The following is a 144,179-nucleotide window of genomic DNA, read 5'->3' on the forward strand; positions in this document are numbered from 1 at the left end:
CCCCCCCAATTTACACAGTGAGCTAAAACGTGGTTGTAGACCCTCCGGAGTGGGCACCTTCCCATAGAACAGGTTATTTGGCCGTGTTAGTTCTCAGTAGAGGGGCGCCCAGACATCTTTGTGCATATTTAGGAACTTTGGATTTCACCCTTAGTTACCCAGGGTAATCTAAACGTGGACCCCTTGCTCAATGTGTCTTAGAGATGCTCAGCTTCACCTAACTGATGATGCCCAACAAGGCTGAAACACGGGTCTGTGATTGGTTGCTGATAATACTCTTCTTCAGAGGGGAATTGTCTAACATTTCGGTGCAGGACTGCCCAAGTCGGTGGGAGCAGACTGATATGCACATTGGTATTTCTTCTCTGTGAAAGGTACAGTGGGCTAACATGTGGTTGTAAACCCTCCGGAATGGGCACCTTCACATAGAACAGGTTATTTGTCCGTATTCGTTCTCAGTAGAGTGGGTCCTAAACATCTTTGTGCATGTGAGTTTTTAGTAGGGTTCGTGGGGAGCCATCTGTGTCCTTTTGTTGCAAGGTCATGTTGATCAGTCAAGTTAATATTATTCTACGGTGAGGTAGAGTGCTTTATTTCGTTTGGTGGCCCTGTTTCGGTTCATCAGGTTTCGGTTGTTTTGGGGTTTTCTATTCTGATGTGCTGGCTGTTTCCCTTTGATGATGCTTCTAATTTAACTTGGTGAGTAAAAGAGACATATTTTTTGCAATTTTCAGAACTTTAGGTGATCCTCCGTTTTTCGTATTTTCTTTGGGATCGAGTTCCAATGTTTTGCAGCAATGCAGGAGACCGCTGTTCCATCAAATTTGCTTTGAGCATTGTTTAGGTTCTAGGCAAATATTGTTGCTGGACCATAGTGTGCATTTTGCTTTGTAGATGGAACTTTTTCCTGCATGACTTCTGTTCGTTGGCCGTGGACCACTCTTTGTGTTATGCAGAGTGTTTTGGAGGAAATTTCATTTTTAACTGCCAGTCAATGTCGGGTTCTCTATGCTGGTTTGATGTGTTCTCTTTCAGTGAGTCTGAGGAGTAGTCTTGCTGCTGCGTTCTGTATTCATTGTAGTTTTTTGGTAAGGTAGTGTGGAGATCTGAGATAGGTGCTATTGGCGTAGTCTATTCTTGACATGACAAGAGAGATGACAGTGAGTATTCTATGTGGGAAGGTGAAAAAAGGGTAGCGTGAGGTTGATTGTGTGTAGGTGAAAGGAACACTTCTTTACTACTGTGTTGACTTGTGTTTCGTGTGTAAGGTTGTTGTCCATCAATATTCTAAGATTTTTAACCAATTTGGATGGTTCCAGTTGGTTTCCCATTTCAGTAGGCCATGGAATGTGGTGTTGGTTCGACAGGTTGTTGGCCGTGATCATGATTTCTGCTTTGTCTGGGTTGAGTTTAATGCTGTTGGTACTCATCCAGTTGTTTATTTCTGTGAGGCAGTTAGTAAGGGTTGGATCTTGTTTTCTGCTAGTGTTGATTTTGTAGATGATTTGTGCTGTTGTCTGCATAGTTGAAGCAAGTAAACCTGTGCCTTTTGATGAGTTTGATGAGAGGTGTCATATAGATGTTTAATAGCAGTGGTAAGAGGGATAAGCGTTGTGGAACTCTGCAAGTTATTGTGTGGGTTGTTGAGCAGAAGGTGGTTAGCCATCTCGTTTCATTTCTCTCTGCTATGAAGGGTTTTAGCCAGAGTAACTCAGTTTTACCGATTCCTATATCTTTGAATATTTTTATGAGTATTTTGTGGTGGACTGTGTCAACATCTGCTGATATATCAAGTAGTATTAGTGCTGATTTGATGTTGGAGATTGTGTTGGTGTTTAGATCATCCCATATTGATAATAATGCTGTTTCCATTCTGGTCATGGGTCTGAAGTCGACTTGGGTCTGGTCTAGTATTCGATTGTTTTCTGCATGTTCCAGGATTAGCTTTTTAGGAATTTCGACACGTATGGGATGTTTGAAATTGGTCGGAAGTTGGTTAGGTCTTCAGTGTTTCTCAATGGGTCTTTAAGGAGTGTCTTGATGTATGCCGATTTGAAGGGTCATGGTACATTTACTGTTGCTAGGTTAATGGTTGAAGAGGTTGCAGAAATATTCTGCAGGTGTTTTTTGGGTGGGAATAGTCTTGTATATGTCTGGTGGGCAGAGGTCTACTGGAGAGCGGGCCTGTTGTTCTTGTTCACAAGTATGTTGACATTTTTGGTTTAGTATTGTCGATGGTTCCAGCATTGGCTGGTTACATACGTTTTTGGTGTTTTTGGGCATGCTCTTAATGACCTGCTGGATGTTCGTGATTTTGTTTTTGAAGTGGTCTGCACGATCTTTGCATAGTTTTTGTGAGGGTGTGGGTGTGTTGTTGCATGTTGTGTAGAATGGCTTCATTATGGAGGTCAGTGTCCTGACATAAATATTAAATAACCATGTTTAAATGATGGACTTTTCTGATCCTCTGTATGTTGTCCGGGAAGTAGTGGTTTTGAATCCTCAACATGGAGTGGCCATGTAGGTATTTGTCAGCCATGTTGGTGTGATCCTTTAACTACCCATTAGATGTTGAAACTTGTATATCAGACATTGGTAATTTACTGTATCTATGAAGGATTACTTCAACCATGCAGTAATTGTCCATGAAAAGAAGACTAGATTCAGTGTTTCTTTCAGGAGGAAAACCTGATTGATTTTAATGTAGTATGTGGTTTCCTTCCCTTTATAAAATTAGCTGGGAGGGTGTGATTTTATTAATGGGGTTAGCAGTAAAAGAGATGTTGATAATTGGGCTGCAGTTATCAGGATTAATAGGGGCAACACCTACATTGTGGCGTGGACATGGTATTTGGCCCTTTGGCAGAGCTGTATTGCAGAAGTCACTTGCAGGGTGTTAAAGCATGCATATTGGGACTTTAATTTTGGTTGCTGTTCAGCTGATGTGCTTAGATTTTTATTGACTTTAATTCATGTTTTCTTAGATACCATTACAAAATCTAGTGGCAGCCTTCAGATCAATGCTTGGGACGGCATTTGTTCTTACTTTCACTTTACTATTGTCCCGGAACTTTTTCACTTTTTTCTCTGGGGGCTAAATTTAGTTTGTTAGCCAATTTGCCCTCGTTGCTCAACAGTGTTAGGTTAGACTATATTTATATAACGCACTAGAACATTCTGGGACTCTAGTGCTTCATTCGATGCAAACAGAAAGAATGACAAGACCCCCAGCAGCTGATGTGGGGCTCCTCCAGAGCTCTGCACATGCCATTCACACGTAATTGGTTTTGAATACAAAAAATGCAATACTTTTTTAATGCGCTGCCTATTCACTTTGGCTTCAGGTTTATTAAGGGCTTAATCTGGGTGTTTTCTTTGAGGGGTACAATACCACCGGCAGTAACTACCAGTACCACCTGAGGTATTTCCACCAATCTGCCCAGTTACAGAAATTAAATTGGCCTAGAGCTAACGGTTATGGCATTTCTGGGATAATACCGATGGTATTTCAGAAACACCACTTCCTGTAATGTTTAAAAAAAAGAAATTCTAGCAATTTCATATCCCTATTGATGATGGCAATGACAAGTGTATAGTAATATTTCACCCCGGTACTGTAAAAGAAGAAAGCCAGTGCATAAAAGTGTCAGATCTCACCCTTATGTGAATTGCCATTTGCATTGACAGGGGAACGTTCTGACCACTTTATGCATTACTTATGAAAGGTATAGAGGCTGGGATGGCCTCAGTGATTCAGACTTTCTCATGCCCTTCCAATGTCCAAAGACAACCTTTTTAATAGAATCTCTTCTGTACAGTAAGACATTCTCTGGATAGTTTACAACGTTGCGACATACAGTGGCCCTCATTACGACCCTTGCGGAAATCGAAAAACGATGGCGGAAATGCAATACCGCCATCGAATAGCGCTCGGTGCGACTATGACCCGTCACCGCAAAGTACGATGCCATTAGCGACACCGTAGTGAACGCCAACTGCACCAAGCACGCGCGCGCGCGCCATGCCAAACCGCAAACACCACCATGGTGCAACGGTACGCCAATTCCGACCCTAGCGGACATGTACCTAACGCCATCAGGCATGGCGGAATGGACCATTCCGCCATGGCGAGAAGTACGGCATCGCGAATCAACCGTAAACGGCCCCACTGAGTGCCTGTACACCGCTCCCTGCCCACAAAGTACAACTCCCCGTAGGTGCAATGAAGCCACAATGCAACCATTGAAATGTACAAGTCACCCATGCATGCCAACGAACAAAAGAAACACAACAGGGGCCAATGGGAGCTGCAGGGCACAGATGGCACGAATACACAAGCCATCCCAATGGACATGACCACAGTCCCCCACCAAGAAACGCACGCAAACACAGGCACCTGTGACCAGCAATATACCGAAAACCACATCATTCAACCAGTCCACCTGGCTGACCGGCATCTGTTACACAAAACCCAATCCCCCGCCCCTGAGCATGACAACATTCAAACTGGCATATTGGCAGCCCCCATCCCTGACCTCACTGGGCTACGTAGGCAAACGCGCACAGCACAGTACCACGCAACTAAACCCCGAAGCTGGAACCCAATGCAGATCTCCTCACAATACATCGCCCCCCAAATAGGCATATGCCACATCACTTGCAAAGAAAAACGCTACACGGGCCAAATCAGAATAGACATTTATGCACATCAAAATCACCAAGCCCATACAGCCATCAGGCCATGAAATCCAAAACACCAACCACCATTGTGGGCTGCTTCCGCAAGAAACGACCAGCCACTCCCTGTGTGTCGCCCTGTTCCCCCATGGTACACAGAGCCACATTCACGTACGAAAAGGCAACATGGAAGCGCACAGAACCGCAGGGCCGTCCCAATGGGGAGGCACTAGTCCAGCTGAAAGGCCGAAATGTTGCTCCGAGCCACCAGTACTGCGTAAGGGCATGTGGGCCATTGGCGATCGTCCCATAAGATCGTAATGCTGCTCCACTGATTAACACGAAGCAGCAGGTGTCGGGAGTAAAATCCATCTGCAGGAGTGGCATACAGATGGCAGTGGCAAAAGGGGAGGAGATACCTGTCAACCAAAAGAAAAGAAAAAGAACAGAATGGCCATCAGAACTACATTCCAACAACTCACTTCAATGATCACACGAAATCCACAGCCATATGCATGCTAGCCCACTCCAAAGGAACATCACCACCCCAAAACCACTTGCGACTCACAACCATCTATATCGAGGTGCAAACACCATCACAAACGAGTGTCTGAGTGCGCCTCGAGACAGGGAGGGCTCAACAAGGCCAGATGGACGATGGTCCCACTATGGCAGCCCTGCATCACATAGCGTAGGGGAGGCGGATAGATCCCAAGAAGCCCTGTACATGGCAAACTCTGTACCAAATCACCTGCCCATGCATCCATCCATCATTCCCTCATCCCGGGATCAAAATGCCTGAATAATTACTCACATGACATTAGAAACATCCATTGAGTCTGTGCGTTATGCAGCCTGCTAAATCCACAGTGCCCCAGCCCGTAATTCCAGTGTTGTGAAGTAACATGTATTTGGGAACGGACGGCCTCATCGCCCACGTAGCTATTGCGCATCCCAAACTATTCATATCAATCATTGCTCCCTCGCCATGGGCCCTGTCTCAAGGACATAGAACAATAGAACGTTACATTTGCAGTCAGACCTGTGGGCATCTCCTCGCCGCTAGCTGGAAACCGAAAGCGCCGCCCTTCGAATTCCTCATTTGCAACATCACGTCGAAAAGGCATCTGTGGCCGTTTGAAATCACTAATCATCCCATCGAGTGCGGCTGTGTGTGAAAATGGCAACTGCCTTCACCCACGAATGGGACGCCCCGCCCGTCGTTGCAACTCGGTACAGTGATGCATGAGGGCCCACCGTTAACCGAGTACTACGTCCCACTGACCCCTCACAAGTCTGTTCGCGACTGCACAGATAGTACGTGAAACAATGGGACCACAGCAGAATGAACATATCAACCAATCTTACACGGCCATCGGGTACAAATACATGATTGCAATAGCAAGATGCCATTCCCCGAATTGCAGCGTTGTGCGCGGGACGTGCTCGGCCAAAGGGGAGAGCAGTTTGCACAGGTGGAATTAATCACCACAGGTGGAGGCCATACAGCCTGAAAACACATAAATTGCACAGCCAGTCCCCTCCCACAACCACACCGAAATGCTACCGGCAGGACTCGCGATGTTGGCCCTGGGGGACCTGATAGCACTGCAAGTGCTCCGACTCCAAGAAGTAGACGAACACCAACTACAACCAGCCGCACGGAGGAGACGCAGGAGGAGGAGGAGGCCAAGGCAGGGCCAGCAAGGCCCACCAGCACAGCCACTACCACCACGCAGGCAGCCCGCAATACCACGCCTCCGAGCACATCCGTTCAACCTCACTGATGAGCAGATCCACACCCTCTACCGTCTGGACCGGGACACCATAGCCGCCATTGTGGACATGACACAGGCTGACCTTGTCAGCATGATAGACAGCCCAACCGCCATCCCACCCCTACTGAAGGTGGTGTCTGTACTACACTTCCTGGCCACAGGCACCTACCAGCACACAGTCGGACAGTTGCATGGCATTTCTCAGCCACTGTTCTCACGGACACTATTGCTAGTGCTCGATGCCCTCCTGAAGCACGCAGACGACTACATCTCTCTACCACGCTCGGAGCTGGAAATAACCAACACAAAAGTGGGATTCCATGCACTTGCCGGCATACCGGGTTGCATTGGTGCCATCGACTGCACCCATGTTGAATTGGTCGTCCCACATGCCATGGAGGCCCAGTACCGCAACCGAAAACAATTTCATTCCCTGAATGTACAGATGGTGTGTGACTCCAAAAGGATCATTACACATTGTTGTGCCCGATTCCCTGGATCAACCCATGATTCTATGGTCTTGAGGAACTCTACAATACCACGCTACATGGAACGACACGCAGGGAACAGATCCTGGCTACTCGGTGAGTCTCATTACATGCATGATGATGTGGGGTATGTGATGCGGCAATGACCTGCCAGGAAGGGGGGGGGGGGTGTGCGTACGTATCAATGGCATTCCACATCATACGTTTCTCGTCCACATACAGGTGATGCTGGATATCCACTGAAGAGATGGCTCCTCACACCAGTCCGGAACCCACGGGACCAGCATGAGGAGGACTACAACCATGCCCACTCACGTACCCGTGTAGTCATTGAACAGGCATTCGGCCTACTGAAGGGTCGTTTCCGCTGCCTCAGCAGGTCTGGCGGGGCACTCCTGTACCGCCATGAGAAGGTTGCAAAGATGGTGATGGCATGTGTCATGCTCCACAACATGTGCGTACGTAGAAATGTGCCCATGCCCCCTGACGCAGAACTGCAAGCACCTGAAGATGGTCATGATGAGGGTGGGGATGTGGCAGCACCTCATGGAGTCTGCGAGGCACCGGAGGGCCGTGACATTCGTCAGCATCTCATTGATGTATGCTTCTAGCACTCACGCCTGGTGGCTGATGCATGGACACGGGACTCGTGGCACTGCGTGTGTCTGGGACATGCACAATATGGACTGTACGCCTATGATGGCCTAGTACACAAAGATCAATGTCCACACTTCTCATCGGTTGATCGTGCACTTTTTATGGCATATGTGACATCATGTTGAACACCCTATCGACCCGCCACCCAAGTGAGCCCAACACACCCCCTCCACCCTCCTACCTCCCCCCCCGAACACCAGTGTCCAAAGATGCTCATTGTCAGTGGGCTGTCGCTATTGCATGCCCCCTCTGCGGGTATCAGGGGCACCCCTGCCTGTGGAGCGCAGGTTCCTTCCAGATCTACGTTGGGGGCTGCCCTGGACGGAACTTGCAACGGATGATGTGTCTGCCTGCTCACGTCCATGCATGTCCCTAAGGGTTTGCGAGAGCTCAGTGAGCACACGGCGCACTGCGGCAAGTTCGGCACATACGTCTTTGGACGTCGCATGCAGTTCCCCCCTCAGGCTCTCGGTGCTACTCTCCATTTGGACTCTCAGGCTCTCGGTGCTACTCTCAATTTGTGCCCTTAGCGTCTCTGTACCTCTCTCCATTTCTGCCCTAAGTGTCTCTGTTGATGTTTCTATGTCTGCCTTGGTGCCCCCACATTCATCGGCATGGCCCTTGAGGAGTGTGGCCATTTGCTGCTGTTGGACGATTAACTTGTCGAGGGACTGTTGCCTCTGCTGGGCCATGGCCATTTGCGGTGGTGTCACAGAGGGGCTGTTGTCCTCATGTTGCCTTGCCACAGGGCTTGTGGGGGATGGCCAGTCGTCGTCTTGTGGGTGCCCCTGCGTGGTATCCTCATGTTGTACGGGAGGGGACAGACAGGGGGATTGGGACAGGTCATGGATGGATCTGACCTCGACATCCCCGTCTTCTGTGTCGGAGCATGCTGCCATCAATGGGGTGTCACCTATGGTGCTGCTGCCACCAGAGGCAGTGCCTTCTGTGGCATCCATTGGGGGGACCTGTGGTGTTGGTGTTGTGGGCATGCTGGCTGCTGGGGTGCCTGTTGATGTTCCCTCCTGTGTGCTGCCACCTGATTTGTGCTGCTGCCGTGTCTTGATGCGTGCAGCTGAGGTGGAGGGTCTCTGGCCGTTGGTCTTGGCCCTCTTTGCAGGTGTGCTGGTAGGGGTGTCCTGTAGCTCGTCGTTCGGATCGGACCCTGTGGTGGAGTAAAGGAGGGCGAGGGTTATTGATGGGTCAGTGGGAATTGGAATGGCATTGTATCACATGCATTGGGGTGGTGCCTGAGGGTGATTTGGGTCGGGGTCTTGGGGGTGGTTTCATTTGTGTGTGGAGTGAGGGTGCAGTTGTTTGGCAGCCTGCAGTTAGGGTGTGCCTGCTGCACGTGTGGTGCGTGTTTTAGGGGTTTTTAATTAATTATGTATTTATTGTGGGTTTTAACGTGCGCTATCAGGCCGATGTGTGTGGACGTTCTCCTGGACATGTGTTTCTGTTGCACTATGGGGACACATGGTACTTCACATGAATGGACTTTGTGGATTTGGCATTGTTTTATCTGGGCCACCTACCTGAATCTTCGGATGTCTGCACTCCTTTCTCCATCCCTCCGACTCCCTCTATGCTCTCCATTCCGATGGTGGAGGCACAGATTTCTTCCCAGGGGGTCAACTTGATGGGTGATTCAGGACCTCCCCCGGTGGCTGTGGCAATGTTGCGGTTGGCAGAGAGTATGCTGCGGACGCGTATCCGCAGGTCGTCCCATCGCTTGCGGCATTGCTGTGGGGTGCGGGGTGCGGTCCCCACCGCACTTACCCGCTGTGCCACCAGAGCCCATATGGCCTTCTTGTTTGCAAGTGCCGTCCTGGTCATTTGCGTGGAGAAGACGACGGCAGCATTCTCCTGGAGGGTCTCTGTTAGCACGGTGAGTTCCTCACGGGAGAAGTGGACCTGCCGCTTGCGGTCGCACGCTTTCTTCGCTGCTTTTCCCATTATTCTTGGTTTCGCTAGGGTGGTTGGCGGGTTGGGGTGTGTTTCGGGGTAGTGATTTTAGTGGTTGTGTGGTTTTGGTGTATTTATAGGTGTACGCCGGGATGTTTCCCGTTCCGGGCCCATGTTTTAGCTTCCGTTTCCGTATATTTCCGGCCACCGTACTTTCCGGTAGGCGCACACTGCGGTGACCGCTAAGAGGGGTGGCGGTATTGCACCTAGGGCGCCGTACGGCGGCGGTGTGGGCCGTTTTGGGGTCATTTCCGCCATCGCGGACTTTGCACTTCCGCCATGCCGTGGTGCTCGTGCCCGATGGGTCGGAATGGGCCGCACTTTGCTCCTTCGTGCAATGGCGGAAACGCTATTTACGCTGTGGCGCTCCGGTCAGTCGCTTTCCGCCAGGGTCGTAATGAGGGCCAATGTTGTAAAATGCTCCATCGTACTGTTATTGACCTGGCATCTACTGAATCTTTCTTGTTACCTTACTCAACCAACTATAGAATGCTTGGCTTTTTTGTCAATTTTCCTAATAACGTATGCTGTAAAATGCACCATTCCAACCCATTATTTAAAGAATCATTGGCAAAGCCAATAGTTTGGCCGTTAATTTAGGTATGTGTTTTTAATTTGCTAGACACTGATATTTTTGTACTAGTTGGCCATAAGATCGCAACAGCTGGAAAACTGTGATTACCTGCACATATGATCGTAGTGGTAGTCAAATGCCTATTTATTACCTATACATAATCCCCAACTTCTGTCTTTGTCATTGCTTGTTTATAACAGGACTTCCGTCCAAGGACCAGAGAATAATCAAGTGGCTAAAGCCACAGTTTGTTTAGACATGATTATTACACAATTAGCCATTTACTGCTGGAATTAAGCCATTGCCTCTCAGCAGACAGCCTCGAAATAGCTCTGGCAGGCTAAAGTTGGATTTTACTGCTTGGTAGAAAGCTCATTGAGTTTCCAGGAGGATGTGTTTTGGATGGGGAGGGGCAGGTAGTGGTTGGGACATCCATAGCGATCAGCATGCTCATGGGCAGCCAATGATATGATATGATATGGCATTTGTAACATGCCTATACACAAGTGTTTCAAGGCGCGATGAGGCAAGGAAGGGGGAACAGAGGGAAGACAGAGACAACGATCTTACTAGGTGAAGTGACATTGAGATTGTGCAAGTGCAGGGGAGGACGGAGGGTAAAAGTTCCAGGGGAAAGGGAACGGGGCAGTGCAGTATATGGGATCAAAAGAATAACAAGAAGTACTGGTAGAAGGTGCAAGGGTAAGTGCAGTCAGCAGGTGTCCAAAAGTGCAGTTAGGGGGACTGTAGGGTTACAGATACAGACCCAAGTGCAAGGGTTGCCGGTTTGCAAATGGGTGGGCAGGGTCCTCGGCCCAAAATCAGAGGTTAGCCATGTGACCAGTGCAGTATCAGACAGGAAAACAGCAGGGAAGAGGAAGAGAGAAAGCAGAAGCAAAGAGGAAGGTCTTGAGGTGCTTCCTGAACCGGATATGGTTCTTCTCAAGTTTCAGAGAGGCAGGGAGGCTGTTTGAGAGGGAGGCCCAGGCTGAAGAAAGAGATCTATCATGAACTCACTGTTTGGAGAAGTGGCTGACCCTCAGGTAGTTGAAGGTAGAGGAGCAAAGAGCTCTAGTAGGAAGGTATTTACGAAGAGAGAGTCAGAGGTATTGAGGGCCCAGGCCTCAGAAGGCCTTGTGGACAATGCAGAGGGTCTTGAACTTAATCCTTGCAGCCACTGGGAGCCAATCAGAGATTTCAGTTCTGGAGGGATCCGATCCCTGGGATCTCTCCAGCACTGAAATGCTGAGGCCAAGGACAAGTCTCGCAGTCCTGTTCTGGATGAGTTGCAGAGGGCAGAGAGTAGAAGCAGGCAGATTTAGCAAGAAGCTGTTGTAGTAGTCCAGCCTATAGAGAACCAGAGCTCTAGAGACAGTGAGCTTCTGGGGCAAGGAGAGGAAAGGAAGAATAATTCTGAGGAGGTGCAGCTGGTAGTTTGACTTCTTAAAGACGTCACATATGTGAGGAGAAAAGGAGAGTGCGGAGTCGAAGATGACCATGAGGTTCTTAGCCTCACAAGTGGGAGCAGGAAGAGGGCCAAGGGAGGCTGATCACTGAGTGAGAGGCAAGGAGGGTGCAGATGTGGTGATGAGGAGAATCTCCATCTTACTGGCATTGAGGAAGAGATCATTGGCGGCACACCACTCCTGGATAGCAGATAGACAGTCAGAGATGAGAGAAGGAGAAGAGGTGGCAGAGGGCAGCCTGAAAACAAGCTGAGTGTTATACGCATAGTACTGAAAGTTGGAGCAGAGAGTTGCAATTCTATGGGCGAGAGGTGCCAGTTATTGGGTAAACTGCCAGGGGGAGAGGTTAGACCCCTGGGGAACAACACAGGTAGACACTGAGATAGAGGAAAGGAATGATTCAAGTTGGACCTGGGAGGGCCAATCAGAGAGGAATGAGGTTAGCCAGGCCAGGGCCTGATCGTGATACCCAGGTTATCACAAAGATGATTGAGCAGAATGGCATGGTTGACTGTGTCAAAGGCAGAAGAGAGATTGAGTAAGATGAGGACAGAGGGGAGATTAGAATCAAAGTTAGAGAGCAGGTCTTCATGGATGTTCAGGAGAGCAGTTTCTGTGCTTCTGGCTGCTCTGCAGCCAGACTGATGGTCATGGAGACAACCAACAGCACCTTGCAGATTTTAAAGAGTTCAGCCAAGTTGCAGATGCTGCAGAGACACAGGTTTTTATGTGGGCTCTCTTCTTAGTGCAGAAAGAGAGCCAGTATTGCCATTGGAGCAGGCGGTGGGCCAGTTTGTCAGAGGATGCACAAGAAGCTAGCCATTTCCTCTCAGCCACCCTGCACTCGCATTTACAGGTGATGAGGTCAGAGTCGTACCAGGAGTTGCACTTGGCTTTGGGCTTCAAGCAGATCTTTATGACAGGGGCAAGAACATTAAGAGTATCAGAAATAGAAGAGTGGAGCATGGAAAGGGCTGTGTCAGGATGTAAGTCAGCCAGAGGAAGAGGAGGGGGGGGAGAAAGGGATGGCAAAAGCCTCAACTGATACACGCTTCATGGGTCGGATGACCGAGAAGGTAAGTGGCAGTGCTAGAGTTGGCCTGAGGGGTAGAGAGGGAGAGGTAGGAGGAACGGAGAAAGTGATCACTCCAGAAGAGATGGGTGTTGAGGGGAATAGAGAGTTGGAGGTCTGAGGATATCAGAACATCCAAAGTGTGCCCTGCTGAGTGAGTCGGGTCGGAGGGCAGAATAGAATGTGAGAGTTGCTGAGGATGCGAAAGAGTACAGAGGAGGGACAGGAAGCATCCAGGTGGATGTTAAAGTCTCCAAGAAGGAGGAGTTGAGTGGTTGAGGCCAGGAGGTGATCTGGAGGGAGGAGGAGAGGTTATCTGACCAACTGGCTGAGAGATTGTAGCCATGGTAAGAGAGTAGCCAGGAGAGAGTGAGAGCCTGCAGACAAGGCATTTGAAAGAGGAGTAAGCTTGCATAGGAATGACAGAGGCAGGAATCCACTCTGGAAAGTTCAAGGCTACACCCCCTCTGGAACAGTTGGATCTGGGCGCAATGAGGATCTTGAAGATATCAGGAAGGAGAGTGTCAAATCTTTTGACAGTGCTGGCCATGAACCGTGTCTCAGTTAGACCAAGGACATCAAGATCAAGTTTTTTCAGGAGGAGGCAGATCTCAGAGGAGTGTTTGACAGCTGAGCAAGAGTTGTGTTTGTCAATATGGAGAAGGTTGCCAACCTTGAAAGACTTCTGGGGAGGGGTACAAATCAGAGGTACACCCTGCAGAGGTTTAGAAGGAGCCTGAGGGGGGACAGAAGAGGAAGGAGGAGAGGGCAAGGTAGCCAAGGAGGAGGCAGAGGGGGGAGGCAAGGAAGCCAAATAAGGGAGAGAAGGGACAGCAGTAGAAGAAAGGAAATTGATGAGGCACAGGAAGCATCTATCAAAGAGGAGAAGGTTGGCTTGAGGGCCTTGGACCAAGACGGTGCCATTCAGGTAAACATTAATGATGGCCTTAGAGGAGTGGAAGGGGGCCAGGAGGGCGTCCCACCGGGTGCCACCATTAATGGGAGAAGAAGAGAAAGGAGAGAGCACAGAGAACATATGAGTCCAAAGGTCTGACGAGGGAGCGACAAAGAGGATGTTGCTGAGGGTCTGTCTGGAGGTAGCACTGGTATAGGTGTCAGTGGTAGGGAGGCCTTGGTTGGAGACCAGGATATCCTTTTTGAACTTCTTCCTTCCAGACTTAGTGAGGAGAGCAGGATAGTCAATAGAGTAGCAGTTTTAAAAGAGAGGAGAAACAGAGAGCACCATAGAGTAGTTGGGGGAAGAGGAGAGAGGAAGAGGGGTGCAGGGGAAAGGTGGGGGAATAATAGGGGAGGAGACAAGTAGGGGTAAAAGCAGATGAGATAGAAAGGGACAAGACAATAGTGGATGATTGACTAAGTAGACAAGAGTTCAGATGGAAGAGCAGGCAGAAAACAAGGCAGTCGGGTTACCAGGGCATGAGGAACAGAGCAGTCATTAAAAAGAGAACCTAGAGGAGGGTGGAACCCAGCAGACCACAGAACAAAATAAAAAAGAACAAAGTAGTCGACAAATATAAACCTAGAAGAAGAAAGAATGCAGCAGAACACAAAGCAATACAATGCAAAACAGGGCAGTCAGTGAGGAAGAGCAAAGGGAGGGTGTGGGTGCAAGAGGGTAGAGAAGGGGGGGGTACAAGGCACACACAATAGGTAGTTGCGAGGGAACATGCAGTCAGGAATTGTGAGGGAGCACACAGGCTAAATGCGCGCAGGAGCGGGTGTGGCCGAGAATGTAGAGGGCGCTAGAGCACAAGTGATCGCAGGATTGCGAGTGAGCACGCAGGTAAGGGAGGCAAAGCGTGAGCGATGCGAGGATGGCAGTGGTAAGGGCGCGCGCGTAGCAAGCAGGGATAGAGGGGGCTGATGGGTACGCAATACAGGAATGCGAGGGGAAACACAGGGAAGGGCATAGTCTCTGGTCATTGGCTGAGTGGGCTGTCATGGCAGGGGGTGATTTAAAGGGCCTTCCAACCCTAATGGAGTGTGGTGTGATGGAGGGAGTGGGTAGCGGGGACACATACTGTGGTGCGATAATAAAACTTTTACAAATGCACAACTTACTATGCCACAGAGCACCTGTCCTCACCCCAGAACTGGAGAAGTTGGCATTGGCATTGCCTGATGATAGTGGGGATGGCCTGTGGGGACAGAGGGAGCAAACACATGTTGGTGCATGCTTACCTGCTGTCTGTGCAGGGGTTCGGGCCCAGAGTCCTCCTGATCCAAACACGTCCAAACAGGAATTGTCCTTTACTTCGACGCCCCTTAATCTAAGAGTTAATAGCAGAAAGGAAAAGGCAGGGCTAAGAAGATGGGTGGTGATTAGGCCAGGTGACCTAGATCCACTTGCACCTGCTCCCCATATGCAAAGGGAAAGAGGCTGGAGGGCTGCTTAAGTAGAGATGCCATCAGCAGTAGGGCAGCAGGGCAGCAAGCTATGGGCAGGGAGGGGGAGCCACACAAAGTCATACAGAAAGTGTTGACCATGCCGTGATTATTATTATATTGGCAAAATGTAACCCCTGGCCCAAATAAGGCCTGCCGTGAATGGGTTTACTGTCCTTAATTTAGTATGTGTCACCGAACACAAAAAATAAACACACACATATTGTCATACTGCATTCACTTCATTCAGGAACATTCCTGGATGTGTTTCTGTAATGTGGGTGCTTCTTTTGTGTCATATGGAACGTTTTTAAAAAAAAACTATTCTCTGACTGTAGCTGGTAGAGAGCGAACCAATGTCCCTCTCTGAACGTTCAAAACTATTTCCTTGTGGAATACAAGGAGGTTGCCCCAGAGGAAGACGGTGAATGGGACTGCTCAAGATGGTTAAGTGGAAAACATTAAGAGGCGACTATGAGAAGGGAAGGAAGAGAAGAAAATCAGTGAGAGGACGAGCCATGAAGACATAGCGCGTGTTGTGATCCCAGGGCAGCCGAGTCGTGAGGGGTGGCCCAGGAAACACGTGCATCTGTGCATGATCTCGCTAGAAACCCCCCTTCCCCCTCCGGTGGTGGAGCATGGGAGGACATAACGGAGGGAGCAGTGAGAGGAGTGGAAGTTCTGACCTGGGGGAATAGCAGAGTTTCCCGGGTGAAGAGTGCACCCCTGTCACAGAGATGGGCGTCCTGGGGAGGAACAGATGTTGTGCAGCTCGCCACTGTGAATGAGTCCTGCTCACTGCTCATTGAGTCCCCACTCCGCCTCAACATGAGCTGCGAGCAGGATTCGCTCACAGGAACACATTTGAGGCAGAGCGCTTCAGATTAGGAGCCAGTTCTCCGAGGTGGCAGACAGTCCCAGTGGGTTTAAGGTGAGAAGCCTAAGCAGTTGTTTTATTTGTTTATTTATTTTTTATTTGTATTTGGTGCACATATGCCTTTACAAACATAAAAAACATGAACGTAGGCATAAAAAAAACATTACAGATAAAAACAGGAAAGGAATAAAGCTGCATAATGAAAAGGAAGAGTCAACTCTGGACATACTATAACAAATTACAATTTAACAAAAAATTGTACATGATTTACATGTACAGACAGTGAGACACCAAGACACCTGGATGCTTGGAATTAGGCCAACGATAATGTGAGATTGTCCATAACCAAAACCATGAATGACTAAAGTGAATGCTGAGTTGGAGATATGTGGAGTCATATAGTTGACTCTCTTCACAGAGGGAGCGACTTAATACTGAAACGTTGCATTTCATATTTGAATGCACATAGAACTATGATGATATCTGAGTGACAAAATAGGAGCTATAAGTGTGGGTGAGTAAACAGAATGCATCCGAGAGTTATCAATAATACAAAACAACTGTGCAGATCTGTGTGAGCAGAAAACATCCTGATCATAAAAGGTGAGCGATCTTGAATAATCAAACAACAAGGTTATATCCTGTTCCCACCAAGATAGTCCTCAAAACTAAGCCTACTTATCTCTCTTCAAGCTCGTTTAACTTTTCCTGAATGTGATGTAGGAGACGCGCGACAGATAAGATTCATGACTTATTTGCTCCCCACCTACATCGTATCCATATTGCTTGAGAGAAGAGATTCATCGCACAGGAATTTGCCAAACGATTCTCTTCTTTGAATATCATAATAGTTGCAGAATATAACAAGATGTTTAAGGGTTTCTGGCTCATCACACAGCACACAGAATCGACACAATCCATCAGAGGATCCAGCCTTTGTTAGAACTCCAATTCTTGGTGCGAGCATTGGTGTGAAACAGATCTAGTCTGAATCTAAGATACATATGTCTAGCCTGGTTGCAGGGTAAGCGTACCTAAAGCGTGGATGTTGTCTATGCCTGAAATGCGCATATTTTTTGTGCGATTTATACCCTGCGATCCAATCCGATGTATTAGACCAATCATTTTGAAAGGGCCTTTTTTTCTTTACTAAAGCAGGATGTACTAAGAGATCTAGGCTCCATTGATATTTAGCCTAAAATGTCCAATAGGCAAAGGTCAAGCCCATATAGTACAATCGCTTCCACTTTCAAGACTTAGACATCTATTATGGGCATGAGAGAGAATTTGCAGTACTTATGAAATATGAATTTCATTTGCGATGTAAGTTGGGCAACCTTGGTACTACGTGAGCTCTGCCACATCGTGAGAGATTCTGCATCAGAAAAGATTGTAACCCAGGTAGTCCATGCCTAATACACGCTAAATGGGACTCTCATCACTGAACCATTTAAATGGGCGCATTTTTTTGGGAATAGGAGTGGGAACAGACATTGAGCTACAGATGGGAGCAGAGAGATATCCATAATTTAAACATGTACAATTTCAAATGCAAATAAAATCCACACTATAGAACTTTCAAACGTGTGACTTATACCCATATATTTAACTATATGTATTAACGGTCCGCATTCCTTCAAGAGGTTGGTCCCTGTTTCCAGTACACATCTTGTTCCTTTATATTCCCTTTGTCCTATTTACCATGTAAGGTTTGTTCGGCCTACCTTCGGATGCCACTGAAATACAGTAGGCTGCAATGATGGTTTGCGCAATGTGGAACACAGTGTAAAAATAGGCAGAACAGTGCCTGTCCCGTGGGAAACAGTGTGACAAATACATAGACAATGAGTGAGCTGGCGCAATGCCATTCTTCTCGATTTGCATTCAATGGCAGGTGTGTATTCTATTGACTGTTTACGTAGCCTGCAATAAAACTGTATTATGTCTTGACACGTAAATGTCAGTTGCTATTATTACCAAATTGAATGGTATGCTTTTTATTAACCTCCTAAGGCTGAAAGGCTAAGCCAATCGCAAGACCAATCGGGGTTGCAACCAACAAGCTAGACACGGGTGTATGCAGCAGCCTCTCAGCCACTTGACTATGGTGTTAGTTTGCTTATTATGGAGTCAAAGCGCTTTGCTCAAAGACCTCTGCACAATCCCTGCTTAACGTAGGTGATTTGCAAGGAGAAGGAGATGGTGACTGCATCCAGTCCCGGCATGTATGTTCAAGTTGTGTCTGCATTTCTGGCATTAGAATGGACATTGCTTGGGGGTTGCAGGGCTGGGTACATCACAGGGTCAGTGACCGCATTCTGCGTTGACATTGGAGGATAGCTCAGGGGCAACGCACTCGCCTTGGAAACAAAAAGACGTAAAGCAACACAGGTTCGATCCCTGGTTCCGCGCTTAAAAACTTTTAGGTATTAATCGCGTTGTAAATCACCAATTATAATTGAAGGGCCAAAAGTGTGATTCATTGTTTGTTGTGGTGCAATGCCACCATAAGGCCAACACTATTACTTCAGGTTAAAGAGAAGGGGAGTGTGCTGCAAACAGAGAATAAATGGTTGTCATGGATGCTGACAATGCTGGCATGAATCCGACAAAATGTGTTCTTTTCCAATGGTTTCTGCCATATCTACCAATGATGGTTTGCTGCACATTACTTGTGCGAGTCATTAGTGCTTTAACATGCCAGGTGTTTGCAACTTTTAATGACTGGGACAGCGCGGTGGCCTGAGTACATCTGTCCATCATTGGCCTGAGGCACTGCCCAATGAGTTCATGAGCCATGCTGAAGTCATAACAAGGATGCCGCCCCCGGGGCTGAGTGCAGAAGCCCACGGAGGAGAGCTGCCATCAGCAGCAGGGCAGCAGGCCCTAAGGGCAAGGGAGGGGGGAGTCCCACGGAGTGGTATACGACGTGTTTATTGTTGTATTGGCATTTGGCACAATGTAACCCCTGGCCGAGTAGGGCCTGCTGTGAAAGGGGTTATGATATGATAGGTTATTTATAACACGCTTAATGTCCAGAGTTTTCTAAGCGCTGACCGGGGGATCGAACCTCTGTTGCTCTGTCTCGTCTAACTTCCAAGGCACACACGTTGCCCCTGAACCATCCTCCTGTCACTGTCCTTAATTAATATGCAAAAACCAGGACACACAAAATAACACACACATATATTGTTATACTTCATTCACTTCATTCAGGAACATTCCTGTATGTTTGCTGTAATGTGGGTGCTTGTTTTGTGTCATATGGAATGTTTGAAACAACTATTTTCTGACTAGAGCTGGTAGAGTCTGAAACAACGACCCTCTCTGAACGTTCAGAACTTTTTCCTTGTGGAATACAAGGTGGTTGCCCCATGTGGCGCTGCCCGATGACGGGCCTGTGCGGCGGCGTGACGTTTCACGCTGCCGCGCTAAGTATAAATAAAGGGGGCGTTCCCGGCCGCATCAGAGCGACCGGGAAGCCCGAACACTAAGGACTGGTGTCGAGTAGTTCCTTCATGTGTCGGGGGCTTGCGGCATCGCGTGGGGGCTCCGACCTGCCCCCAACAGTGGCGACGAAGCGGTGAGGGAGACCCGGGCCCGGTGGTGAAATCTCTGGGAGATTAATTTTTATAAACGAAACGGAACGATTTTTCGTTTCCTCTCATGCCGGGTCGCGGGACGCACACGCGGCCGGCGGCCATTTTGTTCAGAGGCCGTGAAACTTCACGAGGCTCCGGTTCGGAGCGTGAAGTTACGACAGGCCTAATTTTTGGACTCATTAGTAGCAGGAAGCCTACCCTGCACGCCCATGTCTAATTTGTGGATTTTAACTTGTTTTTGGGTCTTTTACGTCGTGTGAAAGCCAGGAGAGGACTGATAGGACAGGGCCAATCCACTATCTTTGGCTCAATTTTTGGAACTTCCAAGTACATTTGGAGAGCGGCAACGTGGATCCACGGTGTTCTTTGCCCCCTTCATCATCAGAGTGCCGTGGGTTTTTTCTTCTTTGTCCTCTTCATCATCAAGCCTGGCTGCTCTGGATGACTGTGCTTTTGGACATCCACTGGTGCCTTGGAACTGTTGTGTACCCGGGAAGGAGGGGTGAGTCGCACTGTGTCGGTGGGTGTCTGAGTTGCGGCCCTCAGGACAGTAGGCGGGGGTGCCTGTGCGCTCAAGCCCATGGGCGACTCTGAGGATTCGGACAGTGGTGGTGCAGCAGCGTCCCTTCCCCGCGATCGTGGCCAGGCAGCGGCTCAACAACAGGCCGCCCCGCCTCCCGTGATCCAAGTCCTCGCAGGACCGCCACCTGGACAACCGGGTTTTCCCATTATGGCTCAAGCGAGAGCACCCGCGGCCCATGCCGCCCTGCAGCCGATTCCGGAATTCGATGCGTCAGGCCCACCCTCGAGCATGGGGCCCCGATGGAGAAGATGGGTGAGCCGCCTCGACATGTATTTCAGGGCTGCTCAGGTGACGGATGATGACAGCAGAATTGCCACCATGCTGTATTCGGCAGGGCCGACAGTCCAGGAGATATTTGAATCGCTTGCTCCTGTCAACAACTCTTATGATGCGGCCAAGGCGGCCCTCCTCGCACATTTCCTTCCCCTGGCAAACGTGGACTATGAGAGGTTTGTCATGCTCTCGGCGAAGCAGAAGGAGGAGGAGACACTGGACACTTTTTATGGTCGCTTACGCCGCCTCTCCCTCGGTTGTGCATGGGGGGATGCAGACGACATGATACGCACCATGCTAATCCAGGCATGCTCCTCCGGAAAGCTCAGGAGGCAAGTCTTGAGAGAGCCGGGCCTCACGCTGCCCCGTATTTTGGAGCTGGGCAGGTGCCACGAGGTAGCAGAGGCACGCCCCAACAAGATGGAAGCTGGATCTCGGTCGGTGAGGTCGGAGGAGGTGTGTGTTGTGTGGCGGGGTGGCCGAGGAGTGAGACGCCCGGGTGGAGGACCCCGAGACAGGGCTGGGAGAGCCGGGGAGTCGTGCCAGAAGTGTGGATACGATCTCCCTCATATGGCAGAATGCCCGGCGGCTGGAAAGACCTGTGGGAGGTGTGGACTGGCCGATCACTTCTCGAGAGTGTGTCGGGCAGCCATGCCGGTGATGGTGCTGAGAGGTCAGGCACGGACATGGGCTCCGCGCCAGAGCCAACAGCCCAGTATTGCCCAGGTAGAACAAGGGGAAGGTGAGTCCCATCCGGAAGGAGCTGAAGAGGAAGACGAGGAAAACATCTTTTTCGTCTCAAGCGTGGGAGTACTTAAAGGAAGAAGCCGGAGGCAACCGAGATGTATGGTCGAGATCAATCACTCCCCAGTCCCAGTGCTCGTGGACACCGGCGCCTCTGTCAATGTGATGGCAAGAGGGCATTATGACTCCCTCAAACCCCTTCCGGGTCTGGTCGCACCGAAGGCCCGCATATTTGCGTTTGGGGGTCAGGAACCGCTACCGCTCGATGGTGCCTTCGTGGCAGACGTGGAACATGATGGCTCACAAATCAGGGCCCGATTTTATGTGACCCCGGTGAGCAACAATACCCTGCTCAGTTGCGCAGCTGCGGAGGCCTTAGGTATCGTCAGCTTTGCATACTCCGTCCACCTGGAGGACATTAACGATCTCCTCGACAAATATGCTGCACTCTTCAGTGGGATCGGGAAGATGATCGGGGAACCAGTTCGATTACACATCGATGAGTCAGTACAGCCCATCGCATTGAAACACCGACGAGTACCGTTTCATTTAAGGGAGCAGGTCGATAAGGAGCTGGACAAGTTGGTGAGCTTGGACATCATCGAAAAGGTTGAGGGCCCAACCCCCTGGGTTTCCCCGATCGTGGTGGCCAGAAAGCCCAAGCAACCCGACTCGGTACGCATTTGCGTGGACATGAGGCTCCCCAACAAAGCGATCAAAAGGCAACGCCATCTTACTCCGACGATCGTTGATATCATTGCTGATGTTCAAGGGGCTCGAGTGTTCTCGAAGCTGGACCTCCGAGCCGGGTATCATCAGGTCGTCCTTCATCCAGAGTCCCGGTACATAACAACATTTACCACCCACCGGGGACTATATCGATACAAGCGGTTGAGTTTTGGAGTGTCATCTGCTGCTGAAGTGTTCCAAAACATCATCAGGGGCGCCCTAGCAGATCTAGAGGGCGTCCTCAACATCAGCGATGATATTCTGGTGTTTGCCAAAACCGAAGTGGATCACATGAAGAGGCTCGAGGACACTCTGAAACGACTTCAATCGTTGGGCCTCACCCTGCACAGGGAGAAGTGTGAGTTCTTGCGCCCCTCTATTGAATTTTTTGGCTTCATATTCAAGGAGGGGGGGGTGTCGCCAGACCCGAAGAAGGTGCAGGACATCAAAGCGGCGAAGGCCCCCGAGTCTGTGACGGACGTGAGGAGCTTCCTGGGGATGGTAACGTATTGCGGGCGGTTCATCCCGAACTTAGCCTCAAGATCCGAACCACTCCGGGCGCTGACCAAGAAGGAGTCACCATGGCATTGGGGCCCTCTCGAACAGGCCGCTTTTGAGGACATTAAGGGTGCCCTCACAACGGAAGATACCATGGCGTTTTTCGACCCTGCCTTGGAGTCGGAGGTTGTGGTGGATGCGAGTCCTTCGGGCTGGGGGCAGTGCTGACTCAAGTGGACCGCAACGGGACTATTCGACCGGTGGCGTATGCAAGCAAAGCGCTCACCGAAAAGGAACAGAGGTACTCCCAGATCGAGCGGGAGGCCCTGGCAGTGCTGTGGGGCTGCAAGCATTTCCGGCTCTATGTCTTGGGACGTCCAGTGACGGTGGTGACTGATCACAAACCGCTGCTTCCGATTCTGGTGGGCTCATCGTCAAAGCCGCCAGCTAGAATTGAGAGGTGGATGCTCGCCCTCCTCGAGTATTCAGTCACCCTGGTATACAGGCCGGGGGCCAACAATGCCGCGGACTACCTGTCTCGTCATCCGGGAGTAGGTGGGGGAGATGGACATGACACCTGCGGAGAAGAGGCAGACAGTTATGTACGAATGGTGGTGGAGGCGGCAACGCCAAATGCGATGTCCCTAGAGGAGTTGGAGGCTGCTGCGGCTGAGGACGAGTGTTTTCGGATCCTGAAGGACTCAATGCACAATGGGTCCTGGAAGTCCGTCCTCGGAGCCGTGTCCGGGCACACCCAGGAAGCCAAAACAGCGCTGGAGCAGTTGTGGAAGGTGAAGGAGGAGTTGTCGTTCTCCGACTCAGGGCTGTTACTCCGGGGTGACCGGATCGTCATTCCACGGTCGAAGGTGAGCGACGTGATCAGCCTCGCCCATCATGGACATCAGGGCGCCGCTAAGACCAAGGCGCGGCTCCGCTCGAAAGTCTGGTTTCCGGAGTTGGAGAAAAGGGTGGACGACTTCGTGGCGGCCTGTGTATGGTGTCAGGCGGCCTCTCCGCTGCAACGAGAACCTGCAATTGAGGCAATGCCCCGCGGCACGAGGCCATGGGAGGTCGTCCACACTGACTTTGGCTCAACATCAGTGGGCACTCACTTCCTGGTGATAGTAGATGAACACTCGAGATACCCGGAGGTTGAGTTCGTCGAGTCGGTGGCTGTTGAGCATGTGGTGGTGGCCATGGAGAAGATATTTGCGGCCCATGGTTTCCCCCACACTCTCTGCTCTGATAACGGATCGCCCTTCCAAAGTGAGCGGTTCTCCGAGTTGATGGAGAGCTGCGGAATACAACACAGGAAGATCTCCCCCCTGTGGCCCCGTGCAAACGGGGACGCCGAGAGACTGATGAGGACCCTGAATAAAACGTTCCGAATTGCTCAGGGGCAGGGGCAATCCTTACAACGCGCCCTCTATCAGTTTCTGCGGGTGTACCGCACCACCCCACATGCCGCCACGGGAGTGGCACCCGCCGAGGCATTATTCAAGAGGTGCCCCAGGGGACTGCTGCCGGAAGTGGGGGAGAAAGAACCAGGGGTCATCGATAGTCCGCGAGTGGAGGCTGAAAGACGAGTCCGGACGGAGCAGGAGAACCTGCGCAGGGGTCTCCGACCTCAAAGACTTGAACCGGGAGATGAGGTCCTGATCCGTAATCGACACCCTCATGGGAAGCTATCGCTCCCCTATGAACCGGAGCCTTTGGATGTAGTGGCAGTGAAAGGATCCATGGTGACGGCCTCGGATGGACGGTCGGCTGTCACCCGAAACGTGAGTTTCTTCAAGAAACTGGGTGATTCACGAACTGAGACCCCACCCGAACCTGATCCACCAGACATACCTGCTGACGAAGTTTTCTGGCGCGAAGGACCCGGATCCCCAGTCCGGGGAGACGCGGCGGAAGGACATCCCGTGCCGGAGGTAGGCCGGAGGTACCCCCAGAGGGCTGGGCGAGGGAAACCTGCCTACCTCAGCGAATATGTTGTGGGACGATTGATTAGTGAACTGGGGTGATAAGATCTGGGTGGATGACATTAAAGGGGCTTTTGTTTTGGGTGTGCAGTAGTGTTTAGGTTAGATGTGTGGTTTTCCTGGTTAATAAAGTTACTGTTAATCTGTGTTCGTGTTCCTCCCGGAAAAGGAGGAGTGTGGCGCTGCCCGATGACGGGCCTGTGCGGCGGCGTGACGTTTCACGCCGCCGCGCTAAGTATAAATAAAGGGGGCGTTCCCGGCCGCATCAGAGCGACCGGGAAGCCCGAACACTAAGGACTGGTGTCGAGTGGTTCCTTCATGTGTCGGGGGCTTGCGGCATCGCGTGGGGGCTCCGACCCGCCCCCAACACCCCAGAGGAAGAGGGTGAACGGGACTTCCCAAGATGGTTAAGTGGAAACACATTGCGAGGAGACCATGAGAAGGGAAGGAAGAGAAGAAAATCAGTGAGAGGACGAGCCATGAAGACATAGCGCGTGTTGTGATCCCAGGGCAGCCGAATCGTGAGGGGTGGCCCAGGAAATACGTGCATCTGTGCATGATCCCGCGCCCCCTGGTGGTGGAGCATGGGAGGACATAACAGAGGGAGCAGTGAGAGGTGTGGAAGTCCTGGCCTGGGGGAATAGCAGAGTTTCCCGGGTGAAGTGTGCACCCATGTCACATAGGTGGGCGTCCTGTGGAGCAGCAGATGTTGTGGTGCAGCTCGCCAATGTGAGAGTCCTGCTCACTGCTCATTGAGTCCCCACTCCTCCTCAGCAGGGACTGCATGAGCTGCGAGCAGGACTCGCCCACAGGAGCAATATTTGAGGCAGAGCGGTTCAGACTAGGACCCAGCTCTCTGAGGGGGCAGACAGTACCAGTGGCCTTAAGATGAGGATAGGCCCAAACACGTGTAACATAATTGCACCTAACAGTAAACATAACCAATGCCCAGAGACAAAATGCTGTGGCAATAAAACGACTGTAGGCTTTATTAAACATATTACCAATAAAATGATAGGTATTATGATTCCCAACAGCAGGTGTGCTGCTTGGCTTTGCTCTGTGCGTCTGGGCACTTGGGCCAGGAAAAGGAAGGTTGTCCTTTGCCACCAGCGTGACTTTAGTCCTGAATTTCCAAATTCCAGGTCTGTGCCAGTGGGCTCTGTTATGTTATCCGGCTGGAGCTGCACCCCTGTGCCTGATGGCCGCTTCCTTCCTGACCCATGATGCCCACGACTCTCGACAACGCCCGTTGTCTGTGTTATCTTCTTCGGTGTATTGCCTGTTTTCTTTTCGGTGGGTGGGATTGGAAAAGAACATGGCTACACGCAGAGTGCAAGGTTCTGATTATGACACAACGTATGTTCCGGCCCTTGGGGCTTGATCAAAGCCACCCGGCCAATGCATTATTTCGGTCCAAGTAGGGCATACTTATCACCTATGTGCCTCGCTCCATTGTGCTTCGCCCCACTCGCTTCCCCCTTTGAAGTGGGGAAGTGCTGGCACCTTAGTGGTGTTCCCTACCCGGTGCCGTCAACCATTTGTTTATTGTTCCTCCCCCCCAACCAACGCTGTTGTCCCTGCGAGGCAGGTGACTGTGTGGGAAGAGGAGGGCACCTGTCAGTCGCACTTTTGGCGTCCTCCTCCCTCCGCTGACCACTAGCTTGGCTCCCCTCTTCTTAACACCTGTGCCCTTTAGCGACGTGGGTGCCCCATTCTGTGTCACAGGGCAATCTGTGGCTTGCCCTGTTTGCAACGAAGGCTCAGACCACTGCGGCAAACTGAGAGGGCCATTCAAGCACAGAGGAGGCAGGGCCTGCCCCGTGCCCTTTGGGTGCATCATAGGTGCCTGGCAAAGAGCTGCACAGGGTCCACCCCCAGAGGAGTGCCTAATCTAGATGGCACGACCATGCAAATGCACGTAAGGCAGTGCCAGTGGAGGCCACTGCAGGGAAAGACAGAATGATGGAAAGTGTATACTAGCAGTCACTGGAGCACATGGAGGCCGCAAGCTAGGTAGAACAAGTACTCAAAGATTTCTTACAAAGCACACAATCTTTGTATGATATGATACCCAGGCCACAGAAGTGGTAGTGTTTGGCAAAATATATAGGGTATTGGTTAATACGCTATATATTCAAATTGTGATGTTTTATGTGTTTCTAAAAAAAATGAATTGCACAACGAATAATGTTTAAATGTTGATTAAACTAATTTTAAACTACTTAAAGTAGCCACCCTTTCAGTCCTTTTTTGTAACCTCTCAGACCCGCCTCTATCTTCTTGATCTCATATGTAACCCATACCCGGATCTAGATAGAGGCAGTACTCTGATATTTGTTCAAAGAGTACACACCCGGGGTTCCTCCATTTTATTCGGGAGCTATATTGTTGAAACACCATCCCTCACTTCATGTTTCCAGTTATGTTGCAGCCCTTCTATGCGTCCATGGTCAAGGTGTATACAGGCCAACATTTTTTGGTTACAGAACAGACAACCTCTGTTGACTGATACAAGTTACAAGTAGTTGTTATGCCTATAAGGTAGGTTGTGTGGGAGTGGCAGGGGGAGATCAGTGAGCTGAGCATCTGCCCAGCCAGGTCCTTGGTGCTCCCAGGACTGTGGCTGGTGAAGGGGCTAAAGCTGTCACTCCTGTGGCAGGATTGTGCCTTAGCAGCTGCTATTTCCACAATATTGGAGCTGCTAGTTGTACTCCACGTCCGAAAGCTCTTCCACGCCCTCTATACGCCTGATTCGAGGGATGGGTTCTGGATGGGATTGTAAGTGCCATCTCAGGTGACCTGAGAAGTGCAGAAATGTGGTATTGATCTGTTCATTGTTATACTCGCCCACCTAGTGCTAAAACACAAATAGAAAGTTCCCTTTTTGGGGCTAAAAGACTACTATGATATGCTATATTCTTTGAAAGTTCAGTGTAAATCACTTGGTGGATCACTAAATAAATGCATTATGGTACGCCTGTTACCATCATCTTTGAATTGCAGTTTATTTATAGCGTAGTCTTCTCTTTCAGCTGGACTGGGAGAGGTGGCTACCCGGTGGACCCCTCTGGCCTGATGGGAAAAGGTCCATCAGCAGACCAGATTAAAAAGACCTGGGATACTACACCTGTCCAATGAGCTCATGAGACATGTTGATATCAACACTAATTCCACCCATCTCCCTCTGTCAACTCCAGCCCTATCTCTCTACCACACTCCCTCACTTTCTTTCTACCACCCTTCCACAATCTATACCACATTTGCTCTCTCCACCTACTGCACCCCTTTCTCTCTTTACCGCACTCTTTCTCTCTCTCTAGGACAAGTCATATATCTACCACACTCCACTCTCTGTACCTCCCTCCAGCTCTATCACACTGCCTCTCTACCATATTCCTTCGCTCTACCATACTTCCTCTCTCTACCACACTCGCTCTCTACCACACCCCTTTCTCTCTACCACACCTTATCTCTCACTACCATACTTCCTCTCTTCTTCTACCATGCTGCTTCTCTACCACTTCTCCCAATCACACCACATCGCCTTCTCTTTACCACGATCCCCCAATCTTAACCACACTCCTTGAACTGAACTACCTCTCTCTCTAACAATGTACCTCTGTTTGACTCCCCCTCTTTCAACCACATTCCATTTTCCTTTCTCAACCTACTCTTGCTCTCTCTCTCTCTTTTCCCCACAATCTCCTTCTCTCTACCATTTCCATTCTCCTGTCTTAACATTCTCTCTCTCTCTTTCCCACACTCTTCCTCTCCACCACATTCTCCCCGTCCCTACCATGTGCCCTACATACTCTCCCTTTCTGCACCACATGCTTTCTTTCCACCACACACCCTCTCTGTATCCTGTATTTACATCACAGTACCTCTCTCTACCACTCCCCCTCTTTCTACCACACTCCCTTTCTCTACCATACTCCCTCAATCGACCACACATCCTTACACTTTAGCACTCACCCTCTCTCTCTATGATGCTCCCTCTTTCATTCTCTCTCCAACACACTCCCACTCCCTCCCCTGTCTTTAAAACCAGCCTCCATTTCTCTCTACCTACCAACACTCTACTCTCTACCATACTCCCTCTCCCTTCCACACTCCCTCTCTCTACCACACTGCCTGTCTCCCACACTCACATTCTCTCTACCAGGTTCCCTATCTCGCTCTACAACAATGACTCTCCATCTACCTTGCTCCTTCTCCCCTTACTTCACTCCTTCTCTTTCTCTGCCACCCCCTCTCTCTCTCTACCTTCCCTCATACTACCTCAATACCACATGGCCTATCTTTACTACACTGACTTCCTCTAATACACTGCCTTTCTATCACACGCCCTCTCGCTACCATTCTCCCCTCTCTACCACACTCCCTTTCTCTCTACAAGACACCCTCTCTCTACCACACCCCCTCTCTCCCTAAAACCTCCTTTCCACCTCACCCCATCTCCCTCTGTTTCCCCAATGCCCCTCTACCATCACACAACCCTCCCTCTCTCTCTCTGCCTCTCTCCCTCTCTCTACCATACTGCCAGTCTCTCTATCACATTCTGACTCTACCACACTCCCTCTCTCAACCTCAGTCCCTTTTTCTCTACCACACTCCCTCTATCACAACCACCCCCTCTCTCTACAAGAAACGCCTCTCTGTACATCACCCCTTCATTTCCAATCACCCCTCTTTACCACACTCCCCCTCTCTTTATCTACTCTGTCTCTCTCACTCTCTCTCAAACACACACACACACACACTCGCTCTCCAACCACCCCTGTCTACCACATACCACTCTCTCTCTACCACACCCCCTCTTTCTCCACCAAACACCTTCTCTTTATCTTCTACCACTCTCCATCTATCTACAACTCTCTCTACCATATCCTTCTCTACTACACTTCCCTCTCTTTCTCTACCAACCTCGCTCTCTCTCTACCACATCCCTTCTCTCCCAGCATGCCTGCTCTCTCTACCACTCTCCCCATTTTTTTTAGCATGTCCCTGTCTTTCTCAACCACTGCCCTTCTCTCTCTTAACACCGCCACTCTCTACAGGACTCCCCCTCTCTCTACACCATATCCCCTCTCTCTCCACCACACTTAACCCCTTTCTCTGCCACTCTCTTTCTCACCCACTCCCTCTCTACCACACACCCTCTCTCTACCATGAGGCGTGAGCTGTTGTCCCACACAGCTGCAATCCATAAGGAACATGCAGCCAGCCAAAGACTGTTCCGCCACGAGATGTTAGCATTTAAGCAGACAATCTCAGAGGAACTCTGTGCAACCCGTGAGGTTGTGCATAGTGACCTCCAAGCCCTCAGTCTGCTGGTGCATTCATCAGTGTCACACATGGCGGCTGCCACTGAGGACCAGGCCAGGGCACTGCGTGGTGAGCCTTCAGCACCACTGCCACCTTTAGATTCAATGCAGGATGGGGGTGCCAGCACAGACATGCCACCCGGTTCACCGTAGATGTGCGTCTGTGAGCCCATGGAGGGGAATCTTTTGTTTTTATTAATTTTTATTTTTGGCTATCAACTGTTGTTTTTTTTTTTTGGGACGTTGATATGCACCCTGCTCTTTCCCCCTCCTGGGTGAAACCCCGCCCTGGTCCATGATGGACTTTTTTTATGGATACTTTTGTAGACCCCAGGTCCGAATGTTGGCATGTGCTTTTGAATTGCCCTTTCTGGGTTTTATTTTTTTTATTTTTAAAATGTTTACCTTGAGTTGTGCTGTTGCCCTCTCAAGGCCATGATGTTTGCAGTAGTGGACATGCATGCATGCATAGTGACATCAACTTGCAATTTTGCATGGTGGTGCGCAGGATGGCATGTGCAGGTAACAATCGGTTCAGTGTATCCTTGCACATGTATGCTTTGTGAATTGTACTTCACTAGGCTGGTTGTGTCGCCTCCCATGTTTTTTTAGTAATCCATAATGTGGTGGTGACTGCTGTCCCAGGGGAAACACTGTGCTCCCTTTGATGTCCATGCTCCCCATGCCCTTCACCAGGCACTGGCCCTCCTGTCACTAATTCGGAGACATAGTTCCCGGTGAAGGTGATGCAAGATTCACACCGTGCTGGTGCAGTCAGCGGGTAAGCATGAGCACTGCCTTGCATGTTGAGCATGTGTCATTGTTCCACATGTTTGCTGCATGTGTAACTTTACTTATATGTGCTACCATGCCAGGATGGATTTTTTAAGTGGTACTCATGTCACTGTGGTATTGCCCTTGGTCAACTCATCTATGACTGCACCTAATGTGGTGTAGTGCATGTCATTGGCCATCTCCAATCCAGGCAGTGTACTCTTTGATGTGTTTTTAATTTGCATTCCCTCTCACTGTCACTCTCTCTCTCTCTCTCTACTGTGCTACACTGCACTCATGGGCATATAACAATCTATGTCCTGTCACCCTCTTGCACCCTGTGGTGCTTCTGCAGTGGGTGCTCTCTGCATATTGTCAGGATCCATTGAGGTGTTGTCATGGATGTGAATGTTCTTTCTGTTGTTAATATGCATGTCATTGCATTTAGGGGATGTGTTTCTTGATGGGTTGCATCGTATGCAAGATAGGTGGGTACCCTGTGCAGGTAAGTGAAGGTCATTTGCAGACGCTTGTGTTGTGCTTGGCTGGGAGTCTTGCACTGTGTGTGATCACTTTGGATTGACTTGTGGGGCACTAATACTACTTCATGGTTGCATGTTTCACAGGGTGTGGTTCTGGTGTTTCTGGTGATAGGTCAGGGGCCACTGGTTTCATATTGAAAATTGGGGGAGTTCCAACTGTGAGGCTTTTTCTTGGGTGGTTGGGAGTGGGTGGCAGGGCTGGCTGTTTGTGGCCTGTGCCATGTTGATGGTTTTGCTTGTGTGTGTCTCATTGCACTTTGACCATGTGTATTGAGTGACACTTCACATCCCTTGCAATGTTTGTGGAGTAATGGTTCAATGGCACATTTGGCCTCTCTTGCTTAGGGTTCCACAATTATGGTGTGTAGCCCAGTTACGAGCCACAGCCATGAAACCATTGATGCACATTTTTGGGATGCTATTTGGTGAACTGGCTAATTACGTTGTGCAGCGTTGGTGTTTTCACATGCATGTCCCATGCATGTTGCACTATGGCGTTTCCAGCTTTAAATTGTCTGCAGCAGGGTGCCTAGTACTGCTGCATTCAACTAAATGCACAATTGGACCAATTGTATGGTGTCACAATGAAGTCTGCATTGACCTTGCAATTTTATATTGGCATCCTACATTTAGCATGCATATATCCTTGCTTGCAGTTTCACATAGCTTTGACTTGTCTGCTTGTGTCATCCATAGCAGTTGCCTTGGTGGCCATTGTTCCAGTCTGATATTGTCCTCTGTGAATTGATACCTCATGCATGATCCTGCATGGAGTGCAAGAGGTGAGTATGCGTGTACTGGCCTTCTTGTCCTTTGCATCATGGGCTCCAATGACTGTGTTCACTGCACTGTTACATTACTACGCAGGTGATGGCATGCCTTGTCATGTCATTGATAGTTTTCCACTGGTGTCCCTGCTTTTTTGGGTGCTCAATTATCTGCATATGTGATGGCTTCTAACTTTCATGCAGCATGTTGACTGATGCATGAGTTGTGTATGTGCCATCACCTTGGGAATGGTTATATGTGACATGCACTTTTGCTGCATTTAATTCAGGGGGACAGGAAGTGTGGGGGTTGTTGTTTGGCAGTGTGTGTGTTTTATGTGTTTGATATGCATGCAGTGTGCAGGTGTTGCTGCATGTTCGCTGGGACACACGTTGATGGTTGTCTCGTGAGTTGTTATTTGCATGTGTTGTATGTCACTGCAGGGGGCTTGTGGGTCTTGAGTTTTTCGGTGCATGAATGTATTGGCTGCACTCTATTTTATTTTGTTCATTGTCTGCAAATCTTTCCGTCAGGGAATGGTAGCTATTTCATGGGATGAAATTTGACTGTCGAGTCCATGCCAAGGAGACAGGTAAGGTGTGCATTTATCTTGATCATTATGGAATGGCTACATTAGTTGTGGCATGTCTGGATGTGACCATTCTGGTGTGTTGCCCTCCTTGTCACATTGTAAATTAGCTCTTGTTAATTTGTGCTTTTGGGATGGGGTTTATTGTGGTCATATTGACAGATTGTGTCACATGTGTATCGTTACTGCACTGCTTTTCTACACCCCACAATAGGGACATGTTTGTGCGCATCATGCACATTCTAGGACATGTGTGCAGCAATATGTCATTGTGCTTGTTGCATTTTGTGTCCATGTTAATTGTTTAGGCCATGTATGGCTTGCAGCACAGACATGATGTTTCAGGATTTATCGCTGCTGACACATTTGACAGGTATGTTAGTTAGTCATATGGGATGTTTTTGGTGCCAAAAGGGTGATTTCCTTAAATGGTTGGCATGGTGGTAGTGGTGTCTTCTCTCTTCAATGGCCCTCATTACGACCCCGGCGGTAAGTAATGGACATTACCGGCATGGCGCAACTAACGTGTCCGTGCTGGCCTGAAACCGTTAAAAGCGGTAAATTACGACCTCCCGGGCACGAGCATTGCGCCATGCCAGTAATGTAATCTGCGCCATGCCGTTAGCGTCCCAAAAACGTAACCTACCGGCATCGTATGCTGTGCAAGCTACACCACCGCCACCTTACCCACCGATATTAGCGATCACAGCAAATAGCGGTGACTGCTATTAGCGGTGACCATAAAGAAGCAGATCCGGAAGTTACGCCATTGCACTGGAACGGGAAAGAGCACGGCGGCCATCTTTAAAAACACAATCCATTGCAATCCTCCACAACCAGTGCACATTTGACCCCGAGACCTGCCACAAACCTTCACCCACATCCACCCATCGTCAAAATGCCGAAAGTTGTCAAAAAATCTTGCGATCGGCTGCGGCAGGAGCGCTTCAGTAGGGAAGAGCTCACCATGTTGGCGGAAACCCTACAGGAAAACGGGACATCGTATTCTCCACTGAAATGACCAGACCGGCAATAGCATGGAAGAAGGCCATATGGGAACTAGTCGCACAGCGGGTCAGTGCAGTAGGAACAACACCCCACACCACAAAACAGTGGCGGAAAAGGTGGGACGACCTCCGGCTCCGTGTAAGGAGCATACTGTCCGCCAACAGAAACCTGGGCATGGCAACTGGTGGTGGAGCAGACTCACCAATTAAAATGGAGCCGTGGGAGGAGATATGTGCCACAACCATTGGCATTGAGAGCATCGAGGGGGTCGGTGAAATGGAGAGAGGAGCCCCGACATCAGGTGACACAGGTAGGTGCCTCAAATTAAGCCATGCTAAACTTCCTGAAGTCCAGTTTCGTGGGAAGCACAATGTTGCCTAATAGGGTTAACACAACCCATCAGCAGAAGACTGCCAACAGGCATCATTGACCTACACCCTGTACACATGTAGTATGCACACTCTCACTGTAGGCACCCACATTCCTGCATGCTTCTCCCACCCAAAAGGGAGACAACCTGTATGTCACTGCCTCCAAAGTACACCATCTAGTCATCAAAATCATGGCAGTCATCACAATGCCTGCTCAATGTCCGCAGACCCATCAATAACACTTTCCCTCCTTTGCTCCACCGCAGGCTCCCATTCGGACCCAGGCGAGGACGAGATTGGCACCACACCTGCCAAGAAGGCCAGGCCCGAGGCAACACCACACCAACCCTCCACCTCTGCTGGACCAAGAAAAAACCCACAGCAGCCAAAATCGACAGCCACAACACAGGCCAGGGCAACGATAAGCACCAAGGCAAGCAGCATGATACCACCAGCAACAGACATTCAACAACTGGTGGCCACTGAAGGGACTGTGTCTGCAGGAAGCAGTACGATTGGGGAGACTGCTGCCATTGCAGCTTGCTCTGATAGTGATGTGGGGAATGATGAGGATGTCATAGAAAGTCCCTCCACTGAACACCCTCATTCCCCCTACCTGTCCCAATGTAGCCTGCATGCTGATAACACACAGGGGCTATCACCTGATAACTCATGGCCAGCCACTCCATGCCCAGTGGAAGGTGTGGAGGAGGGGAGTAGCCCAATGAACGCGCCAATGGCATCGTCCAATGCCCAAAAATACCAACAGTCGCTGGACCAAATATTAACAAGGCAACACCGACTGTCCTCACTCCTCACTCAGCATGTGGCCGATTATGGAGGTGCAAGTGCTGAAATGCAAAAATGTGCCGAGACTGTGAAGCAGCCATACAATCCTCCACCAAGGACATCTGTGCCGAACTTGTCGCGATGCGGCACGTGCTCTCGGAGCTTGTACAGACAATGAGGGACATGCGTCCTAGTGAATAGCCGAGTACCTCCTCCGTTGTCAGTTCTGCCCCAAGCAGCCCCGTCCGCAGGTTGGCCAGGAACCTGCGAAGTACAGGCAGGGGTGCCCCGGGGGCCGGCAGAGGGGGCTGCCAATAGAAGCCACCCAGTGGATCAATTCCACATTAGGTACTTCAACACAGGCATACACGCACTTTTGCGGGGCGTTGAGGGGGGAGGGGGGAGTGGTAGTGTTGGGGAGTTGAGGTGGGAGGGGGGAGTGGGTGTGTTGGGGAGTTGAGGGGGTAGGGGGGAGTGGGTGTGTTGGGGAGTTGAGGGGGTAGGGGGGAGTGGGTGTGTTGGGGAGTTGAGGGGGGAGGAGGGAGTGGGTTTGTGGGGGAGTTGAGGGGGGAGGGGAGAGTGGGTGTGTTGGGGAGTTGAGGGGGCAGGGGGGAGTGGGTGTGTTGGGGAGTTGAGGGGGGAGGGGGAGTAGGTGTGTGGGGGAGTTGAGGGGGGAGTGGGTGTGTTGGGGAGTTGAGGGGGGAGGGGGGAGTGGGTGTGTTAATTAAATTCACATTTACAATACAATTTGTGCTTGATCACAAATCACATGTGTGGACATTGCTCATTGCGTATGTGTGATTTATTGGTGAACAGTCCACAGTGTGCATATCTCAGACACACACAGTGCCCCAATTGCCATCTCCATGTGACACCCCCATCCGTGTATGCTAGAAACATTGGTTGATCAGAGTCTGACGCATGTCACGCCCCTCCTGTGCATCACTGCCTCCCTGAGGTGCTGCCCCATCCCCACCCTCCTCATCCTCATCATCAGGTGGTTGTAGTTCAGCGTCAGGGGGCAGGGGCACATTCCATCTGATGCACATATTTTGTAGCATGACACATGCCATGACGATCTTTGCCACCTTCTCATGGCGGTACAGGAGTGCCCCACCAGACCTGCTGAGGCAGCGAAACCATGCCTTCTATAGGCCAAATGCCTGCTCAATCACCACACGGGTTCGTGTATGTGCACGATTGAAGTCCTCCTCGTGCTGGTTCTGTGGGTTCCAGACTGGTATAAGGAGCCACCTCTTCAGGGGATAGCCTGCATCACCGTATGTGGGCAACAATGTATGTGTCAGTCATGACATCAAATCTCAAATCATGACGTGCCACCATGGCATGCATTCAACTGTTACTTTGTACCACTTTTACATGCACAAATGGATTCACACTATGTGACCGGTATATGTGTATTCCTATCATGGACTGTTTTGCATGCCATCAACCAATGTATGCATGGGGGTCAATTGCCTTGTGAGTGCCCATCCACTGTGTTCGTTCATGGCGTTTGTTTTGGTGACCTGGCAGGTGTCCTGTGATATCAATGCTCTCATCATGGCAACATTGTTGTCAGCCTCATGATGACCCCACTGAGCACTACTAATGTTGATAGGCACATTTTTGGGGCCTCGGTGTCTGTGTAGTGGTGTATTGATGTTTTTGTCCGTCATGTGCCTCCTTTGTGCACATTTATGGGGTACTGGCCTTTCAGTTGATGGTGTTTGGTGCCGTGTATTGGCTAAAGTCATTGCATGTAGGTGCATTTCTTTGAGGTCAATGTGGTCCGAATCGGTACAATGCACTTGCAGATGGTTGTGTCATGGTTGGGACACACCTTCATTCACATGGTAGGGCTGCTTACATCGGCATTATGTGTAGAGGTGTCAGTTGACATTTGGGCTGCTTTAGGGTATGAGCTGGCTCCATTGCCTCTGCTACTCGCAGTCAGGTAAAGTATGCATCACCCCCCCCCTCTTTCAGCCAGGTAAAGTATGCATCATCCCCCCCTTTCAGCCAGGTAAAGTATGCATATTCCCCCCCCCCTTCAGCCAGGTAAAGTATACATCATTCCCCCCCCTTTCAGCCAGGTAAAGTATGCATCACCCCCCCCTTCAGCCAGGTAAAGTATGCATCATCCCCCCCCCCCTTTCCGGCAGGTAAAGTATGCATCATTCCCCCCCCCTTTCAGCCAGGTAAAGTATGCATTGGTACGTCAATCACCTACCCACTTCACATTTCCATGGCCATGACATGAGACTCACCGAGTAGCCAGGATCTTGGCCCTGCATGTCGCTCCATGTAGCGTGGTATTGTGGAGTTACGCAGGACCATTGAATCGTGGGTTGATCTGGGGAATCGGGCACAACAATGTGTGATGATCCTGTTGGAGTCACAAACCATTTGCACGTTGATTGAGTGAAATAGTTTATGGTTGCGGTACGCTACCTCCATGGCATGTGGGACCACCAATTCCACATGGATGCAGTCGATGGCACCAATGCAACCAGGTATGCCGACTAGTACATGGAAACCCACTTTGGAGTTTGCAATCTCCTGGGCAGACCGTGGTAAGGAAATGTGGTCGTCTGTGTGCTTGAGGAGGGCATCGAGCACTTGGATCAGTGTACGTGAGAATAATGGTTGTGAAATGCCATGCAAGTGCCCCACTGTGTGCTGGTAGGTGCCTGTGGCTAGGAAGTGGAGCACGGACACTACCTTCAGTAGGGGGGGATGTCGGTGGGTGTTTCTACCATGCTGACAATGTCGTTGTGTATCATGTCAACGATGGTGGTGATGGTGTCCCAGTCCAAACGGTACAAGGTATGGATCTGCACAGCGGTGATGTTGAATGGACTGGCTCGGATGCGTGGGATTGGGGGCTGCCTGCGTGGTGGCACTGGCTGTGCTGGTGGGGCTTGCTGGCCCTGCCTTGCCCTCCTTCTCCTCCTGCGTCTCCTCTGTGCTGCCTGTTGTTGTTGTTGTTGTTGTTGTAGTTGTAGCACTTGCATTGCAATCAGGTCCTCCAGCCCCAACATTGCTAGTCGTATTGGAATCATTGTGGAGTGTGAATGGGTGTGGGAAGGGGTGGGGTGTGCTCTTTGTGTACTTGGTGAGTCTGTATTGCCTCCACCTGTGCTGATTCTGTGCACCTGTGGCAGCTGGGAACACTGCACATGGCCATTTACGGTTGGTTCGTGATGGCGGAATTAGCACCATGGCGGTAAGGTACTTTACGGCCTTCGCAATGGCGTTAAGAGCATGTCCACTTGGTTCGTGATTTGCCTACCTTTGCGCGATGCCGGAACTTACGGCGTGGAAGGTCGCATGCACGCGAGCTTGGTGCTGTTAGTGGCACCGTTAACTACGATGCCACTAATAGCACTTTCACGGTCATGATCGGACCTAGCGGTAAATGATGCAGGTAATCATTTACCGGCATCGTTTTTCACATACCGCCGGGGTCGTAATAAGGGCCAATGTGTTTCTTTTCGAAACACAAAATGAAATCTATTTTTAGTTATAAGGGACGCACACAAATGTGCACCTCTAAGGGCAGTTTCTCAGGGTGGTATTTTGGGCACAGTGGATTGGCTCATTGACATCATCGAATGGCACCTGGGTTTTGGCGGGATCGTGTGCACTCAACGGGAGAAGGATTTTAGGTGAAAAAGATTGCCCAGGCTGGGTACGTGCAAGCATCTCCATATGCCTTTTGCCCAGTCATACGCAAATGGTGTGCCTGTGGGTGTAGACGGTGTGCTACCGCCATGTCCATGGGGACACCACGTCGTGTTGCAACATTGTGCAGGACACATGTTGCCACAATGATCCTGCAGACTTCTGGTGGTGCATATAGCAACACACCACCACAGTGGTCAAGGGACCGGAAACATGACTTGAGCACTCCGAATGTGCACTCCACTATGCCCTGAGTTGCAATATGGGCAGTGTTGTACCTTACCCCTGTAGGTGTGTTGGAGTTACGTATGGGTATCATCATGTATGTGCTTTGAGGGTAGGCACTGTCCCCTGTAGAGGTGAGAATGGTTGTCATTGTCATTTGTTGATAGTGTCCATTGGTATGTGTGAAACATGCATGCATGTGAATGGCCATTCATACCCACCAATGAGCCTTGTGTTGCCATGCTTCCCAACTTCCAGGGCCTGGTGTAGCGGGGGCATCCTGAAGATATAACTTTCATGTGTGCTACCAGGATCTTTGGCATACACTTCAGTAATGATGCCCTTGGCATCACACACAACCTGAACATTGATATAGTGTCAATGTTTCCGGTTGCGATAGATGTGCTCTGTTGCTCTAGGTGGATTTAGAGCAACATGGGTGCAATCAATGGCACCTAGTGCTTTTGGGAAGTGCATCACCCCATCCAAATCCTGGACCACTGCTTACCTTTCTGCCGGTGTTCAGGGCATATAGATATGCCGGCGGACAGGAAGACATGCAATTATGATTGCCACACCTGGTGTAAGCAGTGAGACTGCATGGCCTGGGAGATGCCACCTACTATGTCTGTGGTCCACTGGAATGAGCCAGTGGCCAAACAATGCAGAGCAGTGAGCACCTTTTCTAAGGGGTTCAGTGCTTGAAAGCACATGGTGGGTGATATTAGGTCATCCTCCCACTCTGTGACCAGGTCTAAGATGATATGGGGGGCCTATACCTGCCATAGACCTGGTCATCAGTCTGCCCAAAAAGGCTGGTCCTTGGGTGTAAGGTCCAGGCCCTGGCCATCCTTCGGTTTCCCTGGATGGTTGCTGTATCCGTGCGTTTGTTGAGCATGCATGCTTTTTATGCATTTGTTAGTGTGCACATTGATGTTTACGCCTGCTGTCGCCTGGCGTAGGTGTTACTGGATTTGCATGTGCCTTTTCACGACCCAGAGTTCCCTGTTCAATTCCATTAATACTTTTGTTTTGCGTGTATTTGGGTGTTGCGAATGTTTGACGTGGACTGTCCCTCGTAACGCCCACATTTTGGCTTGTTCTTCCTCATTCCACATGTTCCGCCCCCTTTTTAGCTGCTGCGCAGACCCGGTCGGCCCTTCTCTTGGAGTCTCGCGCAAGCCGTTCGTCGGGTCGCAGTGACGTGGTGGACCGGCGTGGATTCCTCGCAAGTCCCGGGTAAGCCCTGCACATTGTTTTCCATGAATCGACGAACGAGGACTTGCACACGATTTTGCGTGCAACTCCCAATTTTTCTGCACAGTATATTCAATGAACTGGGTCCTAAATGTGTACTTTGTGCCAGGCACGTTAGAGACTGCCTTTGCTGGCACCTTCAGGCAATTATCTCCCTCAGACTCTGCAGTTTCCAACAACGTTCTTATCACCTCATTGTCCTTTTACTCTGGTTCAACTACGTTAGCATCTTGCTGACAATGAGAAAGCAATAGCTTTTTAGGGAAGATTTAGTGGGCCATGTTGTAAAAAAGGATAATTGCATGAAATGGACCACCAAAGCTTGCACTTATGTGTTGCTGGTCACTTGCATGCAATTTTCAACACTCACAGAGTGTAATTGTGGAGAGTATAGGAAGGCGAAATCAACTTTACTCCTTACTTTTACTCTCTGCTTTTTGAGAAATAAAGCACTGCATGCAAATTCAGATCGGCGCGCAGCATTTTGTAATGGATTATAAAGGAATCCACCTGCTTTTAGAAGGTGCTAAATGTATGCGTGCTTCAATGTAATCTTTTGGTTTTAGGCCTGCATGAAATTCTTGTGCAGGGTAAGACCAAGTGCTCTCCTAAAACAGAGGAGGAAATCAAATCTGCTTGTTTATGACTTGGAATGACATAAAGATTAAATAGAGCGGAAAATGAAACTGTAAAGGCACATTAAGGCCTTTATTTGACACACCACTCATTCGAAAATGACCCCCTGAGTGGTTTAGCTCCCTGATGACCGCCTCTCCACATCTTCATACAGCCATGGTGGGTGATTAGAAAGGAGAGTGGTGCAAAAAGCTGCATGTTCTGGAAATAATTACTGAAATATTAGTGGTCAAAAGCCGCTGACGGCCCAGGGCGTAAATTGGGAGAGGGGCGCACCAGGGTCGTAAAACTCCCACCGAGGAGAGAAGCAAACCTTTCATTAAAAGGCAGCAGCACTACGCACTGACAAAAGCAGGGGATAGTTGCCTGCCCTGCTCAGATCTGTATACACCTCATGATGCAGCCAATGGCTTCATATGTTGCTCATAGTTTTTTAGGAAGACTTCCACCTCCTAAATTAGCATTTTTTGTGACAGCTTGCATCTCTAAACTACCCTGCAACCTTGACAGTGTGATCATTGATGTGCAGCATTGGCATGCCAGAATTGAGGGTTGGACAGCTTGCATCTCTAAACTACCCTGCAACCTTGACAGTGTGATCATTGATGTGCAGCATTGGCATGCCAGAATTGAGGGTTGGACAGCTTGCATCTCTAAACTACCCTGCAACCTTGACAGTGTGATCATTGATGTGCAGCATTGGCATGCCAGAATTGAGGGTTGGACAGCTTGCATCTCTAAACTACCCTGCAACCTTGACAGTGTGATCATTGATGTGCAGCATTGGCATGCCAGAATTGAGGGTTGGACAGCTTGCATCTCTAAACTACCCTGCAACCTTGACAGTGTGATCATTGATGTGCAGCATTGGCATGCCAGAATTGAGGGTTGGACAGCTTGCATCTCTAAACTACCCTGCAACCTTGACAGTGTGATCATTGATGTGCAGCATTGGCATGCCAGAATTGAGGGTTGGTGCATATGGTGGACTAAAAGGGCTTTTTATGCGGATTAATCTAAAGGGCGAGATTGCCTGCATAAGTAGGTTTAGAGGGGCTGTGGGGTTTAATCAAAGGCCCCAAACCAACAGAACTGAAGGGCCCACTGGGAAAATGAACTGCCAGCATTCAGAAACCTGCTGGCTTAAAATGGGCCTATTCAGCCAGACTATGTGGATGTCTTTCTGCAGTTGAAATCCAGAGAAATGTAAAACAAAAATGTAATCCAAGTGCGTATTTGAAAAGCACAACACATTGTGGGTTGAGAAATAAATGCAGCATTTTCACTGAAACTGACACCCATCAAAAGTTGGTGCACTGTGACAATTCAGACCCAATTTTGAGCAGAAAAACGAAAAGCAGATAGTTAAAAGTGCATTTTATTAATGACTGAAAGAATCAACCTGTACTTTCAGCACAAGAGCAAAGTGAATCATGATCTGTAAAACACACTGTATGTCACAGAATAAAGGCTGATGTAAGAAAATGCAATCTGTGAGTTGCTTTCAGCCAAGCGTAATCAGTGGCTCTCTGAGCTAAATTTTCAAATGGCTTCCCCCTGTTGGATATTTTAACCCACTAGTCTATGCCCAGCAACCTCACTGTGCGCTGCTTGCATCAGAAATAACAGAATGGCCGCTGAAAAGCCTTATATACGCTAAAAATCATTGAGAATGGTGCAGGGAAACCTGAAAAATAGGCCGCCAATCCATTTTTCCTATGTCAGTGGTAACACAAGATACCACTGCCAAAACCTATCATTGAGCTGCCCACAGATTAAAATAAAACTACTTGAAAAAGCAGTTCTGCATTTCAAGGGAAACCCAGAACTGCTTTAAAAATCATTTTTCCTTGGCTGTTGAAAGTGCAAAAATCATGGTTCCCAAACATCACAAAAGATCCAACATCCTTGTTCGGTGTTAAACATCACTTCATTTAAATAATCCACTTATGCCCAATGTCAGCAGAAGTACATTTTATGAGAAGAAAATCCACATCCAAAGATGCTTGCATTGGAAAAATATTTCAGATATGGGTGCAGTATTGTCACTCGCCTGTGTCAGAAACTGTCACTTACTTAACCTGTCAGTTTAAAACTTGTACATTAAAATCAAAGTATGGAAAATAAGAGACTGCCTATCAAAAGCAATATAGGGTGACAATTCAATCTCTATGTTTTAAAAAGGCTGGAATTAAGATATTTGTGGCTATATTTGTAAAAATGTAAATTGTATTTTAGAAAAAGACTATTTTAAACATTGTTTTAAAAGTAAGTTAAAGCCAGCCACACTGAGCTTCAAAGACATTTCACAGTTTTTCCCAAACAAAGGAATCTTCCCCCCTGCCCTCTGCTGAGGAACTGGCAGGGAGGTGTGAAAGGAAGTGGGAGGGGACTTTGGCCTGTTGCTCTGACAGGCGACAAAATACTCCCTTGACTGAAAGGAAATGCTAATTTGGGTGTCGACAGAAAACAACTGCTGGCAGGAAGAAGCCTAGGACTGCTCTGGCCCAGCCAAAACCTTGGGGGTGGGGACAGACAGTTTTGTTTATTCAGAGAGCACAGAAAATATCTTTTTGAAAAAGACTCATAGAAAACTGAACAAAATTGGTAAAAATCTGTAAATATAGTGTTGCTAAAATGAAAAGGTTGCTCACGTTTTAAAACCACTCTGGAATTTGTGCGATATTCAGAGACAGAACTATCAAAATGTTGACTTTGTAGCAGTTGTGATAATGCTAAAAATATGAAACTTCACAGGAGTATGCCCAGATGTTATGTGCATGTATGTGGAAAACTTTGTACATATCTGACACTGGGAAACAAACCAAAAGCACGAAAAACTGTCATTTGTGAACCGAAACTCTTAAAAAGATGGGACTTTGATGGATACGTGCCTTATTTAATTTGGGATGTATATATGTATTATTAGCAAGTTGGTGATATTGGAAAATTTTTTATATGAAAAATAGATTTTCTGTGTAGAAACAAAGGGGAGGGTTTTTCCCTGGACCATAAACACAGCGTCACCATAACACATCATGACACACTGTTTCTTTCTCAAATAAGGAGAGAGGGAAGACTTTAACTAATAGGCTTCTAAGAGGGTTGGACTTAGTATAATCAGCCTGCCCACCCTTTTTGGAAATACATAAATAGGGACTGTGAGGACCTAGACACAGACATTCACCCATCAACTGATATACTGGCGAAGCGCTCTGCAGGAAGAACCCAGATCCAGACTGCAGAACTCTGAAAGCAGAAGGCCAAATCCAAAGCTGAACCCTTCTCAGCTGGCCCTTAAAATCTCACAACCTGATTTTAACCCCAAACTTCCAAGGGGCACATCCAATTGAACAGCCGGACCATGCTGTTTTTCTGCTTCTTGCCAAGAACACTTGCTAGAACCCAGAGATCCAAAGCAGTAGAGCAGAGCTGTAACCCAGAACCAACCCATAAGATCCAGTCAAAGAGGCCGTGCAGAGACAGAGTGCCGTGCTGAGAGCAGAACCAAGCGCATGAATCCTGTCCGGTGGCTAGCAGATTCCAGTCCAACACCATTGACCAGATCCTGACAGGCCTATTCCAAAACCATAGTTGCGAGTATTTAGCATAGAACTGTCCATAGCCAATCTCTTATCCTTAAGTAATCCAATCCAACCCATTCTATCATATCCAGAACTGCATTGTAGAATATCTTTTGTCTGTCCTGAATCCTTCTCTCATCCATATAGTCCTGTGATAATTGTAATGATAATCATCTTTGCGCTAATATATAGTTAGTTAAAGAAAGGCAAGTGTCGCAGTGGGCAAAGATCAGACAGAGGCACCCCTGGACTGGTGGATGTACCGTTGGTATCTGGCATCTTCATAGCCCCTTAGTGTAAAGCCAATCATTGTTTGTAATCTTCAAAAGCGCATCTTCATTTGAAATCTTGACTCTTTTTGAGAAAAATCGACCTTTACTAAAACCTTCATAACTTCTGAACCGTACATGCTAGGAACGAAATCTAAGTGTCAAATTGAAGATAACATCCTCAGCTTTCAAACAAACTGCATTCCACTTATAGTTTTGCCGCAATCGCGCCTAACTCGCGCATAAAGGTTTCCCACGAATCAGTATTTGGCTCAATTTCACCACATGTAAAATAGCTATTTCTTTGCATTCAACCTCTGAATTCAGTTTCCTATCGGCCAGACATTCAATCCTCATTGCTAGTGTCTAACTGGAGCTAGCCAAAGCAGCTACCACTAGTTATGAATCCTATTTCCCGACTTAAAGTCATTTTTCAGTATTTTTCCCATTCATTACAAAACCACATTCAAAAGCATCAGATCTGTTTTAAAATCATTCCTGTTTCTCTCTAAGCTTTCTGGGGGAATTGGGATTGAAACTGCATTTGTAGAGTGCTTATTCCTGAAACTTGTTTTCTCTCCTTCCATCTCTATATTGCATATTAGGGGGACTGAGTAGTATCAGGGGGAAAGAGTAATTATATTGCATTTGATTGAATTCATATCAAGTATTATTTCTGTGCTGCATTCATTTCCTATCATCGTATTTGACGGAACCCACACAAAGTTTTATTCTATGCTACATTATTCTTCTCACCCATACTCCTATTGATTAAAGAGATTGTTGATTACTATAATATCACCCATTGTTGATCATTGTATTAATATTAATAGTGTGATATCCAGATATTGTTCATAATTCATAAAAGTGTGATCTATATTTTGTTCAAATCCATCAAATAAATATTTTAACTTTGCAAAACAACCTTCTTCTTGGTTCAGTGCGACCGGGGGGATTCAAAGAGAGGGTCGTGATATAAGGGTACATCGTTCAGAAATAAAAGAACTTTAGACATAAAAATATATAATTAAGGATTCCAACTGAGCATCCCACACTACGCATTGACTTAGGTGGAGTGCTGGGTTGAAACCACTTACAGATTGGGAACTCGAATCCGGGATTTCTGAATTAGATATACCACTTGTGACAGCTTAATACAGTGTGCTAACTAATAGGGTACATAAATCCTGTTGGGCTACCACGCTGTGTTACACTGTGAAAAGTACCCCTCAAAAGGGAACGCTCTAAGGGAACGGTCTGTTTTGCAAAAATAAAATAAACTTCTGTAAATCAGGAAGGAAATCAATATTTCCAGAATGGCAACATTGGTAGAGATCAATATGGCTAGAGAACACCTATTGCATAAGTTATTTGTGAGAGGTGAATGGACAGAGCAGGATCAGAATGTGTGGTTGCAGGCAATCACAGAACAGATCAATGCAACAGGGTTAGCTAAATGGCAAGATCAGTGTCCGTTACACATGGCCCTGAGTGAACTATATATGGCCCCTAAGGCAAAGGGAGAACAAAACGAGATTGTCAACATAGCGGCATATCTATACCTCTATATTGAAGCCATACAGGATAAAAAAAGCCAAGATCTGGCAATAAGCAACTGCAGGCATTAGGAAAGGCCCAAGCTGATCTGGATTCTTCTGAGCAGAGGCTACAGAGGAGCCACGAGTCCGAAAATGAAAGTAGTCAGTACATAATCAAAATAAAAGAGGACATGGGTATCCTGCAGCAGGAAAAGGGAGAACAGGATACCAGAATTCTGGCCTTGAAGAAGGACTACCAAGAAAGTTTGGACTCTCTACTGCAGAGCCAGAAAAAGCTGGAGCAACAAATACATTTCAACAGGGCATGCACAGAGCAGGTAGCCACTCTGCAAAGTCAACTAGACAGAGAGAAAGAGGAGAACAATACATTAATCCTGAAAGACCTGGAACCGAGGCAGAATTTGATGAAGAGCTGGTGCGCTTCAAAGACAGAAGGACGACCTGGCGCCACAGAGGCAGGCTCTTGCTCAGGAAAGGGACACCTTAGGCCAGGAAGTCTGTCAATTAAAAAAGAAAATAGAAGAAAATTACCTGGCCCTTCAGGGACTGGGTGACCTCCAAAAAGAGCATGAAAGATTGTTAGAGCACACCAGGAGGGTGAAAGAGGCTCTAGCAAGGAAGAACCAGGCCAGTATGGACAGGACTCAGGAGGTAACCCTCCTGCAGCCAAGACTGGCCCAGTACTCAAAAACAACCCAGGAAGCACAGAGAGAAAATGAGGCTCTCTGTGAGAACAATGACAGGCTCCACGGGCAGGTAGCCATGCAAGAGAGACTGATAGAGACTAGCAAGGCCTTGATTGAGGAACAGAAAGCTCAGGTTCTTGCATGGCAACAGGGAGCAGGGGCTGATAGAGATGAGGTTCGCTGGGAAAGGGAAACACCTGAGCATAACCTCAGGAACCCTAGTACTGGAGGCCTTCATCTCTCCCAATGCCTGGACTCTGCCACCCCAATGTCCACTGGCGCACATGGGCCAAGGGCCACGGGGATGGCAGATTTCAATCCAATCAGAAATATGGGGCTCATAGACCAGCACCTCCCAGGAATGGATGGGCGGGCATCTGGGTATGGGTACCCAAGAACTGTGAAATTTAGTGGGGAAATCCAGGAGAGTATGCCCACTAAGGGAATCCTGAAAACCTCTGCCCAGCTAGGACAGTGGGGGGGCACCCATCAAATCCTGGGAACAAGGAGGAATCAGAAGACTCCTCTGAGCGCCCCGGGACAGAGGAGACTAGGTCCCCACATTCTGCCAGCCATTCCCAGGCTCGCAGAATCCGGGAAAACCTAGAAGACCAGACGGGCACCTCTGGGAGCAGTGCCTCTAAGTCAGAGGAGGAATGGACCAGGGTTACCCAAACAAAGAAGGCCAATAAGGCAAAAATTGCCTTGCTTAAGGACCCCTTAAAACAAATCAAGGCGATAAGGAGCGTCATTATGCCTTATCATAAGAACACTAAGTATTCTGTTTGGGAGCACTTAGAGCTCTTTGAGCAGATGATGGAAACTTTCCATTTGAAAGACAGCAGTAGCTGTATTCAGTATGTGAAATGGACCTTCTCACCAGAATACTCCAGCTTCTTTGCGGGGCTGGAGGACCAAAATCATTCTAGATTGTCCACCTATGGGGCGGCCACCTTGAAGCATTTTTCTGTACATAGAAGTCCTCAGGGGCTCGCATGGCAGCCTACAACCTGCAATGTGGGGAGGATCAGGCCCCACAAGAATTCGTGCAGGAATTAAAGCGTGCCTTTGCGCAGACCACCAGAAGGGTGCGCACGGACAGCAAAGAATTTGTCAATACTTTTTTCCATGCTCTACCAAAGTATATCATGACCCAGCTAGTGAGAGATTTTCATGAGAAAAGATCACTAGACTGGGTCATTGAACAGGCCACCCGAATTTATAAGGTGCAAAAGCCCATAGAAAGCAAGAATAATCCTAACAGCCCCAAAACAACCAACACCCCTGCTGCTGCTAAGGTGGCAGAGGTGAAGGTTGCAGCCATTTTAGATTTGGAGATGGGGGGCCTAAAAACCCGCCTGCACAGCAGAGCAATCCCAAGCCCAGAAGGCCTTCGGGCCAGTTACAGACAGGGAGCCCAGGAGGTAGTCCCACAAATGGGATCCCTCACTCCCCTGACTACATAAGTCCCCGCTACAAGGGGAACAGACCCATCCTGGGTTATGTGTGGACCCCTCCAGCCAAAGGGGGGGATCCAACCAAACAGCTCCTAACCCAGGGAACTTTCCTCCTCACTTCCCCCAGGAGGGCAGAAATTTCCCAAATCCTGGGCAGAACTTTGTCCCCAGGTACCCACCAAACTTTTAACCCCAAAATCATCCATCCTTCTTTCCCCACTTTCCTGAGCCCAGACAACCCAATCCGGGAGAGGGGAGGCCAAGGGTGGAGGGGTACCCAAATTTTCCAAACCCGGGGTATTATTAGAGAAGGGATAGCTACCCTTCCCGGGATCAGCCCAGGGGAGAAATGAGAACCCCTTATCAGCATGAGCGGGTGTCACAGCTAGAGCGGCAGGTCCAAAAGATGGCACAGGATCTGGGTCGCATGCTGAGGGCTCAACAGAAACCTCAGATGAGCATGCCGGTGCAGAATGCCTCAAACTCCGGACCTGGTGCTCCATAACAATGACGGGGGCAGAACCCAGACAACCCACCGGTTCCCAGGGAGGAGGCACAAGGGGTGAGGGGGTGTAAAGCCTTGGAGGAAGCTTCCTTCCCCACTTGGAAAAAGCCCATGAAAACCCAGGAACCAGAACAAAAATATCCTGCCCCTGAAAGTCTGCCACCCAAGGAACAGAGGGGGTATAGGAGAAATAAAGTACCCAAACAGACCCATTTTGAGGAGGAGGTACACATCTTCCAATTTGAAGGAGAGTGATCCTCAGAGGATACTGGGAAAGGATTTTCTCCTTCAGAGATGGGGGAACTCCTCCCAAAGAAAAATGTGTCCCGAAGGATTCAAATCCAGACTGGGTAGATGTTGAGACTGAGCCAGCGCCACCCATCATCCAACCCCAGAACCAACAACATGATAATCCCCTGGTTCAAACCAATCCTGGAGACTGCCTCCAAAAAGGGGGAGAGGCAGCCCAGCACCAGAACCAGGGGAACCCAAAACTTTGCCCATCTCTAGTTGCCACCTTTTCTTTTCAGATTCCCTAGACTCCAAACAGAATTCTGCCCAAATCTCTTCTCTATCAGTGTCCAAAACTAGAAGACTAACCCACCAGTTGTCCAAAAATGTACATTATCTGTGCCCCCTTGCAGAGAAGGAGGGAAGATTCTATGCCCCGGTACAAATACAGGGGCAGGGTACAATTTTGGCACTGGTGGACACTGGATCCCAAGCTACCCTTCTGTCCAAAAAGGCCTTTAATAAACTGAATTCAGGAAGGGGGAAGAATTATCAAATTCCTCTCACCCTTCTTCCTGGACAGCTTCAGAGCTTTGACGGAAAGGAAATTCCCATCGAGGGGACTGTGGATTTGGACATTAAAATTGGGTGACACAAGGTGAAGCACCCATTCATAGTTGTAACTCCAGAGGGCACCCCTTGTTTACTAGGGAATGACCTCCTGCAAAGGTTGTCACCCCTAACAGATTGTGTAAACAAGGTCCTCTGGACCCAGACTAACCGACCAATAAAATTAAAACAGAGTATCAACCATGTTAGTTTAAACGGCACCTGCCACATGGTTCAACAAAAATCTGACCAATTAGAATTTCACTTCCAGAACAACCAAATCCCAGACGTGACAGTAACAGCAGTAGGACAACAAACTGGTGAAGGGGGTCCTCTCTATTTCTGAAAATCAACCTTCCTTCCAGTCTAAGGTGGCATTCCACACTGGATGGAAACACTCTGAAATTCTTTACCAATCCACAATCAGACATTCCTACTCCGATAGTCCAGAAAGATGTGAAATCAGCTCAAAGCCTGGCTGATATTCAGCAAATTAGAGAGCAGTTGTTCATCCCAATTCAGTTAAATGAGGGGAAGGACTCTGTTCTCTCCCGAGTGTGTGTGAACAACGGTAAGAGCTTCATCAGCGAAGCCATGTTCCGCCAACTCCCAAAAGATCCAGCCATTCCCACATTTAGACTGACAGAAAAATGGGAAATGGATCTGGAAACACCCAATTCCAAATATCTCCTGCCAAGCAGGTGTATGCTCAAAATCTCCATAAGCAACAAGAGCATAGTCCATAATTGTTGGGTCATGCGCAATGTCACTGCTGCCTTTTACTTAGGCAGTGACATTCTCAATCACTTTGCCATTAGTTTGGTCCTAATAAACTTCAAAGCTTGGTCCCGATTAACGGATAATCCCATGGGCATTGATGACCCAGAGAAAGCATTTAGGTCAGCTCAATTGCTACCCTATGCAGGTGAAATTCAGATTGGAGAGAAAGTCACCATCCCAGAAAGGACCTGACAATTCTCCCTGGAAGTCAAAGTTAAAAGAGGACAGAAATTGAAAAACCCTGATGCCTATATTCATCTAAATGCTTCTCTCCAACAGCAAGGGTTGGGGGTAAACCCAACACCACAAGTCAATATAGAACATGACACCATTCCAATAGAGGTGGATAACAGCGACTTAAAGAGTATCACTCTAGCCGCAGGCACCATTATTGGAATGGCGGTTGATGACCAACATTTTTCCATAGATTTAGGAAATTAACTGTTAGGACCAATACCCAAGGACTGTTTTGACAGTGACAGTGATGACAACACAACACCAGACACGATCTTTACCCCGCATGGGGAAACTTCCTGATGTACACTTCCTGCCCTTATGGTAAGGAAGATGTGACTTGTGACTTCAGGAGGGATGAGGTGATTTTGCAGGTCCGCGAGGACTGCCTTCCCCACCTGAAGCCACCAGTCCAAATCAGCACTTTGACCAGGGACTTCTCCACCCAGCTGGAGAGGCGCTGCGGTAGCAAAACCAGAAGTCTTTCCAGGCTTCAGGCAGATGGTTGAAGAGAGAGTTAACTTAGCTGATGCCTGTGAGACTCTGTAGCCGGGGCAAAAATTGAAACAAGTTTTCTTGGATTTTCAAGACCTCTTTGTGGTGGACTCATATGACTGTGGTCGCACCGACATCCACACAACAACAATTCCCACGGACATTGGCATGACTCCAGTGTTTGTGAAGCAATATCGCTTGCCTCTCGCATCAATGGGGTACCTTACTGAAATAATTAAGAAACTTGAGTCCCGTGGGATCATCCGTCCAGTCCACATCACCTTCAATAATCCGGTGCTGGGGGTGTTGAAGCCAAACGGCCAGTCGAGACTCTGCGCCGACCTTAGGGAGCTTAACAAACGGGTCCATACTTCCCGATGGCCTCTTCCATAAATTGACCAAGGGCTGGCCCAGATCCAGGGGTCACAGGTATTCACTGCAATAGACCTGACCAATGGATCCTGGACTGTGCCCGTCAGTAGGGAGGACCAATACAAGCTGGCCTTCACCTTTGAGAGGCAGCAGTACACATGGACCCCGACCCTTCGGATACATCAGCTCTGACAATGAGTTTAACATTTTTGTACATAAGGCCATGCCCGACCTGGTTGACAGGGGTAACCTGGCTTATGTAGATGATGTTCTCATTGAAAGCTCGATTGTGGAGGAACACATAGCAGAGATCCGTTATGTTCTGACCCAGTTGAGGGCAGCCGGAGCAAAACGTTCCTTTCAAAAGGCACAGTGGTGTAGAACCCGTGTAAATTTCTTGGGGCATGAGATTACTCCTCAGGGTCTCTGTCCCCAGGAAAAGAAAGTGGAAGCACTCCAGAAATTGAAAGACCCCACAACTCTGCGGGAACTCCTTGGACTGACTAATTACAGTAAAAAGTTCATTAAGGACTACGCAGAGATCACAAGACCCCTGATTCATCTTTTGAAGGGTGGGGTCAAGTGTGAGTGGGGTCCAGAACAAGCCGAGGCAGTAAGACAGCTCAAAAGAAGCCTCTCACAAGCGCGTTGCTTAGCTTACCCTGTTAAAAACAAGGATTTCTTCTTGGAGACAGGGTTCTCAAATACATGCTTGACTGCAGTATTATACCAAAAGCATGACAAGGTCAATAAGGTAATCTCCTATGCAAGCAGAAATTTATCCTCTGTGGAGGAAAAATTCAACGATTGTGAGAAGGCACTCCTGGCAACGGTGTGGGCAATGAAGAATTACCACCCGTTCATCCAGGGGGAACACATCATAGTGGAGACTCCACACCAGCCTCTGCAATATCTCCAAAGTGACAGAATCCGGGCCGGAAATGTGAGTAATTCCCAAATTACTTCCTGTATTCTGTCAATGCAAGAGTCTTAAAATCAAGGACAACATGGAGGCATACCACAATTCCCCACACAAAGTCTTTGAAGAAGACAAGTTTGAGGGAATGCCCACTGTCTATGTGGATGGATATTCTTACCATGTTGACAACAAGGGGGAAAAAGAACTTGTGGCCGGCGTAGGGCATGCAAAGGGGATCCAATAATTGGTATGTTTTATCAACACATTGAGGACCCAGAGAATTTTTCCCTGATGGATACCGATTACATAGGGAAAGAGGACCTCAGAGTGTTTATGAAATGTCCAAAAATGTTCCGAATCCAAGACGGTTTGTTGGTGAGGAAATCCCTAGCTGGCCATGATCAGTGGGTGGGTCTACCTCATTCCGAAGCCTGATGTTAAGTCACGCCCATGATGCGGCCACATCCGGCTATAGGGGGTTTCATACAACACTTGAAATGTTAAGAGAGGTTGCATACTGGCCTCACATAGGGCAGGACCTCGACCAATATATGAAGGGTTGTCTTGTGTGTGCACAATTTCAGCCAGCATTCCTCACACACCGTGCACCTCTCCAAATGAGGGGGATGACACTGCCTTGGTCAGATTTACAAGTCTACTATATCGGGCCTGTGATTCACTCCTCTAGGGGGAACAAGTACATGTTGATCGTGACATGCTTGTTTACTAAATGGGTGGATTGTCTCCCGGCCCCAAACTGCAAGGCAGAAACAGCAGCTGCCCTGATGATCAACCACATCTTTTCACGTTTTGGACTACCCCAAAGGATCGAGTCAGACCGAGGTAGCCAAGATGTGGGAGATACTTGGGGTCAAAAGGAAGCTACACATTGCTTACCGGCAAGCCTCTAGTGGTGCAGTGGGGAGATACAACAAAACAATTGTGAGCATATTAAAAAAGTTTGTGGCAGATTCTGGGCCAATTTGGGATATTCGATTACCTCTTGTCCTAAAGGCCATCAGATCTACCCCTTCATCTGCAACTAAAATGTCTCTGTTGGAGCTGATGACTGGACGCAGGATGGTGCTACCTCAGCATCTGCTTTACAGAACCCAAGAGCAGACATTGTTCAATGCCTCCACAACTCATGAGTATGTTGAAAATCTAAGAAAACACCTTCAACATGCTTTTGCCTATACTCAGCAAAATCTAGAGAGATCTGCAGACAGCATGAAGACCCACTATGACATAAAGCCTAGCAGAAAAGAAAACAATGTACGAGACCGGGTCTACTTATACAATTTCCAAAGGAACGAGGCCAAACAGTGCACATTTTTGCCTTCCTGGAGGGGTCCTTTTGAAATTGTAGAGAAAATCTCACCAGTTGCCTACAAAATCCACATCCCCAAAGGCAGTTTGGCAGAGGGGGAAGATAAGTGGGTCCATATTAACCAACTAAAGTGTTGCCATCCTAGGCACACTCTGCAGTAACTGGAGGAGTCTTCTGGAACCCCAGAGGGGGTCACGCCAGCTCCCTAGAATTCCAACTATAAAATATTACATATATAGTAAATAAATTACAGTTATAAAAATGTGTCCTGATTTGTCAAAATGTATGTGTCCACCCCACTACATTAATAGTGGTGGGGAAATATCTACAAATATGCTTTTGCTTAGTCATCCTAGGATGGGAAACCATGGAGACGAAGACCAAGGAGGACCACCCAGGGACCGGAAGAAAGATACAAGAGGCCCGGAATATCGCTCCATACTCACATCTGGACTGGGCAAGGAGAACTGGTCGATCCACCCCTGATGGAAGAAAATATGATGAACTTTTCCCTTTTGGAACCAAAAGAAAAGAGACTGACATCCCAGTCTTGCGACTTCCCATTGATGGACGATCAATGCCAAATCGCAAGAAGGGGGCTTGTGGGATGTTTTAACCCACTAGTCTATGCCCTGCCCCCTCACTGTGCGCTGCTTGCATCAGAAACAACAGAATGGGCGCCGAAAAGCCTTATATGCGCTAAAAATCGCAGAGAAGGGCACAGGGAAACCTGAAAAATAGGCCGCTAATCCATTTTGCCTATGTCAGTGGTAACACAAGAGACCACTGCCAAAACCTATCATTGAGCTGCCCACAGAGTAAAATGAAACTACTTGAAAAAGCAGTGCTGCATTGCAAGGGAAACCCAGAACTGCTTTAAAAATCTGTTTTTCCTTGGCTGTGGAAAGTGCAAAAATCATGGTTCCCAAACATCACAAAATATCTAACATCCTTGTTGGGTGTTAAACATCAATTTATTTAAAGAATCCACTTATGCCCAATGTCAGCAGAATCACATATTATCAGAAGAAAATCCACATTCAAAGATGCTTGCATTGGAAAAATATGTCAGATATGGGTGCAGTACCGCTGCTCGTCTGTGTCAGAAACTGTCATTTACTTAACCTGTCAGTTTAAAACTTGTACATTAAAATCCAAGTATGGAAAAGAAGAGACTTCTATCAAAAGCAATATAGGCTGACAATTCAATCTCTTTGTTTTAAAAAGAATGGAATTAAGAGATTTGTGGCTATAGTTGTAAAAATGTAAATTGTATTTTAGAAAAAGACTATTTAAAACATTGTTTTAAAAGTAAATTAAAGCCAGCCACACTGAGTTTCAAAGACATTCCACAGTTTCTTCCAAACAAAGGAATCTTCCCCCCTGCTCTCTGTTGAGGAACTGGCAGGCAGGTGTGAAAGGAAGTGGGAGGGGACTTTGGCCTGTTGCTCTGACAGGAGATAAAAGACTCCCTTGACTGAAAGGAAATGCTAATTTATGTGGCGACAGAAAACAACTGCAGGCAGGAAGAAGCCTGGGACTGCTCTGGCCCGGCCAAAACCTTGGGGGCAGGGACAGACAGTTTAGTTTATTCAGAGAGCACAGAAAATATCTTTTTGAAAAAGACTCATAGAAAACTGAACAAAATTGGTAAAAATCTGTAAATATAGTGTTGTTAAAATGAAAAGGTCGGTCACGTTTTAAAACCACTCTGGAATTTGTGCGATATTCATAGACAGAACTATCAAAATGTTGACTTTGTAGCAGTTGTGATAATGCTAAAAATATGAAACTTCACAGGAGTATGCCCAGTTGTTATGTGCATGTATGTGGAAATATTTGTACAGATCTGACACTGGGTAACCAACCAAAAGTGTGAAAAACTGTCATTTGTGAACCAAAACTCTTAAAAATATGGGACTTTGATGGATACGTGCCTTTTTAATTTGGGATGTAAATATGTATTATTAGCAAGTTGGTGATATTGGAAATATCTCTTATATGAAAAATAGATTTTCTGTGTAGAAACAAAGGGGAGGTTTTTTCCCTGGACCATAAACACAGCGTCACCATGACACATCATGACACACTGTTTACTTCTCAAATCAGGAGAGAGGGAAGACTTTAACCAATAGGCTTCTTAGAGGGTTGGACTTAGTATAATCAGCCTGCCCACTCTTTGGGAAATACATAAATAGGGACTGTTGAGGACCTGGACACAGACATTCACCCATCAACTGATTTACTGTCGAAGAGCTCTTCAGGAAGAACCCAGATCCATACTCCAGAACTCTGAAAGCAGAAGGCCCAATCCAAAGCTGAACCCTTCTCAGCTGGCCTTTAAAGTCTCGCAACCTGATTTTAACCTCAAACTTCCAAGGGGCACAACCAATTGAACAGCCGGGCTGTGTTATTTTTCTGCTTCTTGCCAAGAACACTTGCTAGAACCCAGAGATCCAAACCAGTAGAGCAGAGCTGTAACCCAGAACCAACCTGTCAGATCCTGTCCAAGAGGCCGTGCAGCGAAAAAGTGCCATGCTGAGAGCAGAACCAAGTGCCTGAATCCTGTCCGGTGGCTAGCAGATTCCAGTCCAACACCTTTGACCAGATCCTGACGGGCCTATTCCAAAACCATAGTTGTGAGTATTTAGCATAGAACTGTCCATAGCCAATCTCTAATCCTTAAGTAATCCAACCCATTCTATCATATCCAGAACTGCATTGTGGAATCTCTTTTGTCTGTCCTGAATCCTTCTCTCATCCATATAGTCCTGTGATAATTGTAATAATAATCATCTTTGCGCTAATATATAGTTGCTGAAGAAAGGCAAGTGTTGCAGCGGGCAAAGATCAGACAGAGGCGCCTCTGGACTGGTGGCTGTACCGTTGGTATGTCGCATCTTCATAGCCCCTTAGTGTAAAGCCAATCCTTGTTTATAATCTTCAAAAGCGCATCTTCGTTTGAAATCTTGACTCTTTTTGAGAAAAATTGACCTTTAATAAAAACCTTCAAAACTTCTGAACCGTACATACTAGGAACGATATCTAAGTGTCAAATTGAAGATAACTTCACCTTTCAAGCAAACCCAGAACCCCATTCGACTTATAGTTTTGCCGCAATCGTGCCTAACTCGTGCAGAAAGGTTTGCCGCAAATCAGTATTTGCCTCAATTTCACAACATATAATGTAGCTATTTCTTTGCATTCAACCTCTGAATTCAGTTTCCTATCTGCCAGCCATTCAATCATCATTGCTAGTGTCTACCGGAGCTATCCACAGCAGCTTCCCATTCATTACAAAACCACATTCAAAAGCATTTTTACCTGTTTTAAAATCATTCCTGTTTCTCTCTAAACTTGCTGGAGGAATTGGGATTGAAACTGCATTTGCAGAGTATTTATTCCTTAAACCTGTTTTCTCTCCTTCCATCTCTATATTGCATATTAGGGAGGACGGAGTAGAATCAGGGGGAAAGAGTAATTACATTGCATTTGATTGAATTCATATCAAGTATTATTTCTGTGATGCATTCATTTCCTATCATTGCATTTGACTGAACCCACACAAAGTTTTATTCTATGCTACATTATTCTTCTCACCCATACTCTTATTAATTAAAGAGATTGTTGATTACTGTAATATCACCCATTGCTGATCATTGTATAAACATTAATAGTGTGATATCCAGATATTGTTCATAATTCATAAAAGTGATAAAAGTGATATATATATATATATATAAAAAGATAGCAGGCGCCCCTCTCTCGAAAGAACAAGGCATGATAACCTGTTCAGTGGTTATTAACCACATTGAGAGTTCGCAGCCATTGCTTTTTGCTCACTGTACCTTCACAGATGGAAAATATCCATTTGCATATCAGTCTTTGTCCCGCCCACAAGAGCAGTCCAGCACCAAAATGCTATGGCAATTCCTCTCTGAACAAGAGTACCATCAGCAACCCCATACACGTGTTTCAGCCTTGTTGGGCATCATCAGTGAGGTGAAGCTGAGCCTCTCTAAGCACAGTGAGCAGGGAGTCCACGTCTGGTTGCCCCCAGGTAACCTAGGGTGACCAACCCCAAGTTCCTTTCAAAAATACAAAAAAGGTAGCAGGCGCCCCTCTCTCGAAAGAACAAGGCATGATAACCTGTTCAGTGGTTATTAACCACATTGAGAGTTCGCAGCCATTGCTTTTTGCTGACTGTACCTTCACAGATGGAAAATATCCATTTGCATATCAGTCTTTGTCCCGCCCACAAGAGCAGGCCAGCACCAAAATGCTATGGCAATTCCTCACTGAACAAGAGTACCATCAGCAACCCCATACACGTGTTTCAGCCTTGTTAGGCATCATCAGTGAGGTGAAGCTGAGCCTCTCTAAGCACAGTGAGCAGGGAGTCCACATCTGGTTGCCCCCAGGTAACCTAGGGTGACCAACCCCAAGTTCCTTTCAAAAATACAAAAAAGGTAGCAGGCGCCCCTCTCTCGAAAGAACAAGGCATGATAACCTGTTCAGTGGTTATTAACCACATTGAGAGTTCACAGCCATTGCTTTTTGCTCACTGTACCTTCACAGAAGGAAAACATCCATTTGCATATCAGTCTTTGTCCCGCCCACAAGAGCAGTCCAGCACCAAAATGCTATGGCAATTCCTCTCTGAACAAGAGTACCATCAGCAACCCCATACACGTGTTTCAGCCTTGTTGGGCATCATCAGTGAGGTGAAGCTGAGGCTAAGCACAGTGAGCAGGGAGTCCACGTCTGGTTGCCCCCAGGTAACCTATGGTGACCAACCCCAAGTTCCTTTCAAAAATACAAAAAAGGTAGCAGGCGCCCCTCTCTCGAAAGAACAAGGCATGATAACCTGTTCAGTGGTTATTAACCACATTGAGAGTTCGCAGCCATTGCTTTTTGCTCACTGTACCTTCACAGATGGAAAATATCCATTTGCATATCAGTCTTTGTCCCGCCCTCAAGAGCAGTCCAGCACCAAAATGCTATGGCAATTCCTCTCTGAACAAGAGTACCATCAGCAACCCCATACACGTGTTTCAGCCTTGTTGGGCATCATCAGTGAGGTGAAGCTGAGCCTCTCTAAGCACAGTGAGCAGGGAGTGCACGTCTGGTTGCCCCCAGGTAACCTAGGGTGACCAACCCCAAGTTCCTTTCAAAAATACAAAAAAAGGTAGCAGGCGCCCCTCTCTCGAAAGAACAAGGCATGATAACCTGTTCAGTGGTTATTAACCACATTGAGAGTTCGCAGCCATTGCTTTTTGCTCACTGTACCTTCACAGATGGTTAATATCCATTTGCATATCAGTCTTTGTCCCGCCCACAAGAGCAGTCCAGCACCAAAATGCTATGGCAATTCCTCTCTGAACAAGAGTACCATAAGCAACCCCATACACGTGTTTCAGCCTTGTTGGGCATCATCAGTGAGGTGAAGCTGAGCCTCTCTAAGCACAGTGAGCAGGGAGTCCACGTCTGGTTGCCCCCAGGTAACCTAGGGTGACCAACCCCAAGTTCCTTTCAAAAATACAAAAAAAGGTAGCAGGCGCCCCTCTCTCGAAAGAACAAGGCATGATAACCTGTTCAGTGGTTATTAACCACATTGAGAGTTTGCAGCCATTGCTTTTTGCTCACTGTACCTTCACAGATGGAAAATATCCATTTGCATATCAGTCTTTGTCCCGCCCACAAGAGCAGTCCAGCACCAAAATGCTATGGCAATTCCTCTCTGAACAAGAGTACCATCAGCAACCCCATACACGTGTTTCAGCCTTGTTGGGCATCATCAGTGAGGTGAAGCTGAGCCTCTCTAAGCACAGTGAGCAGGGAGTCCACGTCTGGTTGCCCCCAGGTAACCTAGGGTGACCAACCCCAAGTTCCTTTCAAAAATACAAAAAAGGTAGCAGGCGCCCCTCTCTCGAAAGAACAAGGCATGATAACCTGTTCAGTGGTTATTAACCACATTGAGAGTTCGCAGCCATTGCTTTTTGCTGACTGTACCTTCACAGATGGAAAATATCCATTTGCATATCAGTCTTTGTCCCGCCCACAAGAGCAGGCCAGCACCAAAATGCTATGGCAATTCCTCACTGAACAAGAGTACCATCAGCAACCCCATACACGTGTTTCAGCCTTGTTAGGCATCATCAGTGAGGTGAAGCTGAGCCTCTCTAAGCACAGTGAGCAGGGAGTCCACATCTGGTTGCCCCCAGGTAACCTAGGGTGACCAACCCCAAGTTCCTTTCAAAAATACAAAAAAGGTAGCAGGCGCCCCTCTCTCGAAAGAACAAGGCATGATAACCTGTTCAGTGGTTATTAACCACATTGAGAGTTCACAGCCATTGCTTTTTGCTTACTGTACCTTCACAGAAGGAAAACATCCATTTGCATATCAGTCTTTGTCCCGCCCACAAGAGCAGTCCAGCACCAAAATGCTATGGCAATTCCTCTCTGAACAAGAGTACCATCAGCAACCCCATACACGTGTTTCAGCCTTGTTGGGCATCATCAGTGAGGTGAAGCTGAGGCTAAGCACAGTGAGCAGGGAGTCCACGTCTGGTTGCCCCCAGGTAACCTATGGTGACCAACCCCAAGTTCCTTTCAAAAATACAAAAAAGGTAGCAGGCGCCCCTCTCTCGAAAGAACAAGGCATGATAACCTGTTCAGTGGTTATTAACCACATTGAGAGTTCGCAGCCATTGCTTTTTGCTCACTGTACCTTCACAGATGGAAAATATCCATTTGCATATCAGTCTTTGTCCCGCCCTCAAGAGCAGTCCAGCACCAAAATGCTATGGCAATTCCTCTCTGAACAAGAGTACCATCAGCAACCCCATACACGTGTTTCAGCCTTGTTGGGCATCATCAGTGAGGTGAAGCTGAGCCTCTCTAAGCACAGTGAGCAGGGAGTGCACGTCTGGTTGCCCCCAGGTAACCTAGGGTGACCAACCCCAAGTTCCTTTCAAAAATACAAAAAAAGGTAGCAGGCGCCCCTCTCTCGAAAGAACAAGGCATGATAACCTGTTCAGTGGTTATTAACCACATTGAGAGTTCGCAGCCATTGCTTTTTGCTCACTGTACCTTCACAGATGGTTAATATCCATTTGCATATCAGTCTTTGTCCCGCCCACAAGAGCAGTCCAGCACCAAAATGCTATGGCAATTCCTCTCTGAACAAGAGTACCATAAGCAACCCCATACACGTGTTTCAGCCTTGTTGGGCATCATCAGTGAGGTGAAGCTGAGCCTCTCTAAGCACAGTGAGCAGGGAGTCCACGTCTGGTTGCCCCCAGGTAACCTAGGGTGACCAACCCCAAGTTCCTTTCAAAAATACAAAAAAAGGTAGCAGGCGCCCCTCTCTCGAAAGAACAAGGCATGATAACCTGTTCAGTGGTTATTAACCACATTGAGAGTTTGCAGCCATTGCTTTTTGCTCACTGTACCTTCACAGATGGAAAATATCCATTTGCATATCAGTCTTTGTCCCGCCCACAAGAGCAGTCCAGCACCAAAATGCTATGGCAATTCCTCTCTGAACAAGAGTACCATCAGCAACCCCATACACGTGTTTCAGCCTTGTTGGGCATCATCAGTGAGGTGAAGCTGAGCCTCTCTAAGCACAGTGAGCAGGGAGTCCACGTCTGGTTGCCCCCAGGTAACCTAGGGTGACCAACCCCAAGTTCCTTTCAAAAATACAAAAAAGGTAGCAGGCGCCCCTCTCTCGAAAGAACAAGGCATGATAACCTGTTCAGTGGTTATTAACCACATTGAGAGTTCGCAGCCATTGCTTTTTGCTCACTGTACCTTCACAGATGGAAAATATCCATTTGCATATCAGTCTTTGTCCCACCCACAAGAGCAGTCCACCACCAAAATTCTATGTAAAAGCAGTGGCTGCGAACTCTCAAGTGGTTAATATCCACTGAACAGGTTATCAGGCCTTGTTCTGTCGAGAGAGGGGCGCCCGCTACCTTTGCAAACTAAATTTCAAGGAACCTGGGATTGGTAACCCTAGGTCTCCTGGGGGCAACCAGACGTGGTCTCCCTCTCACTGTGCTTGGAGAGGCATCAGCTTCACCTCACTGATGATCCCCAACAAGGGTGAAACACGTGTATGGAGTTGCTGGTGGTACTCTCGTTCAGGTTGGAATTGCCATTGCATTTCGGTGCTGGACTGCCCCTGGGCAGGACAAAGACTGATATGCAAATGGATATTTCCCATCTGTGAAAGGCACAGAAAGTAAAAGCAGTGGCTGCGAACTCTCAAGTGGTTAATAACCACTGAACACGTTATCAGGCCTTGTTCTGTCGAGAGAGGGGCGCCCGCTACCTTTGCAAACTAAATTTCAAGGAACCTGGGATTGGTAACCCTAGGTCTCCTGGGGGCAACCAGACGTGGTCTCCCTCTCACTGTGCTTAGAGAGGCATCAGCGTCACCTCACTGATGAACCCCAACAAGGGTGAAACACGTGTATGGGGTTGCTGGTGGTACTCTCGTTCAGGTTGGAATTGCCATTGCATTTTGGTGCTGCACTGCGCCTGGGCAGGACAAAGACTGATATGCAAATGGATATTTCCCATCTGTGAAAGGCACAGTGAGTAAAAGCAGTGGCTGCGAACTCTCAAGTGGTTAATAACCACTGAACAGGTTATCAGGCCTTGTTCTGTCGAGAGAGGGGCGCCCGCTACCTTTGCAAACTAAATTTCAAGGAACCTGGGATTGGTAACCCTAGGTCTCCTGGGGGCAACCAGATGTGGTCTCCCTCTCACTGTGCTTAGAGAGGCATCAGCTTCACCTCACTGATGATCCCCAACAAGGGTGAAACACGTGTATGGGGTTGCTGGTGGTACTCTCGTTCAGGTTGGAATTGCCATTGCATTTCGGTGCTGGACTGCCCCTCGGCAGGACAAAGACTGATATGCAAATAGATATTTCCCATCTGTGAAAGGCACAGTGAGTAAAAGCAGTGGCTGCGAACTCTCAAGTGGTTAATAACCACTGAACAGGTTATCAGGCCTTGTTCTGTTGAGAGAGGGACGCCCGCTACCTTTGCAAACTATATATATATATATATATATATATATAGTTCAAATCCATCAAATAAATCTTTTAACTTTGCAAAACAACCTTCTTCTTGGTCAGTGCGACCTCGGGGGATTCGAAGAGAGGGGCGTGATATAAGGGTACATTGTTCAGAAATAAAAGAACTTTAGACATAAAAATATATAGTTAAGGGTTCCAGCTGGGCATCCCACGCTAGGCATTGACTTAGGTGGACTGCTGGGTTGAAACCACTTACACCCCACTGCAAGCCTGGTTCATGCATCCCAACTATTTACAACTGCAATAAAATGTGGTCTGTCTGAAGGGTGTTGAACGCAAACCTTCACCAGACCTGCTGTCTCTGAAGGCTCAGATCTGTGCAGGCCAAATGTCTTAGCCAGTGCTTGACTGGAATGTGGGGATGGGCTACAATCAAGGGAAGCTGACACTCTGAAAAAATACAAGATAATAGAAGCTTTTCAGATCTAAATGGTGGTCCACTACAGATAACAGGACAGGATGTCAGTTGTCAGCAGGGCCTTGTGACATCACAGGGTCAGCCTTGCTCATTATCTGAAGTGGGGGATCTCTGTGTAACGGATGCATCCCAAGGATTTACAACTGTCAGCCACCAACTTAAAACAACAAAGAGGCTAGTAAAAACGAAGTCCAGCAAGCTCTGGTCACATGCTGGCCAGGAATGGCAAATGGCCTGGTTTAAGGGGAGCTCATATTTGCAGACATATGAAGAATCCCCATTAGTTTAAATGAACTATCATAATTATTGAATTTTCTCAGTAACCACAGGTCACACTGTACAGATGTATGTTTAATTTTTTAGATAATTTCAAGGCGATTTGTTGAAATATAAATTGTCCACTTGTGACTCAGGGAAATGTAATGGCAATCTAAAAGGTCTTTCTGGCTGATGTGAACATGTCCTGAATTATTTCAGAATTGGTGTGCTGTTGCAGTGTTAAATTAGGTATGTGTATAGTAAGTTGCATGTGCATAACTATTGTGGTTTTTGTAAAAATGGCATAAAATTGACAAACAGCCAAGCAACATTGTGCTGAACTGGCTGTCGTTTTATTTAATTCCCCATGATGATCTGAATCAGACAATATATACATTATGGCAGCTACTAGTAAATCACAAAGTGTATTAGATCCTTGTGTAGATCCTTAGCCTATTTGACTAGAAATGTTATTAATTAACAAAGTTCATTCCCAGTGTGCACTGAAAACTATAGACTTTAATTTAATTGGGTAATCCTATTAGTCCAGCTTCCCCAACACAGGCCTTTAAGCTGGGGCTGTGGGGGTCTGACACCCAAAATACCTAAGAATTATCCCAATCTTTCTGTCCAGCTTCCCCAACATAAGTGGAGAGGGGGGTCTGAAATCCAAAATGCCTTAAAATCATCCTAATCTTTCTGTCCATCTTCCCCAACACAGACCACAACGTAGGGGGGAAGGGTCTAAAAAACAAACTGCTGACTAAATCACCCTGTGTTTCTTTTAAAGCAAGAGTGTGTGTGAAATCATTATTGCCATATGCATTTGTACCAATCGATAAACCAAACTGCTGGCCTTTTAAGCACGCAGGAAAATCAAAATTGCACAGCACTGCATATGTGAATTGATTTTTTTTATTGACCAGTGTTGATTATTTCTTGCAGTGAAATTGGGATAAAGTAAAATATTGTGATGTGTGTTTTTCTCAACCAATTTGTATCATTTATTTGTGTAACAAAAAGTTTAATTGTGAGCCACAAATAAGGTGGCATGTGTCATTTTAGTATGATCACCATTATCTATGATTCAAATAAATACAAATATATTACCTGTACACCCACCTGGTTCTTGGTCATTGGTAGCTCAGGGGGAGGGAACCAAGGGGCAGGAGATGAATCAGAAATAGTGCTCAATAAAGGACTAACAGTAAGCAGTTTGTTGGGTGACACCTTTATTGGGGAAGGAAGGAACTTCCTATGTTGAGGGTGGTCTCTCAATAAACTGTTACAAATTGGGGGCTCATGGCCAGGATTTGGCTGGCTACTTTTGACTCATGACTAGTTCGTTGTGACAGACTATTCATTTTGATCTCATTGCATTAAGATGGAGGGAAAGTCATCTTTGCATTGTTAAAGTGTCGCAAGGACTTGACCCCTGAGTTCCTGGACGATGTATGGGTGAAAAATTAAGATGGAGTAAAAATTGATTTTGGTTTGGCATTGTGAGTGGAAATTAAGCGAGAAGAGTGTGATTTTTTACCCTGAGCAAAGGACATTCTACAAGAAATTGAAAAAAGACCATTTAAAAAAAATGAATGCAATTGGATTAGATGCGGCCAGGAGACATTTCCTTACTAAACTGTGCATTTGTGGTGAGTGGACAGAGGCGGGTGAAGGGAGCTGACAAGCTAAATGATTCAAAATGTTACATTATAAAGAATAGACATTTGGTGTGGAGGTGGAATATGGCACAAAGCATTAAAGGCATTTTATATGACCCGAAATTCTCAAGAAGAACTGAGTCAAATGTCTCAGCTTACAGCTTATCTATACTTTCACTTGCAGTTAGTGGAAGAGCGAGTGCAGTAGAGTGAGGCCTGTTTGGGGAGTCAGACTGAGATTCTAAATGAGGAACAGAAGTAACTTAAAGACTGAGAAGATCAAGCCATAATTTTGAGTTAAATCAAGTTAGCCTCGTGGAACAACTCAAAGGTGAGTTAAAAACCCAGCAACAAGAGAGTTCAGAGCTTGCCACATAGTTTTCTGCACTGCGATATGCACCTAAAGAGTGTGTGGAACATTTGAGCACACTGCAACATAAGGTAAATTATCAGAATAGTTACAACAGAGGGATGTTAGATGACCTTATGGCCTTTCAATTACAAATAAAGTAGTTGAAAAATGAAAACAGTCAGTTAATTATAAAAGGGGTTTATTCCCAAAATGACTTTGATCAGATATCTCAGAAGGTATTTACTTTAAAACAACAGAAGATTCAACTGGTGAAAGAGTAAAGGACCTCTTGAACCAGAGAATTGGTCTATCAGTTTAAAATGGATGCAGAAAAGAGTTAGTCAGGTACTCAGGAACCGACTGGAAATAGGCAAGAAAATGGAGAACTCATGGAGCATGTGAGGAAAGCGGAAGCTGACCTGTTACAGACAGCACAGTGTATAAAAGAGCAAGAGAAAGAGATTGGTATTATGAAAGCCAACCACTTTGAATATGCACGCACAATACAGGCCACACAAAACGAAAATGTGTCAAGTCGGATTGAAATCAGTCAATTGAAATATCGATTAATGGCATAGAGCAAAGTGCTCAAGGCCAATCCGGCTCTGGTTTCAGAGTTAAAAAGCCAGATCTCTGAACACGTTTAGGAGATAAGGACCGAGAAGCACAGGTATGAGAGTTTGACAAATGAAATTGAAAATTACAAACAGGCATTGCAGCATACTGACCAATCAGGTAATGGGAAAGGGCCCTCTTATCCAGGGGTGATGCCCTCCCCATCAGGATCCTCATGCCCATTAACCACAACTTCCTATGGACTGACTGCGATTTACCTAATGCTTTCCACCTACAAAGTTCAAGGAAACACGAGTGACCTAGACTAGCCAAACTGACCCAGAAGGCCAGTCCTTATCTAAGATTGAGGAATACTCAACTCTATCACTCAGAAGGGAAGGTGGTCGGACCAGTTTGTCCTGGGAGGTTAAGAGTAATCCAGGTACTACTTCAGACGATGAAAACTCCCTTGTTCAGAGGGAGTTGGACTTAAAAAAATGAGACTGCAGAGACCACCTAGTTCAATTTGCTAGAGAAGAAAATTTTAAGCTTCAGCCAGGAGGGGCATATTAGATTACATTCAGGGAACGGGTGCATTTCCCCCAGACTATCGGAAAGCGGAGACAAAACAGTGTAGTCAGTCTGAAGAAGAGACTGAGCATCATCCTGTGCCAAAAGGTGACTACAGGGGAAATTACTCTGAGAATTCACAGCAAGATGAGTCCTATCCCAGTCCCATAAAGATATGGAGTGCCTAGAAGATAGGAAATGGAGTACCAATAGCAGCTCTGAGTCGGACGGTGAATGGACTTAGGTGCAGAGAAAAAGGAAAACAGGGAAAAAAAGAAAGGGTTTTGTCATAGACCCAGTTAGACAGATCAAGGCCATAAAGAGCTTCATGACTCCATACCATTAACATTCTAAGTATTCGGTGTGGAAACATCTAGAATTGTATGAACAAATGATATCCTCATTTGGAATTAAAAAATACATAAATTGTATGGAGTTTGTGAAATGGACGTTCTCTCCTGACTACTCAAGTTTCTTTTTCCAGACTGAGGACCAGAATCATTAGAAATAATCCACCTATAAGGCGGCCATTGTGAAACATTTTTCCACACATAGGAACCCACAAGAGGCCCACAACATTGCATATAATTTGCAATGTGGGGGTGATCAGGTGCCTAGGAAGTTTGTGTAGGAGTTAAAGCAGGCATTTTTATCAGACTTCCCAGCGGGTGAACACATTTAGTAGGGTGTTCATAACTACATATTTCCATGCACTCCCCAAATACATAATTCCTCATTTGGTGCATGATTACCATAAGCACAGGACCCTTGGCTTGGGTGATTGAACAGGCCACCAGGATGTATGAGGTCCAGAAGCCCACTGAGAGTAAAAACACCCCAAAAACCTCAAACCATTTAACACCCCTGCTGATATGAAGGTGGCAGGGGTAGAAACTACCCCTCCATTGGACCTGGAAATGGGGGGGTAAAAGTACTCCTTCTACCAATGACCAGAATGAAATGCAGAGGAGACACTCTGACCCAGCCCAATCGAATGGTAGTCAGGGAGGGACCCAGAACAATGATCCCTCTGACGCTGCCACCTATGTAACCCCTAGGGACAAGGCTACCAAACCAATCCTGGGGTATGTATACACTCCCCCAGCCAACGGGGGGAGCCAATCATGTAAGTACTGCCCTGGAAAACTTTTCTCTAAACTTCCCTAATGAGAGCTTTTTCCCAATGTATCCCCAAACCCAGAACTTGCAAAATAATCTGCCTCTCTTTCCCTGGTTCCAGGACAATAGATTCCTGAACCCAGGAGAAGGGAGATTTAGGATGGAACCTTATGGGGGAAATTCCCAGTACCCGAGCTACTTTGGGAGAATGGACAGTTACCCTTTTCGGGAGCAGCAGAGGTATGACTCGAGACCTCCATACAACCGAGAAAAGGTCTCTCAGCTGGAGTGACAGGTCCAGCAACTGAACGACAACCAGTGGTGCATGCTGAGGGCTCAGTCCAACTCTCAATCTACCCTGCTTCCCAGAATGACTCAACACCCAGAGTTGATGCACTGGGGGCAAAACTATTGGTAGAAACATCTGACTAACCCAGTCAGAACCACTAGAAACATCTCAGCCTGAAAGTGACTCTTCTACCCTGGCAAGGTAGAACCCAAAGAGCAAAGGATAAGTAGGAGAGGCCATAGAAGAACCTACTTTGCAGAGGAACTCCGGATCATCGCCTTTGAAAGAAAGGAATCCCTGGAATATTTTAGTAAGGAAATCTTCTGTTTCAGGATTGGGGATCCTTCCCAAAGACAAATGGGTCCAAAAACACCCTGAGTGGGACGGGGTAATTATGGAGACCGACCAGAACCAGAAACTATCCAACCCCAGAAATGTGAGTCAGACAAGGCAGAAATGGAGGTGTCATTCACCCAAACAGGTTCTAAGAACTGCACCTTGGAAAAGGGGGGCAGCAAAGAATCAGACGAGAAAGAGGATTAGTTGTAAAATGTTCTTTACAGATTCTGAACTCCGACAGGGAAAATTGCCCAAGATCACATGGTGTCAGAGTTCAAAATTAAGAAAATGGAATCGGCCGCCAGGGGGCGCACAGATGTGGATCTCCTATGTGTGAGCTCCGACCCACGGGCCTAAAAAGTGGCTTGAACCCCCACCCTTGTCCCCCCACCCACTCAACAATGGCTGCCCAGGCTGTAGGAACCAGACGCCCATACACTGGGTGAAAATCCGGAAGAAATCAGAGCGGTCTGCCCGAGAAAAGTCTCCCGGCGCGTGCCTCCCCCTCCAGGCCTTCTGCGCAACACCCTCACGAGCCCCGCGACCTGCGGAGGCCCGGGATGATCAGCTCCACCCACTGACCTCTCACGGAACCATTGAGCCGCGCTGCGGTTCCCCTCGATGGCAGCTGCCTCTCTGCTCTGTCCTCGGGCCCCCACGGAGTGGGGGGACCCTGAGTGTGTGAAGAGGGGCCCGCCCTCTCCACACTGTGGCCTACGCAGTGGCAGCCCCGGATCCTACACGGACCGAAGCCCGACGATCATATGGGTGAGTGCCCTCCTCCCGCCCGGCGACGCAAGGGCCCGTCCTGCGAACATTGTGCCCTCTCGCCTGGAGGCGCGCCTGGGCCTGACTCCACACGCGACCGGCGCTGCTCCATCCATGAGGGCGGACCTGCCCCCCCGCCCGCCCCAGCCGAGTGACAACGCGGCACCCAGTGGCCTCCCGTGCACCCCGGCCCTTGCCTTCTCCTTCACCCGGAAGACCCCCACGGGCCGCCACGACCATAGCCCAGTGACCCACAGACCGGGCGTATCACCACGTTGCAGCGGGCACGGACTCCCGCCGTAGGGCTGCATTTCAGCACCGCAGGTCTACCCCCTGGCATCACAGAGCCCTATGACTCATACGCACCTGTTAAGTACAAACCTCTGATAGACCGTATAGCGCAACGCCATCCATCTGTTCAAGGGGGTTGATCCCACTACCTCCTGAGGAAGACCTGTTGACCCCCCTCGAGGCACTACACAGTGTCAGAAAGCCTCATCTTGCCGGCCCGGGCAGGGCACGTCTCAAAGACCCCAACAAAGTGCACCGTGCCCGGCACCTTTGGACACACTACTTGTGCCTCGGACACTATTCATGCCACCTGTATCGAATTCCTCCACCAAGATTCCAACGTAAGGGCAAAGAACTCGCCCCCACAATGAAGCCAACACAGGGAGTTGGGCCCCCACTCGTGGGGCGTGTGCCCTCCTCTGTACGCTCTTCCTGAGCCTCTGCTATGACCTAGGCTTCACGCCCCAGAGCCCCCTTCTACGCAATCCTAACAGGGCCTACAAGTCGACCCGCAATACCGCTGGAACACCTCGGACACCGCATCAGAGCTGAGGACTGGAGCCAACGTGAACAGAGGGTGACACAGTTAGAGGGAAGGGCCCCTGGTCTCAGGGCGTGTGCCTCCTCCCACCATAACACCCTTGCTCGCCAGGACACACCGGACACTGCTCCAAAACACACCCCAGGACTGGTCTACTGCATCAGTGCAGAGGGTAGTGCCCCGCTTTAGGGGCCTGTGCCTCCTCGCACCCATACATCGTATGAGCACCAAAAGTAAGCTAGCCAGATACGCCTGCACTCCGCCACATCCTGATCCAGAAATTAACTGCACAATGTCGGTGGAACCCTCGGAGATGGGAGCAACAGCCACCAAGGGAGACATAGCTGCCCTCCTGAGCGAAATTAGAAATATGGGCGCCAATTTGGGTGGCAAAATTAACAAGATGACCCAGAGTGGATAACATCGAGGAGAGGCTAGAGGGCGTCGAGAACAACCAAGCCTCGATCGACACACTAGAAGCCCAACTGGACCTCCGAATGTGCAATATAGAGAAAAGAGAGGAAGACATCCGTCTGAAGATAGACGATTTAGAAAATAGGGAAAGGCGAAACAACCTGCGATTCTTCCGAATTCCGGAACGGGAAGGAGAAACAGAAGAGGACCTCAAGCAGAGGAGAACATTAACAAACCCGCAATATAAAGAATACATAGAGCTGGTGGCCCTTCAGGGGGCCCGAGGTCAGTCCTGGCCAGATTTCATAGATACTAAGATAGAACAAGGATACTCGCGAAAGCCAGGTCAAGTGGCACCCTCACCCTTGGGGGAGCCCAAATAACCATCTTCCAGGACCTATCTTCGCTCACCCTGGCCCTGCGACGCCTCTGCAGCCCTCTAACTAAATGGCTTAAGGACCAATGCACAAGATGTATTTGGGGATACCCCTTCTCCCTCACGTTTGAACACGGAAGCAGGAAGGTAACACTCCACTCCGAAGAGGAAATTTGAGACTGTATCGCGGATCTCCTTGGCACTGGCCCCAAAGAAGGATCACAAGATGAATCAGCACAGGACGGAGCACGATTGGGACCTCAAGGCCCGAAAAGGAAGAAAGTCAAGGGAGCCAGAAAATACAGACGACCTAATGATACGCCGGATAGTGCCAAATGATGCGGTACACACACATTTCTCGACCTGGCTAGGTCTACTCAGGAATCATGGTTCGGAGACTCTTCAACACGCTGGAGACCGGCACACTACAGCCACCAGGTCCGGCCCACAACGAATTTCCCATCAGTGCTTTAACAGATGACCGGCTGGCGGCCATTGAATCTGGAAACCGCATGTGTCATTACATTTGCCATTTCACAATAACAGTTGTTGTTGCTTGTTAAGTTGTAACTTAGGTTGATTTTTCAAAGATGTGGGGGGGGGGGCTCAAAATGTTAATATGATAATACTTGTGATGGGGGTCGCATGGTTACGCCCCTCATGGGCGGTCCGACAGTAGACCGGCTGCATGCACCTGGTTCAACTCGGACGCCATCAAACTGGGACTCAGATCCTCGCAAGGAAAATGATGTGCGAAAAGCTAGAACTGAGGACAACGGGTATTATGTTGAATACCCTGAAAGGGGGGAGGGAGCTGGGATACACAAAACTTCGAAGTCCCATTTGGCTCGGGACAGCTATCAGAATACTTCCATGGCGGCGACTCTCGGCGAAGGCCGATGTGACGTGATTAGTGAATCCACAGGACTTACCACTGACCGACGGTCGTGACAAATCAGGTGACAGGCATGGCACTCTTAAAATTGGCACGCTCAACGTCAAGGGGCTTAATTCCCCCATCAAAAGATCACTAGTTTCCCGCAAATTCAAGAGAGCAAATCTAGATGTACTTTTCTTACAAGAAACCCGATACAGCAAAGGAGAAGAAAGGAAGGGACTCTATGCCAAACTAGGCACAGAATACTGGGGCTCCGGCCCACTAAAGAAAGCTGGAGTTGGTATTCTAGTCAACAAAACAATCAGATTTGAGCTTTTGAGCTCCTGGTCAGACATGAGTGGTAGAGCACTTGTTTTGGTTGGCAGGATACAGGACACCATCATCACACTTGCATCTGTATATGCACCCAACACTGGACAGTCCTGGTTCCTTCAACAAACAATCCCCAAGGTCACGACCGAGGCAGAGGCGGAAGTGATACTAGGAGGCGACCTCAACACGTGGATGGACCCGGATATGGACAGACAAGCAGGCAACCCATCCACAACCTTCTCACCAGGCGCTGAACGCTTGCGGGTTACAGATATGATGGATGCCTACAATCTCACGGATGCATGGAGACGCATGAATCCGAACCGGACAGGCTTCACCTTCTACTCTACACCACATGCCACGTACTCCAGAATTGACTATGTATACGTAACCTCGGCACTCGCCACAGCAACGACCGAAGCAAGCATATCGCCTGTTACACGGTCGGACCATGACATGGTAACGGTCACTCTTGATCGGATGGCTCTCCCTCGGAGGAGCTCCAAATTTCGATGCAATGAGACGCTCTTCAAGGACCCAATTTTTCGGGAGCAGCTTGAACAGGACATCACCCAATACTTCAAGCAAAACAATATAGGTGAAACCCCCATTAACATAGTCTGGGAAGCGGGCAAAGCCACATGGAGGGGAATCCTTATCAGGGAGGGAGCAGCGAAGAAAAGAGAACGCCTACTCATAGAAAATAGACTTCGAAATGAAATTACCCAACTCGATCTCATGGCCCAGTCGGCGGACTCTGACAGACTACACAAGATCAAACAGGCCAACGCCAAGAGGGAAGAACTATGGCAACTAGAAACAAGTAGCATTGTGCACCAACTCCAATGTCTGAAGCAAAAGCACTATGAGCATGGGGAAAAAGTTGGTGCCTTACTCACTGCAAGACTCTGCAGCCAACGCCGCGAGTGATGGGTGCCCACGGTGCACGATACAGACACACCCCACGACCATCGTCCCCCCAATATTCCCGAAACTTTCGTCAATTTCTACGAGAGATTATACACCTCGCAGGCCGCACCACACTCAGAGGCGATTACAGACTATTTAACCAAAGTATCCATGCCGACCCTCCCGTTGGAAACTACACACACCATGGATGCTCCCATCACGGGGGAAGAAATCGAGGATGCAATCAAAAGACTCCCAGCGGGGAAGGCTCCAGGGAATGATGGATACTCAGCAGGGTTTTACAAGACTTTCCAGAATGCCCTGCTCCCGTTCATGGTTGACCTCTTTAACAACCTCCACTCCGGTGTGGCACCCGAATCCTTCTCTGAAGCGCTAATAACAGTGATCCCCAAAGAAGGAAAGGACCCCAAGCATTGTGCCTCCTACCGCCCAATATTGCTCCTGAACATTGACGCCAAGATCTACACAAGGGGTTCTCACTGCACGCCTAGAGTCACACATGCCCACAATAATCCACAACGACCAAGTAGGCTTCATCCTCGGCAGGCAAGGCGCAGACTCCACCCGCAAGACCCTCCACCTAAAACATGAGGCCAGAACATCGCCGAACATGCCAGCACTGTTTTTGATTAATGCTGAGAAGGCGTTTGATAGAGTTGAATGGCATTTCTTGGAGGCCACGTTGAAGCAAATAAGACTGGGCCCCACTCTTCGACGAGCGATCAAAGCTGTCTATACAGCCCCTAAAGCCTCTGTAGTTGTGAACGCCCAGTTCTTCCGCTGGTTTCCTCTTAGTAGAGGAACGAGACAAGGCTGCCCCCTTTCAGCAATTCTTTTCGCACTCTCCTTAGAATCACTCACCTGAGCCCTCGGAGCAGACACCGCCGTCGAAGGAATGCAAGTAAATGGCAGAGAATATAAACTGGCTTTGTATGCAGACGACATCCTGCTCCATGTATTAAACCCACTGTCATCAATCCCAAGGGCGCTATGCCTCATGGAGGAATATGGGACACTCTCTGGTTTCAAAATAAATAAAACCAAATCCATCCTCTTTCCACTCCACGAACCCTCCCCAGAGCAGCAGATTGAGCTTGAACGCCTTGGCCTGATCATCGGGGGCCCCACACTGAGATACCTGGGGATCAACCTAACAAGAGATCTAGCACAGCTCTACGAAGCAAACTTCCCACAACTCCTAAATGCTCTCAAAACTGATCTCGCGAAATGGAAGTCGCTCACAATCTCCTGGATGGGGCGTCTAAACGCAATCAAGATGGTTAGCCTCCCGCATTTCGTATATCCCTTCCAGGTCCTGCCCATCTCGATACCGGATCACTTTTTCAGGCAGGTCAAGAAGGTCATACTGGAATTCTTGTGGGACGAAAAGAAACCCAGGATACCATACGATATCCTGATACTTCTGAAGGAACTAGGGGGGGTGGGCCTCCCGGACATAGAGCGATACTACCAGGCAACCCAACTCAGAATCCTGATCCCACACCTGCGCGATAGAAAGGACCTCCAATGGGTCCAACTAGATAATGATAATCTGGTCCACGTAACCCTCGCAGAATGGCTATGGGTCCCCAGATCAAAGCTCACAAAACGCCTGCGTGACCACCCAATACTGGGCACTATGTGGAACATCTGGAAGAAAGGGAAAGGGATGACTGGAATCACGACGTGGCCTTCCCCTCTAAGCCATCTCTGGTCCCCTGGGATCCGAGAAGAAATCCCTGAACATGCCAGGTATCAGGCCTGGTTTGATGTCGGACTAGAGAGAGTTGGCCAACTGTGGAGAAATGGGAAATTCATTTCGATCTCGGAAATAGAAGCCCTCCAAATTCACCCGATTCTGATTTTCTTGTACCTGCGACTGAAGGGGTCATATCGAGGAGGGAATGGAAGGACACCACACAAAGAGAGCTTACGCCCTTTGAAACTATCTTGGACACGACCAACTCAACTAAAGGTTTAATAGCCCGCATGTACAAGACCTTAATCGCTAAAGACCAAACTCCGAGTCTCCACCTCAAAGAGCGATGGGAAAAAGACTTCAACAGAGAATTCGACCAACAAGCCTGGGACAGAATTTGCAAAACGCCAGCCAAAACGTCAATTGCCACCCAGTACAAATTGCACGCCGTAAAATTACTCCACCGGTGGCAGTATGATCCACAAAGACTGTCTAAAATGTTCCAAACCTCCAGTCCGAAATGCTGGTGACAATGTGGCATGGACGCCGATTACTGGCACATGTGGTGGAAGTGCCCCAAGGTATGCATTTATTGGCAAGAGGTCCTGGGATGGATAAAGCAACTGGACGGCATAGAAAGGGAACCATCCCCTCTTCTGATCCTATTTGGCCTTGAAGAAGAAGACGACAAATTGGTGCACGTAAAAGGACTGGTATCCCCCCTGCTACCGGCAGCAAGAGCAGCCCTAGTCATCAAATGGAAGTCCCCACGCCTACCAGACGAAAAGGACTGGCTACAAATTGCCATGAACATATATACAATGGAGAAAATAACTGCGGCCCTCCATGACAAGGACGCATGACACGAGGAAGCTTGGAGTGACTTTACGGGACATTACATCACAGGTACGGTTGCGAGCGACTCACTGCGCCAATGAAACTACCATTCACTGTGCCCCACCAGGAACGGAACACTGAACTCTGAATACCATACAGCTTAATAACCATGCCTGTCACGAACGTCACCTGTAACTCACAACACCAACAACGTTCAACGTCACACCGCCCACTATAGCTTACTACAGCAAACGCCGAGACCTGGAAGTTTTACGAGAAAGGACAAAGGGAGGGAGGGGGGCCAGGGGGTTCTATTGTTCGTCCTTTAAAGGTGAACGTGTATGTTATTGTTAGAATATTATATAAGTGGATCGCAGTAATCTTGTGAAGTAACTATGTATGCTCAGCTATGCATTCACCCAGCTGTTCACCTATGATGTTAAAAATCAATAAAATTGAATTTGAAAAAAAAAAAAAGAAAATGACCTCCGGGCTGGAAATTAACTCACACTTTCTTTGCACCCTGGAGGAGAAAGAAGGCTGATTCTATGCACCAGTTAGTGTTCAGGGTCAGTGTGAATTATCAGCTCTGGTTGATACTGGACCCCAAGTACTCTCCAGTCCAAAAAGACATTTGATCAAATAAACTCAGGACATGGGTGAGGGCCACCAAATTCCCCTCATACCACTTCCCAGACAACTCCAAACTTTTGATGGGAGTGACATGTCCGTCGAGGAGACTTTGGATCTGGAAATCAAAATTGGGCTGCATAGATTAAAACATCTGGTGATAGGCATGACTCCAAAGGCTATACCTTGTCTATTGGGGAACGATCTCCTGAGGTTATCACCTCTGATCGACTGTATAAACAAAGTACTCTAGACCCAGACTAACCAGCCTATCAAATTAAAAATGAGAACCAATTATACAAACATGAATGGTACCTGTCATTTAATTGATCGACTTTCTGAGAAAGTAGAATTCCATTTCAAGAATAACCAAGTCCCAGATATCACTGTCATCTCTGTAGGAGAACAAACTAGCGATGGAATCCCTTCTTAATTCTTTAAAATCAACATGCCTCCCCGTTTAAGTGGCAATCTGCATTGGAAGGGGTTACATTGACATTTTACACCAGTCCAAAGTCTGGAGAAACCTTGGATCCCGTGATACCAGACAATGAATAACCTGCTCAAAGTCTGAAGGAAATTCAAAAGAAGGGTGAACAGTTGTTTTTCCCCATTCAATTAAATGAGCGGGAGGAGCTGGTGTTCACCAGAGTATTTCTGGATAATGGAAGGAGCTTCATCAGCAAAGGATTATTCAGGAAACTCCCAAAAGATCAGACCATTCCCACATTTAATAGATTGACCAATGGGAAATGCCAAACTCAAAACATCTCCTCCCAAGCAGGTGTATGCTAAAAATGTCCTTTGGCAACAAAAGCATAGAGCATATTTGTAGGGTCTTGAGACTTCTGCCTTTTACCTGGGAAGTGATATCCTCAACCAATTTTGCAATCAATTTGGACCTAATTAACAATAAAGCCTGGTCCTGACTAGGGGGTAACCCCATGGGCTATGACAACGCCAAAAAAACCTTAATGTCAGCTAAATTGCTGGCTTATGCGGTTAAGATTGAAGTGCGAGAAGAGGTTATCCTCCCAGGACAGGGGTGACAATTCACTATTCCCCTCAAAATTAAGCAAGGACAGAACCTCGAACATCAGGACGCCAATATAAATTTAAATTCCAACAACACGGTTTGTCTTTAAATCCGACAAGTATCACTTTGGGTGCAGAATACCTTATTGGAATGGCATTTGATGCCCAACATTATTCTAATTATTTAGGTAATGAAATCATGGAACCAATTTCAAACAACTGTTTTGAAATCAGCGACGGTATTACTCCAGAAAAGATGTTTACAAGGCATGGAAGAGGTGACCTGAGATGTTAGGAGGGAGGAGGTAGTGTTCAGAGTCAAGGACCACTACCTCGAATCCCTGAAACTTACCGTCCAGGTCAACAACATCAAAATAAATAAACTGCTATTGGTGTGAAAATCCAAGACTCTTCTCTGAAGTTAATGATAATGATGTGCTATTTATATAGCGCTTTCGCCAAAGCACTCTCCATAGAACCTATTTACATACTATCACCCAATAGAAATTGGTACTCATTTATCGACCTGGGAAGCATGGAATTCTGAGTTGGCCTGGCCAGGATTCGAACATGAGACCTGCAGATCACACACAGACAGCGAAAGCTCAACCCGCTGAGCTCATCCAATACACAGTCCCCTTATTCTGCCAACCCATCACTCCCTATCATTGCCAGATGTACCCCTTCTGCAACCTCCGTGAAGCCATGAAGCAGATTTTGACCAGCAATATGCACGTTTGCAAGTCACAAACACACTAATATCACACAAAAATTATGAAAGAAATGTCCACGGATCTTGGAGGTTCGCATGTACTAATGATTTTTTTTAATGACGTTTGCCTTTGATGTGCAGGTTCCAATGCCAACCTTACCCTTGATTTTCCTGAATATTGTGTGAAATGAGGTTGGGTGCCTCGGTTTGTTATCTACTGCCATGACCTAGTGCACTCATCTCATATGGTAAAGGACTGTTAGCCTGGTACAGTCCATTAAAAACCATTTATTCCTTTGGGGAGGCCAGCCATTCTATGGTCTTTGGAATAAAGAGAATAGTGAAAACGTGGAAAAGGAGTCTCTCACGCTGCACTGCCACCAGCAATGGTTTAAGGTTCCCTGGGAAAAGAGAAATGTTTCCTTAACTTTTCTCAAGCATCTAACAAACAGTTGCAATATTTGAAGAACAGCTCCCAAGCAGTGATAATCATGTCACTGCTACAAAGTGTTCATTTATTCTCCACGCATTGAATAAACCACCTGGAAACTGTTCACCGCTGTTTATTTAGCTAATTCGCATTTTTCGTGCCCTATACGTGCCAGGGTAGTATTTAGTAAATGCTTAAATAAGGCATTTTGGAAGCAGTCTGCTTGCTTAGTCACCGCTCAAGGCATGCCCTTCATTTTGACAAGGGTTGCAAGTGTAAATTGCCTATTTCTCCAGATAAATAAGCACAATGTTCGGCATTGCTTTTTTGTAATGTATTTTTTTCTTAAGGATGGGTCACCCCTCCATGATCCGCTTCGCTTACTACCTTTCTAGCACTGTGTGTTTCTTGTTTCACACTTCTCCTTTCCATAGCAACCAAATGTATGAATGGAAGGTATGAAGAGTTGTCAGAAACGGGTCCGAAAATTGGGCTTCACCATTTGTTTTGTTTTTCTGACTGCAACCTTGTGCAACACGTGCATAACATGCTATTGTGGTCTGTCACCGCTCAGCTCCTCCTTTGTGGATCCCACTCCGTTTGAAAGCGAGCTGGCCTATAGTACGGAAATCAAAAGACTTCCCATCATGCCCAGGATGAGACTGGGCCAAACAACAGTCTCGTGCCCCTCAAAAAAGTGTTCACACAACACATCACAACTCACAGTACGTGCCTTTTCATAGCAACCTGCTCGAGCATGGGTTTTGTGCATTTTTTAGTGAGAATATTTTATGGCAATTATGCATTTTAAGCACATAGGCCAGTGGTTAAATCTACGAACTCCACTGTACAAAAGGTCTCCTAAGTGTCCCGTATTGGCCCAGAATGCTGACCCTCCCGCCAGGACTGTGGGGGTGTCATTTCGGGTATTGCCCTATGGCTAGTGCAGGTGTGAGCACTGGCCCCTTGCTAAAGCTGATAGGGCTAGCTGGGAATGCGAATGACTCTGCCCAAGCCGTACGGGCTCTTCAGAGACACTGGCCTGCTGGGGGAAATGTTGTGATTCGCAACGGTCTGTAACACCAAGAAAAACGCATTGGAATCACATTTTGATGAGCGCGGGATGCAAATGACATTCCTCGTTTGGCCCTTTGCACCTGTTGCCCTATAGGTGCCCTGTAAGAACTGTGCTACTTTCGCAAAAGCTCTGTCACGACTCACGTGTTATCTTGCAACACCGGTTTCATTTTATAGATTCTGGATAGCTGCTGTGCTTTTTTATCGGGCATTTAAGAATAATGCTGCCAAGTACAGGGAGAGTGAGCACACACTCACTTGCCCGTTTGAAGCGCAACACCGAATTCAAAGACAGCCGCATCACTTCTGTCAGGCAGGCGCTTCTCATGGTAGGGGAATGAATTGCTGGACCCGCTCCTCTACACTGCTGCCACGTTTAGGAACCCGAAAGAGGGAGTAACAGAACGCTCGACAAGGGCTGCGCTTGGGAAGGGAGATGTGTCCGAGGGGGGTCACGAGTGGCCGAGCCGTCAGTCAGCTGGGTGAGTAGGCCGCGCGCAATGCTCGGTATGAAGCCGCTGCGTGCCTTTCCTCTGACGCAACCCGGCTTGTATGGCCCTCATGCAGGTAGCAAGAAATGCTATTGTCATTAGTCGTCGGGAACCCGCGCTTCATAAGCGTGTGAGAAATTCCCCCTGATGCGGGGGAGGGGTTTTCTCAGGCTGGAAGCCATGTTCCTGTTCCGAATTTCTCATTCGCCACATAGCTCTGCTCTGAGGTATGGCTTGCTTGACGTCACTTCAACGGTCACTTCTCAGCCCGTGGCCTGTAGTCAATGATGCTGCTCTGCAGTCAACACGAGTTACTCAGACTGAATAAAATAAAAAAAGTGCTGAAAGTACAAAAAAGTAGTGGGAATATGCCACTCTATTCTTAGCATCACCACTCGTGCACCCTTATTTCCTCAATACAACCCCCTACCTGCCTTGCTGCCTCCAAAATTGTGTTTTGCAATGGTACTATCAAAATTGAAATAAGTGCAGTGAAAGAAAATGCAACTTTGACCAGGGCTGTTTCTACACAAGATGGTGAAACGCCACAATATGTGCACCCCACGTTGCTCTTCTACTGCTACCCTGCACTGCACCCCTCTCCTAAATCATATTACAAACAAGAATTCATTAACTCATGTTTATGTTCATTGTCTAAATCAGGTGTCTACAAGCTTTGGCTCCCCAGCTCATTTGGACTACAACTCCCATGATCCCTTACCATTGACTATGCTGGCTAGGGCTGAATGGATCACCAGTGTGTGTGTGTGATCTGCAGGTTTGAATCCAGGCAAGGCCAACTCAGCCTTTCATCTTTCTGACGTCTATAAATGAGTACCAACACAGCTTGGGTGATTTTGTATGTATATGTTTTCTATACAAAGCGCTTAAGCTTAAGTGCTATGTAACACATCATTATCATTTGGCCTTGGACGTCTATTTGGATTCTAATTTGGTAATATAGGCCTATACACACTGATATTAACTATACATATGGTGATTCATTATTGTATGAAATGTATATCACATTACAGAGATAATGTAACCATATTTATCGTGTTGTACTTAGAAACAATGCTATGTGATGCCACTTCCTGTTTTGCCAAGGGGTGAAAGATTGTGTTCCATTGCTTCTTGTGATGTCACTTCGGGGTGGGGTCAATGACATCACTTCCTGTGATGTCATCAGAGGTCAAGGGTCATGTGATGTCACTTCCGCTACCCCTGGCATTTTGGTGAAATGACGTCCCTGGTCTTTGTTGGGGAAGTCGGACAGAAACATTGGAATGATTTGGGAATGTTGGGTTTCAGACCCCACTCCACTTAAAGGCCTCTGTTGCGGAAGCTGGACAGAAAGATTGGGATGATTTTGAGGAATTTTGGACTTCAGATGCCCCTCCACTTAAAGGCCGGTGTTGGGGAACGTGGACAGAAAGATTGGGATGATTTTTGGGAATTTTGGGTTCCAGATCACTGCCCCCACTTAAAGGCATTTGTTGGGGAAGCTGGATCAATAGGATTTCACAATTAAATTACAGTCTACAGTTTTCAGCGCACACTGGGAATAAGCATTGTTAATTTAGACTTTTACCAAAAATCACCCTCTTTTGTTCTGCCAAGGAGAATTAATTAAATCATATTTTTTGTTAAACTGGCTAAGGATCTTGTCAAGGGTTTTGTCTGTAACGCTCACCTGATTCTCGCAGAGGCGCCGGTCTTGACTGGGCGACTACCGTATCTTCAAAGGTGATGTGTAGCACCAGGTTGGCTCTTTGGGCTGGACCTCTGTGCACTGTATGCCTGACGTGTAGAGTAAGATGTCTGCAGATAGAAAATATGGAGTTAATGAACTGGGGTTATTGGGGTGTCCCTATCTCTTTCCTCTTCTCCTCTCCTGTAGACCCCCAAAGGTTAACGCTCTCACCTTAGGTAAGTGAATGCCGAGCTCTCCATCTGCCTCGGGGCAGGGTGCTGTAACCAGTTTCTTCACTGGATAGGTAGCGCAGGCCTCTTGACTTCAGAGGACTGCTGTCCGTCGTTTACTGCACGAACGGTAAGTTTCGAGTCATTCAAATGTCTTTAAAGTCTTTAGTAATGATGTCTCTTGTTTTGCAGGGTTCCGGCGATGGCGGATGACGGGCTGAAGTGAGTTGAAGATGGAGCCCGTGTGATGAATAGAAGCGCCTGGAAGCACGTAAGTAAGCGCTTGTTGCCTGCTTCACTATGCGCTCTAACTGTCTTTTTATTTTGCAGGTACGAGTTCGGAGCGGCTGCAGGGTGCCGGAATACCCACTGGATTAGATGTGGAAAGGAGTAATGGCACGTGAGTATTAAAGTTCCCCAATGTCTTTAAACGCACCTTGTTTTGTCTTTCAGATGCGGGATGCAGCGCCGAAGGCCTCCGGAGCGTGCGAAGAGTTGGTAAACTTTTGTCTTTCAGATGCCGGAATGCAGTGTGAAGACCTCCGGAGCGCACGAAGAGTAGGTAAGCCTTTGCCTTTCAGATGCCGGAATGCTAACCTGTTCTTTCTTGTCTTTATAGGTGTTGCTGAAGACTGGATTCAGGATGGTAAGCCTTTTTCCTTAGGCTGAGGACCGGATGCAGAAGACACGATGAGCGTTCTGCTGCAGAGGTTGCAGAATAACGCAAAGCAAGATTCATCCACCGGGTGTGGTTTAAATAGCCTCCTGTAGTGCTTAGGTGTCTCCTTCCACAGCCACGCCTAAGTAAGAAAAGAGTTCCTGGTAAGAAAAGAGTTCCTGCCTTCCAGAAGAGTTCCAGTGTTCTGAATCTAGGGAGTGGCTCCAGCCCCACCCAACAGGAAAAGTAGTTCCAAACAGAAGAGGATCAGAGGCTCAACTGGCAGGCAAGTAAGCAGCATGGTCTGCTGAAGGTAAGTCCACCCAAGCATTATGAGCCCGGCGCTTCCAGCGCTGGGACTGGGCATATTTATGAGCCTGGTGCCACTGGCGCCAGGACTGGGTCCAAAAGGTCCCAATTGGGACTGGTTGGCACTCGGAACCTGGGTTATGGATCTGCTTCCAAGGGAGTTGGGAAAACCCTGACCTTTTGGAAGCAGAGATCATGACAGTACCCCCCCTCAAGGCCCCTCCCAAACCGGGCTTCTCCGGGGGTTTTGGCTTGTCAGGAAATGTTCGGTGAAATCTTTTGATTAGGCGAGGAGCGTGGACATATTCAGCAGGTTCCCAGGATCTCTCTTGGGGGCCGTAGCCTTTCCAGTCAATTAGGTAGAATAGTTTAGATTTGGAGATCTTGGAGTCCAGAATGCTTTTGACTTCAAACTCGAGTTCTACATCCACTAGGATAGGTTTTGGAGATTTGGTTAGTCGGGTTTGAGGTTGCACGGGTTTTAATAGAGAGACGTGGAAGACCGGATGTATCTTCATGTGCGGGGGCAAGTCCAACTTGACCGCTACTGGGTTTACTATGGTAGTGATGGAATAGGGACCAAGGTATCTTGGGTTGAATGTGCGTGGCCCTTTTAGAGATAGATATTTGGTGGATAACCAGACTTGATCCCCTACTTGATAGTGAGGGGCTTCCTTCCGATGTTGATCTGCTCCTTTCTTGTATTGTTCTTTAGCCCTTTGAAGGTGAGAAACAGCTTCCTTAAAGGCTTGGGTGATTGTAGAATGCAGGTAGTCTACTGCTGGTGTTTCAAGATCTTGGAGGGGATCCAACTCCGAGGTTCGAGGGTGACTGCCGTACAAAAGAAAAAACGGGGTTTTCCCAGTTCCCGAATGGACAGAGTTATTGTAGGCATACTCGGCTATCCAAAGGATATCTTTCCAAGTTTTTTCAGTTTGTTGCAGCATGCAGCGTAAATACTGTTCCAGAGTTTGATTGGTCCTCTCGGTTTGTCCGTCGGTCTGAGGGTGGTGACTGGTCGATAGTCTCACATCAATTTGAGCCGACCGACAGCAACTTCGCCAAAAATGAGAAATAAATTGACTACCTCGATCCGAAATTAGAACCGAAGGAAAACCGTGCAGTCGGACGATGTGTTCGAGAAATTCTCGGGCCAGAGTTGCTGCTGTTGGCAAGCCTTTGAGCGGAATGAAATGCGCCATCTTGGAGAATAAGTCCATGATTACTAGAATCGTATTGTATCCGGAGCATGGAGGTAGATCGGTGATGAAGTCCATAGAAAGCGTATGCCAAGGGTGAGGTGGGATGTCAATAGGGCGTAAGAGGCCTGCTGGTCTTTCCTTTTGACTCTTGTTTTGGGCGCATACTCCACAGGACATTATAAAGTCTCTGATATCTTTTTTCCAAGACGGCCACCAGAAGTAGCGCTTGATCTTTTCTGAGGTCTTGGCTATACCGGGATGACCTTCCATTAAAGAGTCGTGATAACAAGAGATTACTTTTTTCTGTAAATCTGTGCTGGGTAGGTATAATCGTTCTTGGAAATACAATAAGTTGTCCTTTACTGCAAAGTCCTTTCCCTGCAGATGCCAATTCTGTATGTCTGCTGGAGTTACAAGTTGCCTGGCTTTATCCTTAACTTCCTCTATGGATTCTGTGGCGATTACACCCAGAATTCTTTGTTCGGGAATGATTGGTACAGGTTTAGGGTTGACCAAGTGTTCTTCCACTCCCATCCGAGAAAGGGCATCGGCTTTACCGTTCTTTGTACCAGGTCGATAGGTAATTATGAAGTCAAACTCGGCAAAGAATAATGCCCAACGGAGTTGTCTAGAGGATTGGGCTTTTGCGGTCTTCAAATATTGCAGGTTTCGGTGATCCGTAATCACAGTAACGGTGTGTCGGGCCCCCAGCAGATAATGCCGCCAAGCCTTAAAGGCAGACTTGATAGCCAGAAGTTCCTTGTCAGTAATCGTGTAATTGATTTCAGGAGGCGAGAATTTGCGGGACCAAAATGCCACGGGATGCAACTGATTGGTTACCGGGTCCTTTTGTGATAGGACTGCCCCCATGGCAAGGCTTGAAGCATCAGTTTCCACGATGTAGGGGAGTTCGGGGCGAGGGTGTTTTAAGATTGGTGCAGAGATAAATTTAGTCTTCAAATCCTGGAAAGCTTGTTCCGCCTCGGTAGACCATTCAAAACGTTTGTTTTTCTTTAACAAGGCAGTGATGGGCTGGACTATTCGAGAGAATTCGGGGATAAACCTGCGGTAAAAGTTAGCGAAGCCTAACATGCTTTGCACACCTTTTACGGAGGATGGTGATGGCCATTTGAGAACTGCATCGACCTTCTTTGAATCCATACGCACTCCGCCAGGTGATAATATGAATCCCAAGAATTCAACTTCAGTCACGTTGAAAACACATTTTTCCAACTTAGCGAAAAGTTTGTGTTGACGCAATCTTTCGAGGACCATTTTCACGTGTTTCCGATGTTCAGATTCCGATGAAGAATAAACGAGGATGTCGTCAATGTAAACAACAACACATACATCTATGAGCTCTCTGAGGACATCGTTCATAAAATATTGAAAGGCGGCCGGGGCATTGCAAAGTCCGAAGGGCATGACCTGATATTCAAATAGCCCATACTTGGTGCGGAAGGCCGTCTTCCATTCATCGCCCTCTTTTACTCGTACCAAGTGGTAAGCTCCTCTAAGATCCAGCTTTGTATATATGCATGCTTTTCTGACTTGGTCCAGGAGTTCAGGGATCAAAGGTAACGGATATCTATTCTTAACGGTGATCTGGTTCAGGGAGCGATAATCGATACAAGTTCTAAGGTCTCCTTCCTTTTTTGGAACGAAGAACAAAGCTGAAGAAGCAGGGGACTTGGAAGGACGAATAAACCCATTTGCCAGGTATTTATCCAGGTATTGTCGAAGGTGAAGGTTCTCAGGCTCGGTGAGGGCATAAATTCTACTACAAGGAGGAGTAGATCCAGGTATCAGGTCTATCTGGCAGTCATAAGACCTATGAGGAGGTAGAGAGTTAGCCTGATCCTTCCGGAAAACATCTTGGTATTCTAGGTATTCGGGAGGTAACTGGGGAGTCTCTGAAGAAATTGCGGCCAGTGCAACACCAGGTGGAGGGTGACAAGTAGAGACACATTCTGGAAACTGGACCGTTCTTGCTCGCCAATCGATCAGAGGATTGTGTTTCTCTAACCAAGGTATTCCTAGAATAATCTGAAACTGAGGGGCCTTGATCACATCGAACACGATCTTCTCATGGTGTCCATCTTGACTTACTAGCGTCACCTCTTGAGTGGTATGCGTTACTGGCCCAGAGGCTATCTCCGTACCATCCACCGTAGTAATGACGTCCTTTACAGCCTTGGGACAAAGAGTTAGATTCATCCTCAAAACCATTTCATGATCCACATAATTGCCGATGGCACCGCTGTCGACGTAAGCTTCAATTGCATGTAATCGATCCGGATTACCAGGGCTAATGAGGACCATAGGTATCACGAAATGCGAGGTCACGGAACTGGTTTTCACGCTCGGCAAGAGGACCTCTATTCTTGTCGGGCGAGGTCGTTTCCCTGCTCAGAGTTTGTAACTTTGGTAACTGCAGCTCCTACTGCCTTCTTGGCAGGTTTCACCGGACAGTCTTGAAGAAAGTGCCCAGAGTTTCCGCAATATAGGCATAATTGCAACTGTTTCCTCCTTTCCCGCTCCCTTTGTGTTAGAGGACCTTTCAGACCCCCTATTTGCATGGGTTCCCCGGAGTCTACTCCTTTGGAAGGAGTTGGCGGTTTGGAAAATACTCGAGCATCAAACTTGGAACGATCGGCCTTCCTGTTCTGCAGCCTGTGATCTATTTGAACGACCAAGTCTATATAATCCGAACAGTCTTGTGGGGGATTCACTACTTGGGCTAAAACGTCTTTGAGCTCTCCACGTAGACCTCTATAAAACAGCGTAATCCTTTTGTCCTCAGGCCATTGAGTTTCCACTATTAGTCTATTGAAAGATGCAATATAAGCCAAAAGGTCTTGATTACCCTGTCGCAACGAAAGAAGCTCATTGTCCAAGGCCTGCCCCTGTGAATGTCTTGCGAACAGTTTTTCCATACTAAGCTGAAAGGCTTGAAAATCATGGAGAACCGGATCATCTTGATTAACTAGAGGGATCGACCAGTCTGCCGCATTGCCACTAAGGTACGAAAGTACAAAAGCTACTTTTGCTTGATCAGTTGGAAAGGCTGCTGGCCGGCATAAGAAGTGCAACCGGCACTGATTGATAAATACTGCAAACCTCTTTGGGTCACCAGAAAATCGTTCGGGCGGAGCCAGAGGTACATTCCCAGGTAGGTTGATCTGCGCTGGATTCATAGAGGATGTTGAAGGAAGATTTGCCCCTGATGCGGGTAACGGGGTCTGTCCGGCTTGTGACTGTAGCACTTGTCTAGCAAGATTGTCTGTTCTCTCCTTGGAAATAATTAGTTCCCTTCTTAGAGCATTCGTTTCCTGACGAGCTGCATGCACTTCTGCCCTTAGTTCCCCAAGTAACCGGGCTAGGGGGTCAGTATCCGAGGTTTCCATAGCGCCTGGGCGAGAGTTTTGCGGTAGGCTTTGCGTTCTGTAACGCTCACCTGATTCTCGCAGAGGCGCCGGTCTTGACTGGGCGACTACCGTATCTTCAAAGGTGATGTGTAGCACCAGGTTGGCTCTTTGGGCTGGACCTCTGTGCACTGTATGCCTGACGTGTAGAGTAAGATGTCTGCAGATAGAAAATATGGAGTTAATGAACTGGGGTTATTGGGGTGTCCCTATCTCTTTCCTCTTCTCCTCTCCTGTAGACCCCCAAAGGTTAACGCTCTCACCTTAGGTAAGTGAATGCCGAGCTCTCCATCTGCCTCGGGGCAGGGTGCTGTAACCAGTTTCTTCACTGGATAGGTAGCGCAGGCCTCTTGACTTCAGAGGACTGCTGTCCGTCGTTTACTGCACGAACGGTAAGTTTCGAGTCATTCAAATGTCTTTAAAGTCTTTAGTAATGATGTCTCTTGTTTTGCAGGGTTCCGGCGATGGCGGATGACGGGCTGAAGTGAGTTGAAGATGGAGCCCGTGTGATGAATAGAAGCGCCTGGAAGCACGTAAGTAAGCGCTTGTTGCCTGCTTCACTATGCGCTCTAACTGTCTTTTTATTTTGCAGGTACGAGTTCGGAGCGGCTGCAGGGTGCCGGAATACCCACTGGATTAGATGTGGAAAGGAGTAATGGCACGTGAGTATTAAAGTTCCCCAATGTCTTTAAACGCACCTTGTTTTGTCTTTCAGATGCGGGATGCAGCGCCGAAGGCCTCCGGAGCGTGCGAAGAGTTGGTAAACTTTTGTCTTTCAGATGCCGGAATGCAGTGTGAAGACCTCCGGAGCGCACGAAGAGTAGGTAAGCCTTTGCCTTTCAGATGCCGGAATGCTAACCTGTTCTTTCTTGTCTTTATAGGTGTTGCTGAAGACTGGATTCAGGATGGTAAGCCTTTTTCCTTAGGCTGAGGACCGGATGCAGAAGACACGATGAGCGTTCTGCTGCAGAGGTTGCAGAATAACGCAAAGCAAGATTCATCCACCGGGTGTGGTTTAAATAGCCTCCTGTAGTGCTTAGGTGTCTCCTTCCACAGCCACGCCTAAGTAAGAAAAGAGTTCCTGGTAAGAAAAGAGTTCCTGCCTTCCAGAAGAGTTCCAGTGTTCTGAATCTAGGGAGTGGCTCCAGCCCCACCCAACAGGAAAAGTAGTTCCAAACAGAAGAGGATCAGAGGCTCAACTGGCAGGCAAGTAAGCAGCATGGTCTGCTGAAGGTAAGTCCACCCAAGCATTATGAGCCCGGCGCTTCCAGCGCTGGGACTGGGCATATTTATGAGCCTGGTGCCACTGGCGCCAGGACTGGGTCCAAAAGGTCCCAATTGGGACTGGTTGGCACTCGGAACCTGGGTTATGGATCTGCTTCCAAGGGAGTTGGGAAAACCCTGACCTTTTGGAAGCAGAGATCATGACAGTTTTGACCCATGTTGAATCAATAGACTGGGTAGATGTGGGGATGAGCTGTCGCCGTCCATTATTCTATCCCAGAACAAACTAAATCAATAGACTGGGTAGATGTGGGGATGAGATGTCGCTGCCCACATTCATGTCAGAATCCAGGAGAACCGCGCAGTTTGCGCACACCAAAATGGTCACCTAATCTGCCACCCACCAGTGCAAAGAAAGATGGTTCTGTTCAAAATCTGTTTTTATTGATGTCAAAAAGTTGCTAAAATCATGGGCACAAGACTACTCTAAAGGTACAACTTTCTTGTGGGGGGTTCCACATCACCATTCTACTGTAAGGATGCCATCAAAACAATGTTAAGCAAGGATCCTATACTATCAAGCAAAAGACCACTCTATTGAAATGCATTAATTCAAGACAGATCCCAAAAATGGGTGCAGTACCAGCTTTGTCCACAAACCGGCGCTAGCGGTCTAAACTCTGACAGGAGAACTGCTACTTCAGAAGCTAATCAGCCTCCTGAGACAGCTGGAAACGTCAAAGGCCCGCTGGTTAATTAAACCTCTTAACCACCTGCTGTTCCCAGAGACAATCTGAATGCATTAACAGGCCAAGAGGCTGGGAAACCTTCTCACCTCAGAGACCCACACAACAGCCCAGGAGATCACATGGACATGCTAACCAAATGCAGAGTGGCCCCCTGGCCTGCTGACCTCAGCCGACACAGTAGACTCTCACCCTTGAATGGGGTATGTTGATTTTCAGTGTGGACTGTAAACAGAGCCCTGCCTGGGAGAGGAGAGACATGTGGTACTCCCAAGTTTCTGGGGGCGGACCCAGACACTTTTGTGGAATAATATTGCAGCAAATATATGTTTAAGTTAAATGCTTCTAACATATTGTATTAAGCTCACAAAAATGAGCAATTTGGAGAACCTTAATCTAAGAAATGTACTCACAATTCAAGACTTGATTCAACTTTGTACCATGTTCTCGGGGCAAAACCCTGCTATTTATTGATATTACAGACACTGGGTTTATGCTAGAAACCTAGTAAATAACTGGAATGTGTGTAGAAGGAGGGTGTACATTTGTGTAATTTTTGATGAAAAACCAATGCTGCAAATCCCACTAAAAACGAAAATAAGTTGCCATTTCTTAATCCAAGCTCTAAGAAACTTCAGAGTTGGAACAGAGACTACCTTATGTGATATATGATGTGTGTATGTAATGTCACCCACTTGTGTATCTGGGAAAGGTGTTTAGTTATGAAAAATGATTTTCTAAGAAAAAGTAAAGGAGCGTCCTTCAATAGATCATAAATGGCTCACATCACTCTGACACTCCATTTCCTTTCCCTAATCAAGGAAGAGAGGAGGAACTGGCGAATGATAAGTTGAGAGGGTTGGGCATGCAGAATGAGCCGACCCACCCACTTGCAAAACACATAAAAAGAGACTGCTGGGAGAGGTAGAGACACTCAATTCCCATTTTTCTGTGGAGCACGCTGACGGACAAATTCACATCCAGAACTCCAGAGACCTAGACAGACTCCAGCTAGACAGAGACCAGAACTTACAACTCAGACTCCACAATTTAAAGCAAAGGCCTAAACCACAAGCTGAGTGCAGGCCTCAAAACCAGCAGGCCTCAAAACCAGCAGGCCTCAAAACCAACCAAACTATTCAACAGCCGGGCAAGCTGTTTGAATTCTTTGCCAAGAACTTTTGCAAGAACCTGTAGCAGTATCCAGAAAGCAGTGCTGTATCCGGAACCAGAGAGAACCACAGACCAGACCGTTGTGAGTAGAACCGGTGCCTGACAGACCCAGAGAGCAGGGCTGACCCAGATAGCCAGGACTTCAGAACCACCCGCCGGAAGTCCCCTGACCAGACCTTGACGGCTTATTTCAAAAATATAGTGTGAGTACTCACTGTGCCAAATCCAATCTCTTAGTTTGGAATAATCTAATCCAAACTATTTTAACCTATTTAGAACTGCCTCCTAGAATCGTGTCATTCTGTCATCTTTAAACCTGAAAACTGACATCTGTCATTCTGAGCTTTCAAATTTAAAATCCGAAAAAACTACCTTTACTAAATCAGCCGTATCTCCGGAACCGTTTGTGATAGAAGCAGGATTATCTTGAAGCTGAGATTCTAAGCTTTCCAAAAAGCACTAAACCGACTTGCTACTCCTCATAGCCCCTCCGTAATTGCGCTCGACGCACGCGACTAAATTTGCCGCGATTTGACATTTTGCTTAAATTCAGCCACGTGTAAAAATATTTGTCCTTGCTTTCCTTTGCTGAAATTCATTTGCAACCTGACAATCATTCATAGAGCATTGCTAAAGTGATCCTGAACTAATACAAAGTAGCTTTCACCCACCTGAACCTCTAGAGGGAATTAAAATCATTTTAGCATATTTTTCACTTCTTTGCATACCACCTTTAAATACTTTGCCTGTGTTTAAAATCATCCCTGCTGCTCTAAGCTTGCTAGGGGGGGAACTGAATTATATTTAATTGCATTCCTGAGAACTGAGTGCTTTTCTTCCATCTCTTTACATTGCATAAAGGGGGCGAGGGGTGAATTGCTACCAGGGGGAAAAGTGATTACATTGTTTTTGTTGAAGTCATATCAAGTTTATTTTCTGTACTGCATTTTCATTCATCATTGCATTGTCCTTGAAGCCATAAAAGCATTCTCTGCTACTTTATCCTCTCTATCTCACTTCTAAGCCATCAAAAAGAGTGTACCACTGTAACATTATCCATTGTTGATTACTATCATCTTCACAAGTGTGATATCAAATATGAATTTATTATAAAAGTGTGATATATATTTTGTTTAATTTTCAAATAAACCTTGTAATTTGCAAAACAAACCTACTTCTTGGCTCAGTGGGGTCAAGGGGATTCTAAGAGAGGGGTGTTATATAAGGGTTGTCATCCAGAGTAAACGAACTGGACATAAAAATATATCACTAAGGGTTTCCCTCAGCATCCCAGACTAGGCATTGACTTAGCTGTAGTGTTGAATTGAATCCGCTTACAAAGTGGGGGCTTGTAGCCGGGGATTCTGGATTAGATCTATCACTTGTGCAGATTAATACTGTGTGCCAGCTGACAGGATACATATCGTGTTAGATCACCACGCTGTGTTACGCTGTAAAGCACTCCTCAAAGGAACGCTCTAAGGAAACTGCCTGTTTTGCAAAATAAAATACAAACTTCTGTAAGTCAGGAAGGAACTCAAATTCCAGAATGACGACACTGGTGGACATCAAAATAGCCAGAGAGCACTTCTTACACTAGCTATTTGTGAGAGGTGAATGGACTGAGCAGGGCCAGGATGCGTGGTTGCAGGCAATCACACAACAGGTCACTGCAACTGGGTTAGATATCTGGAGAGATCAGGGTCCCTTACATGTGGCCCTGAGTGAACTATACATGGCTAATAAAGCTAAAGATGAACACGACAAGATGGTTAGGATAGCGGCATATTTGTATCTACATATGGGAGCCATGCAGGACAAATGTGCTGAAGGCCAAGATCTGGCAAATAGGCAACAGATCGCGTTAGAGAAGGCCCAATCTGACCTGGTCAGAAGCCAGGAGTCAGAAAATGAGAGCAGACAGTATCTCATTAAAATCAAAGAGGACATGTGTATCCTGCAACAGGAAAAGTCTGACCAGGATACCAGATTTCTGGCCTTGCAGAAGGAGTACCAAGAAGGTTTGGACTCCCTACTGCAGAGCCAGAAAAAGCTGGAGCAACAATTAGATTTCAATAGGGCATGTGCTGAGCAGGTAGTCACCCTGCAAAGCCACCTAGATAGGGAAAAGACAGAGAGCAATAAACTGATCCTGAAAGACCTGGCTACCCAGGCAGAGTTTGATCAAGAGCGCCAGAAAGCTGGTGCCTTTCAAAGACAAAGGGACAACCTGGCGGCACAGATGCAGACTCTTAGTCAGGAAAGGGACACCTTAGGCCAGGAAGTCTGCCATTTAAAAAGTAAAACTGAAGAAAATCACTTGGCCCTCCAGGGGCTGGGTGACCTCCAAAAAGAGCATCAGAACTTGTTAGAGCACACCAGGAGGGTGGAAGAGGCTCTGGCAAGAAAGGAGCAGGCCAGTAGGGATGGGACTCAGGAGGTAACCCTCCTGCAGTAAAGACTGGCCCAGTACTCCAGGACCAATCAGGAGTCACAGAGAGAGAATGAGGCTCTCTGCCAGCACAATTATAGGCTCCAGCAACAGGTAGCCATGCAGGAGAGACTGACAGAGTCTAGTAAGGCCTTAACTGAGGAACTGAAAACGCAGGCTCTTGCATTGCAACAGGGAGCAGGGGCTTATAGAGATGAGGTTCGCTGGGAAAGGGAAACGCCTGAGCATAACCTCAGGAGCCCTAGTACCAGAGGCCTTCATCGCTCCCAGTCCCTGGACTCTGCCACCCCCATGTCCCCTGGCGCACATGAGCACAGGGCCATAGGGATGGCAGATTACTATCCAGCCAAAAGGATGGGGCTCATAGGCCAGTACCACCCTGGAATGGATGGGCGGGCATCCAGGTATGGGCACCTAAGCACAGTGCAATTTAGTGGGGAACCCCAGGAGAGTAGGCCCACTAAGGGCATCCTGAAAACCTCTGCCCAGTTAGGTCAGTGGGGGGGTATCCATTAAATCCTGGTAGCAAGGAGGGATCTGAAGACTCCGCTGAGCATCACAGGACACAGGAGACCAGGTCCCCACATTCTGCCAGCTATTCCCAGGCTCGCAGAATCCGGGAAAACCGGGAAGATCAGATGGGCACCTCTGGGAGCAGTGCTTCTGAATCAGAGGATGAATGGACCAGGGTTACCCGAACCAAAAAGGCCAATAAGGTGAAAAGGGCCTTGCTTAAGGACCCCTTAAAACAGATTAAGGCAATCAGGAGTGTCATCACGCCTTATCATAAGAACGCCAAGTATTCTGTTTGGGAACAAATGGAGCTCTATGAGCAAATGATGGAGACTTTCCATTTGAAGGACAGCAGTAGTTGCATCCGGTACGTCAAATGGACATTCTCCCCTGAATACTCCAGTTTCTTTGCGGGGCTGGAGGACCAAAACCATTCAAGATGGTCCACATATAGGGCTGCCATCTTGAAAAATGTTTCTGTACATAGAAATCCCCAAGAGGCTCGCAAGGCAGCCTACAATTTGCAATGTGGGGAGGATCAGGCCCCACAAGAATTCGTGCAAGAATTGAAGCGTGCCTTTGCGCAGACCACCAGAAGGGTGCGCACGGACAGCAGAGAATTCATCAACACACTTTTCCATGCTCTTCCCAAGTACATAATGACCCAGCTCGTGAGAGATTTTCACGAGAAAAGATCTTTAGACTGGGTCATTGAGCAAGCCACCCGGATCTATGAGGTGCAGAAGCCCATAGAAAATAAAAGTAATGTGCAGAAAATCCCCAAAACCAACAGCACCCCTGCTGCTGCCAAGGTGGCGGAGGTAAAGGTTGACCCCTTTTTAGAGTTGGAGATGGGGGGCCTAAAAACCTGTCTGCGCAGAATAACTCTAACACCAGAAGGCCCTCGGGCCAGTCACAGACAGGGAGTCAAGGAGGTAGTCCCACAAATGGGGTCCCTCGCTCCCCTGATTATGTAAGTCCCTGCTACAAAGGAAACCGACCCATCCTGGGTTATGTGTGGACTCCTCCAGCCCAAGGGGGGGATCCAGACAAGCGCCTAACCCAGGGAACTTCCCTCCTAACTTCCCCCAGGAGGGCAGAAATTCACCAAATCCTGGGCAGAACTTTTTCCCCAGGTATCCACCCAATTGCCAACCCCAAAACCATCCATCCTTCTTTCCCCAATCCCCTGAGCCCAGACAACCTAATCCGGGAGAGGGGAGGCCAGGGGTGGAGGGGTACCCAAATCTTCCCAACCCAGGGTATTACCAGAGAAGGGATAGCTACCCTTCCCGGGATCAGCCCCGGGGAGAAAACTGGACCCCGTATCAGCCTGAGCGGGTTTCCCAGTTAGAGCGCCAGGTTCAGAACATGGCACAGGATTTGGGCCGCATGCTGAGGGCCCAACAGAACCCTCAGATGGGCATGCCGACACAGAATGCCCCAAAATCTGGACCTAGTGCTCCAGAACAATGACGGGGGAAGCACCCCGATAACCCACCGGTTCCCAGGGAGGAGGCACAAGGGGAAGAGGGGTATAAAGCCTTGGAGGAAGCTTCCTTCCCAACTTGTAAACAGCCCCTGGAAAACCAGGAACCGGAAACAAAATCTCCTACCCCTGAACGTCTGCCACCCAAGGAACAGAGGGGAGGTAGGAGAAACAAAGGACCCAAACAGACCCATTTTGTGGAGGAGGTACATGTCTTCCAATTTGAGGGAGAGGGATCCCAAGAGGATCCTGGGAAAAGGATCTTCTCCTTCAGAGATGGGGGAACTCCTCCCAAGGAAAAATGGGTCCCAAGGGATTCCAACCCAGACTGGGTAGATGTGGGGATTGAGCTGTCACCGCCCATCATTCTATCCCAGAACCAACAAGACCAAAAACCCCTGGTTCAAACCCATCCTGCTGACTGCCTCCAAAAAGGCAGGGACGGCCCAGAACCGGAACCAGCGGAACCTAAAACCGAATCAACAGACTGGGTAGATGTGGGGATTGAGCTGTCGCCACCCATCATTCTATCCCAGAACCAACCATACCAAAATCCCATGGGTCAAACCCATCCTGATGACTGCCTCCAAAAAGGGGGGGGGCGGCCCAGAACCCAAAACTATTTCCAGTTGTCAACTTTTTCTTTCAGATTCCCCAGGCTCTTCACAGAATTCTGCCCAAATCTCTTCTCTCGCCATGTCCAAAACCAGAAAGGTAGACCACCAGTTGTCCAAAAATGTGCATTATCTGTACCCCCTTGAGGAGAAGGAGGGAAGATATTATGCCCCGGTAGAAGTACAGGGGCAGGGTACAGTCTTGGCGCTGGTGGACACTGGATCTCAAGCCACCCTTCTGTCCAGAAGGGCCTTTGATGAACTGAATTCAGGTAGGGGGGAGAAGTACCAAATTCCCCTCTCCTCTCTTCCTGGACAACTTCAGAACTTTGACGGGAAGGAAATTCCCGTCGAGGGGACTGCAGAGTTGGACATTAAAATTGGGTGACACAAGGTGAAACACCCGGTCATACTAGTAACTCTAGAAGGCACCCCTTGTTTACTAGGGAATTACCTCCTGAGAAGGTTGTCAACCCTAATAGATTGCGTAAACAAGGTCCTCTGGACCCAGACTAGCCGACCAATAAAATTAAAACAGAGTGTCAACCATGTTAGTTTAAAAGGCACCTGCCACATGGTTGAACAAAAATCTGACCAAGTTGAATTTCACTTCCAGAACAACCAAATTCCAGATGTGACAGTAATAGCAGTAGTACAACAGACTGGTGATGGGGGGTCCTCTCTATTTCTGAAAATCAACCTTCCTTCCAGTTTAAGGTGGTATTCCACACTGGAAGGAAACACTCTGAAATTCTTTACCAATACACAATCAGACACTCCCACTCCTATAGTCCAGAAAGATGTGAAATCAGCTCAGAGCCTGGCCGATATTCAGCAAATTGGAGAGCAGTTGTTCATCCCTGTTCAGTTAAATGATGGGAAGGACTCTGTTCTCGCTCGAGTGTGTGTGAACAATGGTAAGAGCTTCATCAGCGTAGCCATGTTCCGCCAACTCCCAAAAGATCCTGCCATTCCCACATTCAAACTGATAGACAAATGGGAAATGGACCTGGAAGCACCCAATTCCAAACATCTCCTGCCAAGCAGGTGTATGCTCAAAATCTCCATTGGCAACAAGAGCATAGTCAATCATTGTTGGGTCGTGCGAGACGTCACTGCCGCCTTTTACTTAGGCAGTGACATTCTCAATTGCTTTGCCATTAGTTTGGACCTAATAAACTTCAAAGCTTGGTCCTGATTGGCGGATAATCCCATGGGCTTTGATGATCCAGAAAAAGCATTTAGGTCAGCTCAATTGCAACCTTATGCAGTTGAAATTCAGATTAAAGAGGAAGTCACCATCCCAGAAAGGACCTGACAATTCTCCCTGGAAGTGAAAGTTAAAAGAGGACAAAAATTGAAAAACCCTGATGCCTATATTCATCTAAATGCGTCTCTCCAACAGCAAGGGTTAGGGGTAAACCCAACACCATTAGTCAACATAGAACATGACACCATTCCAATAGATGCAGATAACAGCGACTTACAGAGCCGCAGGCACCATTATTGGAATGGCGGTTGATGACCGACATTTCTCCATTGATTTAGGAAATGAACTGTTAGGACCAATCCCCAAGGACTGTTTTGACAGTGACAGTGATGACAATACGACACCAGACAGGATCTTTACCCGGCATGGGGGGAACTTCCTGGTGTACACTTCTTGCCCTTATGGTAAGGAAGACGTGACTTGTGACTTCAGAAGGGATGGCGTGATTTTCCAGGTCCATGAGGGCTGCCTTTCCCACCTGAAGCCTCCAGTCCAAATCAGCACTCTGACCAGTGACTTCTCCACCCAGCTGGAGGAGGCCGCTGAGATAGCAAAACCAGAAGTCTTTCCAGGCTTCAGGCAGATGGTGGAAGAGAGAGTCAACCTGGCTGATACCTGTGTGACTCTGGAACAGAAGCAAAAGTTGAAACAAGTTTTCTTGGATTTCCAATATCTCTTTGTGGTAGACTCATATGACTGTGGTCGCACCGACATCCACACAACAACAATTCCCACGGACCCTGGCATGACTCCAGTGTGTGTGAAGCAATATCGCTTGCCTCTCGCATCCATGGAGTCCCTTACTGAAATAATGAAGAACCTTGAGTCCAGGGGAATAATCCGTCCAGTCCACAGCACTTTCAATAATCCAGTGCTGGGAATATTGAAGCCAAACGGCCAGTTGAGACTCTGCGCCGACCTTAGGGAGCTCAAAAAATGGGTCCATACTTCCCGATGGCCTCTGCCCTACATTGACCAAGGGCTGGCCCAGTTTCAGGGGTCACAGGTATTCACTGCAATAGACCTGACCAATGCATACTGGACCATGCCTGTCAGTAGGGAGGACCAATACAAACTGGCTTTTACCTTTGGGGGCCAGCAGTACACATGGACCCGGAATCCCTTCGGATACCTCAAATCCGGCAATTAATTCAACATTTTCCTACATAAGGCCATGCCCGACCTGGGTGCGAGGGGTAACCTGGCTTATGTAGATGATGTCCTCATCAAAAGTTCATCTGTGGAAGAACACATAGCAGAGATCCGTTATGTTCTGACACAGTTGAGGGCCGCCGGAGCAAAACTTTCCTTTCAGAAAGCACAGTGGTGTAGAACCCGTGTTAATTTCTTGGGGCATGAGATTACGCCTCAGGGTCTCTGTCCCCAAGAAAAGAAAGTGGAAGCACTTCAGAAACTGAAGGATCCCACAACTCTGCGGGAACTAAGGAGCCTCCTTGGACTGACTAATTACAGCAGAAAGTTCATTGAGGGCTACGCAGAGATCACCAGACCCCTGATTCATCTCTTGAAGGGGGGGCCAAGTGGGAATAGGGTCCAGAACAATCCGAGGCAGTAAGACAACTCAAGAGAAGCCTCTCAAAAGCGCCTTGCCTAACTTACCCTGTCAGAAACAAGGAGTTCTTCCTGGAGACAGGGTTCTCTAATACTTGCTTGATGGCAGTATTATACCAAAAGCATGACAAGGTCAATAATGTAATCTCCTATGCGAGCAAAACTTTATCCTCTGTGGAGGAAAAATTCAACGATTGTGAAAAGGCACTCCTGGCAACAGTGTGGGCATTGAAGAATTACCGTCCGTTCATCCAGGGGGAACACATCATAGTGGAGATTCCACACCAGCCTCTACAATACCTCCAAAGTGACAGAATGTGGACCGGAAATGTGAGTAATTCCCGAATTACTTCCTGGATTCTGGCAATGCAAGGCTTTCCTGTGGAGGGCAGATATGGCCAAAACAAGAAGAGACCCCTCGTGCAAGGTCTGGCTGACTTGCATGATTGTGCCAGAGAAAACTGTCTCGAAGACGAAAGTCTAAAAATCAAGGACAACATGGAGGCATACCTTAATTCCCCACACAAAGTCTTTGAAGAAGACAAGTGTGAGGGAATGCCCACTGTCTATGTGGATGGATGCTCTTACCATGTTGAAAACAACAGGGAAAAAGAACTGGTGGCCGGCATAGGGAATGCTTGGGTGAATGAGTCCCCAGAACCCTCCGCTGGGTACAAAATTGGTCCCCGCAGTAGTCAGGTAGCAGAGTTGATGGCTGTACATCTAGCCATCCTCACTGCTGTCCAACATCAACTCCACGAACTGGTCATAATCACAGATTCGGATTATGTACGGAACGGGTTCGTGGAGCACCTGGTCAATTGGAAAACCAGAGGCATGCTATGTGCTAATAACAAACCTTTGAAACATGGGAAGTTAATTCAAAACATTGATGATCTGGTCACCTCGAATGGGATGACCATCTGCTGGAAGAAGATCAAGGGTCATTCCAAAGTAGAGGGACCAGACAAAACTGGAAATGACTTAGCTGATCAGCTGGCCAAAACCGGGGCCATCAAAGGGGATCTAATAGAAACAGAGTCCCTGTTGGGGGAAATCCAGGTCACTGCTATAACTGGGTCCCAGACAAATGCTCACACTGATCTTTCAACCGCACAATGGAGTAAGGAGACCCCTGATGCTGATTTGATTACAGCTCAGAAGGGGGATCCAATAATGGGTATGTTTTACCAACACATTGAGGACCCTGAGAACTTTCCCCTGACGGATACCGATTACATTGGGAAGGAGGACCTTAGAGTGTTGATGAAATGTCCAAAGATGTTCCGAATCCAAGACGGTTTGTTGGTAAGGAAATCCCAAGCTGGCCATGATCAGTGGGTGGTCCCTACCTCATTCCGAAGCCTGATGTTAAGTCACGCCCATGATGCGGCCACAGCCGGTCATAGGGGGTTTCACACAACACTTGAGATCTTAAGAGAGGATGCATACTGGCCACACATGGGGCAGGACCTCGACCAATACTTGAAGGGGTGTCTGTTGTGTGCACAATTTCAGCCATCATCCCTCACACACCGTGCACCTCTCCAAAAGAGGGGGATGACACTGCCATGGTCAGATTTGCAAATCGACTACGTAGGCCCTGTAATTCGCTCGTCTAGAGGAAACAAGTACATGTTGACAGTCACATGCTTGTTTACCAAGTGGGTGGAATGTCTTCCGGCCCCAAACTGCAAGGCAGAAACAGCAGCTGACCTGATGATTAACCACATCTTTTCCCGTTTTGGTCTACCTCAAAGGATTGAGTCAGACAGAGGTAGCCATTTAACCAGCGAGGTAATGACAAAGATGTGGGAGATACTGGAGGTCAAAAGGAAGCTACATATTGCTTACCGGCCAGCTTCTTCTGGAGAAGTAGAGAGATACAACCGAACCATTGTGAGCATATTAAAAAAGTTTGTGGCAGATTTTGGGCCAAGTTGGGATATCCGACTACCTCTGGTCCTAATGGCCATCAGATCTACCCCTTCATCTGCAACTAAAATGTCACCATTTGAGTTGATGACCGGACGCAAGATGGTGCTTCCCCAGCATTTGCTCTACAGGACCCAAGAGCAGAACTAATAAATGCCTCCACAACTCATGAGTATGTGGAGAATTTAAGGAAACACCTTCAGCATGCTTTTGCCTATGCTCAGCGGAATCTAGAAAGATCAGCTGATAGCATGAAAACCCACTACGACCTGAAGACCACCAGGAAGGAATATACTGTGGGAGACCGTGTCTATCTATACAATTTCCAAAGGAACCAGGCCAAACAGCGAACATTTTTGCCTACATGGAAGGGACCGTTTGAAATTATAGACAAAATCTCCCCTGTAGCCTACAAGACCCACATCCCCAAAGGTAGTTCGGCAGAAGGGGAAGACAAGTGGGTCCATATTAATAAGCTAAAGTGTTGCCATCCCAGGCACACTCTGCAACAACTGGAGGAATCCTCTGGAATCCCAGAGGGGGCCGCTCCAGAGTAATTCAGTTCCAACCGTAAAATATCCCACATATGTCGCTAAAATATGATGATTCTGGAAAGAAAATATTTCCTGTTATATCTTGTTTTTCAAAATAAGAATGCTATGTCTCTTGATTTATAAAATGTACATGCCGCCCCACTATATCAATAGTGGGGAAGAAATGTCTACGAATAGGTATTGCCGCTTTTGCTTTATCATCCTAGGAGAGATGAAACCATGGAGACTGACCAAGGAGAACGATCCGGGGACAGGGAGCAGAGATCGAGGGGCCCGGGGTACCGCCCAATATTCCCATCAGGACCGGCGAGGAGAACCAATCGATCCAACCGGATGGAGGAAAAGATGCTGAACTGTGCCAGCTACGGAATTGGAAGAAGATGATGCGGACATACCAGCGCGTGGATCAAAAACATCCTTTGCACCCGACTCCCCCTCGACTCCAAATCAAAGCGCAGTCGGGCGGGGGGGCTTGTTTAAGGGTTTTGACCCATGTTGAATCAATAGACTGGGTAGATGTGGGGATGAGCTGTCGCCGCCCATTATTCTATCCCAGAACAAACTAAATCAATAGACTGGGTAGATGTGGGGATGAGCTGTCGCCGCCCAAATTCACACCAGAATCCAGGAGAACAGCGCAGTTTGCGCACACCAAAATGGTCACCTAATCTGCCACCCACCAGTGTAAAGAAAGATGGTTCTGTTCAAAATCCGTTTTTATTGACGTCAAAAAGTTGCTAAAATCATGGGCACAAGACCACTCTAAAGATACAACCTTCTTGTGGGGGGTTCCACATCACCACTCTACTGTAAGGATGCCATCAAAACAATGTTAAGCAAGGGTCCTATACTATCACCAAAAGACCACTCTATTGAAATGCATTAATTCAAGACAGATCCCAAAAATGGGTGCAGTACCAGCTTTGTCCACAAACCGGCGCTAGCGGTCTAAACTCTGACAGGAGAAATGCTACTTCAGAAGCTAATCAGCCTCCTGAGACAGCTGGAAACTTCAAAGGCCCGCTGGTTAATCAAAACTCTTAACCACCTGCTGTTCCCAGAGATAATCTGATTGCATTAACAGGCCAAGAGGCTGGTAAACCTTCTCACCTCAGAGACCCACACAACAGCCCAGGAGATCACATGGACATGCTAACCAAATGCAGAGTGGCCCCCTGGCCTGCTGACCTCAGCCGACACATGAGACTCTCTCCCTTGAATGGGGTATGTTGATTTTCAGTGTGGACTGTAAACAGAACCCTGCCTGGGAGAGGAGAGACATGTGGTACTCCCAAGTTCTGGGGGCGGACCAAGACACTTTTGTGGAATCATATTGCAGCAAATATATGTTTAAGTTAAATGCTTCTAAAATATTGTATTAAGCTCACAAAAATGTGCAATTTGGAGAACCTTAATCTAAGAAATGTACCCACAATTCAAGACTTGATTCAACTTTGTACCATGTTCTGAGGCAAAACCCCGCTATTTATTGATATTACAGACACTGGGTTTATGCTAGAAACCTAGTAAATAACTGGCATGTGTGTAGAAGGAGGGTGTACATTTGTGTAATTTTTGATGAAAAACCAATGTTGCAAAACCCACTAAAAATGAAAATAAGTTGCCATTTCTTAATCCAAGCTCTTAGAAACATCAGAGTTGGATCAGAGACTACCTTATGTGATATATGATGTGTGTATGTAATGTCAACATTTTGTGTATCTGGGAAAGGTGTTTAGTTATGAAAAATGATTTTCTAAGCAAAAGTAAAGGGGCGTTCTTCAATAGATCATAAATGGCTGACATCACTCTGACACTCCATTTCCTTTCCCCAATCAAGGAAGAGAGGAGGAACTGGCCAATGATAAGTTGAGAGGGTTGGGCATGCAGAATGAGCCGACCCACCCACTGCAAAACACATAAAAAGAGATTGCTGGGACAGGTAGAGACACTCAATTCCCATTTTCTGCAGAGCACGCTGACAGACAAATTCACATTCAGAACTCCAGAGACCTAGACTGACTCCAGCTAGACAGAGACCAGAACTTAGAACTCAGACTCCACAATTTAAAGCAAAGGCCTAAACCACAAGCTGATTGCAGGCCTCAAAACCAGCAGGCCTCAAAACCAACCAAACTATTCAACAGCCGGGCGAGCTGTTTGAATTCTTTGCCAAGAACTTTTGCAAGAACCTGTAGCAGTATCCAGAAAGCAGTGCTGTATCCGGAACCAGAGAGAACCACAGACCAGACCGTTGTGAGCAGAACCGTTGCCTGACAGACCCAGAGAGCAGGGCTGACCCAGATAGCCGGGACTTCAGAACCACCCGCCGGAAGTCCCGTCCAACCTGACCACACCTTGACAGCTTATTTCAAAAATACAGTGTGAGTACTCACTGTGCCAAAACCAATCTCTTAGTTTAAGATAATCTAATCCAAACTATTTTAACCTATTTAGAACTGCCTCTTAGAATTGTGTCATTCTGTCATCTTTAAACCTGAAAACTGTCATCTGTCATTCTGAGCTTTCAAATTTCAAATCCGAAAAACTACCTTTACTAAATCGGCCGTATCTCCGGAACCGTTTGTGATAGAAGCGAGATTTAATTTTTATCTTGAAGCTGAGATTCCAACAAGCTCTAAACCCACTTGCTACTCCTCATGCTCCCTCCGTAATTGCGCTCGACTAAATGTGCCGCAATCTGACATTTTGCTTAAATTCAGCCACATGTAAAAATATTTGTCCTTGCTTTCCTTTGCTGAAATTCGTTTGCAACCTGATAATCATTCATAGAGCATTGCTAAAGTGATCCTGAACTAATAAAAAGTAGCTGTCACCCACCCTGAACCTCTAGAGGGAATTAAAATCATTTTAGCATATTTTTCACTTCTTTGCATACCACCTTTAAGTACTTTGCCTGTGTTTAAAATCATCCCTGTTGCTCTAAGCTTGCTAGGGGGGAACTGAATTATATTTGATTGCATTCCTGAGAACTGTGTGCTTTTCTTCCATCTCTTTACATTGCATAAAGGAGGGGGTGAATTGCTACCAGGGGGAAAAGTGATTACATTGTTTTGGTTGAAGTCATATCAATTTTATTTTCTGTACTGCATTTTCATTCATCATTGCATTGTCCTTGAAGCCATAAAAGCATTCTCTGCTACTTTATCCTCTCTATCTCACTTCTAAGCCATCAAAAAGAGTGTACCACTGTAACATTATCCATTGTTGATTACTATCATCTTCACAAGTGTGATATCAAATATGAATTTATTATAAAAGTATGATATATATTTTGTTTAATTTTCAAATAAACCTTTTAATTTGCAAAACAAACCTACTTCTTGGCTCAGTGGGGTCAAGGGGATTATAAGAGAGGGGTGTTATATAAGGGTTGTCATCCAGAGTAAACGAACTGGACATAAAAATAAATCAATAAGGGTTTCCCTCACCATCCCAGACTAGGCATTGACTTAGCTGTAGTGTTGAATTGAATCCGCTTACAATCTATATCTCTATATTTTTTTTTTGTATTGTGCCATTCGCCCATAGGTCTCAAGGCGCTCACATAGCATTAACAAACATTTACCATAACAAGGTAGGCATTCAGTGAAGAAAAGTAGTGTGGCCAAGGCAGGGAATGGGATTACCTAGACCGTCTTGCTGCTACTCTATAGGAAAAACATTGTGGGACATTGCTGCTGGATCCTGGCGATATGTAGTGGCAGATGCCAAAGGTCGTCCTGGGCAAGATTGACAGAGGGCCCTGGGTAGGCAGAGTATAGGGTGGGGGAGTTAATGGCTGTCACAAGTGTGACATTGATGAACTTTAGGGATAAATGTTCCATGTTATATAAGTTCTCTTTTCTGCTGCTCATGTTGTGTTTTAGGGTTAGGACTGGAAGGAAACAGTCATCTCAGCTCAACTGCTCCCGCTGTGCCCACATTTGACCTGTGTTATGGAAGTACCATTGGCTTCCGGTAGCCCAGCACATTCAATTCAAGGCACTATGCCTTATCCATCGCACCTTCCATGGTCAAGGTGCTGAATATCTTCAGACAAAATTCCATCCATATGTTCCTAGGCAAGCCCTGCACTCTGCGAATGACCTTCCTGTGTCTATTCCAAGTTTTAAACCCAGACGGATTGATGGGCGCTCCTTTTCTGTTGCAGCAGCCTTCCTGTGGAATACTTCCTTGCATGCTGCAAGCAATTTCTACTCATCTGTCCTTCCATCAACCATTGAAAACTTGTCTTTTTTAGGCTGTTTATCCTCTTTTTCTCTGAGTATTTCCAAGATACCTTTATGTGAATGTTGCGCTCTATAGGTTCCGCTAACATAACATAGCATGAAAAACAGACCTTGCTGACATACAATGGTTCGTCCAGGACCATTCAATTTGCTGAAGTGGGAAAGCTGCTTTACCCTTCCATCTGTTCAGCCCTTCAAACATCACATGCTCTCCTGGTCCACTTCCAAAATCTTCTGCTCTCCTCTTGCATCTACTCCCTTGTAATCTTCCATAAGCCCCTAACTCTTTTCCCCTTCTATTCCCTACACCTTCCATCTATCCCCATCCTTCTGACCTTCAAACTACTACTCCCATTAGCTTCTTTACACTTTACACTTTGCCACGAGAAAATCAGGATGTGCCACAGCATGAAATATGAAACTGTTCACTGCAGATCTCTAACACGAGCCTGAGAGGTGAAACACAATTATTCATTCCCTGAGAACAAAATGTGTGCACCTTTTATTCAAAATACATACATAAACTGACCTAGAAAAAGCTGTACAAATCCAGAGAAAAACTGAAGACGGACAAGTAGTGTAGAAACACCAATCTACTGATCTTCCTATCTGCTCTCCCCTTTTCCATTTCAATTCTTTCCCCTTCACATTTCACATGCAGCCACCTTCCGTCTACTCCCCCTTACCATCATTTGCCTTTCCCACCACCCCAATGCACTACTACCATGTCTTCATGGCCGGGCTGGAGAGACTCGAGGATGACGCCTCCTCTCCTCTCCGAGGACTGAGTACTGAGGGACCCAGCCCATTTTTCATCCCCTACAATATATCCGGGAACACTGGGGCTACTCTCAGCAGGTCACGAAGGAAGGGCTTTCGGTCTGAGCACTTTGTTACTACATTTTGTGGCTTAATAAATAGCCTTTTGAAGCACAAAATTGTAGTTTTGCAATACGTTTTGAGGGTAGATAGTAGTGCTACTATGCGAGACAGAGCAATGATGCAACAGCCACAACTTTTGGAAATGTAACCATTTTCCTCAGGGTGACAAACATGTTTGGAAACAACATCTTGTAAGGGATTTCAATCAGGCACACACCCAAGTCTTGCCTAGCATGTAGTGCGCAATGAAACCCTTATTTATTTTTGTCAATAAGTTAAATATTCTGAATGACATACCACCCATATCTTACCCATCTCAAAATACCCCCCAGGTCACACTGAACCAGGAATCAGGCTAGTTTGTTAAGGTAAATATTTATGTATCTATTTATTATTGAAATCACACATAAGTTTAATATACATATATATGGGACAGCAATCACCAAGCGGTGACAATACAATTAAAAAAATAAGCAAAGCAATTGAATTCACTTATGATGATAGAAAACAGGAAAAAGAACAGCTTTGATTTTTGAACAGATAGTGTTCAGGTTAATATTCCCCCTGCAAATTGGCTTAGATTCAATTGAGCAATCCTACAAAAGGTAATTAATCAACAGGTATTTCAGGAATGAGAGACAATGTTTAGAGTTTAAATGTGATCTTCCCTCCCCAAACAAGAGAGAAAACCGTTTTGTAAAATGACACTTTTAAACTGACAGATGAAAATGGCTTTGTAAAATACTGCAAAATTGTGCAAAAATGCTTAAATGGATAGCAATTCTAAGGAAAGCAACACTAAACAGGCCCTAACACACATGAACTATAATATAAACAACAATACACCCTTCAGATCAGGATGGGATGGAAGAAGCACTTCGAAATGGGCAAAAGACACGTGTACTTTGGAAAAAATTGAAAATTCGTGGCAAACTTTTACTATGCGATATTGGAGAAAAATGGGTCAAATACACGGTTTTTAGTTGTGAATGTAGCTGTGAGTGGCTGCAGATTCGTCCTTTGTCCTGGTTGGTTATCTGAACAGAACTGTCATATTTACGATGGGGTTTAGGAACTCTTACCTGGACATTTACCAAAACGTAACTTTTGCACACATGTACATTTATAACATTATGTACCCTTATAAAATTGGACACATATATTTTATATTCAATTGTCTACATTCACATTCACTCCCCATCTTTGTGCAAGCTGTTTTTCTCATTCTACTGATTTTTTTTTCAATTTTAACCTTAAAAGTTTGGATTCATGATTTCTAAGTCGGTACATCTCTGGGCACTTATCAGTGGACCATGTACATGCAATCTTAAGTTTGCCACATTAATCGTTCTGCTACAATAAGACATTTTTCATAACTGTGGTTCCTTAAGTCGTACAGATTTCATCAATGTCTTAAAAGCATTGGCCTAAACTTAGATTAATGTCTACCAAGTTTCAGATGTATCCCTCTTTAGGTTGCTCAGTTAAAGAGTTTTAAACTTTAATCTCAAATAAGGATTTCACATCAAAGTTCAGAGTTTTTTTTTCTTTGTACCTCCCCTTCAGGGCAACAGCTGTCAGATCCCTTTGATCAGGGTGGGGTGTAGAGGGAAGCATCCTGTTCCTTCCCTTCCTGGAGAGGGAAGCTCCCCTGTAGAGATCAGTTGGGCAGCTTGTCAGTATTCTCGGCTCAGCCAGAGACAAATGTCTGAGGCTCTCTTTGTGTTCATTATGCGAGAACCATTAAGCAGCCATTAGCCTTCCTGTAGTAACTGAGTGTCAAGGTGAAATGTGAATCTTCCCAGGCTGGTCTGTCAGATCAGAATTAAATAGTGGATTAGCTCCAGACTGGGTTCCTTTAACTTAAAGCCTTTTCATTTCACATATACAATATAAGCACAGTTTATAAGGGATTTGGACATTTTAGAAGAATTAGCCCTTCACAAACATGATTTAAATAGTGGACTTTGCAATTTTAATCAGGAAACAGAAACACTTTTAACCTGGGTTTTAGACAGCTAATTTAGTTAAGCAGCTGCCAGGCAGGGAGGCCTGGATTCCTCTGACTGCCTGGAGAATCCATGATTTCAGCACACTCTCCTTTCCATAATTCTCTGGGAAAATTACTGAATTTGTAAGGCCATTTTCGGATTAGGCCCTTCTGTGGCCTTGTTTCAGGTGACAGGTGACAGATGACAGATGACAGGTGACAGCAGTGATTCCTGTTTTTACTCCAGTTTTGCCTGTGTGTGTGGTAGGGTGTGCATCTCTTTTGGGGTTTGTGAGCATGTGCAATTTTGCATATTTAGTGCACAAAGGGGATATTGCCTTCATTTTTGGCAGTTTTCTTTCCCCATTGGCAAAGTGGTGCAGTGTGGCACATTGGTGTGGATACAAATATTCCACATATCATCCCCCCGACTCCATCGTGATGTCCAGTCATGGGGGAGTTGGGCATGTGGTATCATTTTTCCTTCGCTCCATGTGAAAAAAAATCTGCTTGTTTCTCCCATCAGCGATGGATGCGACACGCTCTCCCTGCTGGCTCTGGTTGGAAGTGTGGAGCGACACTCCGGGCTCTTGGTTCTTTTTTCCGGTCCCCGAGGAGTCCTCCTTGGTGAATAGGTGGTTGTTAGTTCCAGTGCTCGAAAACAGAACATAGCACGGTTATGGAAATTTCCCCACTACTACTCCCCGAGGGGTGTAGTGGGGCAGATGTATGCATTGAATACAATTTACAATATTCCCGCCTATATTTAATAATGGCCTTAACCCTATTTCCTTGTGCGTCTTCAATAAACATTTAATAATTATTTTTATGTCTCCGGATTTTCCACTTCTGGGTTTCCGGTCGGCTCCTCTATTTGCCGCAAAGTATGCCTGGGATGGCAACATTTAGCTGGTTTATGTGGACCCACATGTCTTCCCCATCTGTCAAATTGCACTTGGGGATGCAGATTCTCTAGGCGACTGGTGAGATTCTGTCCACAATTTCAAAAGGACCCCGCCAACTGGGGAGGAATATGCGCTCTTTGGTTTGGTTCCTTTGGAAATTGTACAAGTAGACCCTGTCTCCTACTTGATATTCCTTTTTAGTTGTTTTAAGGTCATAGTGGGTCTGCAGATCTTTCAGGATTCCACTGAGCATACGCAAAAGCATGTTGAAGGATTTTTCCCAGATTCTCAACATACTCATGAGTTGTGGAGGCATTTATCAAGGTCTGCTCTTGGGTTCTGTAGAGCAGATGCTGGAGTAGCACCATCCTTCGTCTAGTCATCAGCTCAAATTGAGACATTTTTGTTGCAGAAGAAGGGGTAGATCTGATGGCAATCAGGACAAAGGGTGAGAGAATGTCCCAACTTGGCCCAGAGTCTGCCACAAACTTTTTTAATAGGCTCAAAATAGTTTTGTTGTACCTCTTACGTCCACCACTAGAGGACTGGCGGTATGCAATGTGTAGTTTCCTTTTTACCCCAAGTATATCCCACATCTTTGTCATCACTTCGCTAGTGAAGTGACTCCTCGGTCTGACTCAATCCTTTGGGGTAGTCCAAAACGCGAGAAGTTGTGATTGATCATCAGGGCAGCTGATGCTTCTGCCTTGCAATTTGGGGCCAGGAGACATTCCACCCATTTAGTTAACAAGCATGTTACAGTCAACATGTACTTGTTCCCTCTAGAGGAGCGAATCATGGGCCCGATGAAATCGACTTGCAAATCTGACCAATGCAGTGTCATCCCCCTCTTTTGGAGGGGAGCACAGTGCATGAATGAAGTTGGCTGAAATTGTGCACACACAAGACACCCCTTCAAGTATTGGTCAAGGTCCTGCCCCAAGGGTGGCCAGTATGCAACCTCTTGCAAGATTTCTAATGTTGTGTAAAACCCCCGATGACTGGCTGCGGCCGCATCATGGTCGTGACTTAGCATCAGGCTTCACAATGAGGTGGGGACCACCCACTGGTCATGGCTAGATATGGATCTCCTCACCAACAAACCGTCTTGGATTCGGAACATTTTTGAACATTTCATCAACACTCTGAGGTCCTCTTTCCCAATGCAATCGGTATCCATCAGGGGAAAGTTCTCAGGGTCCTCAATGTGTTGATAAAACTTACCAATCATTGGATCCCCTTTTTGAGCCATAATCAAATCAGCATCCGGGGTCTCCTTACTCCACTGGGCAGTTGAGAGTTCATTGTGAGCATAAGTCTGGGACAGAGTGATAGCAGTGACCTTGATTTCCCCCAACAGGTACTCGATCTTAATTAGATCCCCTTAGATGGCTCCGATTTTGGCCAGCTGACCAGCTAAGTCATTTCCAGTTTTGTCTGGTCCCTCTTCTTTAGAATGACCCTTAATCTTTTTCCAGTAGATGGTCATCCCACTCGAGGTAACCAGATCATCAATATTCTGTATTAGTTTCCATGTTTTAGTGGTTTATTGTTAGCACATAGCATGCCTCTGGTTTTCCAATTAATCAGGTGCTCCACGAACCCGTTCTGTACATAATATGAATCAGTGATTATGACCAGTTCGTGGAGTTGGTGTTGGACAACAGTGAGGATGGCTTGATTCACAGCCGTCAGCTCTGCCCCTTGACTACTAGAGGGACTGATTTTGTACCCAGCGGAGGGTTCTGGGGCATCATTCACCCATGCATTCTTCACGGCAACAACAAGTTATTTTTCCCCGTTGTTGTCAACATGGTAGGAGCACCCATCCACATAGACAGTGGGCATTCCCTCACACTTGTCTTCTTCATAAACTTTGTGTGGGGAATTAAGGTATGCCTCCATGTTGTCCTTGATTTTAAGACTTTCGTCCTGGAGACAGTTTACTCTGGCACAATCACACAAGTCAGCCAGACCTTGCGTGAGGGGACTCTTCTTGTATTGGCCATATCTGACCTCCACAGGAAAGCCTTGCATTAACAGAATCCAGGAAGTAATTCAGGAATTACTCACATTTCCGGCCCGGATTCTGTCCCTTTGAAGATATTGCAGAGGCTGGTGTGGAGTCTCAACTATGATGTGTTCCCCCTGGATGAACGGGCAGTAATTCTTCAATCCCCACACCGTTGCCAGGAGTGCCTTCTCACAATCATTGAATTTTTCCTCCACATATGATAAAGTGTTACTCACATTGGAGATTACTTTATTGACCTTGTCATGCTTTTGGTATACAGTCAAGCATGTATTTGAGAACCCTGTCTCCAAGAAGAACTCCTTGTTTTTGACAGGGTAAGCTAGGCAATACACTTGTGAGAGGCTTCTTTTGAGTTGTCTTACTGCCGCGGCTTGTTCTGGACCCCACTCCCACTTGACCCCCGGCTTCAACAGATGGATCAGGGGTCTTGTGATCTCTGTGTACTCCTCAATGAACCTTCTGCTTTAATTAGTCAGTCCAAGGAGGCTTCTTAGCTCCCACAAGTTGTGGGGTCTTTTAGTTTCTGGAGTACTTCTACTTATTTTTCCTGGAGACAGAGACCCTCAGGAGTTATTTCATGCCCCAAGAAGTTGACACGGGTCCTGCACCACTTTTGGAAAGATAATTTTGCTTCCGCGGCCCTCAACTGTGCCAGAACATAATCGATCTCTGCTATGTGTTCCTCCACAGTTGAGCTTTTTATTAGAACATCATCTACATAGTGCAGGTTACCCCTCTCACCCAAGTCGGCATGGCCTTATGCAAGAAGATATTAAATTCATTGCCAGAGTTGATGTATCCGAAGGGAGTCCGGGTCCAAGTGTACTGCTGCCCCCAAAGGTAAAGGCCAGCTTGTATTGGTCCTCCCTACTGACAGGTACAGTCAGTACCCATTGGTCAGGTCAGTGGCAGTATATACCTTTGACCCCTGGATCGGGGCTAGCCATTGGTCAATGTAGGGAAGAGGCCATCGGGAAGTGTGGAGCTGTTTGTTTAGCACCCTTAGGTCAGTACAGAGTCTCCACTGGCCGGTTGGTTTCAAAATCCCCAGCACCGGATTATTGTATGTGCTGTGGACTGGACGAATTATCCCACGGGACTCAAGGTTTTTAATTATTTCTGTGAGGGACTCCATGGATGCAAGAGGCAAGCGATATTGCTTCACAAACACTGGAGTCATGCCAGGGTCCGTGGGAATTGTTGTTGTCTGAGTCCACCGCAAAGAGATCTTGAAAATCTCAGAAAACCTGTCTCAATTTTTGCTTTTGCTCCAGATTCTCACAGGCATCAGCTAGGTTGACTCTCACTTCAACCATCTGCGTGAAGCCCGGAAAGACCTCTGGTTTGGCTATCTCAGCGGCCTCCTCCAGCTGGGTGGGAAGTCCCTGGTTAAAGTACTGACTTGGACTGATGGCTTCAGTTGAGGAAGGCAGTCCTGGTGGACTTAAAAGATCACCTCATCCCTCAGGAAGTCACAGGTCATCTATGCCTTACCATAAGGGCAGGAAGAGTACACCAGGAAATTCCCCCCATGCCGGGTGAAGATCCTGTCTGATGTTGTGTCATTGTCGCTATCACTGTCAAAACAGTCCTTGGGGATTGGTCCTATCAGTTAATTACCTAAATCTATGGAGAAATGTCGGTCATCAACCGCCATTCCAATAATGGTGCCTGCGCCCAGAGTGATACTCCTAAGGTCGCTGTTATCCACCACTATTGCAATGGTGTCGTTTTCTGTATTGACTAGTGGTGTTGGGTTTAACCCTAACCCTTGCTGTTGGAAATGGGCATTGAGGTGAACATATGCGTCAGGATTTTGCATTTTCTGTCCTCTTTTAATTTTTACTTCAAGTGGGAATTGTTGGGTCCATTCTGGGATGGTGACTTCCTCTCCAATCTGAACTTCAACTGCATATGGCAGCAAATGAGCTGACCAAAATGCTTTCTTTGGATCATCAAAGCCCATGGGATTACCCGCTAATCGAGACCAGGCTTTGAAGTTTATTAGGTCCAAACTAATGGCAAAGCGATTGAGAATGTCACTGCCTAAATAAAATACGACAGGGACATCTCGCACGACCCAACAATTATGGACTGTGCTTTTGTTGCCTATGGAAATTTTGAACATACACCTGCTAGCTAGGAGATGTTTGGAATTGGGTGTTCCCAGGTCCATTTCCCATTTGTCTATCAATTTAAATGTGGGAAAGGCTGGATCTTTTGGGAGTTTTCAGAACGTGGTATAGAATTTCAGAGTATTTCCTTCCAGGGTGGAATGCCACTTTAGACTGGAAGAAAGGTTGATTTTCAGAAATAGAGAGGACTTCCCATCACCAGTTTGTTGTACTATTGCAATTACTGTTATGTCAGGGATTTCGTTGTTTTGAAAATGGAATTCAATTTAGTCAGGTTTTTGTTCAACCATGTGGCATGTGCCATTTAGACTAACATGGTTGACGCTATGTTTTAATTTTATTGGTCGGTTAGTCTGAGTCTAGAAGACCTTGTTTACACAATCTATCAGGGGAGACAATCTACACAGGATGTCATTCTCCAGTAAACATGGTGTGCCCTCTGGAGTCTCAACTATGACTGGGTGTTTCACCTTGTGTCACCCAATTGTAATGTCTAAATTCGCAGTCCCCTCGACAGGAATTTCATTCCCATCGAAGTTCTGAAGTTGTCCAGGAAGAGGGGTGAGAGGGATCTGGCATCTCTCCCCCCTTCCTGAATCCAGCTGATCAAAGGCCCTCTTTGACAGAATGGTGGCTTGGGATCCAGTGTCCACCAGTGCCAAAAATGTACATTGCCCCTGTATTTGGACTGGGGCATAACATCTTCCCTCCTTCTCCTCAAGCGGGCAAAGATAATGTGCATTTTGGCCGATTGGTGGGTTAATTTCTTTACTCTTGATTCTGACAGAGGGGTAGTTTGGGCAGGATTCTGTTTGAGAGCTTGCGAACCTGTAAGAAGAAGGTGACAGTTGGATATTGGGGGAGTTTTGGGCTCCCCTGGTTCTGATTCTGCCCTCCCTCCCTTTTTGGAGGCAGTCACCAGAATTGGTTTGAGCAAGGTGATTTTCCAAGCAATCATTCTGGGGTTCAATGATGTGCGGTTTTAACTCCCCACATTTACCCAGTCTTGATTAGGATCTCTTGGGACCCATTTTTCTTTGAGAGGAGTTCCCCCATCCCTGAAGGAGAAAATCCTTTCCCCAGCATCCTCTGAGGACCCCTCTCCTTTGATTGGCATCCTCTGAGGACCCCTCTCCTTTGAATTGGAAGACTCTAACCTCCTCCACAAAATGGGTCTTTTTAGGCCCTTTATTTCTCCTACCCGCCCTCTGTTCCTTAGGTTGCAGACTTTCAGGGGCAGGAGATTCTGGTTCCGGTTCCTGGATTTCCAGGGGCTTTTCACAAGTGGGGAAGGAAGCTTTTCTAAGGCTTTACACCCCCCTCCCCCTGTGCCTCCTCCCTTGGAACTGGTGGATTGTCAGAATTCTCCCCCTGTCATTGCTCTGCAGTACCAGACCCTTGATTTGTGGGTTCTGAGTTGCCATGCTCATCTGAGGGTTCTGCTGAGCCCTCAACATGCGACCCAGATCCTGTGCCAAGTTCTGGACCTGGCGCTCCAGTTGGGACACCCGCTCTGGCTGGTGCAGGGGTCTCTGTTCCATCCTGGGTGGATCACAGGAAGGGTAACTGTCCCTTCTCCCATAATACCCTTGGTTGGGACAATTCTGGTAACCCTCCATCCTTGGCCTCCCCTCTCCCGGATTGGGCTGTCTGGGCTCAGGAAAGTGCTGAAAGAAAGAAAGGTTGTTTTGTGGGTTGAAGTTTGGCGGGTACCGGGGAAAGAAGCTCAACCCGACATTTGGGGGATTACTGCCCACCTGGGAAAAATTAGGAGGGATGTTTCCTGGGTTGGTAGCTACCTGGTTGGAGCCCCTCCCCCTTGGGCTGGGGGAATCCACACATAGCCCAGGATGGGTCTGTTGCCCTTGTAATGGGGGCTTATATAATCAGGGGATTTAGGGGTCCCATTTGTGGGATTACCTCCTTGCTACCTGTCTGGGATTGGCCAGAGGGCCTTCTGGGTCTTTGGTTTGGAGGATTTTGCACATGAATATTTTTAGTCCCCCCCCATCTCCAGATCTAGAATGGGGGCAACCTTCACCTCTGCCACCTTAGCAGCAGCAGGGGTGTTGGCTGGTTTGGGGTTTTTATTTGTGTTTTTATTCTTTACCGGTTTCTGCACTTCATAAATATGAGTCGCCTGTTCAATGACCCAGTCTAGTGATCTCTTCTCGTGAAAGTCCCTCACCAGCTGGGTCATGCTGTATTTAGGGAGTTCATGAAAGAAGGTATTAATGAACTCGCTACTGTCTGTGCACACCCTCCTGATGGTCTGTACAAAGGCAGGTTTTAATTCTTGCACACATTTTTGTGGGGCCTGGTCTTTCCCACATTGCAGATTGTAGGCCGCCTTGCCGGCATCTTGGGGGTTCCTATGTACGGAATTTCTTTTAAGGTGTTCACCCTATAGGTGGACCATCTTTAGTGGTTCTGATCCTCCAACCCCGCAAAGAAGCTGGAGTATTCAGGGGAAAATGTCCATTTGACATATTGAATGCAACTCTGGCTATCTTTCAATTGGAAAGTATCCACCATTTGCTCGTATAACTCAAGGTGCTCCCAAACTGAATACTTGGCATTTTTATGATAGGGAGTTATGACGCGCCTAATGGCCGTGATCTGTTTCAGAGGATCTTTCTATAGGGCCCTCTTAATTTTGTTGGCCTTTTTAGTCTTAGTCATCTGTGTTCACTCATCCTCTGACTCAGAGGCACTGCTACAGGAGGTGGCTATCTGATCCTCTAGGCTCTCCCTGATTCTGCAAGCTTGGGAATGGCTTGCGGAATGTGGGGGCCTAGTTTCATGAGACCTGTGGCGCTCAGAAGAGTCTTCTGACTCTCCCTTGCTCCCAGGATTGGCTAAGTACCCCCCAACTGCCCTAGCTGGGAAGAGGTCTTTAAGATACTCTTTGTGGGCCTAGTTTCATGGAGTTCCCCTCCAAATTTTACAGACTGATCCTTTGGTAGGCGGTATCTTTGAGGATCCATTTCCCTGATTCTCCCCTCACTGGTGTCTTCCTAATCAGAGAGGCTAGCCCTAACATTTGGGAATCTGTACAGAGATGCACGCCTATCCATTTCTGGGAGGTGCTGATCTGTCAGTCCCATGTTGCTAATTCTACTGAAGTCTACCATCCCCGTGGCCATTGGTTCATATGAGCCAGTGGACATGAGGGCGGCAGAGTCCATGGTACTGAAGGGGTTAAAGTCCCTGATGAAAGGCAGTGTTTTAAATGGGGTAAGAAATTGAGGGGGGGGCTCGTTTGGGGGCATGGCTTTCATTGTGGGCGTGACCTAAAAGTGCACAACTCATAGTGAGGTGCGCAAACAAACATATACATGTATGGGATCATTTATATGTTTGTATGCCTACTGCTATGGTTTGTGTACTTTTCAAGCCATCTTTTATAAACGTAGGAATGTTACATATTTCTATGTTTATAAAAGGTGGCTTGAAAAGTGCACTAACCATAGTAAGTTACGCACACTTGTGTGCTTACCTTACTATGGTTTGTGTACTTTTCAAGCCACCTTTTATAAACATAGACATTTGTAATATAATTCTATGTTTCTAAAAGATGGCTTGACACGTAAACAATTCAAGGCATCTTTTATAAAGCCTTGATGACGGACAAAACGCAAAGTGGATTTTTCCGACGACAAAGCTTTATAAAAGATGCCTTGAATTGTGTACATTTCAAGCCCTCTTTTATAAACATAGAAATATTTCGACGTTTATAAAAGATGGCTTGAAACGTACACAATTCAAGGCATCTTTTATAAAGTTTTGTCGAGGGATAAATGCGCCTCAGGCTCAGTGATCTCTGCTCAGAGCAGATAGATCACAGAGCCTGAGGCGTCTTTCACCCTCTGTGAACCCGCTGCTCCTTGATCTAATCTGCATATTAGATCACGGAGCCCGCGGGTTCGCGAGGGTCAGTGACCTGGGGAGGGTAAACAAAGGGACAGTAACTTCCTCTGATGACCCTAATGAGGGGTCATCATAGGAAGTTACAGTGACTGACTGAAGTGCCGCCAGCCTCGGCGTCGCTGTGGCTGGCTGGCACTTCTGTCAGCTTGCACGACATAATGGCGCACGCATCTCCCTTCACGTCTGCGGCCGCAGCGGGATAATGCATCCCGCCAAAGTTGTGTGGGACCGGGGGCCCCGGCAGACCCCCGGTTCAGCCTCACTTTCTGGAGACGGCCGGGGCCCAGCCCCAGCGGGCCCCAGCCCACTTAAAGCACTGATGACAGGGGTTCTGATGTTATGCTCAGGGGTTTCTCTGTCCCTTCCTACATCATCTCTTTAAGCCCCTATTCCCTGGTGACATGCCAAAATCTAACTCTTTTGCTCCTCTATTAAGGCCTTACTGGTCTCAATGATGGCCTTACTGGTCTTAATGATTTGCTCTTGCATGGTTATCTGTTTGTGGAGCCTATCATTCTTTTCACAGAGAACCTCATTGTCTCTCTTCCTGCCTGGATTGGAAATACTGGGCCAATTTTTGCTGCAGGAGACTCACCAACTGAGTTTTGTCATTATTGGTATAAGAGTTCTTTTCAAGAGCATTCTCCACCCACCTGGTATGCTCTAGTTGCTTCTCATATTCAGTTTTAACTTCCCTAAACTCCTGATGGGCCAGCTTTCTTTCCTCTAACTTAGTTTTTAATTGGCTGCCTTCCTGGCCTAAGGTGTCCCTCTCCTGACTTAGAGTGCCCCTCTGTTCAGCCAGGTCATCCCTCTGTTTTTTAAATGCACTAGATTTCTGGTGCTCCTCATCAAATTCCTCTTGAGAGTGGATGTCTTTAATAATTAATTTATTATTCTCCTCTTTTAATTGGTCTATCTGGTTCTGCACAGAGTCTATTAAAAGTTAATTGGAGCACCAGTTTCTGTTGACTCTGTTGTAAAGAGTCAACCGTTTCCTGACATCCTTTTTGCAGTGTCTATACTTGGGTATTTTGCTCTGTATTATTTTGCTGTAAGAGAGCCAGATCTTCCTTTAATTTGGTAATATACTGCCTAACCGCAGTTTCTGATTCTTGGGTTTTCTGGAGCCTTTGTTCTGCAGGGTCCAGATAAGTTTGGATTTTCTGCAGTGTTTCCCCTTGCTTCTTTGCCAGAACTATTTTGTCTGCATGCTATTCCTGTATAACTCCTATGTGGAGGTACATGTAGGCTGCTATTTTGGTAATTTTACACTGCTCCTCTTATTTTTGGGGCCATGTACAGTTCGCTAAGCGCTTGATATAATGGACCATTGTCCTGCCATGTATCTAGATCTATTGCAGTGACTTGTTGTTTTATTTCCTGTAGCCATACTTGTTCATCCTGTTTGGGTCACTCACCCCTGACAAACAGTTTGTGCAGGGGTGTTCCCTCGCAATATTCATTTCTACCGGGGTCGCCATTTTAGAAATATCCATTTCCTTATGGCTCATTTCAGGGTTAATTTACTTTTGAAAACAGGCCCAATTTTTTGGGGTATTTCTTTTAAGGTGTGCTTGTTCAGTGTGCACAGTACCCCAACCCAGCAAGGTGTCTGTACCCTGAAGGCTAGTATGCTGTGTTAGACTGTCACAGGTGGTATTTAAGAATTCAGAATCCCAGACGAGCCCCCAAGCTGTAAGGGATTTCAATCAGGCACACACCAAAGTCTCGCCTAGCATGTAGTGTGCAATGAAACACTTATTTATTTTTGTCTTTCAGTTCAATATTCTGAATGACATACCACTCATATCACACCCATCTCAAAATACCCCCCAGGTCACACTGAAGCAGGAATCAGGCTAGTTCATAAAGGTAAATATTTATTCATTTATTTAATATTCAAATCACACATAAGTTTAATATATATACATATATGGGACAGCAATCACCAAGCAGTGACAATACATAAAAAAAAATAAGCGAAGCAATTGAATTCACTTATGATGATAGAAAACAGGAAAAAGAATAGCTTTGATTTGTGAACAGATAGCGTTCAGGTTAATATTCCCCTGCAAAGTGGCTTAGATTCAATTGAGCAATCCTACACAAAGGTAATTAATCAGCAGGTATTTCAGGAATGAGAGACAATGTTTAGAGTTTAAATGCGATCTTCCCTGCCCAAATAAGGGAGAAAACCATTTTGTAAAATGACACTTTTAAAGTGATAGATGAAAATGGCTTTGTAAAATACTGCAAAAGGGTGCAAAATGCTTAAATGGATAGAAATTCTGAGGAAAGCAACACTAAACAGGTCCTAACACACATGAGCTGTAATATAAACAACAATACACACTTCAGATCAGGATGGGATGGAAGAAGCACTTTGAAATGGGCAAAAGACACGTGTACTTTGACGAAAATTGCAAATTCGCTGCAAATCTTTACTATGCGATATTGGAGAAAACCCGGGTCAAATACACTGTTCGGCAAAATAGGCGTGAAAATGAAAACAGAAAATGCGCTTTTGAAAATGACAGATGGGTTTGATTATACTATATTATGACTATGAAAAAGAGAATGCCACACATGGATCTTACAGTTACGTGGCCAGCGTAACCCGTCACGTGGTGGATACTCTATGTCTTCTGGGATTTACTTTGGTTACTCAAAATCACTGAGGAGTTATAGTTTTGTATCATAGATGAGAGAAAAATCAGTGCAAGAAGGATTCTAACAATATTAGGGTTCTGAATTTAAAGATGGGATGGGATGAGATTGGGTTCATACAATGCAGAGATACTATGGGTCACTGTCCTTCCTGTTAATACTTACAGTCCTTTTAATTAAATGGGACCGTCAGCTGTGGTCATTGGAGTGGGTCAGGTCTACCGGCAGCAGGGCACCTCTGGAGGGATTGGATCCACAGCGCAGTTCTGGTCAATTTTGGAGTTCACCTTGGACTGGATTAGGATGGGCTCCTCTGGTCGCTGGACACGGCAGATTACAGGATGCAAGTTTCAGCGGGCAAGCCTTAATGGTAGCAAGCCAAGCTGAATCAGAATTATACTTTTAATTTTAGGATATTTAAAATTGGGTCAAGCTAACAAGAGTTTCAGAAATGCTAAGTCTGGGTTCTGCAAAGAAATCTGGATCTTCAAAGAATTCTGGACTCAGCTACAAGATGGAGAGTTCTGGATCAAGGTGCTGCGTGGACATCTGGATGGGTTCTGGAAGCAGAGTGTCTTAGGGTTGTGAAGTTCCTGTATTTATGCTATCAAATGCCATCCCCAAGTGTTTGGCATGGGCAGAATTTCAAAAACACACCCCCTCAGCTGTGAGTGGCTACAGGCACGTGCTTTGTCCGGGTTGGTGGTCTGAACAGAACTGTCATCTTTATGATGGGGGTTTAAGAACTCCCACCTGGATTGTTACCAAAACAAAACTTTTGCACACATGTACATTTATAATTTATAGCATTATGTAAGCTAATAAAATTGGACACATATATTTTATATTCGATTGTCTACATTCACATTCACTCCCCATCTTTGTGCGAGCGATCTTTCTCATTCTACTGATTTTTATCAGTTTTAACAGTTTGGATTAATGATTTCTAATTTGGTACATCTCTGGGTGCTTATCAGTGGACCATGTACATACAATCTTAAGTTTGCCACATTAATCGTTCTGCTACAATAAGACATTTTTCATAACTTTGGTCCCTTACGTGGTACAGATTTCATCAATGTATTAAAAGCATTGGCCTAAAATAAGGTTAATGTCTAGCAAGTTTCAGATGTATCCCTCTTTAGGTTGCTCAGTTAAAGAGTTTTAAACTTTAATCCCAAATACGGATTTCACATCAAAGTTCAGAGTTATTTTTCCTTTGTACCTCCCCTTCAAGGCAACAGCTGTCAGATACCTTTGATCAGGGTGGGGGTGTAGAGGGAAGCATCCTGTCCCTCCCCTTCCTGGAGAGGGAAGCTCCCCTGTAGAGATCAGTTGGGCAGCTTGCCATTGTTCTCGGCTCAGCCAGAGACAAATGTCTGAGGCTCTCTTTGTTTTCATTATGTGGGAACCATTAAGCAGCCATTAGCCTTCCTGTATTAACTGAGTGTCAAGATGAAATGTGAATCTTCCCATGCTGGTCTGTCAGATCAGAATTAAATAGTGGATTAGCTCCAGACTGGGTTCCTTTAACTTAAAGCCTTTTCATTTCACATGTACAATATAAGCACAGTTTATAAGGGATTTGGACATTTTAGAAGAATTAGCCCTTCACAAACATGCTTTAACCTCTTAAGTGCCAGGCTATTATTGACATCTATGGATTTTGCTATTTTAATCAGGAAACAGAAAACTTTTAGACTGGGTTTGTCAGCTAATTTCCTTAAGCAGCTGACAGGCAGGGAGGCCTGGATTCCCCTGACTGCCTGGAGAATCCATGATTTCAGCACACTCTCCTTTCCATAATTCTTTGGAAAAATGACTGAATTTTTAATTACATTTTCAGATTAGGCCCTTTTGTGGCCTTGTTTCAGGTGACAGGTGATAGGTGACAGATGACGGATGACAGATGACAGGTGACGGTGGCGATTCCTGTTTTTACACCAACTTTGCCTGTGTGTGTGGCAGGGTGTGCATCCTTTTTGGGGTTTGTGAACCATGCACAATTTTTCAGATTTAGTGCACACGGGGGTTATCGCCTCCATTTTTGGCAGTTTTCTTTCCCCATTGGCAAAGGGGTGCAGTGTGGGGCATTGGTGTGGATAAAATATTCCTATTGTTACCAATCTGTTACTTTGCATGGTTAATATGAAGTGTCAATGTGAGAACATATGGAACAAAACTCCTGTATTCAATCTGGAGTGAGGCTTGTTTTTGAAAAATGTGTACACTGGGAATGGATCACACAGTTTGGTGAAGTGATGAAGCCGGAGTTCACCTTTGAAATGTTGGTACTTAAGCAGGTATCTTTCTAGCACAAGCTGGTACAAATATGTATTCATGCTTGGGTTTGAAGACCAAAGACAATAGTGTTATACAGGCTTTAAGAGTACCCGAGTCACATGATAATCCAATGTGACAATGTATAGATGGATGTAGAAACATGTTGAACAAAAAGTGCATGGGGTAATTTTGTTTTGAATTCTAAGTTGTGCAGAGGGAATCAATTATGTTTGCACTTTTGTGTAAAACGTCCCTTGCATGGAATTGTAATTGTTTCCACTACATAGTGAAAAGATGAATAGTAAATACATATGAACTCACCTTGACTCTTTGTTTCTCCACTATGTGTCTAGAAAAACAGTAAATGCTACCCGCAAATAAAGATTGTGTGAGCCATCCACAATGTACTCCATTGCAATCTGCCAAAGGAATCCATTGTTTTTCCATCATCATAAAAATGCATGCTGGTTGAAAACCAAACAGATTTGGCATGCAGACCAATCAAACATGTTATGTCTGCTATGCTCTCCAACTTTGGCTGCCAAATTATACACAATCCTGTGTGACATAAAAAGTGTTGATAAATGCTTTTCCCCTTTGCAGACATAAAAAATGACCCCATACTATTGTACCTTTATTTTCCCCATCCTGAACAGAAGCATACGCATCCCAAAAGGCAAATAAAAAAGAAGAATCTTCAAAAAAATCTCCAAAAGACACAAGGTGAATTAAAATGAATGATATGGTCATTATTTCACTCTGATTGAAGCTAGTTTGGCAAGCTCCCTCCGTTCCCCGACAATATCTAATCCACCAGCAATTAAAACATATTAAAACTTGATGGAAGTGCACAAACACAAAATTGCAGCAGTAATGGTTACTGCTATTTACCTGTTAACATCACTAATCGTCTCCCGTTATAAATGGTATTCTTGCTGAAACAGTGAAAGAGATAAGGGATGACATCTCAGTGCATCCACTGCCGGCTCCAAGAGCGCCACCGTTGGATCAACATCACTGCAGGTGGGTGCTGTTAGCATCATAGCTTCAGCGGGACTGAAGAAGCAACGTCAACCCTGAAGGCATCATGAGTACACTGACCAGCTCATTGATGCCAGAAGGTAAATTTGATTTTGGGGTTTGTTTCTTCACTAGCTGTACTCAGCACACATACACCAATCTCTTACTCTTTCTCTCCCTCTTTCCTTTTGCATTTCTCTTTGCCCTTTCCATTCCTTATCTTTTTTATTTCTATTTTTCTCTTTTTCTTTTCCTCCCTCTGCTTATCTCTCTCTCACTGTACGTCGCTGCCTTTCGCACTGTTGAAGAGGGTAGCGTTTGCTAGAGCCACCCCGGCCATTGCTGACAGCAGCATGACTATAGAAAAAACAGTGTTGCTATGTTTTTGTTCTGCTTAAAAGCAGAATGAGAGCAGCAGCGATTGAGGAATCCTTAAATAAATGGCTGGACTCGTATTTGGAGAAATATATTGTTATATCGTTTGTCCTGCAGTAATATCGCAATCAAGATGAGGGTGCATCGTCCATGTGAGGGGACTTGCTGGTGATGCGTATGAACTCTGTGGGGGAGAAGGGGTGCAGACAGACCTCTTAAATGACCAGGGAACCAGGCTGCAGTGTCTACAGCTTCCCTTGTTAAGTTCAACAGCAATACCAACCAATCAGTGGCCAACACACAAAAGTAAACATTGCCTTGGTGCTCATAAACGACACATAATTGCTTATAAACTGAGTGCAACACTGACTTTCAAGTACAAGGGGAAACATGGTACAAAAGAATGACCATTACACAGTTCATGGCCCATTTAGGTCAGCTAATGTAAGAGTAAGAGTTGAGCTTCGTACCTGTCCGTCAGTGTGTAGTGCTGCAGGTATCTGATTAGCTTTTGGGGAATCCAGTACGAGGATCTTCGTGGATGCCAGTGTTAAAGGATATTCCTGCTTCGGGATGGCTGCTGGGGTAGTCAGCTGGATTGTGTTCCTGACGTGGTAAGAGGGGGCCAATGAGATTTGCAGGGTGGAAGTAAGCATTCTTCATTTCCCAGGGTCAACCCAGAAGGGCATGAAATTGGACCTTATGTTAAAAAGGGAAAAATAGCTTTAAGAAAAGTGGTTTTACCGTCTCCTGAATTTAAGGTTGTCTTCTTCCATTTTGTCTTCTACCCTAATCACTTTTTCTGTAAACATTCTCTGTAAACCCATTAGCAGAGGAGAACCTTCCATTTCTTGGTGCAACATACTTTTTAATGTAATCACTGAGATAGAATGGGCCGCTCCCGATGTATTCCCAATGAATGACATAAAGGGTATGAAAATAAATGAGGAATCCAGTTGAAAGGGAGGCAGTGGCAGATGTTCATGCTCAGGATGATGATCTCCATTTTTGATGCATTCAGGCATAGGTATTTATTGATCATTCATTCTTGTATTTGAACCAGAAGTGCAGTGTTGAATAGTGTTGAATAGTCTTGGGTTGGTGGTGGCCACTGATTGTAATTGGACTAGTGTCCTTGCCACATGCTCCAAAATCCCAGACATCCATGCAAATCTTTGGATGGTAGCCTTGGTGTTTTCCCTCATGTTCTGACTTTGGAGGGTGATATCATGTACCATGCTGTCCGGTTGCCTGCACAGACATGACATGCGCTGTCATGTCTTCTTCCTGTAACCTGTGATGGCTGTCTTGGAGGAGATTACATTTTTCACCATAAAGATAGTCAACAATGTCCTCATCATCTTTGAAGAAGGTCACCCATACCTCCTGGTTCTATTCGACCTCTTGGCTTAATTCGACACATTAAACCATCCGGCACTTTCAGACACTCTACATTGACACATGGGGATCAGCAACTTAGTCCTAGGCAGGTTCAAGTCCTACTTCACCAACCGCAAGCAGTTTGTTCAGATGGACTCCTCTAGATCACATTGCTACCTGTCACCTGTGGAGTCCTGCAGGGTTCCATCCTCTCCCAAGTAATCTTGAATCTATTTATGGAGCCCTTGGCAGCCCTCCCAGCCACACACAATATCTGCATCCACTAATATGCTGATCACACACAGCTATACCTCAAGATCAACTCCATCCAGGACATCTATGGGCTCAAAAACTGCCTCTCACTGATCCAGTCTTGGATGTCCAGTGTATAATTGAAGCTCAACCTCATCCAAGATCGAATTGCTACTCCTCACCAGCAACACTGAACACCCAGAAATACAGGCCTGACTATCAACAATGGACTCTGAGGGCTTCATACCCGAACTCGCCTCCTGTGCCAAGTCCCTCAGATTCCACATCAATAAACACTTCTCTATCAAGACACAAATAGCTAAGAAAACTCAGAAAGCTTGGTATCAGCTCTCCCTCCTGCAAAAAGTCAAGCCCTTCCTCCATCCGGACAGCTTCCCTAGATCCACCATTCAAGCACTAGTCCTATGCCACCTGGATGCGAGCAATGCACTCCTTGAAGGCCTCCCCTCATCCTCCCTTGTGCCCCTGAGAAGTGTCCTACACGTGGTTGCATGCCTCGTCAAGGGTCTACGCAGATACAACCACAAAACCCCGGCCCTCATCGACCTTCACTGGCTAACACTACATGCTCGTATCAGCTTCAAGTCTTGCTGCATGATCTATAAGTCAATCGGCCAAGTACCTTGTGGAGAAACTCTTCATCTCCGGCAGAAAGTGAACCACCAGAATCCAGGACAAGTGCAGACTTGAAATTTGTTGCTGCAAAAAGGAAAGGACCAGAAAACAAGCCTTCTCTTTCTACTCCCCAAGACAATGGAACCTCCTTCCCATTAGCATCAGACTCACCCCCACACTCCTACAATTAAGAAAAGAACTCAAGACCAACCTCTTCAAGGAGTCTCTCTTCCTCACCAACTAGGCCATCACATTGCCCCTAGTGCCACCTGACTCACTAGACACCTCCCATCCCTACCCTCCCCACCGCCGGTACAGCTTTACCCCTCCTCTGTCTCCCTCTGTATCCTACCCCCGCTGTATATCTGTTCTTTTGTTGCTACTGTAAAGCGCTCTGCAATGGATCTGTATTGGTGGGATCTATACCATCTGCCTGCAAATGTTTAGTTCACAGGCAGTTCACTGCCCGCATTAAAGCTGCTCGGCCCCCTGTTTTTACCGTTCATTGAAAACGGGTGCCCAGGCAATTTATTTCCCCACCTCCATTGTTAAGGGAACACCCCTGCAGCCCCGCAACTCAGAAATATGTGATGCCTACAACCTCAGAGATGTTTGGAGGCACAAACACTGGGAGACTCGCGAATATACCTTTCACTCATGGGTCCACAAGACTAGCTCGCGACTCGATTACCTCCTTGTGTCCTCACATAGTCAATTCCACTGGGGGCAGAGTCAAATCCTGCCCAGAACCCTATCAGACCACACAGCAGTAATCCTTGAATGTAACACATCAAGCGGCAGAAAGAACAAGCCTCATTGGAGGTTCAAACCAGGAGCCCTCTAAGACCAGGTCTTCGCAGATGAACTACGAGCCGAGATACTATCCTTTATCGAAATAAACCAGGGTCCGTAGCGTCAGCAGGCAGGTTTTGTGAAGCGCTGAAATGCTACGTAGGGGGATATCCCTGGCAAAAGAGACCGGGTTGTTGAAGTTGATAAGGAGAGAACTGGCTTCGAGCGAAGCCCGACTCAAAGAACTCGAGCATGAATACTCAACGTCAACTGATTCTCAATCCCTGGCAGCACTCAAGGCAGAACTAGAAAACTTCAGATCCGCAGCTGAGAGAGAAGTGAAATTCCGGACCAGAAACCATAAAATACACTGCTATGGCCCTCCTGGCATGACTAGTGGCAGCCGAAAGAAAACCTACATTGGTCGAAAGAATCTATGACCAAAACGGCAACCTTGTGTACACAGAAGAAGATATAGTTGAAACCTTTCGTAGGTTTTACCAAAAGCTTTACAATACTTACTACACCGCTGATCCAACCGACCTGGCCCAATACCTAGACAACATCGAACTTTACTGAACGAACGCTGAACTCCGTGAAGACTCAGTCGAATGGCCTTTCCTTTTCACCATCCTGGAGCGCATGGGCCTAGGCAAATACTTTATCAAATTAGTCACCCTCCTATATGAACACCCGACATCCAACATCATCTTGGGAAACTCACGGCCATCTGACATTTACCTACAAAAAGGGACAAGACAAGCCTGCCCACTGTCAGCAGGACTGTTTGCACTGGTAATGGAACCTCTGGCCTCCGATCTCTGCTGCTGCCATTTGGGCAGGGTCCTCTCCCTGGGCTCACACAAGCTGAGCATATCCTTATATGCCAACAATGTTGCCCTCTTCCTTCATAATCCCGCAGAGAACCTGATCCAGTGATGCGGTTCAATCCCAGGTAGCTACCAAATTTGGTAGCTTCCCGGGATTGAAAATTAACCACTCGAAATCTATAATCTTTCCCCTGACCGCCAACACTCAAGAATTCACAGACGATTTTGGCTTCCAGTGGCAACGGTTGAAATTCAGATAGCATTCTCCTGTCCAGTTCCAGCCGAGACATCATGCAAGACAACTACGAAAAAACAGTGGAAACAACCCAAAGTAAGGTAAACAATTGGAAACTTCTCACGCTTTGGGGACGAGTCTCCCTGTTCAAAATGGTCATTCTACCTAAATTTCTATACCTATTCTCGAATATCCCTATGGTGTTGACACAGCGGTTCCTTCATCGTATCAGAAGCTTGATCGTCGACCTACTGTAGGCAGGCTAGGTAGCAAGAGTGGCCTACACTACACTGAGCCAACCCTTGGTGAAGGGTGGACTCACACTCGAGACTTAGAGCGCAACTATTGGGCTGCACAAGTCCAATTCTTCAGTCATTGGTACGGCACGCACTTTGTCAGACCCCATGTCCAGATTGAAAGAGCCCTGGCAAACCCCTACCTCCTCAGAGCCATCATTTTCAGCCAACCACATTTGCCTCGCACACCGATGAACATAGTCTTCACCACATATGCCACCTGGAAGAAAATTGCCTTAAAAAGCAACATGCAGGTTAGGTTCTCTCCTCTCATTCCAGCAAGGTTCATACAAGGAATACCCATAACTACAGAAAGAATCTATCTACAATGGACCGATAAACTGCAATTAAAAACATTAAGCGACCTCTTTATTGAGGGCACATTTCTGTCGCCCAACAGGCCAGAGACAAGGGAAGCGACAACGCCCTAGACATGTTCATGTACTTTCGGTTACGTCACACCCTTCAAACTTTCCTTGCCACCTTCGCAGGAAAACCACCCACATGGCAGCTTCTCCACAGGGTGATACAATCTCAGGGTGAGGGATGACTGGTCTCCAAAATCTACAAGTCACTCCTGACCGAACCGACATTCCTACTCGCAAACCCTAGACAAAGATGGGAGAAAACGGTAGGCACTACGATAGCAGATGAGGACTGGGACTGCATACTGCGACTAACCCAGAAAGTAGCTATCAACACAAGATACAAACAAATCCATTTCAATTACCTCCACCAGGTGTACCATACACCAGTTAAACTCCACGCACAACGTTCGATAATCTCGGCAGCATGCAACCGCTGCATGGCCTCAGATGCAGACTTCATACACCTAGCGTGGTCATGCCCAGGCATCTTGTTGTTTTGGAGCCTGGTATTCAAGAAAATCTCAGCAATTATAGGTATGCAACTAGACCCTAAACCCATTTTGGCACTCCTGGGCCTAACCAGACACCTGCCAGACTCCGAACGGAGACTGGCAAACCTTCTGCTGGTCTTGGCACAAAGAAGGATCACAATCAACTGGGGGCGCGGGCCACCACCATGTCTACAGCGCTGGCTATATGATGTGACTTACTGCCAAGACGTGGAAACTTGCTTCATAAAGACTTTGCCTTTGCATACCCGCCCCCCAGACATCTTGGGACTTTATAGATCATATCCGATATCCACCGCAGACACAACCTCTTCCGAGACTTCGTCCCCGGTTGCAGTCCAGCGATGTCCTCCATATCGAATAGAGACCAGTGTGAATATGTAATCCTGGTTGTCGCCCAAATATCCGGGTTTCGATTGAAATACAGGGAGGAAGAGAGGTGGAGGGCTAGGTGGGCGGATTGGGAACTTCACTGTGGCCGGTGCATGGCCTGTTTGTTACTCTGTGTTAAAACAAAATAAAGTATAGGCCATGTGCAAGGACATCTTGGCACTACCTCTAGAGCACAACATGGGTGGAAGGTGGCCTCTGAGTGCTTCTGAGGGATGTGGCTCTTTGGTTTTCAGAGTCAGTGCTTGTAGTGCACTCTGTGCTGGCAGTATGGCTGGAGGGGCCTGGTTTTTGGCTTGGGTCATGGACTTCTCAGGTGTGCATCCATCAACAGGAGTGGTGGCTCACTTCCTGGATGCCTACCTACCTGTTGTTGCGGTTGTGACAGTTGTGGGGCCTGGTGCAGTAACATTTGCTCCGGTGGCAGATGGTCACTGAAGTTGCCCTATGTGGCAACACGTAGATGACATGGTAATTTACTCTGCCAATCATGGCTGCAGTGATGCATACATTGATTTGCTTAGCAGATTTAGCTGTGGCCATGTATTGTGCATACAAGCCTTATCCACGTGGTCTACATGTCAGGCTACCTAGAGAATGGGCTGACCTGCTGCATACTTTGGTTCCCACATGTTTGTAGCAGGTATGCTGGAGTGTAAGTCATTTTTGTGAGGGCTAGCAATGTGCTAGGAATGTATCTGGGATGGTGTGCGGTGTACGGTTGGACTCATTAGCCCCCCCTTTTCTATGGATGGGTGAGTACACGGACATGCTGTGGGATGTAGTCTATACACTTACATTTACTTATTTATTCATTTATTTATATAGTGCCAAAACAAGCATGTCCCTAGGCATCAGAGCACTCACAAGGACCTACAACATATAAACATAAAATAATCCTAAACCACAAGAACATATTCCCAGGAAAAAGAGCATCACAAGTGCATCACATGTTCTTTACTTGAATAGATGGGTCTTCAAGATATGTTTGAACATAGTAAGGGAGCTGCAGCCCCTCAAATCTGGTGGAAGGGTATTCCATAGTTTAGATGCAGCACTGAAAAAGGCTCCCTGACACATTACTGCCAATCTTACTCTAGGGACCAGCAACAGATTGGTGAAATTCTATCGTAGTCTCCCCCGAGCGGGTAACCAAGCAATGCTATCTGAAAGATAACTGTTATTACCAAAGAGGCATTTGTGCGTTATTGTCTGATCACGAAATGAAACCCGGGCTTCAACTGCTAAACAATGTAACCCCCTTATGGCTTCAGAGACATGCTCCCTGCTTCCTAGCCTCTCAATTATTACATTTCACTCTTGATGAACCCATGAAGCAGACTACTGCAGTAGTCCAATTTTTCACCAATTATTGTGCTGGCCACCAACGTACAGGTATTTTTAGACAGAACGAGTTGTATTTTCCTCCACAATTTAAGATGGCATGTAGAGGTAAAGCTAATGCTATTTACCCGCGTTTTCATATTCTGCTCAGAGTTCAGGACAACACCCAAAGTTTTTTAATTTTTTTTTAGCATTACTAAAATGCATCCTGCTACAACAAAACTATCATATTTAGTTCTTAGTTTGTTTAGTCTATTTGCTGTACCTGCTAACATCAGCTCAGTCTTGGTGTCATTCAGTGCCATACCATTAAATAACATCCATTGTTGAATAAGCAAATCAACTGTGTGGAGTTCAGTGTCTTTTTTATAATCTCCTGTGGTCGGGATCAGGCACTGCGTAGTTGGTATACATTTTTCCTCTTTCATCCAGTAACTCAAACAGTGGCACGGTAAAAATGTTGTAACGGGTCGGAGATAAACAGGACCAGTGAGGTACACCATAGGGCAACCTGATCGTGTGTGATACTGCATTGCCACAGAATACCCTAACTGATCAGTCGTAAAAACGGATTTTTTATGTGCTACCCTGAAAACCAATTGTAAATTTGATGGCTTTTTACCCCATTTTCTCTGAAACTGTGCTGTAAAATGTACCATATCAACACATTAGCCCTCATTAAGAGTACGGCAGTAACCCGCCGGTGATACCGGCGGGCTGCCACCATACCCGTAATTCCAGATCTGCCAACTGGATTCTCGTTGCCACCAGGACATTACAAGTCCCGTTCGAGTGGGAAGTCAGGGGTAGGTCCCCATTCCCATAGAGTCCCATAGGACTCCAGGGGAATTGGGACTCAGAAGCACCGGCACCATTGCTAATGGTGCCGGTGCTTCCATGGCAAACCTGCTTGCCAGAGCCGATTCGCCCGGCAGGGTCAGACCTGTGGGGCGTAGCGGCCCCGGCAGGCAAACTCATAGTGTGGTGGTCCAGAAACAAGGGTGCTGTTAAGATTATTGGCACCCTTGTTTCCAGACCACCACACTCGCAATGAGGCCCAATATCCTATAACTTTCTCATGGGGCGATCCCCCCTCCAAGCTCCCTTAATAAGATTGGTTGCTTACACATTACATGTTAATGCCCCTCTAAGCCCTGTGATAATATGTGGTGTAATTAGTCATTATAATGGTAGTCAATTGATAGTGTTCCTGCACAGCTCACAGTGGCCATTTCACTGCATTTGGTGATAGGCCATTTTACCACATTTCTTTGAGGCATCTTTTATGGGTAGTGTGGGGTAAGAATATATTTTTCATTAGACTTTACAGTAGGGGGGGCAGATAAGAGGGTCATGGGTGTCTTTCCTCTGAAAAATAATGCACACACAAATGTTGCAAAACGGTCCCCATGGTGAGCTGTACCAGATATATTTATAAACCTAAGAATAGTGAAAAACTGAGTTGGAATTGTCTGGCTGTCATATAAGCTAAATTCAAACGGGGTAAGCACTTAACTCACTAACTTATTTTATGGGATTAATAAACGGAACAATCATTACTACAGTGGACATGCTGTCTGTCCTTGGTCGAAGACATAGAGCAGGTGGTTTGTTCCACTGAGTGTCATGTTTTCTATCCCCGGATGTGTGAATCCCAGAAACCATTCTTCATACAGGTAACAGAATGTATGCAATGCATTCTCTGTGTTAATCACCTTTATCAATTCTTGATCCATATGTTTTTTATTTCTGAATTTCATTGTAATTTTGGGTAATTAATCCCCCAGCACATCTTGTGGGGATAAGTCTTGAGATTGGCCTATGCTACCCGTGTGTAAGCTATTGTTGCTTTGTACAGGCATTTGGTCGGTTTCTGACTATGGTTGGTTAAATTGAGTTTTCTGGGAGCTCAGCTAGTGTCATTGAGCTTACACACACTCTCACTGTTTGTTCCTCACAGGCTCTTGATCACTGTCTAAATACCCAGAACACAGACTTCGTCCAGGTGAGCAACGTCTCTGTCTATTGAGAATCCCTGAAACCCATACCTCCCACAGTTACTAGTTGATTATCTTGGGTCCACTCTCCAGAACATGTCCTTACTCCCTAACATAGGTGATCATTCTCCCACTTACTCAATCACCCATTTGATTACAAACTCCCTCACTTACTTACTCACTTATTCACGAAGGCACTAAAGATAGAACAAAGACTGAACAAAATTAAGATTCAAACTTAATAAATGAAGAAGACGAAAGTTTACAAAATAAACTTCAAGGTAGATGGATCAGGAAACCACATCAACTACTGGAACAGATGTTGAGCAAACTGATGAGTGAGGAGGAGATTTTGTGTACCTGCGAGGACGTGTAACTGTGGGTGGGTAAACCGGTAAGTACGTGAGGAAGATGTGGAGTGGGGAGGGCAAAAGAGGAAAGGGAGAAATAATGATGTTGTTACTAAGCATCGTCTCTTGTCTGGTCATTGCTGTCAGCATTCCCTCGACAAAGGCTACATCACTCCTCTCCCTCCTTGCCTTTTATCGTCCCTCCATCCCAGGCCTACTCTTGCATCTGTGACGTCCAACACCACCTCCTCCCCCCTTCCTGGTGTGCCCTTTTCTACCATGCCCGTTCTCTAACCTTGAAGGTCCAGTGGGCAGCCCTGCTATGATCGGTCTGCCGTTAGCCCTATGCCTCAACCCCTCTCCTCTACCACAGAGGTTCAGGTGTGGCTGTGTTTAGTTTCTTCGTGTGACCTAATGTCCCTAGAAACAACTCTCTGGCACCGTAGCCATAACTGCAGCGTTTACTATTAAAGGTCTGGTATACCCGTTCCCTGTGCTCAAAGAAGCGGCGTGCCCTTTGACGTGTCATATCACATCTCTGTGTAGGGTGGTATATTATTTTTTTATTATTTTAATGGCACTGATTGTAATAACAAAACATGTTACAAATGGAATGTATAGAACAATGTTTTCTGAGAGCATGCCTATAAAATGTGAACCTGAAGATACTTTCTTGAATGTCCAGCACTAAAGACATGGTTGGAACACAGGTACATGTCGCCACGCCATGTGACTGAGGCCACAATCAAGCATGCTTCAGAGAGCCACTGGCAATGTGTGGGCAATCTGGACTGTTACACATTTAATAAATAGTGATTCAGGGTTTTAATGAGACTCAGGTATTTTTCTTTTAAAACAATCTTGGATGGGGAACAGTGTTGACAAAAATGTATAATGTCTGAAAGGCATTCTTGAAGATGACAGTCATTTTGCTTCGTTGTGTGTAAATACTGCGGCTAATTGGTGATTTTCTTGGGGATTTGACTGATCCATGAGTCAGTTAACGTTTTCGGTTAATGACTGAGGCTGTGAGGAAACCTTCTTTCTGGTGGCCTGCACTCTCACGGGGCTGCTACTTCTGGAATGCAGTGACCCCACATGAGCAAATTCCTTCAGAACATGTTTCTGACTTAATTTCCTTTTTTTTTTCCTCACAGTTCGAAGGTCATTACAGTTAAACAAGCAAGGGCCCTATTACGTTACGTTTTGCAACCATGCAATCAATGGAGCAGATCTATTGTACATCTCCTTTTCTGCTGGCGTGGTGTGGAACGGAGCAAGCAGATTATGCACTGAATGCAGCTTGGATCATGTTTCAGAAATGTTTAAATCAGGGAAAAAAGAGAAAACTAATTTGGGATTTGTTATATAGTTTTTATGTAAAAGAATAAGAAAATACATTTTCTATTCTGTATTTCTTTAAAAATAGTTTCTGTTATATTATGTCAGACACCAATAACGGGTATAGTAATGTAAAGGAGCAGCCAAATGCCTCTACAGCAAGTCTGCCCCTATTCTGCCTATATGCTGGAAATCAGACATTGGGACATGTGGAACAGAATTAATGCTACCTATACCACGAATAATTATTGAGACAAGGGGCCTCATTACACAGAAGGCGGTAAGGGTTAACGGTCACCGGTAAGGGTACCGGTGACCTTTATCCCTTACTGCCTTACTACGAGGTCCCTTTGCAGGACCCGACCTTAACGCCTGGTGTAGACCAGCCGTTAAAGTTGGGTCCCGCAAAGGGATCTTGGTGCTAATTACGGTACCGCAATTTGCGGTACCGTAATTAGCTCCTTCCCCATTCCCATTATGCCCTATGGGGCAAAAATGGGAATGGGGAAGGGCCATGGAGAAAGGGGGAATTACCTCCCCGCCAACCTTGGAATGGGGTGGTAATTCCAGTATAGTACTGGCGGCAACCATGGTGCTAGTAGCACCATGGTTTTCCGCCTTCAGTATAATGAGGCCCCATCTGTTGAGAAGATCCTATGAGAAGTACCCCCGAAAGACTGATGGTCTCTTAAAAGGAGCGCCTGAAGAAGTGTGAATATGTAAAAGGATAAGCTGGTGACATCACAAGAAGTGAGTTTGACGCACTGAAAAGATTGACTAGAGAACAGAATGCATAGGTGATATAGAATCTGATGACAAAGCAAAGAATCAAGAAGACTTTCAAGTGCGTAAAGGAGATTGCATGTGTGAAGAGCATTGCAGAAAACACAATCTGTTTTTACAATTGTACAGACGCTTCAACGCATGTAGACTAAATATTCATAAGGCTAGCTATACTTATTATATATAATGCAGGCGTTGTCACCAACATATATGTGTATAGAGTTCTGGACATTCAATGATACATTTTAGTAAGTGAGTCTCCATGAAGGGAGACAGATTGGAAGCTATGTGTGTCTCAGCAAAGAATAGGCTTGAATTTGGAGCAAGACCAAAGAGGCTGTCTGGCAAAATGTCAAAGACTGGAAGCATCCAAGAACTGGTTGTCAGCTGTGAAGAACAGTAAAACATGAGAAGCCAAGGTATCCCTTGATAAATTGCAAGGAGAAAACACCACATGTGCCAAGTTTCTTTACTAAAGAAAATGTACTACCATATTATGAGCTAATTCACGGTCTCTGATCATGTGAGCCTAGGGTGAAAATAGACGATGGGCATTATGCACCAGATTGAAGATAGCGAGTGCTCACACTCCCTTATATGCCCAGAGACGAGAAGCTACTACAAGGCCGAATTCAAAGAAATGTGAATGGCAGATGGCATGAGTGATGAGAGATGTCAGGCTAATTAGGTGGGGAGGTTACGTTAAGTCCCCCCCACAGCACCTGGGGTTCCAGGTTACGTGCTGCTAGAGCATCAAATGTTCCAGAAAGTTACAAGCATGGTAACCAATTATAGAAGGCCGTATAACAAAGAGCCTTATAGTTTAAGAGCCAATGATGAAGTCTTGTGTTTCTAATTAAGGTTGAGGAAGACTTGCACTATGACTTGCACTAGGGGAAGGCATTAGTGTCCACCTGACTGTGGAGACCCAATCACGATCCTATCCCATATAGAAAGTATACTTAGATGCTCCCCTTGAGCCAATCTCCTGTAGGTTTTTCTAATTTGCCACATAGTATGACATCACTTATGAGGAACTTTTAGTATAAATGTGTTGTTTTATATGAAATGTTTTGTGGTCCGTTGATATCCATTGTACTCCCTGTTTTAGACTATTTTTATTAAAGCAGAGTTATTTGCCAACTGACGGAGTCAGTCTTACTGCTTCGTTTAAGAAGTTATTCTCTGTCCCATCCAGAGTCTGACATTTTAACCTGAGTAAAAGCGCCTCTAGGGTTCACGTGGTAGCATGTCGGGTGGTTGACGCAAAGACCCATCGACCTGTAAACTCTAGTGCTTCTTATGATTGAGTGCCCTTTGCCATCTAGCCGGAAGATTGCAAGGTTTCCTGTGGAGAGTGGCTGATATAGAATTCTTGCAAGAAAATTGATACAGGTGTGACGGGTCCCTCTTTGACGAAATCCTTCTGGGTTTCCACAAGCGCTTAGCGGACGGAAGGCAAAAGTGGTTGATTGGAGAGAGGAGTTGATACCGAAGGTCTTGAGCTAAAAGAGCGAATGATGAATAGATTAAGGGCAATGGCAAAATGAGGAGATGGGATTGTGGTAGTTAAAAAAGTAACAGGGAACTTACAAAATAGTGTAAAGAAAGTAATGAGTAGTGTTTTTGTGTATATGGATAAGAGAAAAGGCGATAAGCCCAAGCAGTCCTGGTTCAAGCGAATTTCAGAAGAAGTCATTATACACTTCAGTCAAAGTAATTTAGGCTACGCAGATCCCTGTAAGATAACGACTTAACCCCTATCAGGTATATTTAGGGGCAGAGAAAAGGAAAAAGCGTTGAGGATTAATGTGAAGAGTTGACTGGTCTGTCTGTCTGTATTTGTGTTGTATTAAAGTGTCAAAGGACGACAAAAAGTAAAAGAATATTAAGGGAAGGTTGAGAAAATATAGTATCTCGGTAAGAGAAGTTGTCGGTACTGACTTAAACCTATATTAAGACTATTTCAAAATAAAGGGTTTGAGCAGCGATTTGTTGGAGCGCACTCATATTTGTTGTTTTTTATAAACATATTTTTTGTAAAGCGATGGTAAGTATTGACAGTCAATTGAGACTTGTCACAATGGAAGATGTTACCCCTTTGATGAACCTATGCAAAACCTTGCCAAACCACATGCCCAAGCTCAAACAGTATAGTGCAGAGTGGGTAAAAGACACAGCGGATCAGATGTTCATGCCATGGCCACAAGGCAGATCTTTGGAAAAACGGTATTGCAACACATGACCACATACTTGCATGCTGCATACAGAGGAAAGAAATTAGAGAAGAGGTTAGTTATTTTAGATCTTTGGAAGATGTATCAGGAAGTGAGAGAGGATCCGCAACCTGAGGATTGGATGCTTAATCAGTGTAAGGAGGGAGGTGCTGAGCCTTCTTCTCCCCTTGCCTCGCTTGAATTAAAAAGTGATAGTACAGAAAGCACAGGCTTGTAGCCATTAAAGGAATTGAAAGCAGCGACAGGGTATAGGAATCCAATATATGAACCGGGCTGCTTATAGCAATGACGATAGTCCAGAGGATACTAAGAGAAAAGAGAAGACCTTTGAGGCCTTGCAAAACAGGGAAGAGAAAGGTGAGCGATCAAACGTATCGACAGAAATTGCACAAGAAATTAAGCGATGGAAAGGAGAAAAGGATAAAGGATGAGGTAACGCTCATACAGAACAAATGGATGGTAGGACAGATATTGCTTAAATTAGATGGGAAAAGCATCAAGGATGTTAGGCAAAGGGTAAAATGGAGACAAACAAGATTGAAAAGTCAGTGAACGAGAAAAGAGATTAAAAGAAGATGCGCAGAATAGGAAAAGCCGACAATGGCGAGAACAGGTGTATCAGGAGGAGCAACAAAAGAAAGAAGAAAGGGCGGAGGAACAAAGGAAGTATGATAACAGACAGAGAGCAACGGAAGAACGGGATAGACAGGATAGGCAGAGAGAAGAAGAGGAAGCACAGAAATTGAGAGATAAGAAGATACAGAGACGAAAGGAAGAGGAAGAATGAAGAGTGGGGAATGGAGAGAAGAAGTAAGTAAGGAAGAAGAAAGACTTAGATGGGAGGCAAGAAAGTAGAGAGAAGTAGATGAAGAATTAGAACAAAAAAGGAGACAACGAGAACGTGAGATTGATCACATTCAGAATCAATTAATGGAGCCAAGTCCAGTGATACAATGGAACAACATAGAAGAGTTCCTCCTGTTACAGGAAGCAACGTAAGGGCCATTTAAGGTTACATTAGGTGAGGATTTTGATACAGGAAGCATCGGAGAAAGGATCGATAAAGCCTATCAGGATTTAAGAGAAGGTAGCAGATTGGGAATCCCTAGTCTTCCAATCACGAAGCAAAGAAAGAGACACATTTAGTTTAGAACTTAGAGCTTTGTCGTTAGATAGGCTGACTTTAGATAAAGGCAAACAAGAGGAGAGCCATACTAACTGGGGGCTAGATATGTCAGACGAGGAGAGTGAAACTTTCCGTGGGGAGGATGGAGGAAGTGTATGCAATCCTGAGGGATGTCTGCAGACAGACAAGGGAGAAAGATGGTCTGATCTAGAACAACCTAAGGATAGGACGCAAGATCCTGTAGCATATCCAGAGCGTCCTATAGGATGATCATGTAGCGAGAAGGGAGAGTCACCCCCATTTGTGAGCAGGCTGAGGTCATTGCCTGGAAGAAGGTGATCAGCAACCATTGTCCCTACCATGGATAGGCAAGTGATGGGAGTATATTGTGGAATAGGATTTATGCAATTTCTCCTATTGGACAAGGGAGGGGCCAGACCACAGTCTATTCCATGGCCACAGATGGACAAGGATAATTTAAGGTGCAAACTCCCCAGTTCAACAGTGGGTGGGGGAAAATGGATTTATGAGTTAGAAAAAATGCCTGCAGGAAATACCTTGGCAATAGGGGATATCAAGGGTCTCCTAGCAGCTATTCTTGGGGAAAGAGCAGATTATATTTGGACGAGAGCAGGTTATTCGAGTGTCACAGCACAAAACATGGCGCACAAAGGAGCACCATTTAATAACTGTAGGGCAGATGTTTGGCGGGTACAATATCCTGATGCATCAGATATGGGTGTGATTATGACATGAAAAATGAAACAAGATGAAGATCCGCTTGCTTACATTCAAGACATTCAAGAATGCTGGTCTCTTGAAATGCACGAGCTGCGGAGTAAAACAGTGGCAGTATTTTACCACATTTTGTATCAGGGATTGCCTGAGCCAGTACAAAGGCAACTTAAGAAGTTAGTGGGATTGAAGCAAAACCATGGCCTGAAATAAATTTGACTATAGTGCATCACTGCCAGCTGTTACAGGAGATGAATAAAAAGAAAGATGATTCTAGAAAAATTGGGGAGGCCAAGATAGTCCAGAGAAAACTGTCAAAATATGCCACAGAATGAGTGGTATTAACAAACGGAGAAGGGCTATAAATACAGCAAGTAGTGGACACATCACAGGTGAATAATCAGCGCCTGATGAATCAAGGAGGAAATGGGTTTTATACCATGAGGTAGAACCATGGGTTATAGAGGAACGGGTGGATTTCAAAACACTCAAGGTGGGTTTCAAAATGGGCAGAATGAAAATCAGAATGTGCAAGGAGGATTTAACCAAGGAGGGCTACTTAGGCAAAACCCTCCTATATGTTGGACTTGTGGAGTGACAGGACACATTTCGTGCACATGTGGGAGTCAAGGGTATATACAAAATGGTCAGTACTCAAGAGGGGGGGACAGATTATCATCCAACATATAGCTCACAGGCTAGGGATGGATTTGCCCAAGATCAGACAGTGTATCAAGCACAAGCACCACAAGTACAACATATACAGAAACTGCAGGAGTTGCAGCAAGCACCATTGAACCCACCGCTAGGGCAGTCACAGCACGCCCCCATGCAGATACAGCAGAACGCAAACACAGGCCAATTATTGACACCTAGAATAGGGGGTGTCACAGTGGAAGGAGGGAATCCTTTAACAGGTACAGGGGTATGTATGTATCCACAATATTACAGCTCACAAGGCGACTTGATGTGTTCAGTACTATCTGCGTCACTATACCCTCAAGAGGAAACAAGTGTTGATGTGACGATAGGAGGCAAATCCTTTTCATTTTTAGTTGACACTGAGGGTACTCGTTCATATATATATGAGAAGGGAAAATACCCAATGTCAGGAAATGCCATGAATGCTCAAGGACTCTCTGGAGCTGCAAGTGGAGTTCCTTTTACTAATGAACTACCAGTCTCTATAGGAGAATGTGATAAATCTGTTCTATTATTGTATTTGCGGCAGACACTAGTTGATATTCTAGGAAGAGACTTAGGGGCTGATTCATGGAATTATTTGCGCAGAAAAACGGGGATTTGTGCGCCATTCTGCCCGCAAATCCCCATTTGTTAAACAGGGATTTACGGGCAGAATGGCGCACAAATCACTGTCTTTCGGCGCAAATAATTCCATGAATCAGCCCCTCAATGACAAAACTTAACATGACAATTTCTTTTACTGATGAAGGTATACTGTGCTCCACTCCAGGGATACACTATATGAATGTGGGTGAGTTTATATTGGCATTTACAGGTCAAATGGCTCGGCGAGTGGTGACGATGGAGCCAGAAATGTTCTTTTATGGGGTGAGCATTCTGGTAACATGGCTACCTGCCTTAGTGGGAAGGACTATGAGGATAGCTAATTAATTCACTTTTTAGACCACAAGTACCTATGGACGAAGAGGGGGAACATACTATTTCCTTAGAATTAGATGCAGCCATAGTACAAGGGGACAAGGCAATGCTCGAAGGAACAGATGTGAGGGTTGACCATGTAGACCAGTAATTGCCATTGGGGAGGAGTGCAGATTGACTGACGTCACTGACAATGACATTTTTAGAGATGATCCAGCAGATGATGAAGTAATATTCGAGATGAGTATTACATATTGGATTAAGAGAAAAGGGGGAACCCACAGTGCATGGCAATAATGTGACAGCCTCCAGAATTTTGTGATGAGGGCTTAGAAAAGGTGCCAAGTGTTTTATGGACTACAGGCCCTTAAGATGTGTGCCTATTGAAAGGAGTGGGGGAAGTTAAGATAAAGCTGAAACCAGGAGCAATCTTAACTCAAATGAGACAATACCCAATGTGTCAAGAGGCAGATGAGGGTATTTTTATTTTTTTTATTTTTTTATTTTATAGAAAAGCTACAGTTTGAACATAAAGTTTCAAACTTTTGTTTCTAGAACAAGGAAAAGGAAAGAGACCTGCGCAGCTACTCCAATGAATTAAACATCTGCTTTCAAGATCATATCAAGGTAATTTGTGGTGGCACATACAAGTTTTATGTTATTTCCGGAAATGATTTTAGCCCACCAGCCCTCCTTGTCTTCATCTATAGGGGCAAATTTTCCGAGATGTAGTGAACGTTGCTTGACAGTCTGACAGCATTCAATTAGCAGAAGTTTAGATGATTCAATCGACTGGCCACAAAAGCGGCAGAGGTTATCAAGTAGAGAATTATCTTTTCTTTGCCAAAGAATTTCTTTGGTTTTTAGAGTATTTACCCTAAACCTTAGAAATTGCTCTCGATGGTGACGAGACGGTCAGTTCAATAAGTAGCGCGCTGGTTCATTTAGTTTCCTATGATCAACGCCCATCAATTTTATTGATTTCAGCTTTTGTCTTGCTTCGTTGTTGACAATCCATGCCCAGTTATCAAATTTCTTTTTAGCATGCTGCAGGCGAGTTAGAAGATCGTAGTTAGTTATGTCTGCCGCCAATAGAAAAGCCGTTAATTTGTGGAACCATATGTTAAGTAAGCTTCGGTTGTTCGTGGACTGCTCGTTGGCAAAGATTTTGTATGCCAGTTCTGGTGAATTTAGGGCGATTTTGCGCATTGTGGCAATCGAATTCCAAACCACTCTCATGTACAATGAATTTATAGCTAATTCATGTCTCAGTAAGGTTGTCGATGTTGATGGTGAAAGCCTCAAGACTTTCCACCAGAAGAGACCTTCTAATATATGCCAAGCTTGTTCTCTTATGTTCCAGCCAGCCTCGGCCCCAAAGATTATCGTTGGGACCACTTTTTGTTGATAAAATTTATGGACAGGTTCTATTGAGAACTTTCCGTAATTTCTGTTAATTTTTGCACCTTGCAGAGCTAGCTTCGTCATTTTTGATGTTAGTTCGTCAATCCATTGCTATTCACAGACGGAATTATTAAATTGTATCTTATTGAATCGACAGAAGCAATATTGGAGTCAGAGATTTTCCACTTAAATGCTTTGTCTTTTTTGCTTCTTACGTTTCCAATCGAAACAATTTGTGTTTTTGAGGTATTTATTGATAATTCATTCCGGACCATGTACGATTGTAGACCTGTTAGCAGACGCTGGAGCCCAATTTGAGTTCTGTCCATCAGAACCAGATCATCTGCATATATGATGCAGTTGATCGGAGTTTGATTTATCTTGGGTGAGAAGCAGGGAACCTGTGCAAGGTCGTATGGTAGATCAGCCAGAAATAATTTAAATAGCTCTGCAGCTAAAGGACATCCTTGTTTGATGCCTTTATGGGTTAAGATGGTGTTGGACAGCTCACCGCTGTTGTTTAATCAGACTTTGATTGATGTGTGGTCGTGAAGGGCGATGATTGGCACTAGAATGGATGCCGGACAGCGCCATTTTGATAGTTTCGCCCATAATCGACTACGGTTCACACCATCAAAAGCCTGTTTCATATCGATGAATGCAAAGTGTATCTTTCCGTTATTCTTTAATGTTTCCAATTTTAGAATCGTAAGAATTAGTAGATTTGCGTCCACTCCGACACCCTTCGTGAATCCAGTTTGTCGTATGTTGTTTATCTGTGAGTCTTCAGCCCATTTTGCAAGTTTGATACGCAGATTGGACCCAAAAATGTTTCCAATCGTATCTAGCAGGGCAATTGGGCTATAGTTGTTTGGATCGTCCCAACTGCCCCGCTTATGAATTGGTACCACTATTGCAGTCTTCCATGATTCAAACAATTTTTTGGTCAGACTGATTTTCGTGAACAGTTTTCCAATAAAGTCAGCCCATTCATTTGGGTGTTTTTTTAGATCCACATTTGAAATCAGATCTGGACCGGCTGCACGTGAGATTTTTAAGCCGTTAATAGCACGGACGATTTCATCGTGCTCCATCTGTACATCCCACTGGGTGACATCGGTGCTGGTCGTTATCAAGACCTCAGATTCAGGTTTTTGAAAAATCAAGGAAAAATGCGAGTCCCATACTTCGCCTGGTATGGTGTTTATTAGGGTTGGAGTACATTTAGAATGGTCCATGTTCAGAATCTTCCAGATGTCACGTGTATTCTTAGTCAAGATAAGGCGTAACATGTGCTCAGCGCGATCTTGCTCGATGATAGTAGCATGAGACTTTGCCCAATTACGATATATCGTGCGTCTTGATTTCATCGCTTTATGAGCTTCCATTGGTGTTAAACATTTTCTCAATTCTCTCAAGTCTCTCCGCAGGACCTTTTTAGCATCATGTAGCACCTTGCTGTATATGTGTCTATGGGACCGCCCGAGTTGCGTTGAGGTTTTTCCTGGAATGGTGAATTCTGTCAGCAATGGGATATAATCAGGGACTTGAGTAGATGGATTATTCATTAACTTCATCTCAAGGCGTTGAATCTGATTACTGCTTAGTCAAAGTCAGTTACCGCTTGAATTAGTTTCCAGAGTGACCTTCATAGGACTCGTTGGTAGATTTGAGTCAATCATGAAAAGAAGTTGCAGGAGACTGTGATCACTATATTTCATCTTCTTTATTTGTAGGTCGACTATCTTGGTTTCAAGATTGTTGGAGATCCATGCATAGTCCAGAATTCTGTGTGTTAGATCACGATGCCATGTTGGCTTGGCTGGAACGTCTCCTTTTGTTGCTCCATTTAACATGGATAGGTCGCGCAAGCCCATGGCGGTCAGCCATCTTTGCCCTCTTTCATCGATCAGATCACTTGGCAACAGCTGATACCTCCTCAAGGAATGATCAAAATGGAACCAAGTGCAGTTTAGGTCACCGCAACAGATAACTGACAGGTTGTTATAAACTAACATTGCGTCATCAATTAGGTTTAGAATTGCAGTTATAATGTCATCTGTACTGATCTTTGCCGGGTTCCAGTAAGTGTTTATGATCAATAAGTGCTTCTTTGCTCCAAGAGTGTTTTCCATTGTATGCATGATGGTACCGTGCACGTATGGATTAGGATTTGTTGACACAGGAGCTGACCAAGTTTGTGTGATTCTCACCATTGTTATGAGGCCTGAGCTTGGACGACCTTTGGTGTTTTTGACTGCAGCATTTAATAAGGTGGTGAAACCATCACAAATGGGCGGGTTGCAGAGCCATGTTTCCTGCAGACATATAATAAACACGCTTTCCAAAGATGTTTCGAAGTCGTTAAATAAGTGATTGTAACCGCATGTATTCCAGGATGTAAATAATAGTGGATGTTCACCATCGGTTAGTCATGGCTAATGCTGGTTCCTAGAGGGTATTTTTGAAACCTTCTCAGCATTGATGAAGCAAGGTATTTTGGTACTATCAGACTCATCG

This window comes from Ambystoma mexicanum, chromosome 11, assembly GCF_040938575.1.
Source record: "Ambystoma mexicanum isolate Mex_15411 chromosome 11, UKY_AmexF1_1, whole genome shotgun sequence".
Taxonomy (NCBI): Eukaryota; Metazoa; Chordata; class Amphibia; order Caudata; family Ambystomatidae; genus Ambystoma; species Ambystoma mexicanum.